Here is a 144,179-nt window from a genome sequence, read left to right on the forward strand (position 1 = left end):
CACCTGGAGGGCTGTGGAAACACAGATCACCGGCAGGTCGTTTGGCTTCTGATTCCCTAGGTCCTGGGGGGGGGGGGGGTAATTTGCATTTTTAACAAGTTCCCAAATCCTGCTGCTGCTACTGGTGCAGTCTTGTTCAGTGTTAAAATGTCAAGGATGCCTTCGGTTACTGGCCTAAAGGCTTCTTAACAAAAGATCTCAACTTCTATGGCTCCATGAAGATGTACATTTTATTGCTTTTTCTAACCTGCTCCCCACCTCATGTGGGAAGAATGAGGTAAGAGGACCAGGCCTGAAAGCAAGCATCGTGATGAGATGCGGTGCAAGAGGCACGCAGGTGGCTGTGCTTGAGGCTGAACTATTATCACAGAGGAACAGGGGATGCATTGGCCGCCGGGAGACTGTTTATACAAAGAAACGGCTTGGCCTGGAATGTGAAGGACCTGCCCGTATGTAAGAAAGCTGCTTTCAAACGGAATGGATAGTGCTAGTCTTTGAAGGTCTGGGCAGAATCCCAATTTTTCTGCCTTTCTTTCATATGCCACATGTTAATTTGTCTTCAAGATGCACTTTCTCTGAAAAGCAGATGGCCAGAAGTGTGAAATTTTGGTGGTATTAAGTGCTATCATTTTTGTCATCACCAATGTTTTCAGTAAAACCAGAGACTTCATTGATTAAATAACTCACTGAGCAAGGCTGTGCTTTTGAACTTTGAAACTAATGAGAAGAGAAGGAATGTGCTACAACCACTTTTTTTTTATTGTGGTAAGAAAAAAACCCCACATAGCATGAAATTTACCGTCTTAATCATTTTTGAGTGTATGATTCAGTAATGTTAAGTATATTCACATTGTTGTGCAACAGATCTCTAGAACTTTTTCATCCTGTAAACCTGAAATTCTAACAGCTTAAACACTAATTCCACACACCCTTCCCTCTAGCCCTAATTCCAACCCCCCTTCCCTTTAGCCCTTCGGGGCTGCCTTTTTTCTGCTTTCTATTTCTATGTTTTGACTATTTCAGATACTTCATGTGAGTGAAATCCCACACTATTTGTCCTTGTGTGCCTGGATATTTTCATTTAGCGTAATGTCCTTGAGGTTCATCCATGTTGTAGCATGTGACAAAATTTCTCTTTTGTGAGGCTGCGTAGTATTCCATTGTACGTATAAACCACATATTCTTTATCTACTCACTCGATGATTGATGGGTTGCTTGCTTCTGCCTCTTGGCTAATGTGAATAATGCTGCAATGAGCATGGCTATGCAAATGCCTCTTAAGGCTCTGCTCTTGAATTCTTTTGCAAATGTACCTAAAAGTAGGATTGGCTGAATCACAGGTTCATTCTATTTTTAATGTTTTGAGGACCCTCCATACTGTTTTCCATAATGGCTGCACCATTTTGCATTCCCACTAACAATGCACAAGGATTCTGATTTCCCCACATCCCCATCAACACTTTTTTATTGCCACTAACTTTTGGGGTTTTTTGCTTATTTTATAGTAGCCACGCTAATGGGTCTGCTTTGATAACGCTTGTGGATTTGGCTTGCATTCCTCAAATGGTAAGTGATCCCGAGCATCTTTTCATCTGCCCGTTGGCCATTTGTATATTATCTTTGGAGAAATGTTTATTCAAATGCTTTTCCATTTTTAAATTCAGTCACAGCCATGTGCCACATAACAACATTTTGCTAAACAACGGACTATATACTAGCGTGGTCCCATAAGATTATAATGGAGCTGAGCAATTTCTATCGCCTAGGGACAGCGCAGCCATCGTAATGTCTAGTGCAACACATTACTGTTCTGTGCCTGTTTGGGTCTGTGGATAGTAATGCCATCGGTTAGCAATGCCTAGAGGCAACTCACCTGGGCCCTCAGCCGCCTCCCCTTTCTAAATCGGTGTGATGACTGGACCGACCCTTGTGTTTCTTCTTATTTATGATTTCAAGACTCCCTTCAGCAATAACCATTAGGAAACTTTGAAGGAAAAAAAGAGTTTATTACTTACAAGCCCTGGATTATATGATGCATGCCAGGGGCCACACAGTGAGTTTGAGGGCAGTGTAGGGGGGTAGAGAAGGGGTTGTGTTTTTATTGGGGTTGAGCATGGGACCTCTGGTTTCTTTACTGGTGGATTTAAAACATAAGAGAGAGAATTCAAAGCGTGGAAAGAGAAAAAAACAAGTGGCCCAAATGTTCAGTGATTAAAATCAAGATCTCTAAAACAAAGAAGCCTCCGTGGGGGTGTTAGCATAGGTAGATAGCTAGCTATTAATAAAGGAAGGGAGTAAATGGAATTAGACATTAATCCTAATAAATCAGGGAGCTGAATTGGACATTGGGCCTGATTTACTAGGAAGCTATAGCATTCACAGACTCCCCAGGTAACTGCTGCGTTCTCCACTGAAGGGATTTAATTAACCCTGAGCAATTCCCTAGGGAGCGGGAAGAATCTCCCCAGGGGACAACCTGCCAGATAGTGGGGATTATCAGGGGTGGGAATAAAATAGTTGGGGGAAATTTCTTTGCTAGATGCATGCACAGTAGAAACTAGATGACGAAGCAGAACTTTGAGGCATACACAGTAGAAGCCAAAATGACCACATAAAGCTGTGGAGTCTAGCCTGGAAGAGACTAGGGGAAAGTCTAGGGGAAAAGACCAGATTGGATAGGGTAGGATCCTGCACAAGCCAGGGAAGGATTAGGAAAGAGATTGGTTAGTTTGAAAGAAAGCCTGCTCTCGCCCAAGCTGGAGGTAATATAATTAAAGCTTAACAAAGGCCCCTCTTGGTGGCCCGTGTTCGGCTGTTTGTTGGGACTCATTGTCTCTCTGTAGCAGCTGCACAGCTCTGAGCACGCTCCAAGCCTGCCAGCGAGGGCGCAGGAGCGACGGGCCTCAGCGTGGGCCTGGGTGTGGCAGTGCAGTCAGGAGCAGAGGCTGTGCCCGGCTGCTGGAGCCCGGGGCGAAGGCATGGCGGCTCTGGGTTCTCACCCTCCTGGTGGCCGCTTAATGCGCACCAGGCCCAGGACTCGCTCCATAGCGAGATGGATCTGAGCTCTTGATTTTTTGTGTGTTTTATTTTTTTAGAATAAGTTCCTCACTTATAAAATGGGGATATTGAAGTAACGTATGTAGCATATATTAGGCAATCTATGAATCTATGTGGGTTCATCTCTGTGGCAGATTTTAAAAAATGGTCAGAAATTATTTCCTGCCCTGGGTCCGTAGTAACTTTGAACTTCTTCCGATCAAGTTTTTCTCCGGCCCTTTTGTTTGAACTCATCCTGTGACTTGCAACTGACCAGTGGGACATTTGCAAGTGTTATACAAGCAGAAACAGGAAAAAATACTTGTGCTTTGGGACCCACTATCTTAATATTCTTGTAACATGTCTTCCACGTGAATAAGCCCAAGCTAGCCTGGTAGGGAATGAGAGCTGATGTGGAGAGAGGCCCCAGGCACACCAGCGAAACTTGGTCCAGACCAGAAAGGTTGCCCAGCTTCGATCAGCACAAATTACCAATTGGCAGAATTGTGTGATTAATAAATGGTTGTTGTTTAAAGACACTAAATTTTAGCATGGCTTGGTAATTCAGCAAGAGCTACCTTACATAATGTCCAACCAGGAAGGTGTCCTGAGAACAAACTTTGGGGCAATTATAACTTTTTAAAATAAAGATGACATATAATCGTCTTCTAAAGAGACATCAAATGGGATCTATTAGTCTCCATTTCACTCACCTGATTAATAACCTAGGTAACCAACCATGCTGGCCGCCAAACCTAGATCTTCCTCAAAAAATGTTTACACTTGAGACTTATGGAGAAAATTGATTCATAGTCTGATTTAACTTTTATGCGATGCCAGGGGGTCTCTTTTGAATTCCATTTTATATGCTAAATTAAACAATCTGGAACATTTTATTACACTTATTTGGTTTTTATTTCTTATTTTTCATTCGTGCAAGCTCCTGACAGCCCACATCAAACAGAAACTTAAAGGCCCAACACGTGGTTACCCAAATGTAGATGCTGACCTGGTCTTGGTTTGTCCACACTCCATTCATGAGCATGTACCTCATCACTCATTCATTCATTCATTTCCTCCGCAAAATATTTGTCACTTTCTTTTTAAACAAAGACATCCTGTGCTAGGTGCTAAGAATACAAAAATGAGTGAGCATAGCCTTTGCTTTCAAGGGGCTCTAATACAAATAGGGACACTTCAACAGTTAAGTGCTACAGTAGAGATGTGAAAAGGTATGGTTTCAAAAACATAATGAGAATGCATTTTGACCCACTTCATCTTAAATTTCTGAAATAATAATTTCAGAATTCTGGAATTGTGCAGGTTCTGCTTACTGACCCCTAAGACACAAAGAGGAACTGGATGTGTAAGTGGAAAACAGCAAACTGATTTCCAAAAGGCATGACTCCCTCATTCAACCCAAATTTCTGGGGGTTTCTGCCTTTAAACCAGCTTGGACTGCGACATGTCAGTTCTTTTATACTGTGTCGTAAGCCACAAGGATTCCAAAGAAGACAAACGACATAAAACATGAGGGATGTGGAAGCCTGGACCCTCAAATTCTTCTATAGTTTCTCAGGCAGCTTCTCTTTCAGTACCTGACCTGCTTTGTTTCAGATCCACCCCCTTTTGTGCCTCTCTGTTTGAATTTTATATCCCAGTCCTTGACTCTTACCTTTAATACTGGCTAAAACACCCCTAATGTTTTATTTCTGGTAATTAACTCTAGAATCACAATTCCAACTGTGCCTTAGTGCCAGTCCCAGGCCTGGGGATACTGCTGGTCAAGCTCCCCCGGCCCCCTCTCCTGTGGGAAGGGGGGGAGACGCTTCCTTGTGGTAGTGGCACCACCTTCTCTGTCTAATCAGCCTCTAGACAAATTACCATGTGCACCTTTCCTTATTACACCTTCGGCCTTATTACACCTTTCCTGTCCGTGTCTCCCTACATGGACAGGTTCTCATTCCTATTGCTCCTGTCCAGTGTCGTCATGCTTGTTCGCTCCCTACTTCTCACACAACCATTCTTCCAAATAACGTGCCCAGTGTTCCAGACATCGCCAGCCTCCTTTCCCAGTTTTTTTGTTTTTCAAATATATCTTTATGGACTTCAGGGAGAGGAAAGGAGAGGGAGAGAGAGAGAGAAACATCAATGATGAGAGAGGCATTGATTGGATGCAGCCCACAACCCAGGCATGTGCCCCGACCGGGAATCGAACCCCGATCGCCTGGATCCTAGGTCAACGCTCAACCGCTGAGCCACGCCCGGCCGGGCTCCCTGTTCTTGATCCCCATGTAAGTGAACGCCTCCTCCCTCCAGGATTCAATACCTGCCGAGGAAGGCTGACTGATCCCTAAGTATAAGAGAATAACTCTCGAGCACATTTGATACAAGTTTTAGGATTCCAAAAACTCTGGGGGAAGAAGTTAAGGGTGGCTGGAATTCCCAAAGAGCAGGAGCAAGCTAATCTGTTTACCTGCAAGTCGGCATCATTTGAGAAAAACGGGTTTCAGTAATCAATGAGCAAAACCCGGATACTCAGAAAAGATTCGAGGGCAAGTGAGAAAATTTAAAGTACCCCCTTCATCTTTTTTTTCCCCAGCAACGAACACAGTACCTGACACTGGGAACTAAATAAGTATTTGTTCACTGACTGATTAGAGTGACTCCTCTCAGAGGCCAAAAGATATAGGACCAAAGCTTTGAGGGCAAAAGAACTGGCTGTAGCTGAGGGAAAACATGTCACATAAACTCGACAAAGCCTAAGGAGTGAGATAAGAATGAAGAGGTTCCTTCAGTGGGTTCCCAAGAAAGCCTCATACGGTGTTTCCTTAGAAGTACCTCAGTTATTGTTAAAATTTATTTCGTTTAGGCCAAAAAAATCCATATACCCCTTACTTTCATCTTTCCCTTCACTATTACTCAAGCTGAAGTCTTCTTGTGGCACTACTACAAGGGAACGCCAGAGGGCATGCCACTTTAACTGTTTGGAATCCCTCTCAAATCCAAGCTCCGATTTTACCAAATCCCAATGGCCTGGATGAAATCATCTAAGAACTATTGCACAGAATAAAATTAAAAGCAACATACCTTGCAGAGAAATTGCTGTGTAATTTATCCTTCAAGATGAATATTTTATTTTGCACAGAATTTGTGCAGGCTGCATATATACTGAGGATTATTCCAAGTCTAAACGGGGGCCCAGTACAAATCATAAGATCCTGAGGGTCTTTAAAGCTCTAGAAAACTGCACTTTGCTTTGTAATGTGGCAACTTTCCTGCTGGGAACAGGCTTCTTTTCTGCAACTATCTACTAGAGAAGTGTGATATTGTTACAAAGATCTAGGAGGAGCAATAGTTTTGGGAAAAAGAATTACAGGAAACACGGACATTGCGATAGAAAATCGAGTATACATTTACATGTATGTGTGTGCATGTATATGTATATATGCATATGTGTGTGCATGTGTAGATTTGTACAAATTATGTGTTCTGCAAACAAGGATGACCATTCTCTCAAACATTAAACTTACAGATATGTTATCATCATTCTCTGACTACTGATTTAGAGCAGTTTCACTGGGAAGTGGGGATAAGAGCTTTGGTGACTAAAAGCTTAGCTCCCCTTAGCTGTGCCTGTGGGGTGTGTCACATATGGGGTGTGGGTCACCGGCTGTCCTAAAATGATGTTTCAAGCCAGCTCCCATCCAGTGGCCACCTCAGCTCTCCCTCCAGCTACACTTGGCCCTATCATTCTTACTCTAGCACACCTGGTTTAATTATGCTTCACATTAATAAAACTTTGTCTAAAAGTACCAGAAATTAAGCATTAAAAGCTATAATGCTTAGTTAAAGTCTAATTTTCTCCTGATATCTTAACCTCCTCACAGAAAGGTATGGCCTTGATATCCTTAAACCTCTATGAAAGAGAAGCTAAGACATTTCCTTTTTTCCCACACCCTGAAATTTTATTTTCTGTGAAGCTACATTTAATATTCAGAAACTATTCTGTGATTTTTCATAGGATGGCAGTTAGAGGATCTGCAAAATGCAATTGACTTAAAACATACAAGCAGTGGAGGGATTTTAATCTATAAAATAAAGTCCTCTCAAACCCTCCAAATTTTAAGTACCTTTAAAAACATTTTAAAATTAAGAAAATAATTTATTGAATTCAAATAGTCAGTGCTTACTGGTTACTCTTAATATTAGCAAAATTATAGGAGGTTCAGCTAAATAAAATCTATAACAATCTGGGACTTGAGAAGAGTATATTCATTATTTCTATAGATGCCAAGGAACAAATATCCTACCTGCAGAGTCAATTAATTAATCAAAATTGCTGCTTCAAAAATTAACTATTTGGAGTGTCTTGGTAGAGCTCACATTTTAATGTATCGGAAGATTGGAGATTTGATACCTACCTAATCTCGACTCTAGAGACTAATGCTCCCTTATCCAATTTCCCTGAACGTCCATTTCCAAACCTGAACCAACAATTAGAAAAAGAACAAATATAATTAAATAAAAATATAAAATAGATTCAACTTTATCACCAAAGAGATGCTCTTTACAATGTATTATATATGAAAAATAAAAATAATGTGTTTTTAAATCAATGAAATATCCAGTTTTAATGAGGAAGGGATGAAACTGGTATATTCACACACTGCTAGTTTTAATATATATTCATTCCAGCAGTTATTTCGAAAAGCGATTTTAAAGTACAATTTGAAAGGCAAAATTCTATTCATTCAGAGGGTCAGTAAGTCCTCCCTGAGTGCTCCCGTGCACCGAGGTACCGGTGGCTGGAATTACATGACTGGCCTGAAGCAACACAGTGGCCCTGTCCTCAGTGGCTTGTGCTCTGGCATTATTTTAAATGGAAAGGAAACAGCACATTCCCTGATATTCTCTGAATATAATCTATATGCCCAACAATTGGAAAGCCAACAATTAAATTTTAGCTTATTAGTATCCTGTAAGACCATATAACCACTAAAAAGAGAATTATGAATATAGCAATTAGACAAGTGCCTCTGACATAGTATCTGCTGAATGAAAAGATGGGACTTGATAGCATGCCATGCTTATGAAACCAAGTATGTGTGGATAAAGTCTGGCAGGGACACAGAATCTAAGAAGTAGATGAATTCAGTGTTTCCATTGTGTCCCCATTTTTGGCGTCACAGTGGTTTTATGTAATAATCTGAAAGTATTAATGACAGAAAAATAACACTTTCCATAAATGACAGCACAGGACTTGCCGTGCTTCTCTCACAGGATTCTTCTAAAAACTTCTGAAATGAGGTTTCATGAGAATTCTGTACATATCTTTAAAAATTGAATTTTGATTACTTTTTGGAAATAATTTTATCTATGAAATCATTTTTTGCTACTCATGTTCATCTAAGCATACATTGTATCTCATATTTTTTCTATTATACCTCTAATTAATAATAATATTAATATCCTGGGGTCAAATGAGTGTGAAAATGCCAAGCTAATAGATATAAAAGTACTTAAAAACCTGTAAAATGCCTTGTAAGTGTAAGATTTTATTACTATAATGAATGGTCTCTTGAATCATCGCTTTCTGTTGTTTATACTAAGAGGATTGGTTTAGTAAGATTTTTCACTTGAAAAGATCTTTCTTCTGCTCCTCTTTTTGAGTAAGAAAAATCGACTTCCCCCAAGGAGTGTGAAGACACAGTTGGTTTTTTGTGTGTAAAAGAGATTTGGGGATGGCGGATAAAGCAAGCCCTCGGGTGGCGAGGACTGTAAGCGTGGGAAGTGTGTGCAGGGTGGCCCGCAGGGTCCCACGGTGTGCGTCCCCTGAGCCTAGACACGCAGGAGGGGCCGTTTGGATGCGATTCCCCTGCGAAGAAAGCAGCTCTGAAATGAGAAAGGAGAAGCGTGCAAGGGGCAGGCAAAGCAGACCTGGGCAGTGCGTCTTCAGCGTTTGAGAAAGGGAGATGGGAACAGTAGTCTCAGGGACTTCTTTTTCCTACGAGAACAGCAAGGACAAATTCAGGCTGCAAATTACTCAGAAAGTGGGGAGCTGTGGTTCTGTCCCCCTGGGCAGGGGGCTCGGGGACAGGACCCCCAGGGAGAGGGGAGCAGGCTGAGCCGCAGCTGGGAGGGCAAAGGGAGAGCTGGGCCCGCGCCAGGCTATCTGGCTCCCCCTTTCCAATCACAGTTTCATGTCTTGTCCGTCGCTGGTCAGGACAGATGACCCACCACATAATGTTGATGAGAAGTAGGCAGCTTGGCCTTCATGCGAATTGTAAGTGAACACTTTGTAAGTTTCCAAGATGTGTGGTGTTTAGTTTTTTGTATTCTTTTATCCTGTTATGGACACTGCCTTCCACTCCTTTGCTAAGAGTTTTGAAGATGAAGATTGGATTATGTCAAGAGTTTTCCCACCTCTGCTATAATTGTATAATATTTGTCTTTTTAGCCTATTAATATGTAAGTTGTTTTCCTTTTCCCGTGAAATATATTGTATTTCAGACATACAAGTATAAAAAAAGGTGAAGCCACCATTTGGCATAAGAATAAAAACTTAGATATATCTTTATTGATTTTGGAGAGAGGAAGAGAGAGGGGGAGAAAAAATAAATACATAAACAAAAATGTAGCATTAAAATCAAGCAGAAATATATTTTTACTTGATCAAATTTTCTTGTTTCTCAAAGATAATTGTTACCCTCATTTGAGCTTTATCATTTCCAACCATTTCTTTACACTTTAATTAGAATGTATTGCACCTCTCTCTCACTCCCTAAGCAATGTTATAATATTTTTTTTGCATGTTTTTATGCTTTCTAGTGTCATGCTGTATGGATTCCTCTGCAACTTACTAGTTTCTCTCAACATTATATTTGTAAAGTTTATTTAGTCACTCATTCATTCATTTCTTTTCATTGCTATATAGTAAGCCATTACATGGATCTATTATTACAATTTTTATTCATTCCTATGTTGTTCAACATTAAGGTGTTTCCTGTGTTCTTTTAGCATAAACATTGCTGTTTTGAATAATTCTGTATATTTTCTTTAGATATATGACTCAGTTTCTCTAGGTATATAGTGCACATAGAATTTCGGAGTCCTAAGGTGTATGTATTTTATCAAATCTCTCCGAAGTTGTTTTAACAAATCATACTGCAATGGAAGCGTATAGTCTTAATGTTGTTTTTCATATTCCATGAGAATAAGTAAGCTAACCAAAGAGGTTCAGGTTGTAATAAAGAACAAAAGGCATTTAATTGAGCAAAAGGATTGCAATCCAGTAGACACAGATTCAAGTGGCAACTCAAGAGGGGAGAGAACAAATAAAAGCAGGGTTTATAAAGGCAAACCCAGAAAATGCAATTCTTTCATACAAGTGAAAGACTGATGGCTATGTTTACAGGGCTGGGTTAGTGCCAAGTATGCAAATGAGGGAGTTGAAAACTACAGGGAAGGAGTAGAGCCCATATTTGTCCACGTAACAGTTGTTCCAGGATGTTAATGGCTCAGCCAGGAGCTGAGTTTAGCAGCAGGTTAGCAACATAACAGCAGCTCTGAGAACTGAGGCACAGGATGTGCACAGGCCCCACTTTCTTAGTAACTTCCTGACTCTCTTTCAAGTAACTCTTTTAGCAATGCTTATGCCACTTTATTTTCTCCATTGTCAAATATCCAAGTGTCCCCACCCAACCCGATGACTATGCAATTGCGTATCTTTTTTATTTTCCTCTACAGATCTCAGCTTTCCAGCAAATGTATTTTCATTTGTTTATTGGTCATATAACAAACCCTCTTCTTTTAATTTGCCTGTTCATGATTATGTTCATTTGTCTATCAATTGTCCTTTATTGGTTGATGTTTAAGAGTTATATATGTGTTCTGTATATTAATCCTTGTTATATATATGCATTAAAAACCTTCCATGTATTTTTTTAAAGTTTCAGTGTTTTCTTTTTAAATTAGACCTTAAATAAACCTTCAATTTTGTGTTTGTAAATGTGTGTGTGTGAGAGAGAGATCCAGTTTTAATATTTTTCCTTCTGCAACAATTATGTCAGCACCATTTCCTGAATCGTTATTATTTTCCTGTTCATCTACAAACCTTTCCACAAAGAAAACTACAATCAGGTGGCTGTTTTGGTTAGTTCTATGAAACATTCGAGGGGTAATACCAATAAAGCTACACAAATTTTTTTCAGAAGATAGAGTAGGTAGAAACCCTTTCTAACTCTAGCTTTTGGTGTCAGCATACTTCTGGTATCAAAACCCAACAAAAACATTGTAAGAAACAAAGTATTAGCAAATTGAATCCAGTAATATCTGAAAGCAATACATAAGGACCAAGTGGAGTTTATCCTAGGAATTATAATGTCCTTCTCAGAAGTTAAACACAGACACCTCTGTGGTTGAAGCCTGATTCTGTGTGTGCTTCCAGGGAGGTTAGGAAACTAGGACTGAAGATCTACTAGATCAGAATTTGCATCCAGATGTCTTTGACTGAAGTACGGATGGGGGGAAGCTAGCTAGAGTCCTTTTAAGGGAAGCCAAATACTCTTAGCTGTGAAAAAAAAGATCAGTTTTTGGAGTCATTTACCCTCATTTTTGAGAGTGCTAAAATGAAGTTTTCAAATATATGTTTTGAATGTTGCCAACTTTTACTCTTCCTAGATATAGGTTAGTCTAGTTCATTATTTATAGCAACAGTGACCACTCCATTTATCAACTTGTTTCTGGTTCCTTCCAATGGTGATTTCTCCCATTACCTTGACCTGTGCTCCACTTTCCCAGGGGCTGAAGCCAACTGCTAGATGCAATGCTACAAATAGCAGGGAAGCAGAGCCTTTTACAAGAATTGCTAAGGCTTTATTGTTGCAATTCCAGCTTCCCTGCCTCTGCTATTTCACCCTATAATTCAGATGTATCTGGGGGAGTTGGTGGTCTAAGGAATGAAGAAACTTTATGAGAAAGAACTAATTTTAAGGAAAGAAGAAAGAGTTGAGTAGGACAGTGGAGGCTGGAGTATTTTTCATATTAGTCCCTAAGGTGGTCCTTATTTCTATCTAGTTTCCATGATCTAGTACCAGAATTTTAAAAATTACAAAGAAATCTAATTCCATTTTATTCAAATTAGAACATCTATGAGACAGGGAGATTCCCCAGCAGCTCTGTTTTGTAGTCTCGGCAGTGGAAGTCTAGCGAAGGCAGGGCCTGTTGGAGCCTGGTGAAGTACAGATGAACATACCTGGGCATGGATCCTGATCAACCAGTACCTAGGGGCAGAGGAAGAGAAGGCATCAGATTGCCCCTTGGGTGGCAGCCATCACTCAGCAGCCAGCTTGTAGAACTGGAGAATGGCAGGGAAATATGGTAATGGAGAAGCACCAGCAAGAGACAAGCATGAGCCTCCTTCTAGGGAGGCCCAGGCTATTCCAGAGCAATTTCAAATGGGCCAGAGCTCCTGGAACTTTCTTGTTGGAGAGAATTGAGGAGGGTGGAGGATCTTTTTAAAAAACACATCTGAATCTAAGGTTCATGAGTCAGTGAACAGAGGTTCCATTTGTATTCCCAATAAGTGTCTTGCTCATGATGGAGCAAGACATTAGCTATTTATTGATAATTATATATTTTTCTGCTCTGCAAACTAGGGGTGTAGATTGTAATTCTGGCATTGGGAAGAAACTACAAGGATGTGTTATAAACCACAGAGCCTCTGGTCTGGGAAAGAAATGAGCAACAGGACTAGAGTGGCTATTTGGAAACAAATTTTTTCAGCTAAGCATCAGCTCGGTCAACGCCAAATGGACTGCTGTTCTGGTTATCATGGATAGGACTATGGGCTGAATTCCAGCATGAAAGAAATGAGGTTGTTTAAAACAAAATAAAACAAAACAAAAAAAAAAACATGAAAAACTAAACAACTCAGTAGCTAAAACAAAAGTAAAATATGCTGTTTTTGCTACACAAGAGGTCTTGCCGAGAATTTTTGTTTTGTTTGTTCCTATTTACATAATAGACATTGATATTTATTTTGAATGGTATGGTTAACATGATGAGTGTTCATTTAGCCGTCAATTTGTGTGGTTAAATACAAGATGTCTCAATAAAATTCAAATGCCTGGATTAGCATTTTCCATAGACAGTTACATTTTTAATTGTGAGACATTGGAGTTTTATAAAACCCAAAACTGTAAGCTTTCTTACGGGTAGACGAATCCAATTGCATAGTGGATATTCTGGATATCTGACAGGCGATTTTTTTTCTCTCTTTGAAATTTCCAAAAATTCCTTAATCAATGGGTGTGAATTCCACGTACTTGCCTATAAGACTTTCTCAATAGTGGGGTTAAGTCTTCAGAACACAAAATGCCAAAACAAAGGCTGCAGGATAAGCATGCCAAAAATCAAATGGAAAAATAGAGATAAGAAAAATATTAAAAATTGCATTTTAAAAGCAAAAAAAAAATGATTGTACTTAATTGGAATGGTATAACTTTCAGGTCATTATCTTTTCCCCGAACTAGTGCAATAGTCTTTTTTTACAGTTCTCTGTTTCCAGCTTTCACTCACTCCAATCTCTCATACACTCTACCCACCAATTATCTTTCTGAAGTTCAACTCTAACTGTGTCATTCCTCAGCTCATAAACCTTCAATGACTCCTCATTATCTGAACAATGAAGTCCAAACTTGAGCAGGGCATTCAGTCTTCCAACTAGCTTTCCAATTCTGTCTTCCAATTTATGGTTCTTATAGTTCAATTCCCTTTAGAGTCCGATCGACTGGAACCACTCTTGTTTTACATGCACACCCTGGATAACCCTATCTCTAATTATTTGGTTCCCTTGTTTCCAACACTGGCAGTTTTTGTATATTTAATTTACAAACCTAGTTCACATGGGGTTTTATGCAGGAATAGTCCCACACCTGTATGGACTGGATTGTGTCCCATCAAAATTGATATTTGAAGCCTTAACCCGTAATGTGAATATATTTGGAAACAGGGCCCTTAGGGAGATAATGAAGGTTGAACGGAGTCATAAAGGTTGGAACATAATCCTATAGGACTGCTGGCCTTATAAGAAGGAGACGAAGAGACACCAGAGATCTCTCTCCCTCACACACACAGAGGAAAGGCCAGGGCAGGACACAGCAAGAAGACAACCCTCCACTAAGCAGGAAGAGCTGTGACCAGAAAACCGCTCTCACAGCACCTTGATCTTGGACTTCTACCCTCCAGATCTGTGAGAAAGTAAATTTATGTTGTTTAAGCCACCAGTCTGTGCTATTTTGTTATGGCAGCTCCAGCTGGCTAATTTACCACCTCCTCAGCAAACCCTCTCTGGTCATCACCATTTCCCTTCCTCTCTTCTCATGGCATTTAAAAAATATATATGTTTTTATTGATATTTTAGAGACAGAGGAAGGGAGAGGGTGAGAGAGAGAGAAACATCCTACTGGGGATTAAGACCACAACCAGGGTGTATGTCTTGACAGGGAATTGAACCAGCGACCTCTTGGTCATAGACTATGCTCAACCAACTGAGCCACACCGGCTAGGCCATGGCATTTTATTTGTATCTATATAATATTATTGATCACTTCCTAGCACTAATTATAGTAATTAAATGTGTTAATTAATATTAAGCCTGGCCTGAATGAGACAGAGTTCAGTCACTCTCTAATGTAAAAGCAATGTGAAGCATGCTGCTTAGGTCTGGTTTGTAGACGCCTTGCTCATAAGGACTTAGTCTATGTTTTGATTTGTCCAGTCTGACATTTCCATCCTGAGGGTCACCTGATCGTTCAAGAGAGCTGCTAAAGCTCAAACCGTATGTGTTCCAGGAAACAGGTCGGAGGAAGGAAGAAGGAAGGCAAAGGGCCCACCTCTCAAATCGGTCAGCTCTCCTTAGAAGGCCTTCCCAGACATCGCCAACAGCACTCTGCTTACATCTCGTTAACCAAGATCTAAAAATTATATGCAACACCTAACTGCAAGGGGTGTGTAGCCATTTAGCTGAACACTAGAAGAAAGAGATACTGATGCTAAATAGCAGTCTCTGCCATCTCTAAGTTTATTTTATCACTGCTAGAAGACTCTAAGTTCCTTAAGAGCATGCTAATTATACCTGTGCACTTGGAACATTTGACAGCACTAAGATTTTCATATATAGGACATTCCAAAATATTCGTTGAATGGATGAACTAATTGATATTAATTCACTTGAACTGTGCATGAAGGCCATGTAGGTAGAGCTTAACCTTTTCCTGCTGCCTACTGAGGCTTATGGAGCATCCTAAGTGTTCTGCATAGTAACACTGTCATTATGCATGTTGTAGTTTATGCTGAATTTTCTCAAGATCGAGGTTTTCACTCACTTCTTACAAGGGTCAGATAGTATATTTGTCTAAACTTCTCCACAGACAGCAAATTTTTGGCATGAGAGCACTTCCATTTTTTCTTACCTCCCTAAAGATTATAAGAGCAAAATGTTTCTTTTTAAACAAAGGAAATAATTTTCATACAGTTCCAGGGAGGGAAATGTGTCTCCGTACCTTCTAAATTTTTAGGACTTTAGTACCATCGGACAATCAGCCTCTATCTTTTCCTATGGATGGTGGTAAAATGGAGTGTATAAAATGCTACATTATTTTTTTGTTTTATTTAAAAAAAAACTACCCTCTTTTGGGATGATCCCAAGTGCAAAGTACTTACACTGTTCCTTAAATGTTCTTCCTCTTTTTTTTTTTTTGGCTTTTCTTCACCCTACTCCTTCCTACTGTAAAACAGCATTAAAAATCACAAAGGACGTGAAAGATGCATGAGATTGGCATAGGCGATGGCGTAGAGATACGGGAGGGGTAAATTCCCACTCTCCCAATTCCTGCTTCTATGTCCTGACTGGTGGAAGCACAAGGGGCGTCCAACAGAGGCGAGCTCAGAAATGGAATTAGGGGGCCAAGGCTTCTTCCTTGGCACCAGTTTCACGGCTGGACTCAACCAAGGGAAGCCTGACTCAATTGCTATTCCAATGGGCAAACGCTAGGCTTCCTTCAGGGTCTTCAAACCCACAGCTCTGCTCGCCAGGGCCCAAGTTTCCATTGAACGTTTCTCTACTAAAAGGCATTCCTCCAACGGAGCACCATCTCTGGCCTCCCGCCACTGTGCTATTCCCCTGTGAGCACAATTAGCACAGCGATATCCATACCTAGCAAGGGGGCTTGGCCAGGTCTATAAAAGCACCTACAGAAATAGAGGCATCTCGGTTTGTTTATCCTAACTCTTCCTTTCTCCAACGTATCCCGTCCGATCTACGGTAAATAGCAGATGTTGTTAATAACAGGGTGAGAGCCACTGATCTGCCCATTTTCCCAGGAGTGCAGCTGAAGGATATTCTGTGAGTGTGGTAACAAGTGACAAATTGTTCACGTGTATTTTCATGAAATGTTTTGACTGCTGAAGTTGTTCTATAGCAGTTCATTAAAAGACCCATAAAATATGTAAGTTTACATTCTATAAAAAGATCATCAGGAATTTCTTGGCTGATAGTATTCCTTCTATTGAGCATCTGTTTTCTATTTTCCAAAGGACTGTGGCAGTGGTTGTCCAACTGTATATTAAAAATAGTTGATTTAAGCTGGATGAAAATGTTGTAATTTCTTATTAAAGATTAGTAACCACCAATGAAGCTTGCTTAGAAGGCAACCAGCGATGTGTATGTAACACATCTGGTTTCAAAATATTAAAATATGATAAACACTCGCCGATCCAATCCATCTGTTCTCTCCATCTGCATAATTGTCGTATTTTTAAAACTAGGACATGCACCGAGTTTGACATCACACAAAGCTGAAAAATTTTGCTCCTTGATTTCTAGGCAGTAATGAATGATTGAGGTCAATTTTAGAGGAATGTCATGTTTATTATTGCATATGTAGGCATTCTGGAAAACTGGTTAAAACTCAATTCCAATATATGTAGACTGTCTTTGGAAGTTGTGAATGACATCAACTGCATAGAATGTTAAAAATCACAAGTTAATTTTTTGATTAAAGAGTGTCAAGAACTCAATAAAGACTATCTAATTTAATACTATTACCGGTAGCTAGCACTTACTGAATACTTAATTTGTGCCAGGCATTATGGTAAGCACTTCACAGGAATTTTTTCTTATAGTTATCATCGTAACCCTTACTAATCCCATTTTAGAAAAGAAAACTGAGGCTCAGACAGTTGGGAGTTTAGCCAAGGCCACACAGCTAGTGCGTAGTGAGACCATGATTCATTTTCGGGCAACAAGACTTCAGTGCCCATTCTCTTGCACCTTCTATGATAAGGCACATGAAATATCTTTTTAAATAATATCAGTCTTCTTAGCCTTAATAGTTCTTTCCTAAAAGCTATATCTCTCAAATGTTAAGAACTCCTTCCCCAACCAGCACCTCATCCTTAAATTCATTAAATGATAACATAGATAATGATGATAATAATTAACACCTGTGAGTGTTACTGTGTCTCAGGTATGGTTCTAAGCTCCTTACAAATTAACTCACTAATCCTCATAACTCTGCAAGATAGGTAAGGTTACAACTCTCACTTTTCAAGTCAGGAAAACAAGACATAAAGGGTTAAATAACTTGCCCAGGTCAAACAACTAAAAAATAAAGGTCCCAAAATTTGAACCTGGGAATTCCTGCTCTAAGCCTATACTGTATTTATGTACTGTGCTAGGCACGTGCTAGGTGCCATGCTCAGCGGTGCACAACATGAACCTTATCTCAACAAGCTTCCTCCGTGTCGTAGCATGTATGTATCAGAACTTTAGTGGTTTTTGTGACTGAATAATACGCCATTGTATCAATATACCACATTTGGTTTATCCATTTATCATCTTTCAATAAGCACTTGGGTTGTGTTTTCACCCCTAGGCTGTTGGGACTAATGCTGCTGTGAACATTGGTGTGGGAGGATCTGCTTGGATCCTGTTTTCAGTTATTTGGGGTGTATACCCAGGAGTAGAAGTGCTACGTCATAGAGTTAAAATGGCAAATTTTTATGTTTATATGTTTTTGGGTTTTTTAATTTTTATTTATTTATTTTTTAAATATATCTTTATTGATTTCAGAGAAAGGAAAGGAGAGGGAGAGAGATAGAAACATCAATGATGAGAGAGTCATTGATTGGCTGCAGCCTGCAACCCGGGCATGTGCCCTGACCGGGAATCGAACCCCGATTGCCTGGATCCTAGGTTGACACTCAACCACTGAGCCATGCCCGGCCAGGCAATGTTTACATGTATTTTTAACACAAGAAAATAATAGGAAAAAAACACACTGGGGACTCATTTTAATATAACAGAAATTTGGGCTAGTTGTTAAAGCAATATGATATGTGCTCCTTTGGTAGCATGTCCAAAGGGCTGTATGAGCGAGAGCATGCCCAACACTGCCTCTTTGGGGTGTAGGACTTCAGGGAAGACTTCAATAATAACACTTGGAAACATTCTTACAGGGTGAGGAAATATTCGCAGGTAGAGTGGGGGTGAAGCGGATCAAGAGGGAGGAGAAGGCATTTCCAGCAGAGGACTTCTTTTGAACAAAGGCTCAAAAATGTGCCGGGCCCAACCGTCATGGTTAATTTCATGTGTCAGTTTGAATGGGCCACCGAGTGCCCAAATATTTGGTCAAACATTATTCTAGGTGTGTCTGTGAGTGTTCAGATAAGGTTAGCATTTGAATCTGTACTCTGAGTAGGGCAGCTTCCTTTCCCCAAAGGGGTGGGCGTCATGAGTCAGTTGAAGGCCTGGATAGAGCAAAAGGACTGATCTTCCTGCAAGTGCAAGGAAACTCCTGCCTGACTGATGAGCTGGAACATCAGTGTTTTCCTACCTTTAGACTCAAACTGAAGCGACTGGGTCTTCCTGGGTCTCCAGTTTAACTGGAACTTAAACCTTTGGCTCTCCTAGGTCTCCAGGGTGCTGACCACAGATCTTGGGACTTCTCAGCCTCTATAACCCGGTCAGCCAATTCCTTATACTAAATCTCTTTTTGTATAAATATACATCTTATTGCTTTTGTTTTTGTGAAGAACGCTGACTAATACAGCAACATTTTGTAGTTTGGTGTGGCTGTGTCTGCAGGTGGGAAGGCTCTTGCATAGTTTCTAGATTAAGAAACTACACTCCCTTTTGACTCTCTTCTTTACCTATTATCTGTTTCCACAATCTGTTTACTCTTTTTCAAAATGATGTCTTAGCTGTCGAGTCCTTAATGTGACCCTCAAAGCCCTTTGGCATTTGACTCCATTCTAGCTTTCACCTCCCCCTTCATGCTTGTGCATAATTTGTGCTTCAGCCATGCTTGGCTATTACTGGAATGTCCCGTCAATTCACTTCCCTGACTCTATATTATAATTTGTTCATGCTTCATTCTCTGCAGGGATGTCCTTTCCCCATCTCTGAGTGATTATATCAGACGCATGCTTAAAGGTTTATGAAATAATGCAAGGTCATAGGGTAGAAAATTCTATCTGCTTTGTTTGTTTGCTCACTGCTGTATCCCCAATGTCTAGGATAGTGACTAGAATGGGAGAGAGAGAAAGAGAAGAGGAGAGGGGAGGGGAAGGGAGGGGAGGGGAGGGGAGGGGAGGGGAGGGGAGGGGAGGGGAGGGGAGGGGAGGGGAGGGGAGGGGAGGGGAGGAGAGGAGAGGAGAGGGGAGGGGAGGAGAGGAGAGGAGAGGAGAGGAGAGGAGAGGAGAGGAGAGGAGAGGAGAGGAGAGGAGAGGAGAGGAGAGGAGAGGAGAGGAGAGGAGAGGAGAGGAGAGGAGAGGAGAGGTATTATCTGACAGAATTCAGGACCTTAGCTGAGTTGTCAGAATGTTCAGTTCCACCCCCTACCCTTCCTGGTCTGGTCACATGAGCTCAAATGTATTCACATTTAGGTCACTTGCAACTGAAAAATGCTGTGGCCAATCTGCTATCTATAGAGGTTTAGTCATTAAAAATGTTGAAAGATATCTCTTGCAAAAACATTGGTCCCAAGGATGAGGGTCTCACATTCTCTACTGCCTCATGCTCTTCCCATCATTTAAGATAAGTAAACACTAAAATTCTTCTGTAATCACAGGACCACTTTGAGCCATGGAGGATATCTTATTTCTGAATAACTAAAAAGTAAAAAGAATATTCACGAAAAGCCGAAAGAAACACCTTGTAGTTAATTTATGAACCAACTATTCTTAAGATGGTTAACTACTCAACTACTCTTTCCATTTGAAATGAAGGCACTGCCTTGGCTCTTTTGTGTCTAAAATAATATATCTCATTATTAGTTTAATACTAATAACATGTTCACCAGTAGTTTAAAACAGGTCTCATTTTTTCACTGCTTATTAATTTATTATATTTGATTCCTCTGTACTATTAAGAAAAAATAATAGTCTTATTGCTTAGGACTTCTGTGATTATTTGTTTTCCTTTATAGAGTGTACTGAAAAAGTTTTCACATATTTTACATGTTCTAAGTGTCAAACATCCTTATTTAGTAAAGGACGCTCTTAGGTCTTCCAAGAGAACAGAAGCAGAGAGTAAGTCACCCCTAGACCTTGACCGAGCTGAGGGCTTGGACACAGGCAGCCTGCTGCTCAGCTCTTCCTTCCCTAGTTTTTACTCCCTTCGGCACTGTTGCCTCCCTCCTTCTAAAGACACTTTCACGGAAACACACAGGGCTTCCCAAAGCGGGTTTCAAAGCATTTCTCCTCAGCTAGGTGAATGAAGCAACCAACTGTCCTTAACGAGCCTAGGAATGGAGGTGACCTTGTGCTTTCTTTGGAGAGGTAGATTGGAGGGTTTCTGATACAGTGTTAATAGGTCGCTAGGAGAGTCCTTCCTGCTTTCATGGCTCCACAGCTGTTAGGATTAGAGGGATTTTTCAGGATAATACTTTCAAATTTTCCTCAACCAAAGAAAATATAGACATGATCTTTGGTGTTTAATAAACCAATGCATAAATTTCTTTCAATGTGATGTGATTTTTGCAGTGAAAAGGGAGTAATAAAATGATGATATGTAAGATTTTAATATTCCAGAATTCAGGGTTCAGTATTTACTGGTCTCTTTAGGAGTTCACAGTTTTTCTTCCATTCACCTTTTTTATTTTTTAATGGAAAAGGAATTCTTTCAGGTATTGATTAACAAGTTTGGTTATTAAAATATTTTATTTTCCAAAACTCCAATAAGGTTTTGCTGTGATAAAAGTAGATGAAAAATATCAGGAAGCTCATTTTTATTATTTATATGTCACTATATTCTCTTCATTCTCCCAGAGATAAACCTACCATGAAGAGTAGTATCTGAAATAGTTTTCAGTCTTTTGATATCAAAGGTCAGTCCAGCCATACTTTTGTTTATGGCACAGTGACATATCAAGAAGTAGACAAGTCAAGCCAGGAAATGCCACTTTTTTCAAATAGTAGTTTGATAGCAGGAAATTTTAAGGCTTTTTTTTTTTTTTTTTTAAATATATCTTTATGGATTTCAGAAAGAGGAAGGGACAGGGAGAGAGAAAGTTGAGACATCAATGATGAGAATCACTGATTGGCTGCCTCCTGCACACCCCTTACTGGGGATTGAGCCCGCAACTTGGGCATGTGCCCTGACTGGGAATCGAACCCCAATCTCCTGGATCCTGGGTCGATGCTCAACTGCTGAGCCATGCCCAGCCAGGCAAGGCTTCTTGATAGAGAAAAACACATTGTAGATTCCCATCCTATGTTTGCTTATGGGGTATTTTTCAAAAACTTCTCTATAATTACTTGTTCTGGTATTGGATCTTAGAGCCAGTGGAAATACAAATACCTTAGAATAATTGTTAAGAATATTCATTTTTCCCAAGCTCAGAGAGAAATAACAACTTTGTTGTTACCATTCCCTTCCTGTTACTGTTCTTATTATAAAATTGTGCAGAGAAAATTGTCTTAGTTCTAGCAGAAACAGAAATATGGCAGATCAGCAATTTCATGAAGGAAAGGACAGGATCTCCTCATTTATAGTGTACTAGATGTTTAATTAATAATTGTTGGAGGAAACATTTAGTGAATGGATGAATAAACAATTGAATCATAGATATACCGTAAAAACACAAACTGCCAAGAGTGTCATTTAGAAAATCTTATTACTTAGAGCAATACAGGTACCTCTTCTTCCCTCAAAATATAGGGTTTCCTGAATGTGATGCTGGACCTACAGTTAGAATCAACTGAGATGGGATGCAACATACCAAATGTGATTTTAGATATTCTTTACATAAATATGATACAATATAAATGGATGGCCATTTGTTTGTGTTGTTTGAATGTTCTCCCTAATGGAACCAGAAAGTACCTGATAACTCAGCATTTTCGGCCTACGAGACTATAGATTCTAAGTAGAAGAGCTGAACAACTATCTTTACTTAAATTGGGAGAAAAGAAACCCCATGGAAAAATACAAATGTAATCACTACAGAGCTATTCACTGATGTTTTAGCTACAGATTTTAAAAAAGAAGAAGAAGGAACAAAAATACTACAAGAGAAATGCTGAGGTTAGATCCAGGATAAAATGAATCATGTTTTAATGACTAAACAGTATCTTCGGATTATGGAAACACAAATGCATTTATGTCAAGATATGTGGACTCGGGTCAACTACACTGGATGATCAGTGTCTTGACAGGCCGCTTTTCTTACAAACCAACTTTGGTTTCCCTTTTACAACAAGTGTTATTCTTGCAAAATGATCTTTGAAAGGTAGCATTTTCCCTGTCTTTATAACCTCACATTAAGAAAACACCCATATTTCTACTTTAATTGTCACAGAGGAAGGCTGACTTCCCAACTTTACAGAGAACAAAGTTATAGCTTTCTGAACACATGGGTAGTAGTTTGAACTTGACCTAACAAAGTCAAGCTTACAAGTTGCCTAACTTCCAGAGACAGGATGCAGAAACAAACAAAAAATAGAAATGCTATTTTTCTTTCCGTAACTTTGGAGATGGCATATATTTTTTAAACGTAATCTCTGAAAGGTGAATCAAAGATGGTCATAAGGGCCAATCTCTACTACCGCTTTCTTATTTTCTATCCATTACACAAGAGTTAAACAAAATGTTTGAATGGAACATTTAATAACAAAAGACATTTATGATGTTTACTTAATGTTTTGGACCATTAAGCATCAATGACATGAGTTATCGTATGTAATATCTGGCCAAAAATCTTTTGACCAGGCTGCGTTTTACTACTCTTGGAGCTGCCAGCATCCCAATTTGAAAAAAAAATCTGTGGTCAAATCTTAGTTTTCTCAGAGGACTTTGGATTTGAAAATATCGCCTGTTGCCAGAAAGTACCTTTTGAAGTTTACATTAAGATGGATATTTATTTATTTTTTCCCTATAACAATGACAGTGGTTGAGATAAACTGTTTAATTCTAAATAGAAAACACATCTGCTGTGTCTGCATTGTTTGTGGTTGCTGGAGGGGTGACAATTTAAACCAAGTAGCACACATGACATTTTAAGTGAGATGTTGTGTGAGGGCTCCCAGCTGCTGACGTTGTCCTCTCCTGCTCAGCTGGGGCCAATGGGGCCTCCAGAGCCAAGGCCCCCATTAGCGAGCCCAGTGCAGATGGACATCCAGGGATGTCTTCTGCTTTCCTTCCTTCTCTAAAAGTGGGAGAGTGGCAAAGAAGGGCTAAAAAGTGAGCATTTTCCCTAGTGCACTCTCCTGATGATTTATAAAAAGAAATTTAGCATATTTTTCAAACATATTCTCAACCCCAAATCACATTGGCTTTTGTTTGGATTGAACAGAAAACCTAATTTAGAGAGTGGATATCCCTGTAATATCAATTTCTTCTATGTAATATCAATTTCTTCTACATTTTGTGTGTTTCATAAAAGTTTCAAAAAATGTTTCATATGGTCTTTTATATTCCTTGTTATATACATGCTTACCATATTTTGCATTTTTGTTGCCATTTTGAATGAGATCTTGCCCATCACTCTGTATCATAGCTTTCTGTTGTTTGTAATGCTCTTTACTTTAGTATTATAATCAGTACCCTTACTGATTTTTTGAATTGTTTCTAATAGGTTGTCAGTTTATGTTCTATTATTTTTTGTAGTTTCTGATAATGTTGCTTTCTCTGTTTTAATTATTATACTTCTTATTTAGTTCTCTTATTTAAGTGGATTATCTGACACTTCCAAAACAATATGAAATGATGGCAATAATAGGCATCTGTATCTTTTTCTTGATTTAGCAGAGATTTTTCACCATTAAGCCTCATGCTAGTTTAGTCATTTATTTATCATTTTATTTATGTCTCCTATTCAATCTATAAAAATATATTAAAATGTATCTATTAAAAAATGAAGATTTTTAAAAATCTAATCACAATAATACTAATCTTTTAGTATAAAATAATTCCTTAACATTATTAACTATCCAATAAGTAATCAGATTCCAATTGTCTTATAAATGTCATAAAGAATTTTTAAAATCAGTATCCAAAAAGGTACATACATTGCAGTTAGTAGTTCTCCCTTTTCATTTCCTCAGCTTTATTTATTTATTTTCCTATTTTTTCCAATTTTTTTATTACAAAAATTAGATTATTTATCCTATAGAATTTCTGATAGCCTGAATTTTGCTGATCGCATCTCCATGGTATCATTTAACGTGTTCCCCTGTCATCCGTGGTTCCGTATGTTGGTTTTGGTTTTAGAGTCTTGATGAGATTAAGAATTATTTTATTTTATTTTATTATTTTATTTTATTTTATTATTTTATTTTATTTTATTTTGGGCAAGCCTGCCTTCTAGCTTGTGGTATGTTCTTCAGGATGCACACAATATCTGGTTGTATTTCTCTTCTGTGGCTTAGTAGCTGATAATGATCAGTGCCTATAACCATTAGCTTACTAGTAATAGTAGAATAGTGATTTTTAAATTTTGTCATTACTGCTTTATTTAATAGCTGCGGTTTTTCTATAAGAATATATCTTTTTAAATTACAAGGTCAGTTAGGGGCTTTGCCTCAAGACAACTACCTGGTATGCAGCAGAAGTGAATTATGTATATTTCCCATTTCATCACAGAGAATATTAAAAAGATGTACATTCTAGGGGTGAGATATAATAAAATTAAACATTGTGCTGTTTTAGCAAAAAGATTGTTAAGTAAAATTAGCATTTAAGTGAAGTGTGCTTAATGTTTTTTTAAAAAAAGACAATGACTAATAATATTGTTTGTACCACTGACTGGATTTCTTCTAAGGCTTCACAGTTTTGCCCACCTTTGCTTTCGCAACATCAGTGCCATTATCAACAGGGTGAAAAAGTTAAATAATATCTCAGTATTATTATTATAATCGTCTCGACCTTGTGGACCTCCTGAAATGTCCTGGAACTCCCAGGGCCACACTTGAAAACCACTGCACTAGGCCAGGTGTTCCTCCTACCGGGAACAACCTCTTCCACCCCCACCCCCATTCCATGTCCACCAGCTGAGCCAGAACTCAGCTGAAAAGTGAGCTCCTCAGAGCAACCTCCCTTCCCCACCCAATGTAAAGCTATCCCATCACATCACATCATTCTGTTTTAATTCTCTGCGGAGTGCTTACCACTATCTCATGATTTCCTTCAGTATTTTCTGTGGTTTACTTTCTCTCCCCTCTCACTAAGGCATAAATTATTTAAGAAATGGGCTTTTTCTTACTTGTTCATATTTTAAGCACATAATAGGTATTTTTAAACATTTAATGAGTGAGTGAATAAAAGCATTTGTATTTACCTATAAAATTTCTATTCCTCTTTTTTTTTTTTAAATTTATCAGCGTGACATTGGTTAATGAAATTATATAGATTTCAAGTGTACAATTCTATGATGCAACAACTGTATGTTGCATTGTACACCCACCACCCAAAGTCAAATCTTCTGTCACCATTTATTTGACTCCCTTTACCCTTTACTACCGTCCACCCCCCTTCCCTCTGGTAACCACCGTTCTGCTGTCTGTGTCTGCGAGTTTTTGTTTGAGTGTTTTTCTTGTCTGTTAATTTGCTACATTCAGTTTTATATCCCACATATGAGGGAAGTCATATGGTTCTAGACGATACCAAAAGTGGGGGTCACTTATGGGGAATGAAACCAGGGAGGAAGGAGGAGACTTGGAATAGCTGGAGAGTAGGTTTTATGTTCAAAGGATGCTTTCACTGTTAAACTGTGGTTATCATTTGGCCAATCATCTCTTCTTCTCCTCCCAGATTTCCTTGGCTTTTACATCTCATGTTCTATCTAATCATATTTAACATACTGTATTATTTACGCCTTTCCTATGCTAGTGTTGACGTAGTCACATGTCCCTGAAAACCAGAATGGCAGTAGGCAGTCCCATCTGTCGTTTTCTGCTCCTCTCTGAACATCTTTCTTGTACTCTGGTGTGTAGAAGGCGATTGCTCAGTAACCCTCAGTTTCAAAACCCTCATTTTATTCGTATCCCAGGTAAAAGCAATCATCGCCGAATTGCAATCCCCAGTTCTCTGGAAAGTCAGATTGCAAAGACTCCCTGACCCACGTTGTGAAGCACATATGTATCTATGTCTAATTTACTGTAAGCCTAAGAACAGGAGCTAACCCAAAACGTGGTTGGTTGTCGGGAGGCCACCCCATGGCTGCAGAGAGGCTTTCTCAGAAAAAGGGATCAACATGAACAAAAATAATGTTAAGAAACTGCAAAAGAAAAAATATGAGCGACCAATAAATAGTTGGTGAAAAAAATCCATGTTACTTAGCTAAGAAGGAAATGGAAATTAAAACAAAAGTGTTTGGAATATTGATGATACCTACAGGTTATAAAAGTATTAGAGAAATGGGCAGTTTTATGGCTGTAGGAAACAAAATTTGTATAAGATTCCTAGAAAGCCGTTGGGTAATATGCATTAATACCTTTAAAATGACAGTCCTAGAAATTTATCTTAAATCATTTACTGAATATGAACTTGACAATTTAGTTACAACATGGCTAAAAGTAAGAAATTAGGGTGAAGTGTCCAGCAATAGAGGGACTGATTAAATAATAACTATGGTGCATTCACCAAAGAATACTTCAGCAGCAATTTAAAACAAGGCTGTTTTATTTAAAATAGGCAAAGCTGTTCACAATAAATTAAATTAAAAATTAAAAGCCTGGCCGGGCATGGCTCAGCTGTCGAGTGTTGACCTAGGATCCAGGCGATCGGGGTTTGATTCCCAGTCAGGGCACATGCCCGGGTTGTGGGCTAGGAAGCCTATCAATGACTCTCTCATCATTGATGTTTCTATCTCTCTCTCTCCCTCTCCTTTCCTCTCCCTGAAATCAATATATATATATTTAAAATTAAAAAACAGGTCACAAAAATCATGTCTAGTTTTATCACAGATGTGTGTATTTGTGCATGTGTGTGTGTGTGTACACGGGCATGTATCAGAAAGGTTATTGCCTAAACCACAGCTGAGTCTGTTTATGGGAGATGGTATTACAGATACTTTAATTTTTGTCTTTTTGCCTTGATACATACAATGAATACATAATGAATGCATACTAGCCTTTAGAATTTTGTCATGTAAGAAATTCATAAAATAAGCTACCTTATGCTTTGGCTTACATTACAGATATTGATACTGTCTATGAAAGAGGCTACCTTGTTCAGTTCCTCCTTTTTATGTTGAAATCACAAAACATCCCTATTTGTGTTACTGCAGATATTGGTCAGGTTATTAGTCAACATTTATTATGTGAGAACTGTATCCTTGACTCTAAACAAAACATAGATACAGAGGGAGCTGAAATTAAATGAGAAGCCTTAGGAGCCGCAGTACTGATGGCCCTTTGGCAGAAGCTCTCTAATGGGCTGGGATCAGTGGCATATTTACTGCATGGACTCCTGACAAATGGATTGGACAACCCCAAGAGACCTCGTAGGCCTCTGTTGGCAGGCAGGAGCAAGGAGAGAAGAGTAGGTGGTGAGGGAATTTAAGGCCACAGCCTGCGTTCCCGTAAGGAAACTGGAATCCGGGTCATATGCAAGGTGGCAGCTGGTGTGAGCTGCTAGAACGATGACTCTTTTCTCTATCACGACAGCATTTTCCATTTTAGTCTGTACATTCACGAATGCTAGAAAGTACCTTGGAAATAATAAGAAAAAGGCTCTTGGTATCAGTGAGTGTTTTGTGTTGTCTAACAGTGAAATCCCCTCTTGCCTTGAGGGTCTACTCTAGTTAGAGATTTCTTCTCCCAGGAAATGATAGAAAGTGCAGCGACTAGAGAAGAAAGCAAGAAATGGAGACTGAAGGGTATTCAAACTCTCCTCCCCATACAGGTAATAACAAATATGTCATTTTCTCTCATTTCCTGGTTGGACTTAGCTACCTTCTTAGTCTCTCTTCCAGGTTCTCTTTGCTCTCTAAACACCAAAAAAAAAAACCCCAAAAAACAAAACAAAACAAAAACCTGTGACTATAAATCAGCAGTTGACAAAGTGCTGTCCCTGGTCTGGAGCATCAGCGTCACCTGGAAACTTATTAGAAATGAAGATTCTCAGGCCCAACCCCAGCCATACTAAGTTAGGATTCTGGGAGTGCAGTCCAGCAATCTGTGTTCTGGCAAGTGCTCCAAGTAATTCTGATACATGCTCAAGTTTAAGAACTGCTGGTCTGGATGGTGCAACTTTCAAAGGTCTCTGGATAAAAGAGGAAAAAAAAGTCAATTATGCATAAAGGTACCATGCACCACCAAATATGTACTTAGTTTTTTATTTTTTTGAGGAGTATTTTATTCCTGAGCTTGACATGTTTTCAATTAATGAGTATCATATTTAATAAAACCAAATTAAGGTATATGTGTATGTGTGTATATGTGTGTGTGTATATATATATATATATATATATATACACACACCATATAATTGAAGCTATTCAAAATTATATATATGCACATGGAATTTTAGCTTAAAGACTCCTTATAGTATTGTCATATATGTCTATTCTGATGTTCTTTTTTGTTAAGATGGGGGACATCACGTGGAGGAAGATCAGTGGGAAGACTTCCACTCTCCTAGAGTATATTTCACAACCTTTTCTTCCTTCTCAAACTTTCAGTACTCTCCTTCCCATTCTCATTTAGCTGATGAACTTTATTTTCCCAGGAAAAATTCACAGAAGCTGCTAGAGGGTGACAGGTAAACACCCATATGGTCAGACCAGCACATTTATCAGCAGCCTTGACCATCCTTCATTCTCTGCTTTCCCTTCCTGTGATGGATGAACTGGTGTCTGAATCTCACCCCTCTGACTCACACGAGTGTGCATTTTCTCCTGCATCATTAATTAACCACTTTCTGAATCACGAAGATCTCTGTTGAGATCACCAAAAGCAAAGCTGTGTCATTAGAGACCAAGGCCAAGATCATCCACACCCTCACAGTCCCAGTCACTATGTACAGATGCAAAAGTTGGACAGTGAATAAGGCTGATAGGAAAAAAAAAATGCTTCATTTGAAATATGAAATTGGAGGAGAGCTCTAAAGATACCATGGGCCGCCAGAAAGACAAACAAGTGGGTCCTAGAGCAAATTGAGCCTGAAACATCACTGGAGGCAAAAATGACAAAACGGGAGCTATCTTAACTCGGGAACATTGTGAGAAGACAGGATTCTTTGCAAAAGATAAAAATGTTGGAAAAAATAGAAAGCAGCAAGAAAAGAGTCAGGTCAAATCTGAGATGACATGACTCCATAAAAGATGCCATAGGCATGAGTCTACAGGAGCTGAGCAGGGCTGGCCGGGACAGGACACTGTGGACATCCCTCATTCACGGGGTTGCCAAGAGCAGGAGCCAACAGGACGCAGTGGCAGGTAACACACAGAATCGCTCCCATTTGCTCACAGACACGTTATACTCGCGTGGCAGAGAGTAGGCTCTCAAAGAATGTTTCTGAAACCGTGAAGTAGACATAGTTTTAAAAAAAGCCTGAATATTGCTGGCTCTGAAAGCGAGCCTGTGTTTGACGCACTAGAGAAATGAAATGCAAAGTTTGGCACCGAGGGGGGAGGAACCTTACGAACAAGGAGGGTGAGGAGAGGCAGCGTGAGGCAGCGAATGGAGCCAAGAGTGACAGTGCTGCCACTTGCAAGGCCCCTAGCGCACAGTCAGGACGTAGGATCCCTGTGCCCTTTCCGCAGCGATCAGCAGGACAGTCTTTGGCAAGGGAGCCACGCTCTCCCTGGCTCTGTTTTCTCATCAGCAAGATCAGATTTAAATGATCATTAGGACACTGAATAGTCTGATTATAAAAATATTGTACCTAACTTTTTTGTGTATCGGATAATTAGTCAAACTCTGTTTTCATCTTTGTTTTCCATTACAGTTGTCCCCTCCTCACCACCTCTTGTCACCCTCTCTCCCGCCCCATCTTTTACAAATGTTCCTTTACTGTCCATGGCACCGAGATTACCGTGGGCACCAGACTCCCAGTCGTCGAGTCGTTTTAAAACCTTTTATTCTCTTTGGCCAGCATCCTCAGTCCATGCGTGCAGGCGGTAATTCTGCCTGTAACACCTCTCTCTGCTTGCCATGACCTGACGCTCCTCACCAGCGCCTGGGTTTCTGTGGTTTATCCCCTTGGACCCATCTCCAACCTCCTTCCTTGAATTCATCCAGATGTAACAGGGGTGGTCCTCTCAGAGGAAGAGTTTTCACTACCTCAGTCCTTGCTTAATCACGCAGGTAGTTTCCAGTCTTTTCAGCCTAATTAACGGCTGGCTCCTCCCTTTCACGCTAATCTCTTGGCTCAGCATCCCTCATTCCATCTTCTCTCCAATGGCTTTGGTCTCACCAGCTGCCATCTCCAACAAGATTTCCTTGCTCTTGCCTCTCTGCCTTTGTGCATACTATTTCTCACCTCCTTTAATTAAAAAAAAAAAAAAAAATCCTTTAGACAGCCGTGGATTGTATTCACTTACCTCTGACCATGGATGACCAGAACATCTGATCTATAGGGTTATTCTTCTATGCCATGTTCTCATGGAGATGGCTTCATCTTTGGCCTTTCATTATTGAAACATTTATCTTTTAGGCTGTTAGGCAGAAGGGGCTCTACTCTCTTTTTCCTTTTGAGTCTTCCCCTAGCTATTGATAATCATGTCCTGCACACATCATGAGAGCTCAATGGATATCATTGATTTACTGAAATCCCACGTACCCTTTCCAGGTTATTAGAGACCCATAGCCAGTACCTTCTTCCTAATCCAAGAACTATAAAGCAGTGCCAGTCTCAGCCATGCCTACCTAGCATAGAGTTTGGCTCCTCAGCAGGATATTCTTCTACAGACTTGGCACTGCTTTGTTTAGGTTACTTTACCTCTCTGCACCTTATTTCATCATCGCTTAGATGCAAATGATTATGATAATGTATCTACCGTATAGGATTGTTGTTTTGAGAATAAAATGTAGATGCAGGTATAAATTACATGCCACCAATAAAAATAAATTTCCTTTCCTGTCCCCATTTCTAGACTATTCAGAATCCTACAAGGACTGGCCAGGGTCAGGACAGAAAACAAAGCTAAGAAATGCAGTGGCAATATCGAGATTTCAATAGTATCGAGATTTGGTCTCACCGGCTGCTAGATATAAGAGGTGCAGACACGAGGTTTATGTATATTTGAAAGTTCAAACAAAAATAGGAAAGCACTCGGGACTTGGAGAAGACAGAATCTCAGCGCAGACTTACCCAGGAAATACCAGCTCATTTGCACAGGAACTCATCCTCAACTTTAAAATCTTGGGAGCAGCTGTGCATTTCTCTTTGTTTCCAAAACTCAGTCCAACTCCCTCTTGAACCACTGTGCAGTTTGGCAGTTGGCGGCACATTCTGCTCTGAGCCTTTGTGAAGAGAGAACCTGCCTGTGGAGGCGGCAGGCCCCTCCCGCCCCCGGGCTAGGGCTGAAAATGCTCACGGGGACATCACCAACCACTTGCCCCCTCTCATTCATCAGCTTTCCCTTTTTGGCATCCTCCTGACTCTCCAAGAGACTCTTCATCTCTAATTGTCTCATTGGAGATGGAAGCAATTTTGCGGAACTGTCTTTTTTCTTTCTATTTCTGTTTCTATACACTTAATTAAAAATGCAGTGTTTTCGGGTCTGTATTTAAACTCATCTGTGCTCCTCCGTATTTTAGAAAGTGAAAGGAGTGTTTTCACTTCAGAAGTAAAGTCTGAGAAATGGCTATTTTTTAAAAATGGGAATGTTCAGGGAAAACACCTTCCCCCCCCACCAGATTTTATGCCAGAATCCTTTTTGTTCTTAATAATTTCTCCACTGGTCACGGGAGGAAGAAAAACCATTCAGGCTGCTCCTATGTGATTGTTATGGATGTTCTTACTCTGTTATAAACACAATAATGGAACAAGACAATGATTGGCTTCTAGTATCTTGAACCAGGGGACTAAGAAAGGTTTGATTTTTAAGAGTTAATTTGCAAAACAGTGTAATAATCAAAGGCTTCTTCCAAAAGATCGTAATGAAAATGAAATCATCCACTGGAAAATGTCGTGTTTGCCCACTTGGAAATTGACCCTCTCAAAATTTTTCATTGGAACTCAGCCCATATAGGGTAAAATTAAAGCTCCTTACCTGTCATTTTAAAAAAACCACCTTCATGCAATAGAGTTAGTTTCCCTCTCAAAGCTCATTATAGCAGACAAAAATGTTAGCTAATCTAATACTATTCATTCCCAATTGCTCTTTCCCTTAGTGCTTTGTGGATAACCTAGGAAGCTAACCTGTCCCTTTCCCAACCTCCCTTTGGGTTGCCGTGTGTCACAGGCTGCCATGTGACACACTGCTTGCCAAAGAAAGAGTTGCTGGCACGGCTAGTGCAGGAACTTCTGAAAAAGCTTTAGTTTTTCTTAGGAAACTGGAACATACACACTAGTGTCTTCTACTTCCCCTATTCCTTAATTTTCCAGCCCTTAACAATGACAAGATTCCTAGAGCTACGGCAGCCATCCTGTGGCCATGAGGAAAGGACATTAGAATTGCAGAGATACTGGTCCTGACATACTAAAACAAAATTTCTAGACTTACTGGAGAAAAAGGGAACCCCTGTTTAATTAATTTGGGTTCTCACTTACTTTTGCAGAATGGTAACCTGACATGCTCGTCTTCTACCATTCTCCTTCCCACAAAAATGTGTGTTCCAACAATGCTAAAGTGCTTATATTTTGCGAAACATGCTATGGTTTTTCACGGCCTTTATGCATTTTGTATATCCTGTGCTGCTCCATCTCCTCCACTATTTCCTTCACCCCTAGCTGTATCGATAACCCAGCTCCCATAACACCTCTCCCAGGAAGTCTTCCTGGAGACATTTCAACCCAAAAGCAATCTCTCCCCCTCCTCTGAGCTTTCTCTTTATTTTGGAGATATTTTCATTGTTGAACTTCTCACGTAATCTTGTCGTTTGTTTATTTATATGCCTGGTATCCTAAATAGACATGAAATTAAGTGTTGTGGAATTACATACAATGCGTTACCTATAGACAGTGTTGGAGAATAGAGAGATGAGGCTTCCAGTCCAATAACAGAGACAGCCAGGCTTATAAATGACTAACCAGACACTAAGACACAAAAAAGCAAAGGCTATCATAAAGCTAAAATGAACATTACATGAATTCAGTAAAAAAGAAAAATTCATTCCAGCTGGTGGCAGGTCCTGCTTCTTTAGAATCTATTGAAGAGGGAGAAGGGGAGAAATGAAGAAAATCGCAGGTAACCGGAGCGCGATGCCCGGCCTGGTGGGGGAAGCCCAAGGCAGACCAGCCGCTCTAGAGAAGCAGGCCCCCCTAATTTGTAAAATGAGGGCATAGTACGAACGGACGACCAACGGCTCCCCCACTTTTATTCTTTCGTAAATCTAATGTTCTTTCCTTAATTCAGGCAATTAATAGGATCAAATGGGCACTAAAATCAGAGTAATGCTCCTTTAATCTTCCTTCTTTGTTTGCCATAGTAAACTAAAGAAAAGAAAAGAAAAGAAAAGAAAAGAAAAGAAAAGAAAAGAAAAGAAAAGAAAAGAAAAGAAAAGAAGAAATAAAGAGAGAAAGTAAGCAGTTTCTTAAAAGTCACTAGTAAGAATGAAGGAGAAAAATAAATAAATAAAAGAGTTTAAAAAGAAAATGGAGAGGGAGAGAGAGAGCAAGAGAGCAAGGCCACCTCTGAGCCAAGTCTCCGCAGAGGCCCCATATTCCACTCCTGTGACCCCCTCACAGCCACTCGGGGAACCCACAGAAACATGATCACCTGCGAACCCTCGGGGGCTGCTGGAGTTCAAGCCTGCTTCCATCCCCACCAGATGCTGTGGCTAGAGTGTGATAATGGTGCGGCGTAAACACGCTGTGATGGGGGGGGGGGGGGCATTTGAGAACTTCACATTAAAGCTTCCACATTCTTTACTTTCTTTCCAAACCAATCTTTTCCCAGTTAACTGTGGTCAAAACTAAGTTCTACTATCCCACTGAGGGAAGCCAGGGTTTTAACTGAGACTCCCATGAGCCTCTTCATCAGCATCTGTTTCGAAAGTTCTGCTTCTTTCAGATAAACTCCTCTGGAGAAGCTTCTAGAGTTAGTTTCTAGGGGTGTGTTACATAGATACCACTTGGTCAGAGCATCATTTACATCCTAATGAGCCCCCTGATATTCTGTTGCTAGGGACACATCTTGTTCAGAAATACTTGTGTCGATCGCTTGTAACTAACTCGGAAATACAATGCTCCTTATAGACTAAACCTTTTGCAAGAGAGATGAAAGGATGCCACCCTGTTTTCCTCCTCAGCTCCGACATAGAAGCTCTTTCCCTGCCTGGGAATAATGACCTGTTCCCTCTAATCTATCTGGGCAACACCTTTATGCTTTACGTCCCAGTTCAAGGAAGCTCTCCACAGTGAAATCTTTATCTCTATTCTCCCTCCGGAGTTTATCATTCTCTTACTCAATAACTGTACTTTGCCCAAGCCTCAATTATTTTTTAAATTTATCTTTATTGTTGAAAGTATTACAAATGTCCCCCTTTTCCCCTAATGATCCCCTCCACCCTGTACCCTTCCCCCAGGCCTTCCCCCCACTATTGTCCGTGTCCATAGGTTATGCATATGTGCATATAAATTCTTTGATTAATCTCTCCCCACCCACTCCCCACCCCCACCTACCCACTGAGATTCCTCAGTCTGTTCCATGCTTCTATGTCTCTGAATCTATTTTATTCATCAGTTTATTTTGTTCATTAGATTCCACATAAGAATAAGATCATGTGACACTTGTCTTTCTCTGACTGGCTTATTTTGTTTAGCATAATACTCTCCAGCTCCCACCATGTGCCCTGACTGGGAATGGAACCACAGTCTCCTGGATCATAGGTTGATGCTCAACCTCTGAGCCATGCCAGCTGGGCTACCCTATGTCTTTTGATTGGAACATTTAAGTCATTTATATTTAAGGTTATTATTGATAGGTACTTATCTATTGCCATTTTATTTCTTTATGCCTATGTTTCTCATTCTCTATTTCAACTTCTTATTACAGCAATCCTTTTAACTCTTCTTGCAATGCTGGTTTGGTGGTGATAAACTCCTTTACCCTTTTTTTGTCTGGAAAGCTCTTTATTTCACCATCTATTTTGACTGATAGTCTTGCTGGATAGAGTAGTCTTGGTTTCAGATCCTTGTTTTGCATTACCTTGAATACTTGATGCCATTCCTTTCTGGCCTGTAGAGTTTCTGATGAGAAGTCATCTGACAGCCTTATGGGGGCTCCTTTGTAGGTAAAAGATTACTTTTCTCTTGCTGCCTTTAAGATTCTCTCTTTGTCTTGAATTTTTAGCATTTTAATTATGATGTGTCTGGGCATGGGCCTCTTTGGGTTCTTCTTGCTTGGGACTCTCTGTGCCTCCTTAACTTGTGTGCCTTCCTTGACTAGGTTAGGGAAGTTTTCTGCCATTATTTCTTCAAACAGGTTCTCTAACCCTTGCTTACTTTCTAAGGAGATTGTCACGTTTCATGTTGTTCCACAGCTCCCTTAAACTGTCCTCCTGTTTTTTAATTGTTTTTTCTTTTTGGGTCTCTGATTGAGTGATTTTTTTCTAACCTGTCTTCTGATTCACTGATCTGATCCTCAGCTTCCCCTATCTGCTATTCATTCCTTCTAATGTTTTTTGTTTTTATTTCTACTATGTCATTCTTAATTTCCTTCCTAGTTTCTATTTCTTTTCTCATGCTGTTGAGCATCTTTATGATTAGTATTCTGAACTCTATATCTGATAGATTGCTTATCTCCATTTCATTTAGCTCTTCCTCTGGAGAATTCTTTTGTTCTTTCATTTGGGGCTTGTTTTTTGTCTCCCCACTTTGGCTGCCCGTTTGGATTTGTTTCTATATATTAGGTAAATCTGCTAGGACTCCCAGTCTTTTGGATGGTCTCTGGTGCAGGCCAAAGTTTGTGACTGGCCTTGAGTACCTTGTATGTAGTTTTCCACACTCCAAGCTTCTGGTTCCCTCTGCTGGGTCTGGGTGTGTTTGAACAGGACCAAGATGTGCACCAAGGTCTGTTTTTCCAAACCTGGATCCAGAAGCAAATTAGGGAAAGACTCAAAGCACTCGGAGGTTGTTATTCAGTCTCTTAATGAGCCTCAGGCTGTAGAAAGTCCACAGGGTGTGGCAGCTGATTGGTATCAGTCTCTTAATGTGCCTCAGGCTGTAGAAACTCCTCAGGGTGAGGTGGGAGGTTTTCCAGTGAAGTGAGGCAATTGCTTGCCCCTCAGGCTAAAGCTGCTTGGAAGGTAAATGTCTGCCTAAGAAAGCTGTCCTCAGCACTGGGGTCCAGATGGGTGCCCTCTGAGCCCTATCTCCAGAGCCACAACCCTGGATTCTCCTCACACAGCTCCAGTCCACTCTGCCCTCCCTCCGCTGGAGCCCAAGGTGAGTGGTTGTACAGGAAACTTAGTGCGTTGGCTCATTAGGAGGGGGCCTGCATTTCAGCCACCTCTCCCTGGCAGACAGAAACCTGGCTGCTTTTCACAGCCAGATGTTATGTGGGCACCTTTCTCAGTTCTGATGCTCTGGGCTGGGGTTTAGGCCCCAGAGTCCTCAGTGGGAACCCCCACAGCTGAGATCTCCCTGTGGACCTTCCGCTGCTGCCTGTGGGGGCCCAGCCGGCCCTCTTGCGCCTCTACATTTCCTACCAGTCACTATGCGCTCTGCCCTTTTCCTCCTTGGTCATGAAGGTGCTCCCCAGCTCGTCTTCAGTTGCAGTTGATTATTCAGGATGGTTTTTCTGTATTTTAGTTGTAATTCCAGTTTGGTCCTGGGAGAGTGTCAGTGTAGTTTCCACTCAATCTGCTGCCATATTCCTCTTAGGCCTCAATTTTTTTAAATTTATCTTTATTGTGGAAAGTATTAAAGATGTCCCCCCTTTCCCCCATTTACACAGACAAACCTCAATTTTAACACTGATCAAACTCTACTATGTTTATTTATTTGTATATCTATCTTTTCTACAATTGGGTAAGCTCCTTGATGCCAGGGTCTATGTCAGATTGATTTTTGAAGTTTCAGTGTTTGAAAAAGTATCTTGCACAAAAACTTGTTTAATGAAATGACATTCATTAACACATTACCATTCTTCCAAGAAAAAAAGTGAGAGAAATACCACTTACTTAAAGATTCCAGATTTCATGGATTTGATTATTTGATGTATAGAAAGTTAAGAATAAAAGACCAAAGGATAATTTATAAAAATAATATACCAAAAATCATTTTGGAGAGGTAATGAATTGTAATAGAAGTTTAGATCACCTATTAACAGCTCAGGTAGTCACAAATGGGCCCATAGTGTTGAAGTGTATATTGTAGAAATTAAACTGTCCTCTCATCTTTTATGATTTTCCTTTTCTTTGCATTAGGCAGGATTTGTATTTGAAACTTAGACATTATCTTCATTAGAACAGTCTTAAATACCACCCACAAATTGTTTAGGCAGCATATCAAGAGAGTGAACCCTTTTGCATGAAAAACATCAAAACACAGAACAAATACCTCATAAAATTTCTATAGAACATAACTGTGCAACTGTCATGAGTTTTTTTAAGTTAGATATTATTACTTGTTAAAATTATTGTTATTGAAATAGTCCCAAAAGATTGCAGTATGATTAGGAACAAAAGAACTAACATTTTAGCAAATATATTGGCTGCTTATGGAATGAACTGCTGCTACTCCGCAGCCAACTTTTTGTTGTAAACCATGGTATGCAATAAAATACAAGCTCCCCAAAAATGGACAGAGGCCTTTACTATCTTTTTGGATTAAAATTATAGCATTTTTCAAATGATTTTTGGTATGTGTGCTACTTTATCTTCATTATGAAGAAAGAAAATTTGGATATGGGCTTTGGAGAAAATTATGGCTTCATCAGGACACAAATAAATTACATATGGCTCATTAAAAACTGTCAGTTCAATTCAGATAACATTTATTTATTATTAGTTGTTTTAAAGGTTTATAGATATTTTCCAGATTATTTCATTGCACTTTACTTACCCTCCTTTAAAATTCTTTTTCTATGGTCAACTGTCTAGTTTAATTTTTCTTTCCATTACTTTCCTACCGAAAGTTAAATAAAAATATGCTCTAATTTGCCTTTTGCCTTCTAGATTATTATCACATGCTGGGCAATATTATTCTCAGAATTGCCAATGGGCTCTATGCCACTGACTTGCATGTACTGTGTTGATATACGAATGTTGAGAAAAATAAATTTACTTTATCAAGATGCTTTTATTACGTGACACTGTGTCCACTGCCAAAGCAAATCAAACAAGGGACAAACAAGACACTGTGCCATCCAACTATTCTAATAGATTCAAAAACTTCTTAAAGTTTTTATACACTAAGACCAGTACTTTTGCGCTTATCACACAATTTATCTATAGAGATAAGTTTATCAAATGTATGAATTTTCCTAGTTGTGTCAATAGTTTACAGAGATATAAAAACATTTATTGGTCAAAAGCTGTTAAAAGTAATGTGTATTTCCCAATTTAACAGCAGGGTGTAAGGAAAGAAACCCAGGATTTACAAATAGGCAGATGTTAATTCAGACACTGGATCTGCAGTTTACCAGCTATGTAAGTCACAGTTTCCTCATCTACTACATGGAGGCAATAATAAATATCTTGGAAGATTGTTGCAAAGATTAAGTTAGGTAATAGGTTAATGAAAAATTGAGAGCCTGTAGTAGTTCAATATATTGTTAGGACTAATAGGAATGACAAAAGGAGCATGGGAATGGTTATTACACAGATAATTATGAATTGATTTTTATGTTTCATCCAGAATTTTACTGCTTTCAGTCTAATATGCTTTTCACATTGATCTAATTCAGTAGCAGAAATGCTGCTGCTGCTGTGCTGGGAGATGGTGTACCGTGAGGATAATGTGAGGAGATGATACTGTGGTGTGAACACTTGTTTGTTTTGGTGATGGTTCCGTGGGATTAGAGTGCAGTTTGGTGATGGTTTGGTGTGATGATAACGTGATGTGATAATGGAGTTACACATGTCAGGAAGTGTTGATGACACAGAGATGAGAGTGTAGTGCTGTTTCTCTGGTTGAACCCTAACTGAAACAAATTTTGTTGTGCAGAGTGATTTTAGAGGACCGGGACCTTAATAATGAGCTTTCTGAATTGGTTGTGGGTTTTCTGGAATTGGTTCTCTAATGTGATTAGATTTAAAGGCACTAATGAGTCTATTTCCAATGGTAAAGAGGGCACTGGAAGCCCATGACACTGTGTGGCAATTGAGATGCACAAAACATTGCCATTTGATGCTCCTAGTAAAAAACCTATAGAGGATAAGGTTCTGGGTGACCATGTATTTGATATCTTAGAACTTTCTAGACAAACTAAGGAGTTTAAAAGAGGGGGAACAAAAGGATGAAGTTGGGGGTTTAATTCCCAGCTCTAGCTCTGTGTATCTTACCTGAAAGCCTTTACATCTGCCCTGAAATCACCCCTTATCTCTGAAAACCAAACCCAGAGTGCCATCTTGTGAGTGACTGAATTACAACACAAATTGAATTCCCAAGTTTTTAGAATGTCTTCAGGTGTCTTTCAGGATGTTAAAGTGTCAGTATTGATTGGAAAGAAATGGGACCCTGTAAATTAGAATAAAGTCATTGGGTAGATCTCAATGTAGCTGGGGACATTGAACCCCAAATTCTGCCAGTACTTCTTTATCAATAGAAACAGCCCTTCTACACCTGACTAAAGAAGTCAGCCCCGATTTACCTGAAGAGTCTGTGATGCCTCTCTGAGGTAGTTGCCTTGAAAGACATTGCTGATTCTCATGACCACATCCCCTGTCCCTCCTTGCTTCTACACTTATAACCAACTTCAAGTTTCATCAGGCTTGACAAGTGAGGTACAAATTGTGACACATGAATGGGTATGCTATACTCCAAAAGAACTGCATGAGTTTTTCAGTTTATACAAACAGAAATCCAGGGAATATATGTGGGAATGGATCTTAGGGTACAAGATAATAGTGGAGGGAACATAGAATTGGACCAGGCCAAGTTTATTGTCATGGGTCCACTAAGCAGAGATCCTGGATTTATCAGTTTTCATGAGAAATACATCTGACACAAATTCAAGGGTCTTCTACCTTAGTGAGATGTCTAGGGCATCAGTGTGTGGGATAGGTTGAGATATCCCTTCTAAAATAAGTTGAATCTCTGTCCCTCCTACAACCAAAAAAGAGGCACAGCACTGAGTGGTCTTCTTTCATTTTAGAGGCAACATATCCTTCATGTGGGTGTGCTACTCTGGCCCATTTACTGAGTGACTCAAAAACTATAGTTTTGAGCAGAGCCCAGAAAAAGATAATTTCACGATGAGTTTAGATTGCCATGCAAGCTGCCCTGCCTCTTGAGCCACATGACCCAGCACTTCCAATGGGGCTTAAAGTGACAGTGGCAGAGAGAGAGACTTTTTGGAGAGATAGCATATATCATACATTAGGATTTTGGAGCAAAGCCCTTACCATTCTCTACAAATAACTACCCTCTTTTAGCTTGCTGCTGCACCTTAGCAAAGACTCAACACTTTACTGTAAGTCACCTGAGCTGCCCAACATGACATGAGTGATGTTGTCTGACCCACCCATCCACAAAAGTTGGACACACACTGAAATACCCTATCATCTAATGGGAGTGACATACACATGACTGGAGGCACAGGTAATTTACCTGAAGTGCCCCCAGTGTCCATGGCTCCTGTTGCTGCTACATTACCTTTCCTCCATGCACAAACCCATTCCTCATGGAAGTTCCCTATGACCATTTGATGTGGAATAGAAATAGACAAGAAAATAATCTTATTTTTCAATTTTTTCTTCTTTTCTGATTTTAGTTAGGGATGAAGAGCTTAATCTTGGGGAGAATGTGGCTGTGGAGGACAAGCATGCATTTCAGGTTTAGAATTATGTTAAGTTCCTCACATGCTCTCATCTGTAAGTTATTCTTTGTTCCCACCAATTGCCATCAAAAAGTAGTCTTGCAAATGGTTTTAAGGTGTCCCTAGGCCAATAGTAGCTAAACTAAAATATCTAAATTTATAACCACAATTCATTTTTTCCTTTAAGTATTTTTTATCCTAGTCTTTACCTTTTTTACTTTCTCATGCCCATTCCCAAGGCTGATACTCACAAGTATCTTCCTCTAGAAAACAGCCAGGCAATTCTATCTTATCCAAAACATTGCTCATATTCATGAAGTCATTTGTTCACTTATTCATTCATCCCTCAAACAGATACCAAGTACATACTGTGTACAAAGGATTTTACTACATTATTTGGTATGTCAGGGCCTCATAATGACCAAATCTAATTCATAGCTTGTGGCAAAAATCAATAAAAACAGAAAAAATAAAAGTCTTTGCCCAGATTTACCTAATGAAGTGTTTACATGCAGATAAGCCTTTGATATTGCATCTCTTCTAAATTCAGGTTAGAAGGCTAAGCAGATTTTCAAGCTACCTTAGGATTTCTCCCAACAGTAAACACACACACACGCACACACACACACGATCCCCACACTCTTAACTCACTTTTTTCTTAGAAATTCATATGACTGCAAGTGAACTCGGACACACGCGGACAGATCACTTTGAGCGCCTGCAGTACGATGCTGGCCACCAGCAGTGAATCATTTGTATAAGAGCCAGCGTTGTGGCCTTCCCATCATCCTTTCCAAAATATCAGAAGGAGGGGTAGCAGTCAAACATCCAGAGAAGGCTAACTGCTACCAAAAGTCATATGATATCAAAATCGAGTCCTGAACCCTCTCTTCTCTGGAAGGAAAGACTAGCTCAGAGCAAGGCTCTGAAAAGGGTCCCTCTGTTGATGATCTTGACCATGAAGAAGCTACCCTAAAGCCCGCAATAATGCAGTGCTCAGAATCATGACACAAATGCTGTCCTGGAAATGCTCTCTCCATCCCCCCCACACACTCCGGATGGGGTTCTGGAGGTCATTAATTCTGCATTCCATGCTATAGAGGGCTGTGTTGCTGCCAAATTCCAGAGCATGACCACTGCCACAACACAAATGTTTACGCCATCTCAAAATGTCACATCAACATGACCTTAGAGAGGAGGTATTTGTTTGTGTGACTCCTCAGAGCAGGGCCTTCTTTGTGGCTAGGACATTATGAGATTTTAGTAAATATGAAACTAATAGAAGAGGAAAGGAGAAAATTGGATCCCAAACAAACAAAAAGAATAAAAAAGAAAAGCAAAGAAAGGAAGAAAGAAACAAAGAAAGAGAGAGAAGGAAAAGATGACAAATAATCAGACCAACACCCGTTATGTTCTTAATGTGTGTTAAGCAATAGTCTAGATTCTAGATGCTTGCAAATTAACTCATTTAGTCTTCGTACTATTCTGCAAGTAGCTACTATTATTATCACCTTCATTTTTAGATCAGGAATCTGAACACAGAAAAGTGAAGTCGCTTGCCCAGTTAGGAAAATCTCTTAGTGGGATTTGAACTCAGACAGTTCAGAACCTGCAGTTTCTAACGCCGCACTCTGCCACCTCTCCAGGAAAACCAATAATGACAAAATGCAGTAGCAAAGGGTAAAGAATTAGAAGAATTCATTCAATAAACATTTTATCCTATAAATATTTACCGAGCTAGAAAGACAATGTTTATTGAGCTGTTGAAGAAGACATAGCTCCTCTTTTCAAAGAACTCACAATTTGCTGAGGGAAAAGAGAGAGAGAAAATGAACGAATGCAACAGAGTATAAGAACTATAGGAGGATTTATGCTGTGCACAGCCTTAGGTGGATGGACACACAAGAAGGGAACTATATCTCTGCCTGGGGAGGAGGAGACAGTGTTGGTAGCACAGCCTGCACTGGTTATTGCGTATGTTAAAATATCTCAAAGCCCCATGTTTAGAACAAATGTGAATTTTGTAACCTACTCTGAAATATGTTAATTTTAATATACCTCAATTTTTTTTAACCTTCAAATAAATTAATCTTCAAGAAGATGCATCGTGCTCCTCCTGAGCTTCCTGTCTGTAAATTTTTGCTGTGGGTAACTAAAAAAATCATTGAACTATTTTATGCAAGATTATTGCATTGTCAGATTTCTGTTTTAGAAAAATAACCTGGCAATGATGTATTGTACGGTTTAGGAAACCAAGACTAGGAACAGGAAGAGCACTTGGAAAGCTGTTGAAATAATCCAGATAAGAAATGATGCATTCCTCAGTGCTACCAGTATGAGTAGAAAGAAAGGTACACAGTCAAGAATTACTAAGGGAATCAGAATTTTAATGAATTATGCTGTGAGGAATGAGTGAGACAGAGTTAATGTAGCTATCAGGATTCTGGATTAAAAGCCGTTTCCTAAAATGGTAAATAAGAGACAGAGAGTCAGGACCTCAGGATTAGAAGAAATGGTGAGTTCTGTTCTAGACACTGAATGTGAGATTCCTGTGTGAATCTCACATGTGCAGGGGACATAAATGACCAAGATGCATTTAGACACACACACACACACACACACACACACACACAGAGGAATGACCAGTCTTTATGACCAGTTAAAGTGGTGCGAGTGAAAGTCACCCAGACACAATGCCCTACAGTTTATAAAGTAGTTGGAGCAGTGGTCGGGAAGTGATAAATGAAACCACTAGCGAGCGAGTCTGATGAATCAGTCCCGTGTACGGTGCTGAGGGGACAGAAGGTTAGAGACTGACCCTGCTGAGGTGTGTCAGGGAAAGAACGCCACCGAGACACAGTGCTGGCGCCAGAGCCTAGTTCACAGCGTCACGTTAGAGTGGGAAGCGCAGCGCAGTCCATGCCCACTCTGGTCTCCCCTTGCCTAACGCCCCCCATCTGCACCTGCTGGAACAAGCGAAGATGCCCTGTACAGCCCTTGGGCGGTCAGTGGGGGAGAACTAGGGAACGTGAAGACATCCTCGGGGGCGCTGAGCCCTGAGCTGATGCTACTCTGCATCTTCAGTTTGGTCCCACCGAGCGGTGGCAGCTGGGAAGCAGCCGGGAGGGTCCCTCTGCTCCTGGAGCCCCCATGCGTGCTGCCTGGACAGCAGGTCGGGGACACTTCCCAATCCAAAAGTTGGAAAGGGAAGCCTTGAAGATACAGTTTGGATGTAATATAGTTTCATTGCTAGGACATTTTTGTAGCTTCTAGGGGCAACAAGACACAATACATAAAATTAGACATTCCCTGTCATTGTATTTATATAGACTTTCCCAAGTTCTTCCCAAGTCCTCCGGGGGGGGGGGGGGGGGGAAGGTGGTCAGAAGCGGTCCCTGCCTTCTCCTCGCCTTCCATCCCTCGGCTGTGCATGTCGGAGCTACATTTTTGCAGCCCGGAGGGACCAGTGTTTGTGCAAAGATGAGGGAATATGGAGACCTGCACCTTAGGAGGAGATGTAAATGGTGGGCTCCTGGAGTTCTCCTTTTCACTTTCTTTAAAATGATTACATTTCCACTTTGGATTGTATTGGTTGGTGGAGCTTTTAAAATAACTAGATCTAAAATGAAATAAAATTTTAAAAATGAAATACCAGTAAATTATTCTTATAGGTAGAGAAAAGTTATATATATGTATATATATAAAATCCTAAATTATCTCAGTCACACCTGACCTGGCAGCCCAGAATAAATTTATCATGCTGTCCATTTTTAATTTTTTTAAAAGAAATCTTTAAAAAATTTTCTACATTGAATGTATCTTTCTTTTGTAATCATAAAAAACAATAGAATTTGTTTAAAATCCAAGAATACTGTATTTCCCACCAAACTCTTCTTTCTGTGTTTCATTACCAAATCTCTATTATCTATAATGGATGTCAGAGCTGGAATCACATGATCTTAGCAAACATGTCTCCTGAATGGCTCAAATCAGATCTGCTCTGTACGGTCACCTGTGAGGTCTCTGTGACGCCAATTTCCATAGTCTTAATCTTGGAACTTCTACAGGGCCAAGATTTATGTGGCCATAAGTGAAACAGTTCTTCTGGAATGACTAAGATCTAAAAGTTTAGAAATCCTCAGGCTTTTCTCTAAACAAAGATGTGGGAAACTATTAATGTTTATATTGAAGATTCCCGAGGGGTGGTTTTCTTTCTTTCTTTCTTTCCTTTCTTTTTTTTTTGCCGTTGTAGAATATGAATGGTTATGTCCTCTGCGATCCCTATGCAGTGGCCTCTAGGCAGGGCGCCCCTAGCTTTAGATGTGGGCGTGGAGAGGGTGGAGAGGTAGCTTGCCTACTTTAGACATGAAAGGAAGCAAATGTTCTCTCTCTCTCTCTCTCTCTCTCTCTCACACACACACACACTCACACACACTCACTCACATATGTCCTCTCGACCCTGGTTATAAACTAGCAGTTGTGAAGAACCAGAAGGAAGAAGAAAGTAAGTTTCTCTTTTATCCAGGCCAACTTATTCATTAGGCGTGATGAGGACAATGCCCACAGCCCACAATACTTTTAGGGAAGTACGAAATGTTTTAGTTTCTGTAAAAATTAGAAGAAAAAAAATGAAGTTTTAAATTGTTTTTTGTGTGGAAGGAGCCCAGAAAGGCAGAGGGGCAGGGCTCTTGGAAGCCATCATGTGGCCCTCGTACCTGTGCTCCATTCAGTTGGCTGCAGAGACACTTTTGAAGACAGTATCTCAGCTAAGACAGCTTCAGAAGCAGCATGCTAACAGACCCAGGATCTTGGGTTTTGTGTCTAAATAATTCAGTCAACTTTCTTCAAGGAAAAAATATTCTATAGCATCCAAGCCATCTTCCAAATGCATTACTTGGCCCCAAAGTCAGAATGGACATGGAAAAAGTGGTTCAGTGCAAACTCACTGTCACTACTGGGGAAAATGACTAGGGATTCCATGTAGTTCTACAAATTAACTTACAGGAGCATTTACTATGTAAACAAACAACATGAATCTCTGTGGTTTGGGAAAAAAAGACCATTTACTGGCTCATAATTCTGTGGGTCAGGAGTTTGGACAGGACCCCTGCAGGGCAGGTCTTCTGCTGGCATCCCCTGGGCTCACTGCAGTTAGTTGGCACCTTGGCTGGGGCAGCGGGCTTCACTCACAGCTGGCAATTCTCAGGCTGCTGGTTGGGGCACTTGGGCTGTCTGCTGGCTAGACTAGGCTTCCATGGTGGAAGCAAACTCTGCTTCTGTCCCATTTACCAAGCCCATTGGCCAAAGCCAGTCACATGTGCAAGAACCGATTCAAGGGATGGAAAAATAGACTTTACTTCTTGATGGCCATAGCTGCAAAGCCCCTTTGCAAGGGGCACGCACATGGAATGGGAAAAGTCTGCGGCCTTCTTTTGCCGTCTACCCACCTCTTCCTTCAAAATCCTCATATTAGCACTTCCACCATTTCAACTCCTTTTGAACTTTTATGTTCAGATGATTGGTTTTAGAGAGAACGCTAAAGCTTAGCTTGGTTTCTGGAAGGGGCAAATGGAGATGGTGCAGCCAGTTCTGACGCGGAGTGAAAGTGCCTTCTAAAAGCCAATATCACTTTAATGGGATGTTTTATAATGAAATCAAGCCAATCATACTGTAATGTCATACTAGCTGCTAACAGTTGACATTTTATTTTTCCTATTCACATTTCTGACTGCAGTCAGATGATGTTTTTCTTTCAGTTTTGGAGTTACTGATAAAAATGTAAAGTGATTATGCCTGTTTCTTTTCAAGTTGAATGCATACACTTTTTTCAACTGAGCTCCTTGTTTTCCATTTAATCTTTTCCACTTTCGTAATATTAATGACTTATTACCTCAAGTTATTTTCTTAAATTTTCAATCTATGGAATTCATATTCTAAATGAAGTCCTTCCTATTTCAAACCCTTAAAAGACAAAGTTTCCACCTTCATATTGTCAACTTGTATCTTACCAAACACATCTGCTTGTTTTATATTTAAATAATATGTACCCTTAGGACATCGCCAAGTATTCAATTGCCACCTAGAAGAAGGCCTGGGGCTTTGATGTCACCTAGGGTATGAGTTTATTAATAGTAAATTAAACAGAGGTTATATACCAAATGTTAAAGTAATGTCAAAACACAACTAAGTTAAAAGGTATTTTATCAGGAAAGCATCGTGGCTTCCCACTGGTATTTACATTTTAACACACTAGAAAGTCATTGTCTATATAGTTTGGGTGGAATGTATGTGAAATGAATAATGTCTGTACTACTCTAGAGTAAGTACAGATATTTATATTAATTTTCAGACTCTTCCTTGGGTTTTGTGAAGCATTTCAGTTAAAGGAAAGAAAGGTAGTCTCTTACCATTCTCTTTCATTCAACCCTATCTAAGACAAAAACCCTATCTTTGGTTAGAATTTGTAAGTTTGGGAAGTCAATGACATTTCTGGATTGATTAGGTTTTATGAATTTAATTTTATTCACATTTTTTTTGTCATCAGATAAAATAATGGCAAAAGACATGGAATAATATGTGTTTATGTAGATTGCAAATATAACATAATCCACAAAACATAATTAATATAAATCTTATATTAAGACCAAATATGCTCATATACATTTAAACACAAAATTTAAAAAAAAAAATCCCTCTGTGTGTGTGTATGTGTGTGCACGTATGCACTTTTAATCACAAGAACCACAGGGAATCCAAGGAATTTTTCACTCCAGGTTGAAGGTAGAGCATGCCTATTTTTCTTCTCTTTTTTTGTTTTTTTTGTTAATCTCCCAAGGATATTTTTTCCCCCACTGATTTTTAGAGACAGTGGAAAGGAGGGCAGGAGAGAGAGAGAGAGAGAGAGAGAGAGAGAGAGACATCAATGTGAGAGAGAGACATCGATTGGTTGCCTCCTGCATATGCCCTGACTGGGGCCAGGATCCAAACTGCAGCCCAGGTAGTGCCCTTGTCAGGGAACCCATGATCCTTTGGCGGACACTGTAACCGCTGAACAACACCAGCCAGGGTGAGAAAGCCTACTTTTCATTAGATTTCATTGACTGCACAAAAGGTCGTCAACAACATGGAGAAGGTACTCAACAAATATTTGTGGAACAAATTCATGTATTAATAAATGTTTTGGAAAACAAATAGCTAAAGCTTAAATCTTCATTGTCTAACTTGTTCTGTTCTAAAAGCCTTTCCTTCAACATGGACCTTCAGCTTGCTGAAGAGTTTTCTTTAAAACAGCTCAAGATTTACTGGCAGTGAGCTACGTCTAGTGGTTCTCGTCTGGCCCTACCTTTAGCACTCCAGTTCTACTCCCCAGTATATAAATAACTCAGGGAAGGGAAATGTTTAGACAAAATAAATGGTTTGGAAATACTAGCTGCACGTGTGCTTACCCTGAGAGTGCACTAATGAAATTAACTTACACTGTGGTGTGCCTTCGGAGCCTCCAGTTTATGAGCATCTCCTGAAGGCCAGTTGGATGAGAGTACGTGTGATTCAGGAAAAGCTTTTCTTAGCAAGCAGCACACTTGAAAAGAAAACAGAATTCTGTGGATGGCATTTATTTTTTATATACATACAGTTTGGTCATCTATGTACTGAAAATACTAACTATATACAAATTTACCTTATCTGAGTTGATTTCTTTCACACACCTCTAAGACAGTAATAAACAGTAATACTTTCCTCAGTCTACTTTTATGTAGGTATGTTTTTATATGTATATTACTCAAAGTCAACAAAAAATTAAAGTAATTGTAGAATGTGCAAGCTAATAAAGAACTTTGAACCCTTAGAAATAGTTGGTGAAATATTATTTTATATGAGAGGAACACCATATCATCATCACACGAGTGGGAGTTATGCTTCAACATTTTTGCTTTAGTGAATTTTAAGTAGATGTTTTCATAGATCCATTAAACGTTGAAACTGAACAATTCCATTAGGGTTATTATTTGCATGCAAGTTTTCACAGAATTGACTGTATTTGTCATATTGTTTTGTGTTCTGTAATAATAGTCTTTATCAGAAGTTCTCCTTTAGTGTAAAAGTATAATTTCCTTTTTATTTATTTTCCCTTTAATCACATTTTTATTTCTTGAAATGTAATCTCCAGAGGAGAGATTTAGCAGACTACTATATATTCAGGTAGAAAATAAAATCATTTCATTGTCTGTGACAAAGAGAACTAACTATGTAGAAATATGGAGAGACAATGACCAGGATCCCAAACTCTACATAGGAATGATGTATGGGCTTGAGAAAAACTAAAAATCAAGAGGGTAGAGATTTTGCAGGCACTGATTTAGGTCCCTGAAATGACCCTAGTTTTATATTGTTACCCATAGTTTTGTTTTTCCTTTAATCTTCTTTGAGGAATTGACTAAAATAGACATATATAACTGAATGTTTGCTTATTTCTTAATTCATTTGCTGTATGATTAATCATCACATTTAAATATGCTATTGTGATGATGAAAAGAGACATTTTTTCAGCAGAAAAAATAAAATGAATTTCGTGTTTTGCTTGTCCAATTTGAGTCATGTTTAAAAATTTTTTTTTCAGTTCATTAGAACTTCAAATTCTAGTCCAAGTGATAATAAACTATTTTGATAGCATGTATCTTTTCGTTTAATAAATATTTTTATTCCAGGAAAAAAAATCAATCTAGATTCTTTTTTTTTCTTCTATCCATAAAAGATTTGGGCTTGTCCAAAAATAAATGTGAGTCCCAAGGGAAAGAAGTGAAATCATCCTCAGCCATATCAGAAATTTGGAAATTTGGGAAGACACTTTCCCCTTAATATGTAGCTCCCAAAATGTGGACGTGACACCAACGATAACTGATGCCATTGATGGGGTGTTTACTGTGTATGTGCAGGTTGCACTTGATAAATAGCATCTCTTATCTTCACAGTAGCTGCGTTTTACACACGATGAAGTGAAAGCTCAGTGACTAGTGTTAAATCACCTTGTTTCTGAGATATGCAACCCAAGAACTATTGAAGGTATTCCTACAGTTTTCATACCCTCAAAGACCATCACTGCACCCACCACGCACCTTCTCTGCAGTTAATCACAATATTCTACCAGTGCCCTGGACAGGAAAGCAGTGCGATGGGCACTGAAAAATGCGTGTCCTAGACCTACTTCGCCACCAGTTAGCTATGTGAACCGGGATGACTAACTTCTCTCAGCTTTGGTTTTCTTCTCACAAAACATCAGGGTTGGAAAAGAATGGTAATGGTTAATTCCAACTCTAAAAGTTTTCTTATAGGCTTAAATACTTTTTTGGACAGAGATATTTTTGTGTGTAGGCAGAAATAGAGCTCTTACTGTCACTATTGAGGGAGCTTTAGCTTTAAAAAGGCCAAGTCTGTGCTGAGTGGCAACTGTGCTTCGACCCTTTGCAGTAAGGAATTCACTTTAGCAGCTCTCTGTCCTTTGCTTCCTCTTTCTCCTTAAGTACTACATCCATCAACCATGGGAGAGTATATGATTATCAATGTCCCTATTTAATATTAAGGGAGAAAATCAGGTGTCCCAGAGCACTGATCTATGGGGGCAAAGAGAAGTTATGTTCATTTAAATGGTTTACCTTTTAAGAAAAATTATTTAAGAAGCTATCGAGCCAATATTAACTTAATGTGAATAATTTCTTTTCTTTCTTATGCTTTCTATTATTATAAGAACTAAAAAATAAAATGAAAGTTGTTTTAGCCCATGGGTTATTCCCCTTTGTTTCTTAGTTTGTGCTCCTTGTAAGTATGTCATCTTCCCAGAGTCCAATTGATAAAGCCTTAAAAGATTTTCAAAGGTCTGTCTCTACAGGATATTGACTCAGTGTCTAGCTAACTGAAACAAAAGCAAAATGGGAATTATTGCATTATCCCCCACTCAGAAATATTCCCCTGGCCCTAAGTTTGGAGCCCTTGACTTTAGCGTTTTTTGGTCTGGGCAGGAGGGGCTATTTATTAGGAGTCATACAAAATAAACATGAAACGTTTGCCATAAAATATGACAACCACTTTAAATAATGTTGACTTAATTAAACTTTAAACTTTATTTATATATTTTATGGCTTTAGTGTGAGCTCTTCTCGGATGTTTACTTCAGTGGAAAATCCATCATGTGAGGACCTTGAAAGGGATTAATCCCCCTACCCCTGGCACAGAACTCAGTTCCAACAATTCAGATCTAAATATTTAGTGACGGATGATACATGTTTATGGAACAGAGGGCAGCGTGACATTTAAATGTGAACTGCGGTTTCCATCCTGAGCATATGGTTGAAGAGACACGAGAAGCTAAAGTTATGCCAACTGACGGAAGTTGATAAGTTTTCTTATGCTTGTCTCCCCCCCCCCACTTTGCCTATTCCATCTGTTTCTAAAGTCTCTTTAACAAAACTATTCTTACAATCTACTTTCCAGAAAAGAGGTTCTGCTGACTCTCGTGCATTTGGTAGTGCATCCCATGGTTAAACTAATAGCCTTGCTGGGTGTCAGCCAAAGGTTACAGGCCTCTCAAAATATTCCTGGAAAAAAAAAGTTTATCACTAAACTGAAGTTTCTCATTAGTAACCCTGTGGTGTCTAATCTGTGAAATTACATGATTAACTCCTTTGCAGAATCGGCTTCGGTTGGGGTTTGCAATCCCACAGGAAGTTATTAAAAGTATCACCAAGATAATTCCCTGGCTTTGTACTTGGCCTCTGGGGTAAAGGAAATAGATCATTAGATGAGAACTTTATAATAAAGTCATAGATCACTCACAATTATTAAATGACTGTCAAGGAAGATTATTATTTCAAAAGTTGAGGACAATGTGATTTGAAAGCAAATAAAAACCATGAAAGAATTTCTTACTTCCTTTGTTTTGGAAAAGAAACGAAAACATGCTGTTTTCTCCCCCATGCTTTTTGAAGTTGATATTTTAATGTCTCTTTTCAAATACAGCTATCTTACCTTGTGCTTTTTGTCCCCAAAGTTGTTTAAATGTTCCTCGAATGAAAGAGACAATTAATGTTAAGTAAAGAATGCTAAAAAAAAAATGTCAAAGAAAATAGCATGGAGAAATGTCTCGTAAATATGTGTAAATAACATGAGAAGACTTTTCCTAGAGTGAAAGAGATGTGGCCATGTGCGTAGTCAGTAGCCCACCAGAGATTTGTAGAGGTTATTCTAGCCATTCATCCAATTCACACAACAATCACTAGCCTGGACCCTTTGCCTTTGGTAGGAGTATAATACAAAAATACCAGTCTTATAAGGAAAATGAGGAAAAGCAATGCCAGGTAGCTCTCATTACTAGTCCAGGCCCACTCTGCATCACAGCTGTTTTTGGTAACTCCAGTTGGATACTTGGCGTTTTAAGCTCTGCTCTGGGTTCTGAATCTTACTCTAGTCCAGACAGAAATATTTCATGTGTCCTCCTATTTTACTTTCCAAAATATTTACTGGAACATTTTTTATGTAAAAAGTCCTAAGCAACAAAGTGCATGGTTTCTTTTGAAACCAATCCCTGAGCAGTCTGGGTTTTATAATAAAAAGACCTGTTGGTTATTGAACCAAACCATCCAGAAGCCTGTGTTTAACTAACCACACCGCCGCTTGGCACTCACTGGGTAGTGATGCTTGAAGATGTCAAGTGGACTAGTAGAAAGTGCCCGTATCATGTGGAAATATTCTCATGCCCATAACGCATGTAATCCCAAACTTTTTATGAGTTTCCAAATGTCAATTCAATTAATAGAACAAAGCAGGACATTAGTAAAAGATTTTTTTTTTTTAATTTTTTTTTTTTCTGTTTAGGTCCTTTGTTTGCATTCGCTATGATTTGCTGATCCTAACCAGAAAAATACTAATTCCTGAAATTTCATTAAAAAGGGAAATGTGTAACAGTTGAAAAAGAAATCCAGGCTTTCTGCTCACATGTGGGTAGCAATTCCACTGAATAGTTACATAATAAACCTCAGAAATACAGAATAATATTTGAAAGCAAAAAATTACACCCTCCAATTTCAAGTTAATGGAAGCATAAAGTATAGTAAGGGGTCCAACCGATAAATACTGGAGATTGAGGTAGAGGAAATACTTGCATTGTAGATGCCCTAAGATGCTTTCATAGTTCTTTAGACAACAGCCTAGTCAGGACTCTAGTAGAGAGAGAGAGAGAGAGAGAGAGAGAGAGAGAGAGAGAGAGAGAGAGAGAGAGAGAGAGAGAGTGTGTGTGTGTGTGTGTGTGTGTGTGTGTGTGTGTGAAAGCACATCTCGTTGCCACTCCAACACCATTTAAAGGGAGCGATAAGAAATGTGGCTCTGGTGGCTCTTGTAATACTGAATCATTCTTGTCAGGAAGGCTGGCAAGCGTGGGCAGCCTTCTGCCCAGGACTGTCAACTGAACACTCAGAGAGCCAGCTCCGTGATTCAGAGGGAGCTTATGGGGTGTGATCTGAGGACTGCTGAAAGGGCACTTACCCAAAACATCTGCCTCAAGAGTAAGCCATAGTGTTAGGAATTCCCATGAAGCCATTCATCTCATTAATATCCAAAAATAAGAAAATACACATTTGTGTTCAGGGACAGGAAAAAGCTATAGTCATAGCCATCTATGAGTGCATTAGTACTAATTAATAGGTTACATTAATCACCCAATCCTGTATTTTATATAATATATTTTCTTCTTTTACTATATGCCAAGCACTGTGCTAAACTTTCCTACAGTAATGCATTTAATGCACAAACACCAAACGTGCCAATGAGATAAGCAACATCATCTACCCTATTTTACAGACAAGAAAACCGGAGCTCATACATGTGAAGTAATTTTCCCAGTGTCATAGAGCTAAGAGATGATCAAACCAAAATAAAAACCCAGATAGTGTTACCCCAGGTCTGGAACCACTGAGCATACTACCCCTGTGTGAGACCCAGGACGAAGCCCAGAACAGATGGGTGGGGGGGCCTAAGAACTGAGCAGGGGCCCATTAAGAAAATCTGTAGATGGAGAGCGGCCTGTGAAGAAGCAGATCTTGGGGAGATGCTAACAGCAGGCAAGATACAGGCTGCCGCTGGGTGCTGGAGGTCAGGCCGCAACAGAAAGGAGGCCTTTCAGCACTAAGGCTTGGGGAGGGAGCAAGCTAGTGGTAGACCATACCTCAAGACCTCTTAATATGTTTTTAAAGACATCTTGCTAAGTGTATTTTTCAAACCACACAAATTATCAGAATGTATTTATGACAAGAGCTGTGGTGCTTTTGGATCTGCCAGAAACATGCAAGTTTTTTGAATGGTCTAATCAGCCCCATGGAAGGGTAATTTTCTTGGGCTTTGAAGTTGACCTACCTAAGTCTGTATCCTATTCCCCCATTTCCTAGCTGGGTAAACAGACACGCTAACCAACCTCCACGGAGAGCCATTGTGAAATGGGACACGTGGGCTTTGGAGCTGTAGGCCGTATTTAAATTCTTTTCCCACCACACTTTAGCTATTTGTTCTTGGACAAGTTTGGACAAGTTTCTTAACTTTGCTGAGCTTGTGTCTTCATCTGTAAACATGTGTTTACAATTCTTTCCTCTTATAATATCTAATTCTTATGTATATGGTGAGAATTAAATGAGACAATGTTTGTAAAACACAGTACTAAGCACAAAGCACTTGATCAGTAAATATTAGTTTCTTTGTCTTCTCCTTTCTGATTTTCAGTTCCTTTACTTGCAATCTATGAACAATATAGTTTACCTTGGGGGGGTTTGTGTCATTTTATAATAGGTGTGAAGCCATAAAGAACCATGCACTCACATAGTGGGTGTTGGAGATAAATCAGCTGTGGGGCACCTAGTACTGAGCTTGAGTGCCCATAATTTCCCTGCTTACAGTCCAGAGTCAGGGCATAGCTCTTGGGCCCCATAGGGAAAGGGGAGCCTTGAGGAATAGAGGGGGTGGTACATATAGATACCAGGTGACTCATCTGTGAGGAGAAGGGAGCTGCAGAGACCATGTAGGACCTTGTAACGAAGGAAACCTCTAGTAAAGACTATTACGTCTAAAGTCACAGAGATGTCACCTCAACGGGCTGATCCATCCAGTATGAGGAAAATGAATGCCACTGGGAACTTCTTTGTAAACACACAAAACACAGTTCTAAGTACCACTGGTTTTAACTTCTGCCACTCACATGTTAAGAGTGCTAAAACTAGCCCCAGAAAATGCCCCCTCTAGTATGCCCAGGACAGCCACATTCTTCTCTGAGCAGAGATGTCCTGTGAAGGGACCAGAAGCCACTGCCACAAGCAAAGTTCAGGCTTCTGTCATGTCTGAACTCATAACTTCTGGCTGCTTCAATTTTTTTAAAAGTATGATCTAAGTAAATGATTCTTTAGCTTAAAATAAGTGAGGAAATACATGAAAACATTCATTATATAAGCTGTTATTAAAGAACAAATTCTTCTATTTCAGATTAAAACTTGGAAGCCTTTATTAAAAATATGAAGTAATCCCCATATGTATAAATTCCATTGCCTTTTACAATTATAATGATTAGGAAAACATACAATGATAACATTTCTCAGGACTTACTCTGAGCTACTCTTTTAAAAAATTAAGTATGAAGGAACATATCATCAGCTCATATCCCTGACACCTGCTCACATATGCACACAGACACACACCAGTTAAATCTGAATGTCAGAAAAATAACAAAACAAAGTTCGTATAAGTACGTCCTGTGAAATGTGCTCAATTGCATGGGATGTATTTATACTAAAAACAATTAATCTTTGTTTTCGGAAATTTAAATTTAGCTGGGTGGTCTGTAATTTATTTGATAAATCTGGCAATCCTAACACACCTAGACACACACACACACACACACACGATAAGTAAAAGAATCTTTTAACCCACTATGCCTTCTGCTAAAATAAAGTTGTGGAAAGCCACCCACCATGAAGTTCTAATTGAGTCTTTGGGTCCGGATGTTCTACAGCCCTCCATTGATAAAGTACAGCATAATCACAAACTCTCTCTGATAAAAATAACATGTGACTCCAAGCTAACTTTTAAAAAATTTTATTTTTCAATTACAGCTTACATTCAATATTACTTTGTATTGAATGTCCGGCATAGTAACTTGTGATTTTCTGCCTTCTGTTTCTTCTTACCCTCCCTGGCCTCGCCCATCTGCAGACTTGTCCTGAACACTCTCTTGTTCAGCTACACCCTGCTATGTACCTCTGCACTTATCAGCCCCTTGGATTCTCATTCTAATCACCCAGTATCCCCAAAGTGTTCCTCCCGCCCCCTCAGCCAAGGTCACTAATGACATTGACTTAAGCTTACCGCCAGCATTACTGCCTGAGACTATGCTCACCACTGTCTTCAGATTTCCACTTCCTCAGCAACTTGGGGCCCTTGTCAAAAAGATCCCAGAGACCCCTAGACTCTTCTACTAGGTGAGGTAACAGAAGGAAGACGACACCTGTGAACCAGAAAGTGGGCCCTCACCAAACACAAAACCTGCTGGCACCTTGATCTTGGACTTCCCAGTCTCCAGAACTGTGAGAAATAAATTCTTATTGTTTATAAACCACAGTTTATGGTATTTTGTTATAGCAGCAAGAAAAGGACTAAGACACTTGGGAAAATATATCTTATCTCTGAATAAAATATAACATTTAAAATGCAATTCTTCCCAAATTAATTTGTAAATTTGATGCAATTCTGGAAATTATTTACTGCATCTACAGTATGTTTTATTTTAGAATTGGATAAAATTAATTTAAAATTCTTATAAAAAGAAATCACTGAAAAAAGCCACAAATATTTTGAAAAGCAGGAAAAATGATAGGAAAACATACTTTATCATATATTAACATATTGTAATGCAAACACAATTCCAAACAACATATGTGTTTATTGATAGAATAAAACCGAATCCGGCCCTGTCCAGGGTAAGTATGTTAATCAGGGTCCCACCAAAAGAAAGCTGAGACAAGAACTTTGCTGTTGATAAGAACTCTTATGTGGGAGTTGGTCCCTGGAAGTGAAGGAGAGAAGATTAAGGCAGGAAAGGAGGAAAACCCACCTACAGCTACATCACAGAGGTTGTTGCTTTGGGCTAGGGGCTCGTTTTCTCTAGGACTGCCTGAGAGATGTGCAGAATGTCTCCTAGAATTGTTCCCCTGAAGGATGGGAAGAAGTTGGGGCATTTACCCACCAGTTTCTATCCCTCCTTGGTCGAGGATTGCCTTGGGGCATTAAATCTCCTCCACTTTGTGGGCTGCACTTGAGTACAGGAAGGCCATAAGCAGAGAACATGTGCCTGGAGGTAGGATGCTGTCAGCTGGAGTGAGCCTGAGGTCACCTGGAACTGCGCAGCTGCAGTTAAAATCAGAGGTCAGCCATGGGGGTGCTGATGTGGGAAACCAGGGTCCATGGTGTGCTGGGAAACATGAGCATCTCAGTTCAACTGGACCGAATGTTCAGCCTGAAGGAATCATGGGTAGGGTTTAGATGGTAGGCTTCTTTAGTGATAATGCTGTGTCTTCATTATCACCTGTTCTGGTATAGTTTGGTTCTATGCAATGAGTCTCACTGGGTCACATTAGCCAATAAAAATACAAGATACATACAATTGATATAATAAATATTCTTCCGACTCTCAAAGCTAATTTTGCAAGGCAATTTCAGTGTTCTTCGTTCGTTTGTTTGTTTTTAACTTGTTGATAGGAGAAATTTGGGATCAAATATCTTCTGCATTCATGAAAAATCATTGATGTTCAACATTGCATTCTTGACTTTCAGCTAAAACATAAGCATTCCTTAATCCTCTTAGTGCAAGTGAATCATTGTTACAGCCTCAGGTAATTATGTGACTAGTGAACCGCCTCTTTGTTCAGCAGCCAAATGCTTGTCCGATTAGAAAAATCTCAGAATGATTTAAATGCAACCCTAAGAAAGGAGAAAACCACTTCCCATGAGCTTCGCAAAGATCAGCAATAGCAACCTCTTTGAAGAAAAGATATATTTTAAGAAAATAAAGTTAGCTAAAGAAGTAAGGACTAGTGAACACCAGAAAATATTAGTGTATTAATACTCTCTAGAAAATAGTTATTCTTTTGGTGGTTCATATATTAATCATCATTTGCTTTATCTTTGATCATAACTGACTTTTCTACATTGATTCTATTTCCAGGCTCATCTGGTAATTTCTTCACCTGAAGTGTTCTGCTTATTTGTCTATATATATTTAAAACTCCCTTGGACTTTATTTCTTCACTAATTGCTGCTGATTAATATGAACATTTTTCTTTGCTGTCAGATTGATTTATATTAATCAGCTGTGCCAAATGCAGTCACTTTTACATGCATATGTTTCTATAATTATATATGTCTCATATGTTGCCATTCTAAGATAACCTCCTTTGATGACTGTGCTTCATGATTTCTGTTTGATATTCCACAAAATCAAATTTATGCCTCTGTTTAATGTTGGCCTTCTTTGTTTGCACTGTTTTAGATGCTATTTGACTTCTAATATAAGTTATCTTAAAACAAATATAACTAGAGTTTTATATTCTTTCTTTTAGCTTTAAGTAGTCACCCAATACTGTACTTTAATTTCATAAAAGTTTAAACTTGTTCATTGAAGGTTTGGAAGTGTTGGATTAATAATACAAGTAAAACTAGGCTGCTTCTCAAAGATTCAGGACTCTTTTTTTTTTTTTATAAATACATGACACATTAGATTAAAAATAAAATCTTTTCTCACAAAAGCTATCTAAAGTCGCCTAGAAAATAGAAATTACTCTAGAATATACTATGCTAGAGTAATAAGAGAACATTAGCATTAGTGGTAATTCATAAAACACAGAATCAAAGTTAACTTTCTAAAGGATAGTTGTGAAGTAGTAAAACAAACTAAAACTATCTTCTGACATAAAAAAACTACTATATCCCATGCATACCCCACAAATAGTTATTTTTCATGATAGGTACATGCTAACCAGAATGTTTTTCAGAATTTAAACCTCAGCAAGACGATATACTGTAATTTGATATAGAATCCATCAATGTGCCCAAGCAAATAATGTTTTCCTTAAACAAGGTGGGGCTGGAAACTAGGTCTCTCTTAGAGAGTCTTCAATGTGGTGGCTGTTGTGGTTTGCCAGCCAGACCCCCGTTAAGAGCAAAGGCACTCATTCTTCCAACTGCTGGACTGTTGATTGCTGACAGTTCGTACATGATTTCCTCTCTTGATATTGCCCTTTGTAGAGGGAAGTGGCCTTACCCAAGGTGACTCCTGTTCCCTGTGCACACAGTGCACATCCAACATGGTCAAGACAGGTATACAAAGGGTCAACCTCCTTCCCTCGACACAGGACAGTTCTGCTCCTACCTCTGCCCAGTGTTGCTGCCCTCAGCCCTCATAGGTGTTTCTCTCAAAGCACTCATCAATTAACTGCCCTCATGCAAATTTCTGCCTCAGACTCTGTTTCCCGGGGAAGCTAGAGACCACAAAAATTTCTTTAACATTATTTGGGTAATACTATTCAACATTGTAGTCTTTTTTGTGCTTCATACTAGAAAATAACATTTTGTTATAAGTTAGATACCAAATGTAGTCACAGAAAAAGGAAACAAAATTGAACCAGAGGAAAATTTAATTCACTAAACTCATAAGCCTTATTGGCACTGTTCATTTCGGTCATAAAGAGTAAAAATTAATCAACACAAGCATAATTAATTAACATAACATGTTAGACTGATTTTAAACATGTTAGACTAATATTTTTTGTCAGTAAAATTGAAATTATTTGGTTCATTTCATTCAAAACTTTAAAGCTATTTATATGCAGACATGTTAAAATATTTAGTCCAGAAGATTCATAGAGGTGAGAATTTAAAATGATATAATTATATCATTTCTTACAAAGAGCAGACTTGAATTTACCAGAGCAAACTCATTTGTTTTTTATATAATATTGTTATCTTGGTAAGTACTGACTGTAGTTTCTGGCTGTTGAAGTCTTTGATCAATTTAATGGTAATGCATTAACTTTGTCAGGAATACTATTTTCATGGAGAGTAACATTTACAGTAATGTTTTGTTTGTTTTTAGTATAACATGGCAACAGATGGGCACTAAATACTGTCTACTGAGCTCCTTCAGGTTTGGAAGGGTAAACATTACATTTCTGAAAATCAGTTGCAACTGGGAGCTGATTTTGCATCCTAGATGTGATTTAGTTTCTATCAACGAGAGGCACTCCCATGATATTTAGAAGGTGGAAGGGTGGATAGGCCATTTTCCTGCAGTCATGATGGCAACCAAATGCAAATGTCCAATTTCAACCCCTACTTCTGGTCCTCTAGCTTTTCCATTGATTTTTATAAATACTGAATTCCATGCTTTAAACCCCATGTCCTTGAACTGCCTGCATTGACTTCTTGCTCTTTTACTAAAACCTGACTGATACAACATTTTCCTACCTAAAAAAATTTGCCTGGTTTTATTTATGTTATGACTGTTTCTTTATGAATAAGTACATAAATAACAATTTACTCCCTTCTTTGTCTTGTAAAAAGGTATTTTCTCTATATCTAATCACTTTTGGGGGGAGATATCAATATTTTTTTCTGAAAAAGTCCTACTGAGGTGAGTGAGAATTATGGCTTCAGAATCAAGATTTTCTAAGCAAATGCAACCCAAACCAAAATGTCTAATCCTATAATCTGAGATAGGAGTCCTGTGATCCTACACCTGTGACTCTGCCCCCAGGGCTTCCATGTCCAGTGGAGGAGGCCATTATGGCTCAGATAGAAACTGACATGAACAGGTCCCAAATGAACCTTCCATACTGAAGTTTTTCCTCAGAAAATGTGGAGTTTCTCCAGGGCTCTGCAATGATAGGCAAGCCAAATGGGCTCTAGCCAACCTGGCCCCTTAATGGGCCGGGTGGAGGGAAGAAGGTTGCCAGATCACCAAATAGCTCTGCAATTTTGAGATGAAGAGCCCTTGTCTGGGGCTAGCAGTAATGTCTTTTCCTCTGTGTCCCATGCCTGACCCACTAGGCAGAGCATAGGATGGTTTCACAGACCTATGGCTTAGCAAACAGCTTATCAACTGTGAAATAACTGGTGTCTAACAAAAATGTGAAACTTGCAATAGTAATAATTAAATCAATGATGTTTTTGAAAGATTTATTTAAAATAAAATAAATTAGAGCAGATTCTCAATTGTCCTTATAACATTCACTTTCTCTAGGTGCATTTTCCTGAAGTTGAGTGAGAGAGAAAAACTAGCCTGTTTTATCGGTGACACAGCCCAGACTTAGGGAATATTATATACTGGATCCCAAATATGATGTGTATAACAGGGAAAATGGTTAAAATGGTTACTATAGAAAGATATTTGAGTCACAGGGCCTGAGTTTGAATCCCCTCGTCCTACTGTTTATAAGCTATGTGCTTTGGGGTATGTTACTTAAAATTTCTGAGTTCTGCTTTCACCATCTGTAACATAAAGAGAATGTTGAGATGGAATATAGTCTCCAAAAGGACAAGAATTATTTCTGATTTATTCTCAGCTGTATCCTCATAATCAAGCATTTAATCCAGCACATACTAGGTTCTTTATTAATAGCTATTAAGTATGAATGCATATATGCCTAACATGGTTCTCAATATTTATTGAGAATGAATGCATATCCACCTGGTACCTACCTAATATGGAACATAGAAAGCCTTTGACTGATAACTATTACTAATATAATATTAGAGGCCCCTAGCCTTGAGTCAGTCCTCCTTCCTTCCTTAATCCTGGATTATTCTTAAAGCCTGAATAGGTTCTGCTGAATCCTTACCACCCAATGATGCCATGATTGTCTCAGCCCCAGCCATCTCCATCCTAAGCTCGACCCACCTGGTATAAAATAATACTCTTAATACCAGCTCCTTCTCCCTGGTAATCTTAACCCTGTCTCTTCCTAGATTGGTGCCAATCTGACACAGCAAATGTCTTTGAGCTCAGACCATTCCCGGGAAATGGGGTGGTAAGGATATTCCCGGGTTGTGACTGACCTGCACAGAGCTTTGGGGCAGCACAGATGGTCGTAGCACAGGAGGGAGCGGCTCCCTTGACTCTATAAAGGCAAACGGCTGTGCGGTAGAGACTTCTGAGGCTGAGGCTCAACCGAAGAATCCAAGGCCTGGATGCCATTGCTCCAGCCTCCTTAGGTTAGTGCTAACTTTAGGCAGCAAAGGAGAGAAGCACATTGACCCTTGTTGCCAGGGGTTGTCTTTTAAGAATCCCATGGCAGGCTGCAGCCTCCAGGGCCCCTTCCCAGACAGGCATGAGGAATTAGGCTCACTCGGACATCCAGCAGCTACTGAAGGTGAAGCACACCTTGCCTGCTGGCTGTTCCTTTCTGAGCAGTGTGTTTGCCACAGTATGGAAACCACCAAGGTCAAGGTCCGTTCTAACTTGGCCAGACATGGTTCTGCATTTGTGATTTTCCTTGTCCCACTGCTGGCCACACCTTGTTCCAAATTGGATGTAACATTTTATGAGCCGTTTAGCCTATGGATAGAAAAGTGCTAATTGCTCAGATATCATTGTTTTTTCATGTGGACAGGAAAGTCCATGGTGAGAGCTCCATGTAAATGGTTGACTGTTACTAAAGAGCCTTGCCTCTCATTGTCACTAAGAGGCTGTTTTATATCCGCAGAGGTCAGCGGGAATGTGGCTGAACTCTCCTTCTGGAAATACTCCCATCTTTAAATCTTGCTGCTGCAGGTGGGTGTAATTCTGGAAATTTTATAACTGTTCTTTATCAGGAAGTCACAGAGTAAGAGCAGAGTTGGAAAGAAATGATGATACAATAAAGGAACTGCAAAAGAAGTTCTCTCCAACTTGTATTTCAAATGAACTTCCCCTGTCTTGTACTGTTTATTTTCTGTGATTAAAATAATAAAATGTAACATGGAATTGGAGCCACAGGATTCCAGAGAGTGGTTTTTTCCTAAACTCCTTGCAGAATTGATTGAATCAATTTAGAATCTTTTTGGTTTAAGTTTCCAAAGCTCTTTTGTAATCTTTCTCTTGTTTGCCTTGCTCTATTATTATTTCATATTGCACTTTAATTGTTAATAAAGTCCATTATTCATGACTTCATGTTTTATTTGGTAGAACACCAGACTCATAGATGATTAGTGATAGTTTATGGAGTAAACATTCTTAGTTCAGGGTTCTTATATTGTGTAAAACTGAGTATATACAACCAATGTCTTTGATATTCTCCCAGTGCAAATGGTGTGGTCATAACTGCCCTCTATCCAAAGGTGAGAAAACTAGCCAAAGACAATATAAGAAAATTGATGTTTCTCATTGATTGCTACTAGTTTTATAATCAAAATGAATTTTGCCAAGGCATTCTTGGAAGATTACAACAATTCTGCTAAATATACAAGTTTTTAAAAATACGTATATATACTGTTTTATTTTCGTAATATTTTTATTAGCAATCAAAATATGCCCAAAAAATTTAAAGAGAAAAATAGCAAAGACTATTATACCCTGTTTGACACCACCTACAAATAACTCTATTAACTATAATAATTCACTAAATTGTTACTTTACAAAAGAATTGTAGCTGATAAGGAGAGGGAGAGCAGGGCCACTAGCTCAGGAAAAAGCTAATTGTAGGCCATGTAAGTAAAAAGCATAAAGCAACTAGATTTTGTTTCATTGTGATTGAAGTTGTTTTGGAAAGGAGTAATATATGCCACCCATCTGCTCATAAGGAAGGCAATTCAAACATCTCATTCAATAAATAAAATAATAAAAACAAATTATAACTTCATGATATAGTTAAGAGAGTTAAAGAAGAGGGAGGAGAAATAGACATGCAAGGAGACCACACACAGTCACACAGAAAGAGAGAAAGAAAGAGGCCCCATGAAGAGACACAGAGCCATTAACACAGAAACAGAAGTTGGGCAGATTTTTACAGAAAAGTAACTTCATCTTGTAGTAGTCTTTGAATTGCTGGTCTTTGTAACCCATGAAGCTAGTGAAGCTTTCCACAGAAGGAGCAACCGGCCTTGTCACTTGGAGCTGCTTGACTGGGGGCTGAAATTTAGTTAAGAATTGGGATCTATCGCCAGACCTCCCACCTTCTAATTTTCTTGGCCAAATTAATAAAGTCTATCTATTTGTACCAAGTTGCATTAGAAGGAGCTAACTTATTCTCCCACTTCTAAAATACAAAACAAAGCTAAAGTTAACACTTTTATTTGATGCCCACCCCCAAATTCCAAAAACAAAATAAAAAACAATGCTATTTACTTTAAGAACGGGTGTGATGTTGTTTTTAAAGGAGCAAAAAGAAGAAGAGTGTTTACCAGTTGTACACATATCTTTTCTTAAAGAACCTCATTGACAATCTAAGCCCTGAGAATGATAACTCAGGCAGAAGAGATGAGCAGTAGAAGGCGAGCCAACAGCCGTAGCAACCCTGCACGACCTAGAAAGAGCAGCAGGACACCCAAAGGGACACTGGCTAGAACAGGCAAATGGGGCAGCAGTCAGTGTTCCCACCCCTGGGCTAGGCCTAACACTTTACAGCCTCATTGAGAAGATGTATTTTAAGATGAACCTGTACTAAGTTTATGCTAGTCAGAGATTTTTTTAGAGAGTTATTAAGGTATAGTTCACATACCTAAATTGCACATATTCAAAGTATAGAATTTGAACAATTGAGAGATAATGACCATATTCATCAGTATCACCAAGTTGATCTGTCATTGGAGACCTCTGAGTCCTTACGGTAGTTCTGGTACACCTGCACAGGGTGCGGGTCATCATGGCAGGCGGCAGGGGCCTGGGGATGGCCTAAGGGGTCTGTGGGGAGGTGCCAGACGGCTGGCCAGCGGGGATGGGGTTTGGCATGGGGGGAGAGCTAGGTACAGCAACTCTTGGCAAAGGACCTTTACCCTGTTGCACTGGAGTTTTAATTTGAATTTGCCTAATAATATTGAACATCTTTTCTTGTGCTTATTTGCCATTCATGGATCTTTTTAGGTGAAGCATCTGTTCAAAACTCTTGCCCCTTTAAAAAATGGGTTCTTTGTTTTATTATTATGAGAGTTCTTTGTATGTTCAGATGCTGGGCTTTTATCAGGTTTATACTTTTATCAAATTTTTCTTCCAGTCTTGGTTTGTCCTTTCATTTTTTTAACCATGTTTTTCAAAAAAACAGCAATTTTAAATGCTATGAAGTCCAATTTCTTAATTTGTTGCTTTATGGATTGTGCTTTTAGTATTATATCTAAGAAATCTTTGCCTAACCCAAGATCATGAAGGATTTCTCTCGTTTTCTTCTAGATGTTGCATAGTTTCAGGTTTTGCATTTAGGTTTATTACCTATTTCGAGTTAACATTTGCATAGAGTGTGGATCAAAGTTTTGCTTATTTATTCTTTATTTTGCATATGGTTATCCAATTGCCTAAGCACCTTTTGAAAAGACTACCCTTTTGCCATTAACTTTGCACCTTATTGAAAATAAGTTGTCCATTAAACGTAGAACATGTTCCACATTGTTCCATTTTTCTATTTTTCCATCTTGGTAGCAATATCACAGTGTCTTCATTTCTATAGCTTTATAATAAGCCTTAGAATTATATAGTTTTAGTTCTCTAACTTTACTTTTGTTTTCAAAGTTGTTTTAAATATTCTAGTAGACTCAGAGATTGTAAAACCTACAAAAGTTAAAACCTAACACAACCTCCCCCAAATTATAATGCTTACATCCTTAATAAAAAATCAAATTTAGAAAGAACTAGAAGCATACAAATTGATGTTAATGTCTTGCTACCCCATATCCAGAAGCTGTATCATTAGAAGAACCCTATCAAGGAGAACAGTCTTCAATCTGAAAGAACCAACTTAGATAAGAGGAAATGAAAGATTGCGATGAAAAATAAGAAAATAAGAGAACATTTTAATTTATTTAACTTTATTATTTTCCAAATCCAAAGATACTCTGTTCAGGAATAACTTAGAGATGTTATCCTTAAGGCTCTCTCCTTCACTCAGCACCACAAAAGCTCAGGCACTGAGCAAGATGACACAGGCTGAAAATACAATATATATGTATGTACATATATAATTTTTCCCTGTCACAAAAGGAAATTCCAAGAATGACAGTGGGAACTTATAAAGTGAGCAAGCTGTTTTTTGGTGGCCATTTTAATTTAAGTGACATGCTTACATAAATTAAGCATACATGGGAAGGGAACTGACTGTCTTGTAAAGAATTTCCTCACAAGTAAAGCTAGATAAATTTTAAGGTCATGAGCTTCCCAACACTGAGTTCAAAAATAGACTGGATGCCCTTCATCAGGAGTGTTGGGGAGTCAATTTCTACACTGGGTGACAGGAAAATGTGTCACGGACTTCAAAAGTGGAATCCAGCTCCAAACTGATGAGTTTTGGACCATTCATCATACGACATCAATCAAACTACTACAGTAAATGCGCAGTTTTCAAGCTGAATTCCACAGGGTCCTAGCATCCGAGTGTAAAACGAGATAGCACTGTTTTGGTCTCTGCCTCAGCTATGGCCCTAGGAGTGTAACCAAAGCCTGGCTGAATAAAATTTATTAGATTCCTACCAGTTCAGAAATTAACATCTTTCCTCCTCCGTTGTTCTACATTCTCACTTATATAAACACATACGGGGGTTTTGGTTATTTGAGCAGCATCTCACACTCAACTGGCCCATTCTTCTGTGGGAATCTTTCCTTTGCTCACGTGGATGGCCACATGAACCATTTCAGAATCCCGCAGGATGCAGCAATAAAAATTACTTTGGCCCACATGTTTGACGGTAGAGCTGATATCTACCCCAGATCAAATAGTTTTTACTCTATAAATAAAGGGTTTGACCTGTTCATTTTAGCCAGCTTGTCTAAACATAGAAGTTTAGCTGAGAAGTGATCCAGATTTCAAATACCCAGGCCTTACACATGTAACACACACACATGTTCACACACACATGCTGCCTCGTGTGCACACACACGCTGGCATTCTCCCCTCTTTGACCAGTTTCAGAGCATCTGCCCTACATCTCCAAAGGAGTCAGCCAGCAAATAACCCTAGGATTTTCTCCAGAGCACCTCTTGTCCAGTAAGCACTAGAAAAAAAAAATTGGGCAAATAGTAATCTTAAAGTGCATTGGCTCTTTAGTTTTCAGCCAGGAAAGCAACAAAGATGGGAAAGGGGGAGTACTGTGGTCTGTGATTATGGGGTGGCAGACTTCCAGAGACACCAAACCTGGACTTTGTTTTATCAGGATTCTTTCTAAGTTGCTATTAAGAAGTATTTTCAACAATCTCATTTTTATTAGCCGTTTGTGCCCATTATAATTTTCTAGTTGCTAGCTTGTTATGGATTTAATATAAATAAGGTTCTAAAAATGTCTCACATGAGGAGTTGCAGGGCTGGGTATGCTATTTAGACCATAAAAAAAGCCTATGGAAAGGACTTCCCTTGTAATGGGACTCTTTTATATTTAATAGAACTGTCATATAAACATATACTAGCATTTAAAATTCAGTTTCTGGGCTATAAAATAAACACCATTTCTACTATTGCTGTTGGCTTTCACATGCATAGAGCTTAGTTCATTAAATGCCCTTTTCTCCGTTTATGTGAATGTGTTTTTAACCACCAGAGCAGCACATAAAATGCATTATCCCTTGAAATGCAGCTGTTATCAAGGAAACAATAGTGAAAGTCAGACATACCAAATGTTTTATGTAGATTCAGGCAAATTATAGTTCATTTTAACACCTTGTACAGTGTCACAAACCTGGTAAACTTCTACTCAGTTATTACTGATGACTATGATAACAGCATTCATAAATTGAAATGTAAATGTGGACATAGATTACAGAAAAGATTATAGATTATTTAGATATTCATTCATAATTCAGTGTTCACCCGAAAGTTATGTAGTAGCGATACTACATTTATTTTACAAGTTAAAGTGGATTCACATGAAGTTGTTCTGCATTGCTAATCTTTATAAACTTCAGTAAAAATTCACTACAATGTGCCTCATTTTCCTCATCTGGAAAATGTTTATAATGGTAGTAACCTGACTCATAGTTTCTTATAAGTAAGTTAATATATATAAAGTTCTTAAAACATTACTAAGCACAAAATCAGTAATCAGTAAATGGTATCTTGTACTAGTAATATTATTTTTCAAAGGCTTTGATTTAAAATCACCAGAAGTGAATACTTTGTTACACATGTTGGAAATTTTTTGTGAGACACAATAGGACTCATGAGTGTAACTTTTGTGCCTGATAGAATGTGCTATGTTGTTTATTAATATATAGCTGCAATAAATCTAGATCAATAGATTTACAAACAAATATTTTCTTGTATTCAATTTTTATGAAAGTTGATAAATTGGGGGAGTGACCACTGTCATTAAAAAGTTATGGGAACAGACATAAATACCTAATACTAATACATAAAGCATACTAAAATTAATTTTAAAAAGAAAAGATGTTGGTAGAATCACCAAATGATTGAAAAATAACTGACATTCTGCTAAAACAGTGCTAAAACACTTGGCTATTCCTATGTAGCACAACACAAAAAAAGTAAATGCCTGGTAAATTAAAGACCTCAATATGAAAATTAAAACTGCAAAATTTTGGGAGAAAACCTGGGAGAATATCTTTGTAACATCAGATCCTGAAGAATTTATTAAAACAGACACAAAACCCACAAACTATAAAGAAAAAATGTTTTAAATGTATCTATTAAAATTTAAAATTTCTGTGTGCGAAAAGATAACATAAAAAAAATTAAGACAAGTCACAGACTAGAGGGAGATATTTGCAGACATATTAAAACCTCCTTTCCCCCAAATAGTATCTGGAATTCTTCATGTGTTATAAACCAAAAGACAATCCCACAAAAAGTGAGCAAAGAATTCACAGAGAAGAAAACACAATGGTCAGTAAATATATGAAAGTATCCTTAACCTCGGTACAATGAATGGCTCTACAAATTAAAATAGTCAAAGGGTGTGTGCATTTGGCTACAGCTGACTAAATTGCAAAAGACTGAATCATTTAATATAGAAAAAGAATCTGAAAAATTAAAAATCTGTTTTAAGACTTCAGAAAACAATCAAAATAGCTAGGGCTTGCGGAGCCAAGATTCCAAAGAAAAAGGAAGCCAGAGACATAACCTCAGCATTCACTATTGCCTAGCCTGTTGAAATACTTGCCAATCTGTAACTTGTAGCCAAGAGGCTAAAAGCCAAACAGAAACAGGTAACAAAGGAATTTGGATCTTCAAAGTTCCCAACAGTTGCAAGGGCCGGGGAAACAAAAACTAGAGGTCAGGCCTCATCATAGATGATCCTGATAAAATGCTCCAGACCTTTAGTTGAGAGCCCAGGAAATTTATATAGAAATAGACTACCTCTCGCTATTACAGAAAAATATCTGGATTTAGTTCAACCCATGGTAGATTAAGATGACCTATTTATATTCTAATTGTCTGTCTATCAGAAGAAAAAATTAGTCTTCTCTGTAGGAAATTAACATTATCATGAGCCTCAAATTAATTTTAAATTTTTTCATGTACAATGACTGACAACCATTAAAAATGACGAGTTGTACCAGAAACAAAATCAAATACTTAACATAAAAATAAAAATGGAAAAAATAGAAACACATCCAGAAGAGAGCCAAATATTAGAGTTATAAGACATGGATTTTAAAAGAATAGTGGTTAATATGTTCAAGAAAAATATATAAGATAGAGGCTTTTAGTGGAGAACTAGAATCAAGAGGAAAGAATCAAATAAAATTTCTAGTTTGGAAAAATATAATAATCACAATTAGGAACTTAGTGAATTGGTTTAACAGAAGACTAGACATTACTAAAGAGAGAATTAGAGAACTGAAAGAGAGGTTGGCAGAAAATAGCTTGAATGAAACACAGTAAGAAAAAAGGGGAAAGTATAGAATATATTATAAGAAACATATTGAACATAATGAAAAGATCTGGCATGCAAAAAGGTCTAATATGTGTAAAAAGAAAGAAGGTAGAAAGTGATACAGAAACAACATTTAGAGAAATATGACTAAGAATTTTTTATAAATTTGTAGTATACATCAAGCCACACACTCAAGCAGTTTTATGTACCACAAAAGAGATAAATACAAAATAAATTCACATAGATACACATCACAGTAAAACTATTAACATTAAGGATTCAGTAATACAGAAGCAGATACAGAAAAAATATCAATGCATCCAGAGAGAAAATATGTTACTTCAAAAAAGTATGAAAAAGGCTGATGACTAACTGCTCAACACAACCATTAGAAACCACAAGAAAATGACATGACATTTTTTTTAATACTGTAAGAAAATAACTGCCAATCTTGGGTTCTACATGTTGCAAAAATACCCATCTAAATTCATAATAAAATAAACATATTTTAAGATACATAAAAACTATGAGTTGGTCACCTGCACACACACTGTTTTAAAAAAATTAAATTCTTTAGCTAGAAAAAATGTTAGCCTGCATAAAAATTTAGGAAGGAATAAAGAACACCAAAAAAGATAAATGTCTGAATACATTTGAATGAAAGCCTAATATGTTGCCCAATACACTGTGTAGTTTAAAATATTTGAAGAAGTAAAGTACATAACAACAAATGACAGGAAAAGAGTATATATATTATTGGGAAGTGGTATAAATGATACCAGTGGTATAAATGATTTATATTAAAATGTAATAAAGATTTATGTTTTAATTTTTAGTGTAATCAATAAAAGAACAGTAAAATAATGAAGAACAAAGCAATAACAAATAAGTATAGAATAATAAAAACTACTTGATTAATCTAAAAGAAGGCAAGAAGGGACCAAAGAAAAAATAGAAAATAAGTAGTAAGATGATAGACTTAAACATAAGTATATTACCTACTTAATTAAATGTAAATAGCCTGAATATTGTGATTAAAAGACAATGTCTGTCAAACTGGGTGTTTTTTTTAAAGTCAGCCATTTATGACATACAAAGGATGCATCTTAAGTGTAAGGTAATGGAGAAAGAAAAAAATGGAGAAAGACACATGCAAATATTAACCAAAAAAGTTGATATAACTGTACTAATGTCAGAAAAAGAAGACTTTATTGCAAGAAAGCCTTAGAGATGTAAGAAATAAGCAGGACATTTCAAAATGATTAAAGTCTAATCTCTTAGGCATATATACCAATTCATAAAGCCTCAAAATATAAATCAATAATTGACAGAATCTTAAGAAGAAATTGACAAATCCACAATCACTGGGACATTATATTACAAAAATTGATATTTAGTCCTAGATACTCATTATTTTAATCTTTGGGTTTTCTGAATGTTTTAAAAAGTTATTAATGTTGTATAAATTTTCTTTTTAAGTGCAACGACCACATGGTGTAGATTTCTTGGAGAGTTTAGATATAAATTTTGGACTGCCTTTCACACAGAGAACTGATATAATCATTATTTTGATTTTTCATCTAGAAAATATAATCGGCCTATGTGTGCTGGGTTACTCAGTTGACTTAGGATTCAAAGTTCACTTTTAATACTCACACAATCATATATGAGAGGAGCCATTTTTCTTTTATATAAATTATGTAATTTTTCATGTTTCTCATTTTCTTCTACTTTCAAAATGTTTTTCTTTCATATAAAATGTTTCATTTTATTCTAGTTCATCTACTATTTTTAATTATCAGTTGCATCTCCAGGTGGAAATCCTGATTCACACTTCTGTGATGGAAAGAAAATAACAACAGACCTCATCGTATTAGGCTAGATTGAATTTTGAAGTGAAGAAATTCCTTGGAATGGAGTTAGTCTGCTAAATCTGAGGTCTTCCAGTCTTTTCCAGGTGGACCTGGGGTGGATGGAAAGGGAACCAGAGAAAACACCTTTACGATTTTGCTTTGAAGGGCTGGGCCACGTCTGGTGTAGAAAGATTATAGAGTCAAGTGGATTTTCTAATTATTCTTAAGGCACTATCTTTTTCTTAGACTAATTTAAATTAAACCCAGACACACTGCCTTATTTAAAACAAATTCTAGTAACAGTAAAGCAGAATTATTAATAGCTTCATTTTCCTCCTTATCAAATGCTGACATATTCAAGATAGATTTGGGAATTACTGGTACCTAAACACTCATCTCCTCTATCATTTAAAGTTGATGATTTCCTAAATTAATACTTAGACCCTTCTTTAATTAGATATACAGAAACAAAAGGAAAGTATAAAATTTTCTCTTATATTTGGACCAAAATTACTTTATTACTTAGTATAGTTAAAATCATCAAAGACAGTTTCCATGTTTTACCAATGGATTATCTGCAGTTTATAGGGATATTGTTCTACAGAGGAAAAACAAACTGAGGACTTTTATAAGAGGGCATTCTTGGTTCAGAGTGCATTATAAATGATGTGCTATCACTTTTAGAGCCAACAAAAAAAAAGAGAGACAAGGTTTTAATGTTAAAACACTAAAATTGATTTATTGCTATTATGCTTATCTAATACAGGAGAAACTGTTTTATAACGTTGATAAGGTGAGCATAGAATTTAGTTTGGCTACAGATACAGTTTTTTATGTAATTCAACTACAAAAACAATCTCTTGAGGGTTCTCTGAGGAGGGGACGGAGTTGACATGGGCCACTAGGAACTCACTGCATTCTCAGGAATCTGGGGGGAAATAATGAGCCCATCTCTGTCAGGCAGCTAAATTCCTCTAGCTTCATACCTTGGGATTTGCATAAAAAGTGAACTTTTACCTCAAACCTGTCAGAATGGCTATTATTAAAAAAACCACACAAATACAATAAATAACAAGTGTTGGTGAGAGTGTGAAGAAAACCGAACTCCTGTGTATTTCTGGTACGAATGTAAATTGGTGCAGCCACTATGGACAGCTGTATGGAGGTTTCTCAAAAAATGAAAAACAGAACTACTGCATGGTCCAGCAATTCCACTTTTGGGTATTTAGCCAAAGAAAATGAAAACGCTAACTCAAAAAGATAAATACACTCCGATATCATGGCAGCATTATTTCCAATAACCAAAGCACGCTGGTGTATGCAGAGCATCAGCCTGTGCGCCCGAAGCAGAAGCCACTGGAGCCACAGGAAGGCAGGAACAAAGTTTTCAATGGTAATTTTGACAGAGCCCTGGGGGCTGAGTGTGGACTAGCTTGAGACGGAGAAACTCCTGGGAGCCACAGTCTTATGAAGACCCCACAGTCTCATGGATCTGACCTTCAGAAATCCTACTACGTTCTCATGGTGAAGATGTGAGAAAGGCTCCCCCTCCCCCAGACTCTGGCAGGCAGAGAGAAAAATTGATCTCCTCCCCAAAACATATAACCTGAGTCTCATCATGACGCATACTTTGGCCCATCCTTATTCAGGGACATTCTACAAAATACCTGACCACTGTTCCTCAAAGCCAAAAAGAGGTCACCAAAAACAAGGAGAGAGCGAAACTGTCACAGCCAAGAGGAGCTTAAGGAGGCATGAAGACTCAATACAATATAGTATCCTGGAACAGGACGTTAGGTGTAAACTCAGGAAATCGGAATAATGTATGTACTCTAATAATAGTGTATGAAAATTGGTTCACTAATCATAAGAATGTATCATACACACTAACTGTAAATGTTCAATTACATACCAGTGTGAGATATAGGGAGAGCTAGGGGAAGGCTCATATATGAATACTTTGTACTGTCCAATTTTTCTGTAAATCTAGAACTATTCTAAATATAAAGTTTACTAAAAAATAAGTTAAGAACTAATACATAAAAACAGATTTTGGAATTTTAAAAGTCATCATTTTCCAACATGAATTAACTGAGCTAGGCATTTAGTGTCAATAATAGCCAATATCTCCTAAAAAGAGATAACCAGACATCATGTGCTTCCTGATAAAAAAAAATTCTGATTTGCAGGAAATGCAGAAGGCAGAGGAACATGTTAAACAGCACCAAAAGTGTGCAGTCAGTAAAATCCAGATGTTAGGAACCATAGGACAAATGACCCATCATATGGGTCACATATTCTATTTACCAGCCCTGTTTGTGAACAGACCTAGGTGCAGTTGGTCAGATGACTCCACAAAGGTCATCTAGACTTTCTTCCCCATCACCAAGAGTCAAGAAAAGGCTCACACACTGGAAGTAACCACCAGATTCTCCAGAAACCCCAATTCCTCTCTTAGTCTGTGCAGGGTGCTTTACCAAATACGTACTATAAACTTACGTATTAACAAGTATCCAGGCAGAGCCCAAACACCTAGTGTAAGTTTCCATTTCCTCTAATAAGGTGATTCATGACCACTTCTCCCCCCAAGGCCTTCTAGCCCCAGATTCAAGGACCAAAATGACCTACACCCTGCGACTAAGACCAGCCACCCCCAATCCCCCTCCTCCCAATCCCCTAATGCACATTCTCTGCCTTGAATTCACCCAGGAAATACTTTCATTGAACCCAGTATTCCTGTTTATATCAATCACCACAAAATGCCCTTGGGCTCCTAGTTAACCCCTTATCTCCTGCTTTTATTCCCCATAAGGCTCAGCACACCTCTATACTGTCCCCCTGTCCCACCCTCTCCAACCTTGCAAACCATGTCATTGTGCTTGTACCCTCTGAAATCCATGGTCCGTGTGCCAGATTGTATGCCCCACAGTGGCCATAACAACATCTCCCATCTCTACACTCCTGTGATCTTTGCTGGAATGCCACTACCCAAGACCACTCCATTTACAAAATGCTACCTGCAAGCCACTGTCCTGTTCCACCCTTCTTATCCCCTTATTCTGTTCTTTTAACCTAAAGCACTTATCACCTACCAGGATTTTACATAATTTACTCCTTTACTCTCCATATTGCTTATGGTCTGCCTCCTGGTGCCACGCTCTTCCCAACCCCAACAGAACATAAGTCCTAAGAGGATGGAGGCATTTGTTGGTTCTTTCAGGGCTATATCTCAAACACCTAGAGTGGCATCAGACACATTTTAGGTGCTCAGAATATATTAATTGAATAATGATCTCCAGAATTTGAATCAGGAGTTGATGTCTCAAAGCAGGGTCAAACAACTTTTCTTTCTGCTGGTGGTGGTCACCCTCAGTTTCCCAAGAGGTGACAGGCAGGGCAGCAGTAAGCCCGTGTGTCCACCACCCTGTGATTTGTGGTCACTGGTGATGTCACTACTCACCTCTGGACCACTGCTGTGGCTGGAGATTGGCTACGGTTTTGTTCAATCTTTTCCTTAGCACCTGCCTGTTTCTTGGAACTCATTCTGCAGGCATCTCAGATCTTGTTGGTGACACAAAATCTTTTTGAATAATTATTTGTCAAATAAGTCACAGAGACCTTGTTTCTTTGCTAAGAATAAAATACACTTAGAATTGGTCTTTTAAAAATCTATGAGAAACTTTCTGACATACCCTTATGTTAGAACACCATTGCTAAAACTAAATGAGAAAATATTACAAGAGGAGGTGGTCCACTTAACTAACTGTCAACATATACAGCTGAGATAACTCGCCCAGAAACTCAGAGCAGAAAAAGCCACAAAATGCCGAGACTAAAGTGTTCCTCATGTTTCATCCAACATAACATGGGCAGCCTGTTTCTTTACTTTTCTTGGTGGGACTAGCCAGAAAAACACAGCAGTGAAAAGACACCTCTTTTTAAAAGCCATCAGTTGGCCCACTGTAACACAGAAGGCCATCCCTGGGAGAGCCCCGGCGTGGATCCATATGGTTTGTGAGTCTGTTTCCCTGTGACGTTTTTATGAAGGTTATGTATATGTCCCATTCTTCTTCATTCTCCCGGTGCTAATTGCTGTCTATCGGACCTGGCTACTGTGTACAGAGCCCACATGCTTCCCCCCTGCCCAACACGGACCCGGCTGCGGTGTGCCACATGGCCCTGCTGTCCTCAGATAAGAGCCTGCTGCTGTCTGACCACAACAGCTGGAAATGTTCTGCCTTGAAGAGCTTATCTTGCTGAGACTTCAGCTGAGCTATGACACAGTCGACAAGCACACAAAATGAGTCAGTTCCCTGGAGGCAACTCATGGTGGCCTTGGATGTGGGCTTCATGTGTTGGAGTTGATAGTGAGTTTGACTTTGGACACTTTTCTTGAGGGAAGCATTGTGTTGAAGAAAGCAAGAGGTTCAAGAGTGACACAGCCACAATTTCTCTAACAATCAGAATTTCCCTGGGCCTCTTGGTTATTTATTTATATATTTGTCCCAGGTAGGGAAAGAAAGAGACGAAAGAAGTATCCCTTAAGTTCTTTCTTTCTCTTTTATCTCTTTGCATTTTAGGAAGCGCCTGAAATCCAAGAATTGCAACATTACCAATAAATGGCCTCTACTTGTGGGCTCTTTCTAGACCTACAACTCCACCTCCTCCACCTGCCCTAAGTTAACCAGTATCCAGAGTTTTATGTTTATCATTCCCTTGCTTTTTAAAATGGTTCTATCATATATATCTATATACTTAACCAACAGCATTTAGTTTCTGAGTTTTATAAAAATGATATCATACTACATACAGTTTTCTGGAACTTGACCTTTTTCATTTAACAATATATTTCTTTTTTTAACATTATATTTCTATATTTTTAACATCATATTTCTAAGGTTCGTCCATGTTGTTCTGCGGAGTAGAGACCACTGATTTTTCCGGCTGTATACCAGGTCTTTGTATGACTAGACCAGAGTGCCTGTATTTATGTTCCTGTTGACACTGGTTGTTTCTGGCTTTCTGGAAGTCTGCATGGAGCTGCTCTGAACGTCTTGCTGGGGCTTCTGTAGCCCCTTGCTGCACTGTCTCCCACAGCCACCTTAGAATGGGGTTCCTGCTTGTTTGCGCCAAACTGTTTTTCCAAAGCCATTGTTCCACTTCGCAGCACTCCGTGGGTTTCCTTTCACCCACACTCTCTCACTATTTGGTTTGTTAGATTTACCAGAAGACTTGTTTTGTGGGGGAGGAATTTTCTGCCGTTTGAGAGGATGAGCTAAGTAACGCCATTCGGGTTGAGACAGACGCTCCTAGCTACCAGGCTTGCACTTTTTAGTGCATCACCCCTGTGCCTTTTAATATGCTTCATTCATATTTGTCAGTTCAACCATTGTTTTGGAATGTGCTCAGCAGCACCCTTCAGAGAAGAAAGTACCAGTGACCTGGTCAAAGAGAACACAGGCCTACTTCTCTCATGTACCAAAATAGGGCTTCACATCTGTGGAAGACAGTTATTCTGGGGCTCCCTCACCTTTACAGTGGGGGTAGAAAAGACGTGAGGCAGGTAATGTCTGTCCTAGACGTCCCCCATGCCCATGCTCAGCTGCTGATGGTAGCCCTGTGCCCAGTGCGCCTCGGCCTGTTCCTGCCGTTTGAGGCACCCAGGCTTGCTTTTTGGCAGAAGGGAGTGGGTCTGTGTAGAAGGGGAGATTCAAGGATATAGGTAGGCTCTGACTCTCCCTTCTTAATTACATTTAAGTATGTGTGTAACCCTCAGAAACAAGGCATTGACCCACTAAAGCCCTGATCTACTCTCATTAATGAGAGAGGGCTAGCATTCCAGTCCAGGATACAAAGGAATATTTCACCAGGAATTTTACATGATGAGAATTTTAAGGTAGGTAGAAAGGAGGGTAAGGCAGAAGGCAATTAAAAAGATAATAACATGGCAGTTAGTTGACTTAAGTTTGAGGTTAAACCAAATTTCATTTTGAGAAAGTTTAAGTGGAGAATCAGGTTCGTTATCCATTTATATAAATTTTGTTTTCTTCCCAACAAACCTACAAATTCTACATTTACCCTCCTCCGAGATTTAGATTCTGTCTCTATAATAAACCTTGAAATTTTAAAATAAAGTCTGAACCTTTTCTTTTCCAATTTCAAACATTTCTATATTTGGAAAATCCACATTTAGGACTGTATTTCCTAGTGATCAAGCTGGATGTTTTCTGTTTCATAAACACTAATTTGAAGGTTGGTGAGTAATCTGCCTCCAAATTTTTTCTAAAGTCCTAGAGAATGCATGATGTATTCAGGGTCACGGTTTGCTCTTGGCATTCCTGAAAATACCTGTGCATGCTGATTTACGGCACGGTAGCTCTTCCCAAGCAGAGCAGACTTTGCTCGATTGGTGTGTACACTTGGATAAATATATGTTTTAATGAAAATCTTTTTCTATTGAAAAAGTGGTGTAGGAAAAAAATAATGGAGTTTACTAGCTGACAAAGATTCTGAATTGTAAAAATGCAATACTTTGGCCAAAATATACTTCCTCTCTTGTTCTGTGTCATACAAGTATGTATGTGTGTAATAAATAAGCTATTTGCCGTGGCTTTTTGTTCCCTGGAAATTGACTTTTTAATTCACTAGACATTTTCCAAATTAGTCAAAGAAAATTGGAAGATAAATTTATAACTAGTTTCTGGGGACTAAATATGAGGCTACTTGGACGTAACTCTAGTGAAGTAATGGTGGTGCAACATAGAAATGAAATCAGGACAGTCTAACTAGCTAATAAGGATGAATCATAGAATAATATGATCTTGGGTTTGAAGGGATTTTAAAGGTCATCTAGTATAGCAACATGACTTCAACGAAAAAGGGTTTTGGCTTGGCAACATCAAACCAAACTGCGTAGTTTGTTTTTCAAAACCAATCCAAATTATCCTGGCAAAATCATAGTTACTTTGCACATTTATTCTAACCTCAAACTTGTATCATTAGAGGTTTTCAACATGTAATCTATGGATAAGCCACAAGGGGCGCCCAAGGGCCCTGGGAAATGGAATGCAAAATTGTGTGGGACTGTGCACATTTAGGCTTTATTCTAATACCGTAAGCATTGATCAATATAACCCAAATTATAAAAAGCTCTTTGGGATTTTAAATAATTAAAAACAAATATTTTAAAGGAGTCTGAGACCAATGAGTTTGAGAACCTTTTCCTTATACATTATCGCTATCTTTCATTTCTTTCTCAAAATAAGTACAGTACCTGGTATTTTTCCATTGGGCCTCTAAAATGCATTGTTATGATGCTCCCAAATTAGGCTGCCTGCTTGTGGCCCTCCCATTCCCACTGCCACAGAATAATCAGCCTGGAACTTTAGTTTTATCATAGAATCAGAAGTGACCCTTAAAGATAATTATTTTTACAGTTATGAACTTAGGTCCAGGAGGATAAGTGGTTTATCTCAGGTCACATAAGTGGAGTCAGTTACTTTTCATCTGAGGTCAGGGCCTCCAGAATTCAAAGTCCAAGCCATCCTGGCATTCACAACCGACCCAGTCACTGTTCTACTGTTCCTGAACCATAGGTCCCTGCTCTAGACAGCTCAATTCCTTTACTGTTCCCTGGGCCTACCAGACCCACATTAGCTCCAGGTTAAGACTCTAGTTAGATAGAGCTGGTCTTTGCTCTTGTTCTTTCCACAGCCCAAACTGGTTTTCTCCCTCTAAAATACCACTTAGTTTAGATTATGTATTAGAGAACATTTATAACTATGCCCTAAGTCATACATGTAATACATTATTGAACAACAACTTTCTTTTGTATATATCCATATTTCTAAATAATGTGCTTTAAGATGATGTTTTTTAATGGTTTAATATTGGAAATTATCTATTGACTACCTACAAAAGAAGATCAGGATTTAACTCTTTCATTTCACCACCTACCACACAGACATTTTCTTCCCCTCATTCTTCCAATACAGTGATTTCACAATATTTGGCTAAACCAACCTTTAGTATATTAGGTTGCACCATATAAAACTGATGCTATAACCGCTTTGTAACTTTTGGTTTATAATTTATTTTTAATTTACATAGAGTAAGTATATTTATGTGGGTTATTTCTGGACTGTTTATTCTGCTCCATTGAGTGGTGTCTATATCCTCCCATAAATACCACACTGCTTTGCTTACTGCTGCTAACATTAAATTTTAAAATTGGGAATTCTGAGTTATCTCATTTTTTTTCTTCTCCAAAATCATTTTAGGTATTCTAGTTGCTTTCCTTTTCCAATTTTAGAATCACAATAGGAGACTCTATTCTCAGTTCCTTTTATCTAGAGATGCATTTTCTGTTGGGGATTCACATACCTGCTGCCATTACCATATACTTCCACACCTGGGGCTGGCCTGGGGGCAGGACCAAAAGAGAAAAGAGGTAAAAATGGAGATTCTCTTAAGGCTCTCCAGCAGCCTGGACTAATGAACCAGTTCAGCTGGATAATTGATTTGATACAAATCTTTTTAGCAACTAGTCATAATGATAACTCTTTAAAATTTGACCAGTATGGCTGATTTAAATTACCACTAAAAAATAAAAATCTTACTTATGTTATTTGCATAATACAAATTATTATTATTCAATAAAATATGTTACTTATAATAATAATAATGTTATTTTTTAAAGTACAATAGCAAGAATTGTTTCTGGGGAACTGTGTAAAGGAGCACTACAGTTGCACTTTTCCATATTTAAACCACAGCAGTTTGGTCTTACCTTAAATGCAGCACTGAATAAGCTATCTCATATAATACAAAAGCTGTTTTCAAAAAGAATCTTGGGAGGAATAGCTAAATGCATTAACTTAAATCTGGTTTCATCATTTATCCCCTCCCCCCAAATTTCTTTGCATTGAAAACTAAAATGAATACATCAATTTCTTCTGCTTCTAATGTACACGAGACATTTTTTTCTTTGATTCTTGTTAGCCTGAAGAAGCAACATTAAATTCTTTTTTGCTAATTACAGCTTTGGATGACCATTTATCAGGTCTATATTAGAGGACAGTGTGGTTTTCAGAAATTCCATTTGCTATATGCTGCCTGTGATCTTTGCACAGAACTTCCATTTGTCATGGGATTAAGCTCTCTGCTGTGTTTAGTTTTTAGGTCTTGAGAACAAGTCAATCCATATTAAGACACCTAATGATATAATTTATGCAGTGCAAGAGACTTGACTGCCCTCTATCAACCTCTCTGTAGACAAGTCCTTTGATTATAGTAATGGGTAACAATATAAAAAAAAAAAGGATCTCTTGGCAAATCTCAAAGTTTCATTAAAAACATAACTCTATAACTTAGACTCAAAGACATTTGGCACAATGTCAGAATCTCCTGGAATATTCATTTACCCAACATTAGCTCAAAATAACCAATGTCCCAATGTGTCTATTGATTTGTTTTGAAATCTGTTCAAAATGGAAAAGATAAAGACGAAAAACACTAAGTCCCAAGAAATTAGAAAAATCTCACATCATGTATGACCAAGAATTCATCCAACATCTTCCAAAAGAAAATTCTCCCTAGGTATAAGGGAAAGATGATTTATAAAGTCACAAATTGTCTCCTGCATCCTATTTAGGAATATGAATGTAAAATAAATAAAAATTGATCAGGAAATCACCGAGCATTATTTTACTGTCAAAACTGTAGTTAGTTTGAATAAGTAGTCACTAATTTTAAAACTGAGATCTTATTTTATCTTATTAAGACTTATCTTGCTGCTTTAGAAACGGAACTTAACACTTCATCAATCATTTTGTTTGTGAGAGTCCCCAAAGTGTTCCAATCCTTAGTCAATTGTATCAACTACTCATTTTGATTTTAATTTTATATTATTTTGCCTCAATTTATAAAAAATATCTTTAAGCTATCATTAATTTCTCAAGTGATTGCAGTTAGTATCTGAAGTTATTGATTTCAAGTAACCTTCTATCTTTCCATAAAGTAAGAACCAATGATCTATGAAAAGACATTAGGTACTCTGAAGTTTACATTACTTTACAAATATTTCATACCTCCAAATACTTATTTTGGGGCTTAATTCCTAGTGACCTAAAGACATTGTCTATCCTTTGAAGAATTATAAGCCTTACCAAAATTTGTGTGATTTTTGGCTACTGGAATTTTACCAAAGTTCATCATAAATGAAGCCTAGCCTACCCATCATAAAAGCATGTCTGAAGCTTGGATACTGGTAGAATTAGTTAAGTTGGGAGTTATAGTGACTTAATGATGTACATGAAAAGCCTTGGAACACCATAAAAGATGAGCTAACAAATTATCCATGATACTGTGCACCTCTCAAGTGGGTATTAAATAAATGGTTATTTACAAAGTGACTAATAGGTTATCTGAAGGCAAACTTTATAAACATATAATCTTAGTGGATTTGCCTTATAAAGTCAATTAATAGTAAATTAAAATGGTTATCACTCTTCTAGCCTGCGACCAGTCTCTGGCAGTGAAGAAAGAAAGTTGTGATCACAATTGCCCTGAGGTCTGACCTCCCTGGCTTGAAAGGGTATGAATAGATTGATGCCTCTAGCATTAGTTTTTTCAAACATTTTTTACAATGACCCACAAAATAGACATTTTGAATTACAGTCCAACACACACACACACATACACACACACACACACAAAAGAAAATAATTCCTACCATTACCACATGTCACATACAGATATTTTCTCTATTCTTCTATCCTATTCTATTACATTTAAAAAATGCTGTGCTCATATCACCATGTTTATTTTATGACACCTAATAGACCACAGGCTACAGTTTGGAAGGTACTGTCTTAGATCATATCTAATATCCATTGACATAGCCAAGAGTTTATCAAAGAAAAATGGAGCAACTTAGAGAATGATATTCCAGAGCACTAGCAATAGAGACTTCACACATTTGCTCAGAACCAGAGATGACAATGGGCTTAACTAGTGATAATCTTCTTAGATCCTAAAGATTTAATGAGTGTTTTTAAATTTAACCCTGGCAGGGGCATATTTGCTAAGAGTTATCTTTGGCTCTTGCCTGTCCTTTGTATCCCACATGCAATATTTCACCAGCTTCTCTGAAATGTCTCTTGGACTTTTTCTTTCCTTTCTATTCCCATTGCTATCACTCTAGTCCAGGATCTCCTACCCAGATCATTGCGTTATTCACCCTCTGTGGCTGGTGTAAGGTTTATCATTGCAAAGTGTTGTTCAATTATATCATTCACCCTGATTAGAACCCCGTGATGATGCTGTATTTCAACATGTGAGGAGAGCAAAGGGAACCCAGATTTGTAGAACACTTACTATGCAGCAGAAATTGGGCTGTAGTGTTTTTCTTCCATTTATCAGTTCCCCTAATTCTCAAAACTAGCCTATGAGAGAAAGAGTTATTAACTTCTCAGAAGAGACAGTAAGAATTACAACTTACTACAGAAAGCAATCACATAGTTCATGTGTATTAAATTCCTATTGCTGCTGTAACAAATTGCCACTAACTTAGATAATAAATGCCACAAATCAAAATATAAATACAAATTTATCATCTGACAGTTCTGGAGGTCAGCATTCTCACAGGACCAACATTAAGGTGTCGACAGGCCTTCATTCCTTGAGGAGGCTGTAGGGGAGAATCAGTCCCTTGCCTTTTCTGTCTCCTAGAGGCTGCCTGTTTCTCTACTCATGGGCCTCTTTCATCTCTAAAAGCCAACAAATGCATCCCTCCAGCCTCCGCTTCGGTAGTCTGAGCTCCCTCTTTGAGCGTCCTGCCTTCTCTTTTCCTTTATAAGGATCCTTGTGATTATATTAGGTCTACCAGAATAATCCAGGATAATCTCCCCATCTCAAAATCCTTAACTTAATCACATCTACAAAGGACCTTCTGCCAAATAAGGTAACATTTACAGGTCCCAGGGATTAGGACTATTTGGGTCATTTATTCAGCCTACTACAAGTAGCATAAACATTTTTTTTTTAAAGCACACATGGAACATTCATCTCGATAGAGCACATTCGGGCCCATAAAACTAGTTTCAATAAATTTAAAAGAATTGAGATTATACAAAATATCTGAGATTATACAAATTGTACAAGGGAATTAAACTAAAAATCAATGAGAAAAATCCTGTGAGAAATCTCTAAACAATACAAACTTATAGAATGCTAAATCATCCAGAGATTAAAAAAAAAAAAAATCACAGGGTACATTAGAAATTATATTTAACTGAATGAAGATAAAAATGCAACATACCAAAAATAATGGGATAATAGTTAAAGTGGTGCTTTGAGTAAAAACACAAATTACCAATATAAGGAATGAAAGAAAGACATTAATTTTTACCCTAAAGATATTAAAACAATAATAAGGTACTTTTACAAGCAAATTTATGACCATAAATTATCCAACTTAGATATAAAATGAACAAATTATTTGAAAGATACAAATTATCTAATTATTTCTCTACTATTAAATAAATTGATTTCATAATTAAATAACTTCCTGCAAAAAAATGCTGAACACAAATGGCTTCACTCACTAATTTTTTCAAATACTTAAGAAAGCAATAATAAAGAAGAGCATGCTTCCAAACTCATTTTATGAGGCCATTAATACTCTGATATCAAAACCAGACAAATACATTAAAATTAAAATAAAACTATAAGCCTGTATGTTTCATGAACTTAGACACAAAATATGAAAAAACTGAATCCAATAATACTTTAAAAGGATAATAGATAATAGGTTGACCAAATGGGTCAACCTAGTGGTATGCTCATACAAGCCACAAAATCTTATTTTTTAATTTTGAGAGAAAATTGTTAAACACACCATTATTAAAAATTAAGTTATATAAGCATAAAATTAAGTTAGTTATATTATTTAAAAGGTAATAGCTACACAAAACTAATTAATTCCTAATGTTTTTACTATTATGTATGTTTTTCAAATTATGTATGTATATTGTATCTCTAGGATGAAAGTATTATATAATGGCTTGATACTGTGCATTTCTTCCCAATTTTATGTTCAGTAATGTTATGTTAGTAGCTTAAAATTTGCCATGGGTGGGAATATTTACACTTTAAAATCAGCAAATCAGGGCTAGATTCAGTGTTTTATTGTTTGTGTAGACTTAGAAAAGTGAGGGACAAATATTAATTATGCAGGTGAAACTTAATAGTGTGTCTTGTCTGTAGCTGCTACATTGTGAAAAACAAAAAAGAATTTGAGAAACTATTTTAATATTTATAAACTATTACCTGATTTAGCAAAGAAGTCATTTACTTCATTGATAAATAAGTAAAATACTGACTTGTTTTCTCTCTTTCACTTCTCTCTTACTCATTTTGAACAAAAATATCAACCAGATCCATATCAAAACTATATTCATAATATGAGCAACTTCTTTGCTGTGTAATCAAGCACTTTTTTTAAAGTAAAATGTATTATCTATGTACATATATATCAAATTTTTTGCAGAGCAAGTTAAATATTTACTAGGAATGCAAAAAGGTTTAACATTCTAAAAATTATGCAATGTAGTTCATTATATTAACAGAATAAAAAAAATTATATGATCATCTCAATAAATGCAGAAAAAATAGACAAAATTCAACATCACTTTTTAAAAAAACCTTTCATAAAACCAGAAATAAAAGAGAAATTTTTGACTTCATAAAAAGCATCTATGAAAATCCCACAACTAACTTCATATGAAATAGTGAATACTTTTCCACTAAGATAAGAAACAAGGTAAAGGTGCTCTCACTCCTACCACTTCTGTCAACACTGTAATGAAGGTTCTCACTATTGCAATAAGAAAAAAGCAGTAAAGGGCATACAGATTGGAAAAGAAGAAGTGGGACTTTCTTATTTAACAGGTGACATACCATATACATAGAAAGTCTTAAGAAATCCATTTAAAAGGCTATAAGAATTAATGCGTAAATTAATCAAGATCACAGAATACAGTCAATTGCATTTCATATGGTAAGGACCAATGGGAAAATGAGTAAAAGCTTTCCATTTAAAATCCCACCTAAAAACATGAAATACTTAGCAATAAATTTAACAAAATATGTATAAGCCTGTACAATTAAAACTTAAAAATTGCAGAGAGAAATTAAATGTAACTTTACTAAATGGAAACATATACCATTTGCATGTGCTGGACTATACAAAACTTTTAAGAAATCAGTTCTCAAACTAATGTGTATATTAACATAATCCCAATTAAAATTTCCTCAGTTATGTTGGTAGCAATAAAAAAGCTGATTCTAAAGGTTATATGAAAAGTAATTTATCTAGAATAGCCAAAACAATTTTTTAAAGAAGAAAGAAGTTCAAGAATGTAAACTATGTGATTTTTTAGACTTAGTATGAAGTTTTAGTAATCAATAGAGTCTGGCAGTGACATAAGGACATTTAAATATAGATATATAAGTTAATGGAACAGAATAAAGTCCAGAATAGAATATATACATATATACATACACACACACACATACATATACACACAAATATACATATCCATATATATATAATGTTTTCAACAAAGAATCTGAGACATTTTGATGTGAACAAAAAAATGTCTTTCTAATAAATGGTGTTGGAGCACCTGGATAGTCATAAGAGGAAAAAAATAAACCTATATTCTTACCTAATGTCATACAAAAAAATTAACTCTAAGTGAATCATAGACCTATATGTTAAAATAAAAACTGCAAAACCTCTAGAAAAATAACCGTGGAAAATCTTTATGACATTGGGGTAGGGAAAGATTCTTTAGATAGAATACACAAATCATGAACCCAAAGAAAATATTAATGAATTGGATGTATATAAAAATTTAAAATGTTTGCTCTTTGAAAGACACTTTTAAGAAAATTAAATACAAGCCACATGATGTGGGAAAAAATATTTTCAATATACATGTCATTCAAATTCAGTTGCTAGATTTAACAAATAAAAATAAAATACACCTACTTAAATGACTTTATTTTTTTTTTAAGAGAATTTTCTAAGAGGTTTTTCTTTTTAAATATATCTTTATTGATTTCAGAGAGAGGAAGGGAAAGGGAGAGAGAGAGAGAAACATCAATGATGAGAGAATCATCGGTCAGATGTGAGGGAAAATGGGTTGTGTAATTGAAGGGTTGGGAAATTGGCTTTCTTTTTTAAATAAAAAAAATAGATGGATTTTAATTTTACCCCATATTGCAAAGATGAATTCAAGATAGATTAAATACCTAGCTGTAAAAGATGAATCTATGAAGCTTTAAAAATGGGTATATTTGGAATCTTGGTATGTAGAAGTAAGACCCCAAAAACATAGAGTCTAAGTTGAAAGAAAAGGCATTTATCAAATTCATTGTATTTAAGTTTTTAAATTCAACATAACACATGGTGCTGTAAAAAATTTTAACATATAAATGACAGATGAGTAGAAAATAGTTGCAAAAATATAAAACTGAAAAGGGATTATTATATAGGTTATACAAGAAACTCTGACAAAAGAAAAGAAAAAAGCAAGAAATGCAAAAGAAAAATAAACAAATGATATAAATAGACAATTCACAGAAAGCAAAACATTAACATTCAACATATAGAGATTCTTAGCCTCACCAGATATCAGAGAAAAGTAAATTAAAATAATAATGAGATGCTACTTTACCCCAATAGCTTATAAAATGTATCAACTAGTAAACAAGAAACTTCATGAACTGCTTGCTGGTGAGACCCTACCTGAAAACAATTTCCGTTGATTTCACGGCCCAATAATTCCACTCTGGGGTGTACGCCTATAAGAATTGAACACAAGTATCCACCAGGTGTTGTTCAGGGGCATCCTAAGTGTTCATAACTAAGAAAATTGGAAGTAAATATGGAAGATGCATACATACTGTGTGATTTATACGGCATTTAGAAACATTACTAAATGTTTTTGTCCATATAAGGGTAGATCTTAAACAACAGTGTGTTGAAATTATTATGAAAAAAGTTCTATAACACAGTGCCATTATCAAATAAAATTCGTACATACAAAAACAATATGTATTTTATATCCAAAGATATTTTTTATACACAAAATGCTGGTCTGTGGAAAAAAAGAAAAATAAAACAACAGAAACCCACAGGATGAGAGTCCTCCATGAACTGAGAAATACGTTTAATGCAATTGTATACTCCCTGAGAACCAAAAGAAAACAAATTAAGTGTTCCTAATGAATGTACTTTTGCTGTTTTCCAAGGATACAAAGATGAATGGGCAAAGGTGGTTCTGCTAAGTTGGAGTGGATTTAAGAAGCTGAGGAGTCTCCCTCATGGTAAAGGAATTCAAGGAATGTGTGAAAACACTATTTCCTACTACTTAAAGATGCACACAATTATTTTGGTGCTGAGACAGACCATGCAACTCTAACACACCCATGTATCCATACCAGGCTATGACAAAGGAGAAACATGTAGAATAAAGACCATAATCCCTGTGTGTGGTGAAAACGGCCACCAGGCTCCCCGCAGAGAAATGTTCAGCATTGTAAAATGACATATAATCAGAGCAACACAGTTTGCAGCTCTAGCTATATATGGAAAAATAACTTGTTTGCCCTGAGCGGCCAACAGCTTGTCCAAGGAGTTCACAATGTGTCTGAGCCTACTTGAGAACCACCCCATGGTAGGTGTAGCTAAATAATTTATGTAACTTTCTGTGTGAACAAGTTTATTAAAATGAGTGTGCTCTGCAGAGTGAAGATAAACAGGTATGACTTTGTGACTTTTTTTGTATGTATAACAAGATGACTCTGAGTGAGCCTCAACTCCAAGAGTTTTTGAATCTTTGAAGAGTAGAGACTCTTCAAAAGGAACTAGGCTGAAGTTTGAGCAGCTTCATCTTGGCTGAAAGTTGATAAACCAGTGTAATGTTCAAGCTCAAATACTCCAGACTTAGGGAGGCCTTGAATGTGAAAGAGTGACTGCTCTTTCCAAGGGGTGATGAGATTCCCCGCAAGGGAAAGGAAATTCTTGTTTACATCACCCTAAGAATGGGTCAGTGTAGGAGTATGAGATAAGTATGTAGCAGGTGGATCTTAGTTTAAAGTGAGAATAAAACTCTTCTCTGGGCCCCAGTGTCATTTGGCCTAGGCTCAGAGTTATGGTGATACCCAGTGGTGACGCTGCTGTGAAGACAGATGGAAAGTCAGTTTGGTCAAGGACTCTAGAACAAAGGTCAAAAATTTTTTTCTGCACAAAGCTAAAAATTAAATATTTTAAGTTTTGATGGCAATATGGTCTCTATTGTAACTAATCAACTTTGCCATTGTAGTTCAAAAGAAGTTATAGACAATATGTAAACAAATGGGCAAGGCTATGTTGTAATAAAACTCTATTTACAAAAGCAAACTGCCAGCCAGATTTGACCCACAGGTGATATTTAGTCAATCCTTGCCCTAGAGCAAGTCTGGAACTTTGAAACAGTGTAAATTATTTTCAGTTTTAATTTCCTTCCACTATCATTAACTTTTGGTAAAGTATCACTAGAAGTCATAGCATCAGCTTACTTGCACTGTGTAAGTACAAGTATTTCATTTAGTGTGACTCTGCGGGGCTGGGGAGGGGGGGAAGAAAGATGTTTCTCCACTGTATTCTGAATCACCCTCTGTACTCTCTGATAATTGAATCATGGTTCTCCTGTGTGAAGTGTGTCATTTTTTTCCCTGGATAGTTCTAGGTTTTCTACTCATCTTTAGTTTCAAGCAGAATATTAGTTTCTAATAGTCTAACAATAGTGCTTTGAAACATTGCAGACCTGTAGCAGTTAATATTTACCTGGCTTATAAACTAAAATTCACATCTCTCTATTCTTGTTGGAAAGGTTTTTATCACAAAAATATTAGAATTAGAATCACTCTTTGACTCACAGTCTCCAAATATTGACATGTTCTATTAAGGAGGATGGTTTTTGATGTGCCAAAACTAATGAAATACATGAAGATGTCATAAAAAGTATGAGAGGAAATAAGTGCCACCTTCAGATGTGCAGATGTAGCATCCCTTGTCATTAAAACATTGTAAAAATGTGGAAGTATAAAACGCATAATATTTTAGACATGTCTAGTATAAAGTATAAACACTGAGGCAGAGTGGTCTGAGTATAAAGACCTCAGCTAAGATTTCCTTGAACTTATTACCTTACAAATCTAAACACGAGTCTAGGACCCTCACACAGGCTGAGGCAGTTTATTATTATAAAGTGGCACGAAGATGTAATAAATAGTCAGGGCAAGTGGCTAAAACCTCTACTAACCTCACAAATTTATTTATTTTTTAAATTCTCAGCCTCCTGGCATAGTAGTCAAATTGTAATTCTGAATTATAAAATTACTACTAAATAGTGATATATGGAACCTTTCATTTTTATGAAAGCGCTTTGGAAAGTGGGGAGGTAGGTGAAACTCTTCTGGAAACAATGTATGAGAAGTGGAAATCCCCACTCCATCGTCTCCTCTTTCACAAATAAGTTGAGAAAAGAATAAGTTGAGAGTAAATACACGACAAAGTGGCGGAGAAAGATAGAGTCTCAAAGAGGCTCGGGTAATCCACCCGGATTTGAAAGTATTAAGAGAATTAGATTTCCATCCCTTAGCAAACAAATATATGTTCTGGCCTACCTGAGATCTGCAGCCTCTCACATGTTTTGACTCTTGCAAGTTATTAATTTTTGTCTGTATTAATCTTTATTAGTCACACGAGCCTAAGCCCACGAAATAAAACTGAACACCTCTCCATATCTAAAGACATATATTTCATTCATAGAATCTTTGAATTATTTTTGTTACAGGAAACTATGTTCCTTCTAGGGTCAAACTATGTAGGGGTTTTCTTACAGCTTTTTTTTTTTTTTTTTTGCTACTATTTTATTTCTCTCAAGAAATCAGAAAAATTCAGCTTCGTTGTGGTTACCTGGTCGACTCTGTTTGGCATCCATAGGATCTGACGACAAGCCCTCTACTGCATGTTCAGATGGACAACACTTAGCAAGGCTGTGAATGACCCGAATGCATATCAACGCTGGTTAGCCAAGATCTTTAATTCATTAGATGATTAAATGACAAGGATGTTGACTGTAATGAGAACAGAATTCCTGTTTGTGAATAAATAGCGCTTGTTTCTACCGATTTTTGTATTTCCAGGTTTTCCAGCCCTCGTTCCTGCACAAGCAAATGCGTGGGGACCAGTAGGGCACGTCAGTGTCTGTTCCCTTTCACACGATGTGTTAGGCCCTGCACCGTCGAGGTCCCCGCTCTCCTGCTTCTCAGTTGCGTCAGTTGCTTTTCACTCCCTTGGAGTTTACCATAGCTTTTAAATTATTTTGCAAATGTCATTAGTTTGATTGAACTGTGCTTTCTCCTGGATGTACTTCTCCGTGGCTTCATGTGTCCTCCTCACTCACCACCTCGCTTCCCTGCTAACTGCGTCACTGTGTCACAAATCCCCAAAAGTGGGTGCCCCCTGCAGCTGGCTGCCCTGATTTTTTGGGCACCATATCGCTACTGGTCCCCCCTTTGCCTCCCTGTCCAGCTCGCTTTCTTTTCTTTCTGTTCCTCACGAAGATGGGCTGGTTCTCCCTTTCCAAGGAAATTGGCATTCTTCTGTTTCACTGTGACTGGGCTAAAACTATTCTGGAATTTTTTGTTGTTATAACCATGTGTCGATATTTATGCCTCTGCCCAGATGTCACTGAGCAGCTAAATTCTGCTTGGTCAACATAAAACCCTACTGCAGATAGTTCTACCTTGGATAAAAATGGTTTCCGTGAAGATTAATAATTATTCCATTTTTAGTGAGAGTATTCATCAATTTAATGTTAAAAATAACTAATTTATTTATGAGACTATTCTTAAGGGGAAGATATTTTCTGGCCCCTAAACATGCAGTCTATAGCACTTCTATTAGAGTATTTTGTCTGAATAGGTATGTCATGACTTAATCAATAGATAATAAACTGTTTAGGTGTTGTGTGTTAGGTATTATGAAATACCTAAGTGAAAGAAGAAGGGAGAATGCAAAGAAATGAAAGCAGTGTCTCTGACACTCTCCCCCTAGTATTTGCAAAACTACTGAGGTTTTCCATCCTCATTAATAAGTCTGATTAACTTATATTCTTGCTCTGCAAGAAAATAAAGTATTAATTTTTGTCTTCTCAAAAGGACTCTATTCTGGAGGCACTGGAAATGCAGTTTAAGGGCATCTATCAACCTTTCTAAAATAAATTTTTAAAAATCTGATATTGCATGCTTTTAGGTTGGGGCCCCCTGACTCCCTTGCTTGAATGTCACTATTCAGGTTGTTCCTGAAATCGTTCTTGACCGATGCTTCTTAAGGAGTTGAAGGTGTGTGAGCATGAGCAGGTGTGAGGGTGGATGTGCACACTGGCTTCATGTCTACAGCGGTACTCGGCGCTTTGCATGTGGGACCCGATTCCCGTGCTCAGCTTGATGAGTAGGCGAGCTTAGTCAAGTATGCCTGTTACAATCAAAACAGCAGGAACAACAAACTGACTCTGTAATACATCAAAAGTCAAAACAAAATGAGAATTTTGTGCTATAATTATGGGGGGAAGTGCCAATCTCTTATTTCTTATTTCAATACAGCAGTCCCCCCTTATCCATGATTGAAGACCCCCAGTGGATGCCTAAAACTATGGATAGTACTGAATCTTATACACACACACACACACACACACACACGTTTTATTTTCCTATACATACATACCTATGATAAAGTTTAATTCATAGATTAGGCGATTTAGCAACCTCAGCATAAACTTTCCTTCTTTCCTTAAGTCGAACACCTCCACTTTCTCAAGGAAAGGACGTGCTCTATGGCTTCTCTTCGGCATGTCCAAATTCCAGCATCCCTACTCTTGCACTTTGGAGCCGTTGTTACGTACAATGAGGGTTACTTCGACACGAGCACTGCAGTGCTGTGACAGTCAATCTGAAAAGCAGACGGTTGAGTGACTAACGGACAGGAAGTGTCCACAGTGTGGATACACTGGACAAAGATAATTCATGTCCCGGGCACAACCAGGTGGGCAGGTGAGAGATTTCATCTGCTGCTAAAAATGGCACACAATTTAAAACTTATAAACTGTTTATTTCTGCAATTTTCCATTTAATATTTTCAGACCACATTTGACCTAGGTAGTAAACCAGAGATAATGGGAGAGACTACTGTGCTCAAAGCAGGCCCCACATACAGACAGAAAGCCACACGGTCAGGTTCAGGAGCACTGGGAAAGCCCCTTTCCTTAACATGTCCCGGACTGCACTCTCCCTAATATCTGAACATCAACATTTTTCGGTCAACCGTTCTCATGGGCTAGTAGCATCCTCCACGTCACTTTTTCCATTCTTTTCCTTTATGATAAAAAGAAGCCAAGGGTTCCTGCAAAAATCCTGGAGGTGAGAAGAAGACAGGTGAAGAAATATAACTCTAACCTCGGTGTTGTAAGAACTGAATTTTACCTCCATAGGAATATTTGGACTGGTTCCTGCCACCAAACTCTTGGGTAATTCCGAAAAATCTTTGCCCAGTTTACATGGTACTTAGGATGAGACACAGCCATGCACAATTTATATGAAATAAACCTACAGGAGAATTTTCTTGCATAATTATCCAATCCACTTCTAAATATATTATTTAAACAAATTCTACTCATATTGTTCCCAAATCAATGAGTACAGACAAAGTACTTAAGGGAATTTAATCACCTTACAAGTCTTTTCTAACACACTTATTATTAAGACATTTGGGACAGTAAATGCAAAGAAATCAGGCCTCGCTCTCTCCGGGTCATCTGAGGCTGGGAGAGGCTGAGAGCGGAAAGGCTGCCTAGGGCTTGGCGAAGGCCAGTGGCTTTGGTGGGGGGCTGGAGCGTGGGAGGAATAAGAACAAGTGCTGTTTTTCTTAAAAAACCCAGCCCAGTGAGCTATGGCTTTGGATATAGAGGTCGTCTGAGTAAGAGTCACTCTTGGAGGAGAGAATAAAAACCACTCCTCACACTGTAGTAATGGCAAGGAAAAGGACTCTCCCAAGAGAGTTTATTACTTGTCCATTAGAAGGCTTAGCATCAAATCCCACACTGGGGAGATCTAAACAAGGGCCATCCGATAGCCGGGTCCCCTGCAGCAGTTATTAATGTGGCAGAGGCAGTCTACTTACCACCCAAGCTGCTCCTGCACTGACTGCAGCGTAGCATGCAAAGAGCCAAGGGAGAGGGAAGGGGAGACAAGTAATGTGATCTATTATTTTGCAATTAACTCGAGACTAGCCCCTGTCCACTGTCAACACTCACACCACACACACACACACACACACACACACACACACACTCGGCTGAATGTCCAGATTCCCTAGATTACTTCTCTGCCTCTCACACTCAGGGAGGCTAAGCCAGCCTCACTGTCTCCTACATAAAAACTTGGCTCCCAAGACCCTGGTGACCAGGGCACCAGGTTCTTCACCCACCTGGGAGGAAGTTAGCTTGAGATTTCATTTATGTTCCTGGGGATGTAAAGGACAGCAATTACCCATATTTCTTTTCCATCACTGTTTCATAATGCCTGTTTCATGACATGAGTTTCACCATGCAAATTAAATGCAAATGATTAGAAAATCCAAATTTTCCTCACAACATATTTGTCTTCAATTACAATGACTAATTGGTCCAGCCTCCTAGAAAAATACTGGTTGCCATCAATTATATAATTTTACCAGAAAAGCAGGCAAAATGCTTACTAGTTTTTCCATGCTAGCTAACTAAGTAAAAATTCATTGCTAAAAACTTAAACAGATTAGCATTGTTTGTATATGAAAATAAAAACATTTGCAAATATTATAAAATGAAATACAAGGTATTATTGTCCAGCTTTATCTGTTTAAAATCAACTACAAAATCCAAATGTAAGCAGAGTTTTTAAAAAGAAAAGAAAATTTTAGGGAAATATTTGCTATAATGTATAATGGTAGACAAATGGTTAATCTGTTTAATATATAAAGAAGCTTTTCAAATCAATAGAAATGAGATAACACCTGATATTTAAAATGTACAAAGAATAATAACTGTTAACTTACAAAAGAAGGAAAAAAAAGAAATAACATGCCTAAACATATTTATAAATGTAAAATCCCATTGGAAATTAAATAAATGCAAAATGGTATTCCCCAACCTGTTGGCAAAGGTATAAAAATAAGTATATACCCTAATTTGAAGAGGATATTAGGAAATCAATACTTCAATGTAGTCATATATATTGACCTAGATTATTAAAATTTTATTAATTTATCCATAGAAAAATAACACATCACAGTATGACTACCACAGTATGCCCAGGACAAAAGAGGCACCTAATATTTTTGAAGGGATGTGCAAATATACTTTTGTTACAAGGATGTTTATAATAGCATAAAATGGAAACAACTGAAATGTCCCAAAATGAAGCATTAATTAAATAAACTTTGCTATCTCCACACAATAAAATACTGTGTGGCCACTGAAAATTTTTGATTAAAAATGTGGAACTCTATATAGTATATATAAAAAAAAAAGTAAACAATTTAAAAACAGTTTTATCATGTGGTCTCATTTGGGTAAAAAATGTCACATATCTAGATGTATATATACACATACATAGATAAAATGTCATGGAAAGACATATACTAAATTATTAGTAGAATTACTGTTCTTTTCATTATAAAGAATATGTATTATTAGTATAAGAAGCAATAAAAGTTATTTTTAAGTATGTTAAAAATCTTGAATACACAATAAAAGTTTATTTTCATCTTTCTCTTCCCCTGAAATATTTGTATTCTTATTGAGTGTGTTGAGCATACGATAATGAAGAGATATATTTAGTTGGAAGGTTGGAGGAACCCTTCCTGGAAAAGGTGACATTTGAGATATCTGAAAGGATACGTAGAATTTTGAGTGGAAGAGTTGGGCAGGCAAGAAGTGCCAGAGGGAAAGCAGGGAAAGAGAGCAGCTCAGTTTGAGGAAAGCAGATGTAGACTTGTGTGTTAGACATGAAGCTGAAAGGTAGGTTGGAATAAAAAGTGATACATAGCCCTCTCTAGCCTAATGAGAAGTCTGGATGTATCAATAAGGATACTTTGCTCACTTGGAGCAAGGCCTGGGAAATCTGTCTTTAACCTTCAGTTATGGGTCATGTGCCTGGAGCACTATAAAGGACTCAGCCTGGTACAGTCATTCCCATGCATTAAATAATCATAGAGATAGACCCAGGTGACTTGTTTATGAATACAAAAGTGTTGTCACTAAGCCTTCTCAATATGTTTTCTGCCCACAGAAATCTGTTTGTTTGTTTTTTTTAATTGATTTTCAGAGAGGGAGGAAAGGAGAGAAAGAGAAACATTGATGTGAGAGAGAAACATTGATAGGTTGCCTCCCATATGTGCCCCGATCAGGGATGGAATCCGCAACCTAGTTATGTGCCCTGACCCGAATCAACCCTGCAACCTTTTTGGTGTATTGGATGATGCTCCAACCAACTGAACCACTCACCACCCACAAAAGTCATTTTGTGGAGGTCAAAAGAGTATGGTCAAAGGAGTATGAAGTACCAAATTCCTTTGCTCTGGCTAACATTATTGATAAATAAGTGAGAATTGACACTTTTCTTTTTCCAGCCCACATAATATTCTTGTAAGATACTTTTCTCTGGAATTCATACATGTCACTCTTGAAAGTAAGTCCAGGCCTTGAGGTAGATCATGCAGCTCCAGATCTGGGGATTCATCTCCACTGATCTCTCTCTATATGTGCTCTCTTCAGAACCCACCCACCTCATTCTATGAATCTTTGTCTAAATATACATGGGGTCTGCCTATATTAATTAAATGACCAGTTGTTTCAGGTCAAAAGGGATTCATGTTGCTTTTTTAAAGAAATACACAGTGTCTGCCCATTTTCATGGAGTCAATTGATTTGATCAATTGTTCAACAAGTGTGTGTCTGCCTCTGAAAAGGATTCTTAGTCGTTCATCAAGAGAAACCACCATGTGCTTCCCCCTTCACAAGCAGCTCTGTGCGAGAACACAAGCACGGCGGTTTATTACTTCACACAACTGCCATTGGATGCTAAGTGTTATCACTTCAGCTAACAGACACTTAAGAGTGGGAATGAGCCTGCCCCAAAGTACTTACTGTATGTCCACTGGTAAAACAGAAAACAACATCACTAACAATTATGTTTCACCTTTGTCTTCTAATTAAGAACAATACAAAACAATATTTTTAAATTATGTAGAGATCACCCTCCATTTTATTGAAATAATGTTTCCTCTTCCCACCCTCTCCAATCTAAGTGTATCCATCCTCTGTATCATTTTCTCTAGTGTTTTAGATGACTGGTCAGTTAATGCAAAACTCTACTAAAGCTATGCAATAGACAAATCTAATTATTTTAAATATATCTCTTCTACATTAAACGTATCTCTTCCAAATAGAATTTGCTATTTAACCAAACCACACAAAGCAGTAACAATGAAAGCGTTACGACCACTTGCTAGTCCAGAGAGGGTCACTTCTGCCAGGTCAGTCATTGTCCATGCTGCTGACAGATGATCTCGCTCTCCTTTATGTATATTGAGGCAAATTCTAGGAAGAGTAAGAAAATATGTCAAAAATTAAACTATTTGGAAATTTAGTATCGTGAGTTATGAACCAGAAACCCAACAACCCAGAAGTATGATAAATAGTGTCTTTAACATTTAAGAAAGGACTGACTTTAAATCGCCTTTCTCCAGGTATACAGCTAATTGTCAAAATTCTTATCGAAATTCTGTACAAGTGTGAAAAATGCAGTTCAGATGTATAAGTCCATAAAGGTGTTAGAGCGCAAGAAATTATGAAAATTATGTGAAATTGGTTTGCTGAGGTTGTGAATCAATTTCCTTAGTGTTTTTGCTTTGCTATCCTACTGCTTGCCAAAGTTTGATGTTTCTCATTTGCAAAAAAATGGGATATATTTCATTTACAAAAAAAAAGAAGTTGGATTTAACTATAATTTGTAAATATTTATGCATATTTCCAAAGAATACATGGGCTTAACTACATTTTCCCCTGATTACTTATATGCCTAATACATCATGTGAGATCCCACATTTTGCACTTTCACAATAAAACATTCAGATGAGAAGGGGATAACCCAAACAACCTGACAACAAATCAGCAGACACTTGGAAAAAATAAAACCTGAAATTAGATATGATACAAAATTGGTGCCGATTTCATTTGAGGGCTATTTTCTACTTAAACTTTAAAAAATAATTTTTTTTTTTTGCCCAAGGATGAAACCTCTGTTCAGATTTTGCAGAGGGTTAATAAACAGCGTAACAAATGGCCATCTGGTGTCAGTGACCCTACCCCATTTCTCTTCCACCTTCACTCACATGGCGAGTGGGGTATGAATGCGTTGTCCTGCATTGTATTCAAAGATGACACCACTGACAGTGATTGCTCCATTCCCCCTGTGTGACTGAGAAGCCCAATATGGTACCCAGACTCCTTCCTGCAGTTTGCACGTAGGAAGCTTGTTGGGAGATTTGTGACTGCAGCTGCTTTTAACAGAGCCTGCCATTGTTTATATCTCGGCCTCCAAAATACAAAATGGGCCGTTGCTAGGAATGAGCCACTTCATTTCCTGACCGCTGCAAGCCAGACTGATGTCTCTGTTGTTTCTTCCCAGATGTTCCCCGGCACAGCCATGTTGCCTAAAGCTGTGCTTCACCTCCTCCGGGGAGGGACGAGCCGGGTTCATCTGAATGACAAGCATTCCTCTGGTTGAGGGCCCTGGACGCTGCAGGGATTGTGCAGGAAAAACTGAGGACTGAACCCAAGTCCCCACTCTGGGTTGGCCGCTGTGATGAGTGGGGGGCAGAACAGGAGGCCTGAGGCCTGGCTCTGCGTCAGCGTTTACCAGGCAATCACACTCCCTGAAACAGTGCAAGTCAACAAGGGACAAGACAAGGGACTCCTATAATAGTTAGCCATCTCGGGTTGGGTGTGGGGGAATTCTCCATGGAATAGGACACATTTGATAAAACGTGACCAGCGAAGACACTTGGATCATGGGAAATGTGAAAAACGATATCAAAGTGGCAAACTGACAATATGTTTGGGGGATGGTGAGGATTCAGGTTGGGCCCAAGGGAAAGACTACGGGAGATAAGAAAACAAAGTAGGATGGAGTGTGGGTGTAAGGGTTCAAGCCATTGTACAGATTTTACAGAGACTTTGAAATCAATTCGATTAAGGAGCAATCAATCCCTGAGCGTAATAGATTCCGGCACAAACTGGTTGTGTGACATTGAACCAAGAATTTAACGTCTCAGGCACCTCAATTTTTATATCTGTGGGTTAGGAAGACTAAAATAGAAAAGGAACTCCCAACACCTAGGTACAGAAATATTCGGAAAATTATAAAGGAACAACTAGGGGTTCCCACAAAGATTTGCAATGAGAGTGATGCTGGCATCTAATAGACCTGGCCTGGCGTGCCTGATGTTCTGTTACACATGGGACAGTCCCACCTGGGAATGTCCCCATGTGTAGGGGAAAACCTGTATATTATTAGCTGAGTCTAGAAGCCAGTTCTGTTTTGTGTGAAATATAAAGCATATTAATCAAATTTTAATATATTTGAGCACTGCCGGGTGAGATGACCTCGAAGGCCCTTCCAGACCAAACCTACTGTTACCCTGCTGATGTCAGAGAGTCTGGGGCTCAGAAGTGTCCAGTGAACTCTCAGAAGACTAGTGTACTATTTTTTAACAAATATAGCCAGACGTTAATAAATTATTCCTTAGTGAACTGAAAAAACAATGTCAAAACAAATCCATCTTTCACTAACAGAATTATATTCAACTTTAGGATGATGTTTACCCTTGAGGTAAATATAAGCATGAAATCCTTAGGCTCTTTCAGTAAAGTTTACACTAAAAGCAAAGGGCTTTTCCCTTTACTGTCCTGAAGCATGCCTCTGGTACCCTATGCCTGCTAAGCAGTCACTTATTCATCTAATCAATTTTATACGACATCTGAAATGTCGCGATACACATTTTCTTCCCCCTTCCCATTCTCGCTCTGGCTCTTGTGTGAAAGCAGTCAGGGCAATGATGTTTTCACCATGTGTTCAGTTCAGCAACTGTTGGTGTAAAGTGTTTGCACTTTCAGCATATCCTGTTCTCTCTCCAACACACCTTGGGCAGCACCCTGGCTGCCAGTGGGCGCGGGCAGGATGCAAGCCTCCAGTGTCGAGACCTCCGCTGTCTTTGCTGCTGTAAGATGTTTGCAGGGCCCCCGGGAGATGCTCTGCTAATGAATTACAGGCTGCCTCATCTATCCAGCACTCTGACTATCTGCCTAATCTTTCTAAGTTCCTAACCTCATGTTTCCTCTTTCCTCCTAGTAGATGTCCTTCTGGGAGACATTGGATATGGGGATGAAACATTCTAATCCCAGGGTCTGCAATCTTGTCAGTGTGGACAATCCAGGGGTCTGTTGCTTTGTTTGTCTTTCCTACTTGTCGAGTGGGAGGTTTGGCGAAATGGGAAGGATTCAGATTGCTAGCCTTGGAAAAATATCTGAGTGGTTTGTTGTTGTTTTTTAAAGTCCGGTCATTCATAATGGAGAGCTCAAACTGTCTTAATTGAAGATGAAATTCTGTGCTTTGTTATAGGGATCTTTCCACTCTGCCAAAAAGGAAGATCTTTCGCATTCTGATATGTTATTTTAAAACTTACAGCAGGGGTCAATTAGTGACTACTTCATGCAAATTGAGGGTAACAGCCAACAATGTAAGCTATCCTTCTGTTAAAGAAGCCAGGATGTATTTCTAAAGCAGAATCCTATTGACCCTGGGTTAAGCCATGCTCTGTTTTTGACAGACCAAATTGAAGAAAAGGAATATGGGATAGAAATTTTATGGATGCTTTCTGTTTTTCTAATAATAGAAATTTAATTTCACATAATCTATGATACACAGAACCCTAAGTCAGATGATATTCTCGTGTGGATACAAAACGAAGAAAGAGATTCCCCTTAATTGAGAACGAATGTTATGAAAACTGATCATTGTGCCCCGATGGGCTTAGGAGGACATGCACGTCCAGTTCCCAGTCAGGAATAATGTTGACAATCAGACGGATTCCTGACCCTTGGTGTGGCCACATCTCTTCCTGAACACAGAGGCTTTCAAAGTGGCATGTTCGTGGAGGAGGCTTTTGGTGAGGGGGTGGCTGGGACACTGGTTGAATAATTTCAGTCTCAGTGGAGCTTTTCATCACAGCTCTGCTTTGTGAGTGTTGGAATGATGTGTGTGTTATTTGTGGGGAGGGTCTGAGCTTCAAAGACTGTAAAACACTGTATGTGGTATCTTACATCACTTCTCAAATCTGTGCAAATTCCGATTTCTCTCTGACAAGGCCTTCCCGTTAGAATGGGAAGTTCAAAAGTACAGTGCGGTTTAGATTGACTGTACAACAATAAACATCCCTGTGAATAAAAAAGTCAAAAGCAATTAATAAATATGCTAGTCCTAAGGATGGGATAGAAACCTCTGTCATTTATAAGATATCGTTATTCCACCAACTAGAACGTACTCACTTCCTCTTATCCTGCATGAGAGCTGATATTATCATTCTATCTTTGTTAGCCTGAACTCCAGGATCTGCAGTAAAGGTCTTGTGAACTGAAATAGCACCATTTGTCATGCACTGGAATTTTCCTGCCTCACAAAGTTTTGAATTAAACACATAATTGCAGAGCTCCTTTATCTAAACTTTATCCCCAGCCATAAAGTAGGGGACAGAAAGGGCTAGAATGATGGTGTTTCAATCGAAACGAAAACACGGAAAGTATTCTGCAGTTCAAAAGACTTCTTGAGTAGATAGCCTATCACATTTACACTAAGCCTCAGCTACAGTTAGATAACTAGTTCTCACTGCTGATCTGTAACGTGGTTTATTAATCACAGAAAGTGTAATCAGTTAACCTAACCAAGAAGTTGGTGTTGGATATTATTCTTCTGCTGTATTTTAATCATTCAGTATTTTCAACAGCTCTACAGACACTCAGTTCACGATAGGGTCTTTTCTCATAAGATAAGAGTTCTTGAAACAGGAGATTGAGAGAAAATAAAAAGCATTTAGAAAAATGTTTCTGCCAACATGACTTTCCATTAAGATAAAGAGTTTTTCCTTTAAAAATTAAAAGCAAAGAAAAAGAATAGAAACAGAAACAATAACAAAGATCAACCATGGTTGCGGGTTTCTAAAAGTAAAAGAAAAAATGTAAGCTGTTGACTCAGGAGACCCGGGTTGGTGGACCAGGCAAGTCATTGAACCACTCACTCATTGGTGGGATGAGAGGAGTAGGAAAGTGTCTAGATTGTTAAGGCCACTGAAAACTGGAAAATTCTATGACTTAAACATCTTAGATTAACTTGAGCCCCTTCATTTGGGGCCAGGTCCGCACTGGTGCTTGCAGCTCAACCTGGTTGAGGAAGGGCCATGTTTTCTTGAGAGCAGTTGTTTTAGTGAACTGAGCCAGAGCCGTGCATGTTATAATTCAAACTGCTGCATTCTAGCCTTATCTTTAGAAGTAACAAATACAATGAATCCTGGTGCTTCAATGTCTCCACTAACAAACCTGGATCGTGAGTACTTTATTTTGTAGACTTAACACCAGGTCTTATATTTTGATATGGAAACAATAAAAAAGACAGTGACGTTGAGAGTCCTTGAAGATCTAAAATATGGCACTAGTGACAAGTTTGGTGATTCCATTTGGTGATGATCTTTGATATGCTACCACTTTAATTACTCACACCTTTAAAGGAGTTACTTTTTGAAAGAACAAACTTTAGAATATTAATAACTAGAAAATAGAAGTCTCTTCAGGTTTATTGTGTCTATTGACTCTTTAGGACATGAGGATTGATTTCTGCCCATCTTCTAGTCTTAACATTGTCTAATTTTAGTAGATTTTACCAAAAGCAGGATCAGCCAAGCACATTTGTGATTAGTACTACTGGACAAATAACTGTAAAACAAGGCTTTATGCCAACAGGTTGTCAAATTGCTAGTTTTCAGTGGGGTGCTATAGCTACTGGCTTCTTTAACTCAATTAAGGAAAATTATGTTCTGTAGGGTAAAATACTTTGAAACCAGAATGCAATAAGAAGGAAAAGAGCCAGCAGTCCTTTCATCCCACAACATTGTTGGTGGCCAAATGCTGAGTGGAAAATAGTTAAAAGCCAAGTCTTCATGGCTATGAGAGGTGATTCAGGTGCTCGACATAGTATGAAAGTCCAGAGAGGCCAAAGACTCAAGTTCTGAAAGGTCTTGCCACATGAGAAAACTTGGACCAGAAAATACTACTTGACTTTGAGCTACATTCAAAGGGATATTTTTCAAATTATTGGGATGAGATCTGACCGAGAATGACAATTTTTATTGTTTAAGAACACAAGTCTTAACCTCTTTGATGGTTTCTTTACTCTTTTATTCCATCTGCATCACCCCAGCACCTCTTCTCTCCAAAAAATGCAGTAGCCCAGCCGGGCATGGCTCAGCGGTTCACCATCGACCTAGGATCCAGGAGATCGGGGTTAGATTCCCAGTCAGAGCACATGCCCGGGTTGCGGGCTCGATCAATGACTCTCTCATCATTGATGTTTCTATCTCTCTCTCTCCCTCAATAAAGATATATTTTTAAAAAAATGCAGTAAAGGCAGGAAAAGATTTTTAAAAACCAAACCCAAATCGACCAATTCCATATTTTTTTATGTTGAAATGCTTTGAAACTACATTTTTGTTTTGGTCTCAAAATGTTTTCAAGGTCAAGGCATCAAAGGACCCTGAGTGAGCTCACGATTTAGACAGTCCAACTAATTAAACTCCTTCTTAGCCTGTCTATTACAGTCTTTGAGTTTTTAATATAACTTAAAACAATTGTCCCCACAGGGAGGTCTAACATTTTGCACGGTTTCATTGAAACAGTTGACCTGGCTGAGAAAACGAAAAGAATTTCAGGGGTACATTTCAGGACCTTGTTTCTGTTGATAATGGTGTTCCAGAATATGTATTTATTAATATTGCTTTATTTTGCTCAGACTCCCACAGGAAATCCTGAGGAGTGTGTGTTTCTGGCATATTTTATCTTAGCTAGTCCCATCCCTTTGGTCTTGCATCCTGATTGCTAGACTGAAGAGTACCTTTGAAAGTCTCTGCTCTTTCAAAGAGCTGAGGATGACAGCAAACAGGAACTTCAACACTCTAGGAAGACAATCTATCTACTCTCCCTAGTTATCATTAAAATGTCTTTTAGACGTAGGTCATAACTGGAAACCTATAAATGATGTCTGTGTAGTAAGCACTTCCCACAGAGCTGGAGTCCCAAGTGATTAAAATTTATCACATTGTTCTTATGGTTACAAATACTGCTGATATGTGTCATTACTTAGAAAGTACTATTCATAACATTTTGATTTTAGTCCAAATAGTTTTCTTTCTGAATTTCCCATAAAATGCTCTTGAACTTTTTTTTTTTAATGTTCTAATCCGCTTCTCCTTTGAAAGAACAAAGAAAAGGGGTTGATTGTTTTCTAGTTTAAATTTTGTTTGGTTTGATATATTTATTGCCTGGTGGGGTGCATCTAATTTTCCACTGGCTTTTCTGAGAAAGTAATTAGGATGGAACTCTTCAACGTGCAGGCTCTAAGCTCTTTGTCATGAATAAAAAGTTATGGTGTTTAGTGGCAGTGGCTCTATTAAACCGATATGTAACCGTGAGCCTTCATATTTAGCAGTGCTTGTTTGCAAAACTGCACGCTCCAAATGTACAAATGTGTTCTTTGATTAGACAACACAGAACGCACTGAAATGCTTTCAAGTGAGCCCTTAATGTGGTAGGAGTTTGTCAGAACACAGGGAAACAGGCAGCCTCTCTTTTCATCTCCTGGACAACTAAAGATCTGAAGTTCCTCTCAGCATGATTTTTCGACCCTCATGAATCCAAGTCCCTGAGTTCACACCTCAAGGCACAGGGTCATCGCAGCGTATCCTCATGCATCCAGCTCCTGCGTGGTGCTTTACCTGGAGAGCAGTGGACTGAACCAGCCTGTATTTACGGAGAACAAGCCAGGGAAGACAGTATGCCACCTGCTTTTCTGCCCAAAAGTGCCTGGCCGGACAAATCTAGTTTGAGTTTGTGTAATTGATTTCTAAATTCTGGAACTAAGTGTACCTTGTAATAATTTTAAGATATCCAGAAAGGAACGAAAGCAGAATGTTAATGGAACTAAATGCCAAGAGATTTTAACTAGGGAATATCAAAACTCTTGTCATGATTCGGACTCCTAGTTATGAAAAGTTCAACACCACCTGCCCTGACCGGGTTGGCTCAGTGGTTAGAGCATCCGCCTGCAGACCAAAGGGTCGTAGATTCGATTCCTGGTCAAGGGCAGGTACACCAGTTGCAGGTTCGGTCCCCAGCCCCAGTCCCAGCTGGTGCAGGAGGCAACCAATCGACCTGAGATCTCACATTGATGTTTCTCTCTCTCTCTCTCTCTTCTACTCTCTCTAAAAAACAATGGAAAAAATGTCCTCAGGTAAGGATTAAAAAAAAAAATTAAAACAAGAAAAGTTCAATACCACTTAACCATCTAATATAGGTGACTAAATATATACACTGTTGTACTATAATTTAGCATTCTACACTTTACATTTTCATGCACTTTATCAATACAAGGGATATTTTTTAAAGTTGTCCAAAATTTTTACCTCCTAGTTTTAGAAATAAATGAAAAGAGAAAAGGTAAGCTTCTTCGCTTGAAATTCTGGCATTGAGAGTATTTGGGAGTTAAGTAGGCCAATTGCCGGATCTAGGATTTTTTTTATTTTCAAAACAAAATGTACTAGTTCTTTCCATTGCTGACATAGTTGGCTCCATGTAACTTTTGGAGAGAATCTCTTTTTGTAGAATTATCTTGCAGTTTAAAGCCATTTGTGGTGGGGAAAAAAAGCCAGCTGGTGGCTAACAAATATAAACTGGAGGGTTTGTTGATAGGAAGAGGGGGAAAAGATCATAGAATTGATTTTATGAATCTTACTAAAACAAACTCTAAGGGACCGAGTTATTTTGTCATATGGGTATTTTATAATATCAAATATTCTTGGAAGCAAGTGAACCATTGGCTGGGACAACACAAACATTTGTCATCTAGAGATTTTTCACTGAATGTTAAAAGACTGGAAAGAAACAATGGTACATAAACGCAACTAACACAAAATTTCTAATGGTAATGGAATTTTACAGCTAATGTACTTTACTAACTGTTTTGATCAGGGTTTTATGTATATTTGTAGTGATTCATTTTGCCTGTTTATATTGAGAATTATGTTGAAAGTCATGTATGAAGGCAAAAATGACCCAATAACCAGAAAAACAAGTCGTATCTCCTATATACCTGAACATCAAAATTAAATTTTCTGGTCAATCAACCAGTTGCTTTGTATACATAATAACTAAGTCTATCCCTGGCCAGATAGCTCAGTTGGTTAGAGCATTATCCCAATACACCAGGTTGTGGGTTGGATCCTTGGTAAGGGCACATACAAGAATCAACCAGTGAAAGCATTAATAACTGGAACAACAAATTTGATGTCTCTATCTCTCCCTCTCAAAAAAAAAACAATGAAAGTAATTTCTAAAAAATAACAAAGCCTAGTTTGGTGTTTTTGTTTTATATTTGGGAATGTCACTATATTTCCTAAAATAACTGATTGTTGTGGAAGGCAAATATACCCAGAAAAACATATGTAAATATTCTAAACATCCTTAGAATTATAGAAAACCAGATTAAGAAGGGACTAACTACAAAGGTCTAGATCTAAATCCAATGTGTAAATCATCTCTCTCCAACCTCTCCGACAGGTAAGAGATGCTGGATCCCTAAGACAGCCTACTCTAGCTACACAAGATTGACTATAAGTAATTCATCTTTATATGGAAACTTCTAATTATCGGTCCTCCTATACATTTGATAGCAGAGAGAATAAACTTTTTCTTCTTTAACAATAAAGCTCTTTTTTCTCTAGATAAAACATCTTTGTGTTCCTGTAGCTTTTTTTTTTTTTTTTGGTGACATGGTTTTACATCTATCCCCTCACCAAGTACATCTTTTTAAAAGCATGCTCTCTCTCTCTCTCTCTCTTTCTGGAGGGTAGGAGGTGGGGCTTTGGGACACAGTGAAAGAGGTGAGGGAACTAAGAAGTACAAATTGGTAGAACAAAATAGTTACGGGAATGTAAAACACAGCATAGGAAATATAGTCAATAATATGTGATAACTATGTACGGTGCCAGTTGGGGTACTGGAAATATGGAAGGGAACACAAAGGACATGATTGTCTAAGCTCTAAACTGCACGTCCTAAACCAATACATAATAAAAATTTTAAAATAAATAAATAAAAGCATGTTCTCTTAAAGTGTGGCGCCTACATAAACTTGGGATTTAAAAAAATGTTTTGACAACTGTGGAACAGGGTTAACACATCCTCCTTAGTCTAGAAAGTTTTCTTCAAAACTGACCTAAATCCTATCAGGCTTATGGCAGCCCCACCACTCAGTTGACTGATACTGAACTTACTATTACTTAAAAGCCCTAGGCCATTGTTTCCCAGAATTTTTAATATGAACCATCTTTCCAGTTGGTTTTTTGAACCCAGGTACAGAACTATGTATTTATTGCTTATTCCTATTAAACTTTATTCTGTGAGATTCAGCCATTTGTCCAGCTGGTCAAGCTCATTTGAAGCTCGGTGTCACCACCAGATTCAGTAAAACCCCAGCTCTCTTGACGAGATGCCTACCAAACTATTGAAAACAACATCAGGAAGGCAACCCATTCCAGTACAGTAAACTCTGGCCCCTAAACCATTCTTGCAGAAGTTTAAATCCCTTCCCAGGTAAGGTAAGATGTCAAATAGACCAAGATTTAAAAAGGGACTAACTTTGTATCAACTCCCATCCATGATTACTAATAGCATTTTATTTAAAAGCAAGAATATCACCCCTAAGAAAGTAAAAATAATCCAGGAAACACAGTGAATTAAAGTCACTCATTATGACCAACATCTACTTCTGGTTATTTATCTGGTCTTTACATGAACGTGTTGATGATGAAACTCAGATTGTGTTTACCACAGTTAGGTTTTTGTCTTTCCTTAACCTCACGTAAAGTGAAGACGGGCTTAAGCAAGGGCAGGGAAATCCCTATTAAGTAAAAGTGAAACCAACACAAATTCTCCAAATCAAATAGAATTTTTATATTGAACAGTTTTCAAAACATGCTTGCTTAACTATGGTTCTCATGGGATTTATGCCATTGTTCAATAGACACTATGAAATAATAAAAATAAAATAATATTGTTGGTAAAATGTAATGATTAGCATAACTTCCCCCAGAGGCACACACACACTAATCATAGAGAAAGAAGCCTTCGCATTTAACTTTGAAATGTACAATCACCGAAATGCTTGAGCAGCCACATGTGGAGGAGTGATAGGTCTCGCACATATTTATGAGCTGCCTTAAATCCTTCCTGGAGCAAGGAGAAATGTAAATAAAAGACACAGTCACATATTTAATGAGGAGGGAGAGAAAAGTTTAAATTGGTATGCAGTCACTGCTCTCACCAACCATTTTATTTTCTAAATGTTATTTTGAAATGTTTAGATGCCTTTCAGTGAATGCAATGAATGTAGAAGACATGGTAGATTATCCAATGTCAAAGATACACTGGACACTGTTAAACAGAAGTACAGTATCAGACTGGCTTTTAAATGATCTATTACCATTAAAAATTTAAATAAATATAAAATGCAACCTGCCTTCCACAGGGTAATTTCCAACTGTCCTCAGGGGATACGCCTTCTTGTGTGACTCTGGGAAGAATTCCAGGCTACTGAATCAAAGAATATCTTTGGTTTAGCTTAGATAGGATTTGCATGGGGATAATACAATTCCTCCCATCTTTTTCCCCCACTTAAAAATTAAACAGAAAACACATATGTACCATATGTGATATAAATGTTCCCTGCTGGTTTTATTTCATTCCCTCCTCTCTAACCCAAACATTTCCTCATTTTTTCTTTTCATTTTTTGCAGAAAAGAATAATCAGGTACTGGTAGTTTATTTGAAAGTTTGTTGGAAGTCATTTTACTATATGACTCTTTGAACAGAAAAGTTCTCTTATTAGAGACAATGCTTTGTTCAGATGTTTGTTGTTTTTAACTAAGTGGCATAAATCACCCCAGTCATAGGATAAACAGATATTCATTAGTAGGGGAATCTTGGTTTTAACTGAGTTTATCCCAGGGATGGCAAAGTCCAGATTCTCTGCCTTTAAGCCTCAACTTAACTCTCTCAGCACCCCTCCGGTGCTCCCAGCCTTCCACACTATACTCCAGCAATGTCCAAGAGCATAGCATGGCCAAATTTAGCAAACAAACTTACAGAATGCCCAGTCAAATTGGAATTTCAGATAAATAACAAAGAATGTGTTAATATAAATATGTTCCAAAGATTGCATAGGCTATACTTATACTAACACATTTTTTTGTTGTTTACCTGAAGTTCTAATTTAATTGGGTGTTCTGCATTTCATCTGGCAATACTAAAAACACATCTTCTATGCCATTGTTTCAGGACATTTTCTGTAGATTTCCCCTCCATCTCAGAAGGCCTCCTGTGCCTTGTCAACATGGAAGACCCAGCTCAATGGGCTTTTTTTCCTCCATAAAATCTTGGCTGACCTGCTCCAGCTCAACCCCCAGTAGAGCTGACCATTTTCTCCTTTGTGCTGAGTCTGTCCTTGTACATACTCGATATAACTGATCCACAAGCTGTATCTTACTATCTGTGTGTGCCTGGGTGTGAGGTTTCTGGGACCCAGGGCGCTTTACTCATCTGTGTCCCCAATGCTTGAAGATAGCAGACATCACAGGAGAACTTTCATCAGGTAGGGGTAAGACTGGAGGGGTGGAGCCAGAGAAAACTTGATTTGAATCCTGGCCTCTACTACTCTGTAACTGAGTTTGTGGACTATTAGGGCCTAAAGATTCTCATCTACTTTTTTTTTTTTTTTAAATGCAGAAGTGGCCTTTATTGCTGGGGGTGGAGGGTGACCAGCATAGAGACCACTGTCTCAACTGTGAAGGCAAGGGGTAGCTGAGAGGAGTCCTCCTGGCTGGGCTCGGGCTTTCACTCCAATTGGATGATGGCAGCGTCTTCCCAGAGGGAGATACTACAACTGGGACTTAATCAGCTGAGGGCATCACAGCAGTCCTCCTCATCTGCCCTCTGCAGGAATCCAAGGGTGGGCAACTGGCCAAACGAAAGGTCCAGGAAGCTGAACGATGCCCTTTCTAATATCCTTCCACTTAAGGACAAGGCTTTGAGGTTGAAATCAGTAATTTCCACATCCTGGATGACAAAGCTGAACTGACTCCTGATGGCAAAGGCCTGATCCCACCTCTCGTTGGCAAAGTGGTCAACCTGAAGGCTTCCTTCTGGAAGGCCCTCCTGACTGGTGGTAAAATTGAAACCAATGCCCAGTCTGGCATCCCCACCATGGTCCAGGGAGAATGCACCAGGGACCCAGCCAACATTTCCATCACCTTGATGGGCAGCCACAATGTACTGATCAACAACCTCATAGACACGGTGACCAGCTCCCTGAGCAAGACTGCGTCCTTCCTGGTGCAGAAGCAGATACACCCACTGATCCGAATCTTCATCTCTGCCCTGGGTGTGGATTTTATTCAGAATATCATCAGTAGACTTCAGCAAAGAATCATCCACATATTTTTTTAAATAAAACATTCCTGGACAAGTAATTGTTGAAAATTAAATGAAGTTGTTTATATATAAGAGACTTGTCACTAACAGTAGTCACCAAAATAGTTCTAATCACACTCTCCTTGTGGAACTAAGAAAGCCTTTCAGAGTTACAGTCTTCCCATTTCTTGACTATCTGGAGAGAACTTCAATTTTAATTTTCAAATAAAGTTTTAAATTTTGTCTAAGCATGCCCTAATATACTCAACTCTTAATAAGTTATTTTAGCTGTTTCCCCAAATTCTGACTTAATGCCTACTTCTACATGTTCTTTTTTTTACAATCAAATAGCACGTCCAATCAGACCATAAAGAAAGCAAAACCATGTTCCCAAAAGCTTGCAAAGAAAAAGAGTTTCTAAAAATGACTCTTGTCTCATCTGTCTGACTCACATTTATCTAAAAATAAAAGGGAAACTAGGAGAAAAAAATAAACGAACAGAGGATAGCGTGCAGCCTCATGTCTCTAAGTCAGATAACAAGATAATTTTTCTGCATGCTCTATATTTCACTTTACTTTCCAAAATGACCTTTCCACCCCCTGGCCCTATCACTAGAATATAAATCCATTAATGAGGAATCTTTTCTTCCCCTGTCCTTTTTCATATCAATCTCAGCAAGACCCCAGACTGTTCTTTGAGTTCATTCACTTTATAGCCATTAAAAAAGAAAATATAGTCTGCAGACGGCCTGTCTCCAATTGGCGAAGCACGGTGAAGAAATAAATTCCTGGGCCTCTAGCTTTCATCTACCACCGATTTTCTATGTGAAACCTAGGGAAGTTTCCAAACTTCTTTTTTTTAAATCTGTGAAGCTGGTGAATCATTTAAAAATTTTGCCATTTTTTAGAATAAAATTTAAAGCTCTTAAAATATTAGTGATTAAGGTTAATTATTTTCAAAATATGTTTGCTTGACTTTGGGTCTCATAGGATTTAATGCCATTGATCATTAGTTGCTGTAAAATAATAATAATAATAATAATAATAATAATAATAATAATGAAATGTAATGGTTATTATAACTTTCCCCAGAAGCACATACATTTTAATCTAACTTTCAAAGCTAAAGAAACTAAAGGAGTCACTGTGGAAAACATGTAGGAAATCTTGTAATAAGTTGACAGATATCTTAAGAGAGACATATAGGGTGGTGCCAATACATTCAGTCATTTATTTATCAATTCAGACAATGTTTAGTAAACATATACTATAAGCCAAATTCTGTGACAGACTTATTCTAAGTTGAATTTCCTCAATTTCCTAATGACAATGGGACTGTATCAGTAAAATGTGTCAGATGAATATCTGAGTTTAATTGCTTAATGTCCCTAAATTAATCTTCTAATAATTTTATTAATATTACATTCACTAAGCTTTGCAGCTTATAAAATAATATCTGCACCTTTAGGGCAGCATGGCCTTCTCCTGAGGACTCATCCTACACTGTACCTGCCCAATGGTACTTCTTTGCAATGTACAAGTTCCCTCTACTCTCCGAAAGTAGGGGTTCCTATGATACTTTTGGTAAACCTAAGTGGCAACATAATCCATACTAAGAAAAGATGAACGATACTTTGAGATCCAAATTCTAAGGGTCATGTGGGTATCTTGTTTAATTAAACTTAAGAGAGCTGTTTCTTTGAATCAGGGTATGTATGTATATTTTAAAAGTAAAGGAAAAACAGAATGTATGCAGGTACATAACTCTGTGCTTTCCTAGAAGTAGCTCTTTCAAGATGGCTTAAGAATCAGGGGACCACATCCACGCACGTAACCTGAAATGATGACTTCTGCTTTTCTAGGGATGTCTTCCTATATACAGCCTCAGGGACACACATGGGGCTGAGAGGGAGAAAGAATGAGACCAATGGATCAGTAAATGTCACAGCTCCGTCATCTCACATCTGGGTAAATTTCTTTCAATAAAGGGCAAGAGAGATCTTGAGATAACAAAATCTTACTGTGAAGATCTCTGCAGGGTACCTTGAAGATCCTGCACAGGTAACCCTGTGGCATGGAGAAGCCTCTGAAACCAGTCTGAACCACCATCTGGTAGAAATGCCATCACTGATTTTGCATGCAGGAACCATAAACATAAGGTATCACATTCTAGTTCTGAAAGGGTGATCCTAACGAAATTCAGGAAAACAACGCAAAAGAAATAAAATGTTCTTTCACTACACTGCTTAAAATTTTTGTAATAAGCATGAATCATTTTCTAAATATCAGTAAAAACATTCCTAAAGAGAAAAATGTATAGAAAAAAGAAGGAAAGAAGGAAGGAAGGAAGGAAGGAAGGAAGGAAGGAAGGAAGGAAGGAAGGAAGGAAGGAAGGAAGGAAGGAAGGAAGGAAAGCATTTTGTGATTTCTGAATCCACATGCTTGGTCTCTGAATCTACAGCCATACGGGTTAGTGTAGGAGCCTCAGATCAGCTTCCACTTCCCTTAGTTCCCCAAGAATCCACTTTCAGTGCTGCACAGAGAACACTGGAAAGGAAAAAGAACTCCCTTTGTCTTCAGAGAAACAACCAAGAGGATTCTTAAAGCTTTCTGCACTGATGGGAAATAATCATTCTTGACCTCTTTCTCTAGAGGCTTATGGCTCTTTGAACACAACTGAAGAAATTGAACCGTTTCTCCCATATTTCCAGGTCAAGGGAGCAAGGCTAGAATTGTTCTGATATTTACTGAAGGCCTAACAAGCAACAAAACATAGTACTTGGCACTTAAGAATCCAAAGAAATAGAAGATATGATTCCCCCTGGAACAAGAAGAAATATATGAAGCAAAAAACAAGTGACAAATTAGCTGCAAAACAAGAGATTTCACAAGATTATTGCTAAAGGGAAATGTACAGACCATGAGAGCTCTCTTGACAAATGTAATGTATTTAATATGCACTGCTTTTTAAAAAAATGGATTTAGCAGCATCTGTTAAATGGACACATGCACATCCACGTATGCACACACATACATATACACACACACAATCATCAGTCTGTTAGAAATTTTTTTTAAAAAATCGTAAGTTATAGAAATATACAAAGTTTAAATAATTATAGGGAGAGCAGAGATTAAGAATAGATGGCATTTACTGAGCATTTTTACTGCTCCAGGTACTACGCTAAGGGCTCTAAATGCATTTGCTCAATTAATTCTTGCAGCAAATTAAATGGGATAGGGATTATTACCATTTTTATCTGAAGAAACCAAGACTTAGAAAGGTTTAATTTGTCTAAGACATCATAACTAACCCCATGTTTCTAAAGCCTTTGGTGATAGATTAGAAAATTGCAGTCAATATTGTACATACATACGAGTCTGTTCTGAGGGAACTTAGTGTTTCAAACTTAAGAATGCCATAGAGTCAGCTTATCATATAAAAAGACAATTATTACCAGAAGGGCTCAACTATGTATTGGCAAATTGGCTAATGAGTAGGATTTGCTGAGAACATTTTTTTGAAGGAAATGGACCTTGGAAGCAATTTGTAAAGAAAAGCATATGGACATTTCGTTCATATTTCAACATTCAACTCTTATTGAACAGTAATATTGCAATTCCCTCTATTTGATGATAGTCATAGAAATATGAGTAAGAGATACAATTCATTGTCCTCTGGGAGCCGACAATAATCCTGTGTGAGGTGATGGGATGGTGGGAAGGGGAAGAGGGAGGGAACAGACAACGCACTGGGGAGCAAGTCCTGTTAGGGACACACGAACAGAGACGTGGAGGAACAGGGCGGATCCGCAGAGGCCACCTCCGGGAGCTCGGAATGGCTTCGCTGAGGTGGTCACAGCTGACGTGGGCTTACACAGATTGGCAAAGTTTGCCTGAGAAGTGAAGCATGGAAGACATTTCTGACAGAGAAGAGTGTAGGTTCAAATACATGAACTTTATGAGGCCAGGTTGTCCATATGAGAAAAATTAAGCGCCTCTAAAATGAAACAAAGCCAGGAGCTATGTAAGCTGAGGTTGACCACAGCCTACAGAAACATAGGGAAACGGAGGAAAGGTAAGACCAGTTAGGGTGAGAAGAATTGTTAAGAAATTACGACTGATCATAAGGAACTAGGAGAACCAAATGCTCCTCCTTTTCTTGCTCAGAAAAAGGTATCATAATTCATTCAGTTGTTCAATCCAGAAACCTCGGTATCCTGTATGCCTCCTTCCACTCCCTCACTCCCTATATCTCATCAGTCCTCAAGTCCTGAACCTCTCCCTTGTCTGCTCACTTCTCTACACCCTCCACACAACTAAATCAGGACAGGTCTCTGAGTCCTCTTGCCCGGGCTAATGCAGCAGCCTCCTGACTGTGCCCCATCGGTCCATTCCCCATCTTTTAGCCAGCATGATCCTTTTACAAACACAAATTCAACCATGACACTCTTCCAGGGCCTTCTCAACACCCTTCAGGTAAAGTCCATACTGATTCTTGTGCTGCCCAAAGCCCTCTCCAGCTGCAACTGCTCCCCACCCTGCCTCCCAAGTCCACTATCCCTTACAAAACAGATTCTATAATTCACTGATGTTGAATTACTTTTCTCTCCTGAGACACAGCATGCCCTCCCTTCTCCAGACTTTTATCCCTGTTGTTTTCTCTGCCTGAAGTACTTTCTCTGGGTTTTGCTTGGCTTAATCCAACTCATCCCATAGTTCTCTACTTACACGTCACGTTCTCTGGGGAGCCTTCCCTGATCGCCACAGCTGGATTGGGCATCGTCCCCTGGTGACTACCTAACCCATTGCTCTACCTCTTTCCCAGCACGTAGAGAGGTGAAGATGCCTGTTTGCTTGTCTGCATTCCCCAGCAGACCTTCAGCTCCAAAGAGCAGGAGAACACCCATCACATTCAATTTATATCCCTTAGTAGCTAGTGCAGAGTAGACCAGTAAGTTAATGTTTAAATGACTCTTACTGACTCTGGACCAATACCGAAGGGGGGCAAAAAGGCTAATACAAAGGGTGGATGAGTCCAGCGAGGTTTAGCTACCACCTCCACGAGGAACCACTAAAGTAGCTGGGGTTTGTCAGCACTGATCAATCCGATTCCAAGCAAACTCAGGCTGGGGCTGTCCAGGTGTTTCGTCTGCCTGAATATGGCAGAGTAGTTTAGTGGAAGCCAAGAACCTGAGTGTCCATTTAGAAGTGGGGAAGGTTCTCTTCATAGCTGGGTCCAGAATGTGAGAGTCCTACAAAGAAAAGCTTCAGTATGAGGGTTGGACTGAGTCAGAGATAAGAGTCAAGACAGCTACAAGAAAATGATCTCATTGAACAGATTAGACAATATAGGAATATAGTTTTCAGTTCTTTACCATAAGAAAATACTTATTATAATAGATAACACCTTATGATTTACTTAGTAACCTATACAGTACTATATGCTTCAAAGAAATGTAAGAACTTAACTTTTATCACCTCCTCAACTGAAAGAGCCTCTTTTGCCCTGTCCTCTACTTTGCACCTGAACTTCCCTTCTTTCACTCTGCTAATTTTTCCTGGTGTTTATCAGAGTGAGTGTCTTGTTTTGAAAAAAGTGGACAGTAAAACCAAATGTGCCTAAGGAAAGTATAAAACCCTAGGTTTGGTTTATTGAAAATTCAAATAAATATCTGGACCTTTGCAAAGGTCAGAGGAAAGGGCAGGAAATGACACTAAATAAAGGCGTGCAATATGCCTGGCGAGGGCATGGTGCTGCGGGCGGCACCCGTTTCAGATCCGCACCTCCTCCGCGCACTTGGCCATTGGTCTCTTTGTAGAGGCGTCCATCTAGAGGTGGGAAACGCTGGTCGTTCCCTGAGCTCTCAATTGTGTATAAAGCCTGATAACACTTTCTGTTTTTCAGGAATAATTTAAGCGTTTCAGAACTTTTTTGGGTAAAAGCACACTCAATCATCATGCAGCAAAGCTGGAAGCTGGCCAAATGCAGGACAATCAAAGGGCTTTCTCTCCGAAAGCCCTGGGCCGGATACCTCTGCTTTGGATAAGTACTAGTGGGAGAAAGGCAAGGACCCCGGTTCTGGAAATCTTCAAAAACCTTCTGAGTTAAAGCAGATCCTTCTCTCCTTTGGAGTAAAACTTAAAGCTGCAGCACAAAAAGGAGTGACTAGTCCATGAATAATAATTTTTATTTAAAAAATAGAAAATGGAGAACAGTTTACAATTACGAGTCATAAAGATAATTCTTAAGCAAGAATTTCTTCCTTAATTGACTTGTCTGAATGTTGGCCCTCCCTACCCCCCAAAATAAACCAAGCTATTACTGGCTTTGGCAGTTTTATACTAGAATGCAAGGTTATATATAATCTGGGAAAACCTAAGATAAGCACATCCTTCCTAATTGCCTCTAAGTTATGTTTCTTGTAATTCCTCATGTTAGAGGCCCAAACTATACTTTCAAGGTATTTATCACATTTTATGCCTCTAACTCTACAGTGTTAGACCTCAGGGGGCCCATTCTAGGGAAAGCGATAGAGACCCAATGTAAGTGAATCCCTCCTTCCTTAACAAAGCCCACTAGCTGCCAATACTCTGAGGTCATCAGCTAGGTGGTTTTGCTCCTTCATTGATAATTGAACACTCATTTTATTTTACGGACAATAGTGAAAATTAAAAGAAATCAAGGACTTGGAAATGTGTTGGGCCATGGTTACTGGCTCTGATTCTGCTTTGTCCCTGACTGTAGTTAAGCACCTTTCTTTGTCCCACTTGTTCACTTTACAACTAGGAGTTGGGCCTAGAATGTTCTCAAAACTCCTCTCTAAAATTCCAGAAGTTCTTGACCTATTTTGGAGGTATCCTATAAAAAACTATAGTCTGTCCGACATAACAAATATTACTGCTTTGCCTTCAAGTATCATCTTTACTTTGCATATCTTTTTTTAAAATTTTCACCAATGTTTTAATGCTTTCATAGTCTAATTTTTTTTAACGTTGACCCGCTTGGAACTTTGTAGATTTAATACAAAGCAATGTCACATAAATCTCAAATTTAGTTGAGTCAACATTAATACAAGTTACCCCAAAACGTTAAAGCTTTAAAAAGTTTTGAAACTTCTTTTAAGTTTTTAATTTCCAAAGCACACCAGAATAAATACAGGCTGCGGCAAAAGTAAGTTTACAGTTGTGAGTACGAGAAACAGTTTATTCTTGTATTATTAGTTATTAATTATTGTATTATTTTCCATATGAACAACTGTAAACCTACCTTTGCCCCACCCTGGCTTCCAAGGGTTTGACTGAGTTATGAATAATGCAGTAAAACACACTAAAGAGGTAAAAACAAATTCATAAGATTTTCTTTTTAACATATTGAGAAATAACATCAGCTTGAAAAAATATAAATTATTGAGTATCTTATTGTATTCATTTTTGTCTAGCTCTCATTGGGTACAATATGGGATGTCACATTCCACAAATTATTATATGTGGAGTGCAATTCTTTTCTAACCCTTATTGCGTATATGCCCATGGATATCAACATTAGAGTGTTCCTGCCTTGACCTCAATCCAAGTACTGCATTTTCTTTTTTTTTGGGGGGGGGGGAGTTCTTCTCTTCTCTGCCTCTATTTCTATTTCCTGTCCCATGTGGGTTCTAGAGTAGAAAAAGCTCAATGAAAAGGATAATGTTTGAACCATGTTTTAAAAAGGATTGATCCTCAGAGGAAGAAAGATGGGAAATATTCCAGATATGGTGAGTATATGCACACAGGCAGTGTGAAGGAGCATGCCGTGTTCTGTCTTAAAGTTGTGGAGAGCTGTCTCATTAAGCTGGGAAGAAAAAGCAGGGTATGAAACGGGAAAGCTAGACTTGTGTGATGGATTTAATCCTGCAGAAAGCAGAGAACTAACAGAGACTTTGAAAAGGAAAATCGCACAGTCCTCCCTATGTAGTAGAAAACTCACTCTGTCTTCAATATGGAGAGTGGGTTGGTGGTGCAAGAGCCTGAAGGGGGTGAAATCAAGAAGGAGACTCCTGAGATCAGATCAGAGAAGGCAGTGTCTTAACTACAACTGTGGCAGTCATTGGGTGATACAATTTGAATCATGAAATATTTAAAGGTAGCATCTACCATAAGTGGTCACTAACTAAACCTTGGGGTGAAGGTTGGCCCTGAAGTTTTCAGCCTGGTGAGCAAGTGGAATGCTATACCAGTAACTAAACTAAGGATAACAGAAAAATGTAAGTGGAGGGGGGGATGTAAGGGGTGAAGAGATGTAGGAAGTTGGAGATTGTGGACATTATTTTAGACAGGGAAAAATCCAGGAGTGTACCGAACACCCCCAGCAGGGCAGAACAAAGGCAAGGGACCCATAAAGTCTGTGAAGAAAAAGTGTATAATCAAAAAGAATAATGCATTGAGAGCCAAGAGAACAGAGTTTCAAGAAGGAGAAATTAAATATTTTTGTCAATGCCATAGAGAAATCAAGTAAGAGAGCTAGAAGAAATTTGGGTCAATCTTCTAACCCCAGGGTTGGGAAAGAGGGGGACATACAGTCTCCCCTCCTGATGGGTTTGAGGAAGGGAGAGTCAGCAGAGCAAATTAATGTTTCTGTTCAGTTGAGAAGGCAAAGGGAGCACACTATAGAAAGCTCAACAACGTGGGGAAGAATTAGGACATCCAGTATTTCAGTGAAGATAAATGGGAGCAGAGCCAGCAGGCAGAGGAGGGGTAAGTCACCAGACCACCAGGAAAGGACAAGCCTGACCTGGAGAGAGATAAGAGTATGGGAGGATTAATGAGGAGGGGACTCTGATTTCTTTTTATCTTTATCTTAAGTGAAATAATTTTCAGCACTTCAAATTCCTTTCTGATATTACATTAACTTAATAATTTAATACTCTGGATGTTCTGCAATTCTATCCTGTATGTGAAGGCACTATGCCAATCTAAGCAACAGTGGTGCCAACCACCCTAATGAGAAAGCACAGTAAAGTTGCTGCAAAAGTTGCAAAACCTTTTCCCACTCAGGTTGAAAACCACTATTTCCCATGTAAGCTTCTCAAGTGTCACCCCTGGATTTAGTGACAGTCTTGATATGTTACACAGATAGCTCTTTATGGTGGACTCCAGTCATTTTCCCAACAAGAAAAACTCGAATCCGTGTTTTTCTGATTTAGCTGCTTATCTTTGTAAAACACATATAGAACTGTTACCTCCTAGGCAAGCCAAGACGTTATCCTGCAGGAGCCGCCTGAAAGCCCATCATCACTGCCTGAGAAAAGCTGGCCGAGTCTAGGTGTAGCCCTTGCGGTTATTCAATAAACTAAGAAAAAAATATTGGGTAAACCACATGTCTATAAAGCTCTGAAAATTGTTTTTGTCACTAGATATGCCTTGCTGAGAGCCCTGCTTTCTTTTGCCAAAATGTTAAGTCTCATATTTTGCAGCCAGCTTTTTCAGCAGTCCCATGGTTAGAAGGAAAGATGGATGCTATACTGACCGCATTTGGAACAACTGCAGAAATAATTTAATTAAGCTGGCATGAAGGGCCTTGTTCAAGTGAGTGGTTTATTCTGCTGTCAAATTAGTAAATAAACAGGCTGCTGGGGTAATTTGTTGATACCTCAGTGTGCTCAGTGTGGTAGATTTAATATATAGTCCCCAAATTCCTTGACATTCCTTCTATCAAAAGGTGGGGTCTATGTCCCATTGCCCTGAAACCAGAAAGAATTATGGTTGTTCCAGTCAACAGAGTAAGATATAGTGATGTCACCTCCATAGCTAAGTCAGAAAAGGCCATATAGCTTCTGTATTGTCCTCTTGGGACACTCTGTGGAAGAAACCAGACACTACCAAATAAGTCTGACTGTCCTCCAGCCACCATGCGGGAAAGGCGTATGTAGGCACTCAGTCAAAAGCCCCAGGCGCCCACCCGGTGAACAGATACATTGGTTGCCAGCTATGTGAGTGGGGCATCTTGGACATGCAGCCAGGCTGAACTTTCACACAACTGTGTCCCCAGCAGACATTTCGCAGCAACTGCATGACAGGCCCCAAACAAGATTTACCCCTCCAAACCCTTTCAGAATTATTGGTCCACAGAAATTTAAAAGTTGTTTGCAGTGAAATTGCATTAATAAGATATTAACAGCTTTTACTGTTCAGGCAGTATTATTCAGTGATGTCTCCATTGCCACAACTTGATTTTTGATGCTGCAATAAGAGGCCTTGCTCTTAAGGCATACTGTTCATCAAAATGACAGCTCTTCATATGTCCATAAAAGGTGTTGAAATCACCTGTCACAGGTCTTTTTTCTTATTATTTAAGGATAATGTTATCTTTACTCTCTTAGAATGCATATTTGTTGAAAACTTTTAGGTCATTTTTTATTGAAATATTTTTTTAACATTTATTATGGGTTTTCTTTCTTTTGATTATAGACTTCATGAAAGAAAATAGAGACTATATATAGGAGTTTAATGTCAAAACTTGGGTATCCAAACTCAAAATTAAAAAAAAAAAAAAAGTCAAACCTCAAACTTTAAATTCCAGCTGCTTAAAAAAATTATTGAAGGTGAAAAATATTTATCTCTGTAGAGTTTATTTTTAAGCCTATTTTTCAGCTGCACCAAGTTGTATTCAAGCCAATTTGGACTAAACTAAAATCTGAAAAAGAGTGAGGGAAAATCAGTAATTCAAAGTCATTTCAGACTTGGACATGTGAACTAGCATGACTCAGATATGGCGAGAAAAACATCCAAATGTCTAAGACTTACAAAACTCAGAATTTTCAATCTTGGCAAATTTTAATGGTTTCTACTTGATTTAAAAATACAAGCATAGAAGCACATTGAAGATTTTTAGGCCTATAACTCATATACAGCTACTTTTTTAGCTATTAAATTACTTCATACACAGGTTTTATTTTTCACTCACTTATTTTTATTTATTTATTTTTATTGTTCAAAATATTACAGATGTCCTCTTTTTTCCCCATTGACCCCCTTCCATGCCACACCCACTCCCCAGGCCTTCACCACACTATTATCTGTGCCCTTGGGTTATGCATATATGCATATAAATTATTTAATATCTCCCCACCCACCCCCACCTTCCCTCTGAGATTTGTCAATCTGATCCCTGCTTCCATGTCACTGAATCTATTTTGTTCATCGGTTTATTAAGTTCTTTAGATCCCACATATAAGAGAGATCATGTGATGTTTGTCTTTCTCTAATAGATTTGTATATTCAACCCAGTTTCTTGGTAATTCACCTTCTACTAATATGGAGTGAAATGTAACAAGATAAAAAACATTATTCAAAAGAAGTGTCTAAAAATAGTATCTGTCTTAGCTCTGACCACATATTTATACAGTTAAGTATTTAAACAATAGCATTTAAACAGAGTAATAAAAAGCATTATTTAGATTTTTGACACTGCTTCTTCACCTCAAATGCAGGGCCAGAATATAATATAACATTTATTGTTATTGTAATTTTTACCTGCAGTATAGTGTCCTAAAGCCCACATCCAGGATAATGAAAGATTATCTTAGAAATAAAAATACAAATTTAAACCCTAGAAGAATAAAATATTAAAGTAATGCCTGATAGGAACATTTAAAAATAGATCACACATTTTTTATGAAGTATCATCTAGGGAAGTATTAATTTAAGACTCATATGTTTTATTACTAAAGCAATTAAATAGAATTTTTTGTGGTTGCTGAATGTCAGCATTTGTAACGTATCATTTGCAATGTATCACACTATGTGCACTGTGGGAAATTGTAAGACATCAAAGATACGATTCTTTCCTCCAAAAAATTCTACATCTGTTTGGAAAAGGAACACATATATTCATGATAAATTGAATTACTTAATTTGCTCATACTTTTTTTCACAGGGGATCTAAGACAGAGAAATTTAACTATTAATAAATACAAATTAAAATTGTATTTATATCTCCCAAAGGATTTGAGAAAGGGGAAGAAGGAAAACAAGAGGGAAGGAAGCAAAAAGGGAGAAGGGAGAAGGAAAGAGTGGGAGTAGCAGAGAAAAGCCAAAGAGAAGGGAAAGAAATAATGTTGAAGAATTATAGATAAAATTAAAGGTTCCTTTGACCGCAATCACCATCCCACCTCCCAATCTCCTCTGCCAGAAAGTGTCCAGGATCATGACTTTTACTGCATTCTAGAATTTCACGCTTGTGATTTATTTCATCAAACGGATAACATACCTACCATAATCTGACTAATTGCTTTGTTTGTTATTTAACATTTTGTTTTGAGTTCCAGTCACATTGATATGTATAGATCAATGTCATTTATTTTAATTGCTAAATGAATTGTCTGAATTCAACACATTTTAATTATTAACACCACTCTTTGATATTTTCTGTTTTCCCTATTACAACCAAGGCTGCAATGTGCATTTTTCTGCATATTCCGTTGCACACAGATATGTTTTTCTAGAAAATAAACTTCAAGTAAAATAGCTGGTTTGTATGGCATGAATATTTTCAATTCTACCATAAACTGCCAAATTGTTCTCCAAAGTGGCTTCATAAATGTATACCACAGCACATGGCAATACTGTTTTCTCTATATCTTCACCCACACTAAAACTATAAAAATTTAAAAATTTTTGTCAGTGTGATAACTGGAAAATGATAGTTCATTGTTTTTTTATTTCCATTTTCCTAAATACAAATGAGGTTGATTTTTTTTTACATATTAACCACTCACAAATGCTATTCTGTCATTTGTTGGTGCATATTAGTATTTACTGTTTTTCTATTTCAATATTTTTTCCTTTATCATTATAATTGTCTAGATAAATAATCCTTTGTCTACTCTATACAATATTTTCTCCTCTGTGACTCCCTATCTTTTAACATAAAGTGATTTTTAATTTTAATGTAATCAATTGATGGACGAGCAACTTATAGATTTGCTGCTATTAAGTTCTTGCATTCCAATGACAACTCCTACTTCATTATAATGTATTGTTTTAAGAACTTTCATGGACTTAGTTACCTAGTATTTTAATCAGCAGGTTTATATCTATGTTCATAAGTTTATAGGCCCATAATTTACCTTTTATTACACTATCCCCCTAATTCAATTTTTTTTTTGTATATTTTAAAAATGTATCTTTATTGTTGAAAGGATTACAGTTGTCCCATTTTTTCCCCCCAATTGACCCCCTCCACCTCACTCCCACCCCCTCCCCAGGCCTTTACCCCGTTATTGACTATATCCATGGGCTATGCATATATGCACATAACTTCTTTGGTTAATCTCTTCCCACCCTCCACCCCCCTTCCCTCTTTCCTCTGAAATATGATTGTCTGTTACATGTGTCAATGTCTCTGGATCTATTTAGTTAGCCAGATTCTTTTGTTCATTAGCTTCTTCTTAAAGAAGACCCTTCAACATTCCCTGTAGTGCTGGTTTGGTGGTGATGAACTCCTTTAGCTTTTTCTTATCTGTGAAGCTCTTTAGCTGACCTTCAATTCTAAATGATAGCTTTGCTGGGGTAGAGCAATCTTGGTTGTAGTTCCATGTTTTTCATCACTTTGAATATTTCTTGCCACTCCCTTCTGGCCTGCAGTTTCTGTTGAGAAATCAGCTGACAGTCATCTGGGTGCTCCCTTGTAGGTAACTAATTGCTTTTCTCTTGCTACTTTTAAGATTCTCTCTTTGTCTTTAACCTTTGGCATTTTATTTATGATGTGTCTTGCTGTGGGCCTCTTTGGGTTCCTCTTGTTTGGGATCCTCTGTGCTTCCTGGACTTGTAAGTCTATTTCTTTCCCCAGGTAGAGGATGTTTTCTGTCATTATTTTTCCAAATAGGTTTTCAATTTCTTGCTCTCTTTCTTCCCCTTCTGGCACCCCAATAATACGAATGGTGAGCCTCATGAAGTTGTCCCAGAGGCTCCTTATGCTATCTTCATATTTCTGGATTCTTTTTTCTTTTGGCTCTTCTGGTTGGGTGTTTTTTTGTTTCCTCATGTTCCAAATTGCTGATTTGATTCTCAGCAGCCTCTACTCTACTGTTGATTCCCTGTAAATTATTCTTCATTTTAGTTTGTGTAGCCTTCATTTCTGATTGGTACTTTATTATGTCATCGATTTTCTGAGTTGTTTTCATAAAACTCTTACTAATATGGTTCAGCATCCTTATAACCATAATTCTGAACTCTGTATCTGTTAGCTTGCTTGGATCTATTTCATTTAGTTCCTCCTCTAGAGATTTCTTCTGTTCTTTCCTTTGTGACATGTTTCTTTGCCTCCGCATTTTGGCTGCTTCCTGGTGTTTCTATGTATTAGGTAGAGCTGCTATGTGTCCTGGAATCTGTAGAGTGGCTTTGTATAGTAGGTGTCCTGTAGGGTCCAGTGGCTCAGCCTCCCCAGTCACCTGAGCTGGGCCTTCTAGGTGCTCCCCTGTGTGGGCTGTGCACTGTCCTGCTGTAGTTGAGCCTTGGTTGCTGTTGGTGTCACTGGGAGGAATTAACCCCCTTGCCAATCGGCTGTGAGGACCAGCTGCAACTACAGCCAAAGAGCTGCTGTGCTGGAGACGCCCCTGTGGAGCAGGATTTACTTTAGTGGAGCTTTGGTGTTCACCAAGTGCGCCCCTTGAGTGTGTCACTTGTGGATGTGGCAGGGTTGTAATCCAGTGTGGTCAAGTCTGACCACCAGGTGCACTTTCGCTGGGGCCTCCTGGGAGGTGCAAAGTCAGCCTGTGTCAGTGCCTTGCCCAGGGCCACCCAGCATGAGATACACAGCAAACCGTAGTTGGCTGCTACTTGTGCTGGGCTTGGAGGTGCCCAGGAGAGGCCAAGCTATGAGCCAGTGTAGGCTGCCGCTAGTGCCAGGCCTGGGGCCACTTATCAAGCCGTGTGGGGGCAGCTGCTGCTTGTTTGAGAGATTTTAGGAAAGCCCTAAGCATGAGGCTGGAGAGGCCACTTGCACAGAAAAGCCCCTGGCAATGGCCTGGATGAGCTGCAGGTGGGGGGGCGGGGCCTCCGGGAATCACGGGGCGGGGCCAAAGGTGAGAGTCAGGTGCTGGCAACTCAAATATGGTGCCTGCCTGCCGGCTGTGTGCGGGGAGGACTCGCCAAAGGAGCAGTGGCCTCCGCCAGCCCTTCTGCCTGGGAGGAAGCCGCCCTCCGCCTCTCGCCCGGATCTCAGGCAGGTTAGTTCCTCCCGAGTGTCCGGGGTCCTTTCCCGCTGCTGCCCGGCGCTGGGCTCAGAGGGAGCGTCCGAGTGAGTCCGCGCCGGGCCCTTTAGAGGAGCTGCTGGGGCTCCCGCAGCCTCCGACCCTCAGGGACAGTCCCCGCGGGTTTCACAGCCCGAGATTGTGGGGACGTCTCTTCCCGGCCTGGAGCCCTGGGCTGGGGCCTGCTGTGGGGCTGGGACCCCTCCCTCCTCCGGGAAACCCCCACCGCCAAGATTCCCTCCCGGGTTTAACCCGCGGCCCCGGGTGTGGGCCCGCGGCCGCGTCTCCGATTCAGCCCCGATCTGCCCGCGTCTCCGCCCCTCCTCCCGGTCTCGGTGCTGCTTCAGGTCCCTGGTTGTGGGGCTTCTGTTCAGCCAGGTCTCAGGAGGCCCTGAGTGCTGGTGGTTCTGTTTTAGTTGTGATTTTGATGCAGTTGCTGGAGGCGGCGGGTGCCGCTGTTACCTACGCGCCATCTTGTTTCCTCCCAATTTTGAAGTTAGTGTATATTAATCTCATTTCAAAAGGCAAAACAGCTATTTTTCTGCTTTCTGGAACAACTTGAGAAGTTTAGTAAATCTCACCTAGAAACTCTCTAGCCCTAGGGCTTAATATTTTTCCACTACTTTATCTCTTTAATGGCTATTAATGTAGTCAGGTTTTTAAAAATGCCCCCCAGTGTCAATTTTGACATTTTATATTTCTATAACTTTTCAAATATTTAAGTGTATAATCTTTATAAATTCTCAAATCTATTATCATGTTTATTTTATCTGTAGTTATTTGTTCTGTATTTAATAGCATATCCAAATCTTTTCCCCACTCTTTAGTATTCCTCACTATTTTAGTATTATTTTGGTTATATTTGGTATATTACTCTATTGTTTATTGATGCTTTTGTTCTCTATTTCATTGATATTGACATGCATTTTTATTGTATTTTTCTTATTTGCTTGTTTGAGCGTTATTTTGGAAAGCATAAGGAAAAATATGAACATACTCATATCACTACCCAGCTTAGGAAAGTGAACTTCACTAATAGAGTTCAGACCCTGGTTCCCTCCTCCTCAGGGATATCTCCCAGGCACCCAACCCAAAGCTAAATACTATTCTGAACTTCACGTGCATCATTCCCTTTCGTTGCTTTATACTGTTATTATATATGCAGGTATCCCTAAGCAATATATAGTGCTGTTTTACCTACTCGTAAAGTTTGTATAAATGGTTAACATATGCAATACCAGCAGATAGATAGATGATAGATGATAGAAGATAGATGATGGATGATGAAAGATAGATAGATGATAGATAGATGATACATAGATAGATAGATAGATAGATAGATAGATAGATAGATAGATAGATAGATAGATGATAGATAGATAGATATAGATAGATGATAGAAGATAGATGATTGAAGATGATAGATAGATGATAGATAGATAGATGATAGATAGATAGATGATAGATAGATAGATAGATAGATAGATAGATAGATAGATAGATAGATAGATAGATAGATAGATGATAGATAGATAGATGATAGATAGTTTTGCTAAACCTTTTGTCTATGGGCTTCATCCCTGTTTCCTGGGATCACCTCCCAAATACACTTCACTGGAATCTCTGCCTCAGTGTGTGCTGCCAGGAGGCCCAAACTAGGACACCTTCTATTACCAGTGTAGTCAAAAGGTTTTTGTTACATTTTTACCATTAATACTTTAATACTTTTGCTTCTTTGGAGAGGTGGTCTTCATTCATATCTTAATATGAGGAATTAAGAGATTCTTTGACCTTCAATAACCTTTAACTTAAACCCAGTTTCACCTTGATCTAATTATTTTAGTCTGTTTTATTTAGTAATTTACATCATAATCATAAGTAAAATTATCCCATGATTTTCATTTCTAATATTTTCCAAGCCTAATTTAGATAACAAGGTTAAACTAGTTTCATTTAAAAAAAAAAAAAAAAAATAGGTGGAGGGTGCTTTTATTTGTCCTCCAGAAAAATTGGGATAAAAATGAAATAAAGTTTCTTAACTCTGAATTAAATTACCTCTAAAACCATCTGGAACTGGATTTTTGTGAGTAAATTTCTAACCTTGATGAATTTATTTAGCGGATAGAGAAAATTCAGGCATTTTATTTTTTCTTAAATAAGTTAAGTTGGAGTTTTTCTAAGAATTTTCCATTTTATCTGTTTTTGTGTGTTTTAAAAATAGATATTTCATAGTTTTATTGTTTTAGTCTCAGCAGCATCTACAGTTGTCTTCTTTTCCATTTCTGATATTGTTTATTTGTACTGTTTCATCTTTTCTTAGAACCTAAAAAAATGTCTATTTTATTAGTTTTTTCAAAAAATGAACTTTTGCCTTAGTTGGTTCTCTCTACTGTATATTTGTTTTCCATTTGATTAATTTCCACTCTTATCTTTATAGTTTCCTTCCTTCGACTTTCTTTGTGTTTATTTTGTTGTTCTTCTAACTTCTAAAGTTGCTTAGCTCATTTATTTTCCACTTTCTTCTTTCCTAGCGTAAGCATGTAAAGCTATAAATTCTCCATAAAGTAAGTGTGCTTCAGTTCTATCTCACAATTTGGACATATAACATATTTGTTATTATTCATCTTTAGTTATTTAGAGAGCCTTTTAAAAATTAATTTTCAAAGGTATGGATTTTTCTACATATCCATTTGGTCCTAATTTCTAAGTCAATGGAAATGGTTTAAATTATAAACATTTTATGAAATCATGTCTAAGGATGGGGCCATTTTTGACAACTGTTCCTTGTGTGGTTGAGAGAAAGATGCTGTGTCTCGTTCGGAGTTAGTTATCTTTCATGTAAAGCTTGGTAATATGTTACACAAATTTTCCATGTACTTACCAAAAAACGCATTGCTTGAGTTACCAGTTACTGAGAGGAGTTTGCAAATCCTTATACTCTTGTGGTTGATTTTTCCATTATGGCCTTAGGCACTTTGAGGCTAAACTACAAAATGATTGTATCTGTTGAATTACATTTTTTAACCACCACATAGCAATCTCCTTTACTCTGATAACTTTTTTGCTTCAAAAACTGCTTGACTGGCAAGTAGACTATCTTTCTGTTATTATTTTGGTAGATGTTGGCTCAGTATACCTTTTCCTATTATTATTTGTTACTTTTGACCTTTTTGTGTACTCATATTTTAGGTGTATCTTTTCATTCCATTTGGCAATATATGACTTTTAACTGTCAAGTCTGTTGAATTTATAGTAATTAGTATTACTGACAAATCTGGGTGTATTTCTACCATTTCATTTTGTGCTACATCTGATTTTGCAGTAGTTCTTTCTTCTTCTTGCTTTCTTTTGCTCTGATTAAGTTTTGTCTCTTTTTATTTTAATTTTTTTTCAGTGCTCCAACACAATGTATCTAGATGTTGATTTTTTAATGTACCCAATTGGGGATGTCCTGATGATCCACCTCTTTCATTAATTTGGAAAGTCCTTAGCATGTTCTGCTTGAATACTGCCTTTCTGTCATTCATTCTATTTCCAGAACTCCAATGAGATGTCCGTTAGAACCTCTTCTTCTATACTCCAAGAATCTTAGCCAACCTTTATATTTCCGATGAGTATTTTTCTCCTGTTTGCATTCTGTGTGATTTCGTCAGATCCTTCTTCCATTTTACTAATTCTCTCTTCAGTATTCAAAAGAAGAAAAAGACTCAAAGCGTGGAGCCCAGCACTTAGGCATTCCTCTAAGACCATTGGGAAACTCTAAAGTGAGACCATCAGAAAAGTCTGAGAAGCTGAACAGCGGTCTTTACAAACTCAGAGACTGTGGGACAAAAATCGAAGCTCAAGGCTACCAGATAGGAAGAGCAATGATAAACCCTTGAGGCTTGGAATTGGAGCCATAAAGCTTCCACCTATGTCTTAGGAGGAAAGGTGAACTGCAAGTTGACTTGCTGTTACAGCTTAAAATGATCTAAATCCATAATCTTAAACTGAAGTATTTTTAGACTGTAGGTGCCTAGCCTAGCTAACCTGGAGAAACAAATGTAAATCTCTGAAGGAAACATTGTTCTACTCCTGAGATGTTCTACTTTCTTACTGTGGGAGGGCAAGTCCATCATCCCTACCTTTCATGAGTAAAAGCTTTGGGGCCTGATTACTCATGTTCTCACACAGTCATGGAGCTATAATGAGCAAAGTCATAAAACAGAAGGAGGGATCAATTGAGACATACGTTTAGGTTTTGTTAGGCATTTTGAAAAACAACACTGTCTCCCACAGCTTTTTTGTATTAAAAGAAAAAAAAACCCACTACTCTAAAGCTGACTGATTTGCACAGCCACCATTAATTATACTGTGACAGATTTAAGTGATTCTATGGAGGAAACAAGGATGCTTCTTGTTCCATATTAAGTGTTAGGGACATGTGATGACATCTGTGGTCTGTCACAGACTGGGATTTAAGGGATGTGGTTTTTTTAGGTCATGTTTCTGTCATACACTACAATCTTGCTTGGGCCCCTAATATACTTTCTTGGTGCCTGTGAAATGTGCCATCGCTGTATTTGGAAGATTAATAGGTCTGCAGATTCTTAACTAAGGGATGAGATGGAAAATCTCTAGAGGAAATTTATAATATGAAAAATATGTTTATTATTATTCATTATCAGTGTTCATCATTGTAGTAGTATTTCATATTGATGTCCTAATACAAACTATAGAAGGTGAATTTGCCAAGTTCCTCTAGCATGGCGAAGATAGGCAGCAGTTAGTTTTTAGTTAAATTCATACCTGATTATAAATCAGAATTACCTGGGGAGGTTCTTAGAAATAAATATTCTGGAATAAATCTAACTCCAGCCTTTAAATATCATCTGTCCACTCCAGGTTGGACCCTCCCCAGTGACTCTTTCACCTTAGTTTATTTCCTTCACCACCCTTTCTACCATCTACGGTTAGACTTTTGTTTATCTGTTCCTTTTATAAGTTCAGTCACCCCCCAGTGGGCTCTGAGGCCCATGAGGACAGAGATGTTGACTATTATCTTCTCCATCCTGTTTATAACACCTGCCCCAGGGTATAGGATCTAGCAGGTATTCAATAAATATGTGAAAGAATGAATAAATAAACCAGCAGAAGTCTCTATGAGGTGACTCAGGGATCTACTTGTAAAGAGCTCCAGAGATGGTTTTGATGATCAACTCACTGAAGTTGATCTACATAGACCTACATTGATTTATGACAAATTGATATTTAACTAAAGAGAACATATAAGAATTTTTGATGGTGTGAGAGGCAGGGCTAGCTTCATAAGAGTTTCACTAGTGCAGTTCCACAGGACCTGCTCAGAAGGCGCCCCTCCCTCCTCTCCTACACTTAGGACTCAAGGATCTGCAGTCACCATCTTAATTTTATCTTTGAATTTGTATTTTGAAGTCTAATGAGACAATGGAAGATGGGCCAGAGGATTGGAGTCTCTGCTTGTGGGTGATTCTGCATCCCCTGCCTCTGCTTCCCTAGCGGGGTGTCAGCTGCCTGTACCCCACTCTAGACCCCCACTTGTGGCCACCCTTTCTCCAGGAGAAGATGGGCAGGCAGGGTCTGCATTTGCCCACCAAGTATTCCTGGGCAGGGGAAGGTTTACACTAAGTAACAAAGAAAGGAAAACACCTTCCCCCTGCTCTTTGAACAAGGGGCCTGGCGCTTTCATTTTGCAGTTATATAGTAGTGCCCCTACCAGGGATCAAACCTGCAACCTAGGTATGTGCCCTGACTAGGAATCAAACCCACAACCTTTTGGCATGGCATGACGCTCCAACCAACTGAGCCACACGGACAGGGCCCTATTATTGGTTCTTTATTAGCAACAACTTCCCCGTCTCTTTCTTCCACCCCAATTCTATTATAGATTTTATGATCTTGTCCCTAAGTCTAGTCTCCAAGCCCCAGCTGAATCATCTGATCCAGCCTTCCATCTGCATATATACCTGTGTGTCCTTCACCAGCAGCACCCAGCAGCCAGTCATTGTCCAACGCAGGCTACTTGCCCAGCATTAGCATTACTGGATGGAGCAGTGCATGGCTACTCCCTGGGCCCCATATAAGGGCATGATTTCCCCCATCTAAAGAATCAGAGCTTAGAAGCACAGATTTTCAATTCTGGCTATTTTAAACTTTATGACTTTTCCATTAAGTTGCAATACTAGTGTTCCCCTTGGCTGAAAAAGCACAAAAAAGTGTTCAAAATCCCGAAATGAAAGGATTTGGCAATTTTCATGGGACCACAGCTCAGTCTTAAGGATGCCACCTCATTGCTTTGGGATAAAGCCTACCTGGTGAACCAACCAAGGACAGCCTTTGTGAACCAGGTGGGTAGGGCCATGTCCTTGCTGAACCACCCTTGTCTTTGGATCTAGCACAAGTTAAATTTCCAAACAGAATCCCAATTTCCTGCAGCCACCTCATTGTATACTTATTTTTCAAGTTCCTCTCAAAACAATTTTTAATAGCCTTTAGTGGCTGTAGATGGGGACGACTGCATGAAGAATATTCATCAGGACCTTCCCAATAAGCACTGGTCCTTTAAAAGAAGAGAAATTCTCAACATTGCTGTATGTAGAACTCTTGTGGTCCTGCCCAATACTCCTTGTCCCATCCACGCTAAGCTCCTTTTTTTTTTTTTTTTTTTTACCTGTGAGCTCCATCAGAGGCTTTAACATGGAGCTTGGGAAGTTTCATAAGTTTCTTAAGCTTATGTGTCAAATAATAGGTCTATGTGTACATGTGCATTATTTTAAAGGAATTTAAATAGATTTTATTAGATTTTTAAAGAGTATCCATGATCCAAAAAATGTTTTAAATCTAAATCTTGGTTGATTTGTGGCCAAGTAGCTTTATCCACCAAGATGTGAGACATGAGATTTCACACCAAAGTCATGCTTGCAATCTTAGAAGACTCTGGCCAAAGACTGCCAATTGAGCTTGGATCTTATAATTTATGAACCCCAGGACTATGAATTGTGATTTTAAAAAAACAACCATGAGGAGACAATCATCTGAGACAGTGGTTTTCAGAATGTGTGTCATGTTAGCTAGGATTCCATGGGATGCCCCAGGATTTTCTCTAGGGAGTGACCAAGAGGTGGGTCTCTAGTTGCAAGACCATTAATTCCTTTGCTACATGGTTTATATGTTGCAGTTATGATTCAATATCACTTTAAAGCTTTTACTGGAAAAATAAGTATGAGATTTTGTTTTGATGTTTGAAAGTTACCCTAAGATGTCACAGCTCCTTCTTTATCACTGATTCTCAGGACCTGGTGGTTGTGACAATATAACTTCACCAGAACATAATGCACCCAGACACTGAAATTATTAATAAATACTACTACCAGCATATACACACCTACACGAATGTTAGTACTATATTTGTCTCTCATGCAACTGCAGCCAATTGGAGGAAGATACCTAAGAAGCATTTTTGAGAACGATTCTGGACCAGGTTGGTTCAGCAGGAAATAAGAATAATAATTAATGGTCTATCATGGCTTCAGGAAAGTGCTGTGTATTTGAGACTCTTATTCCTGGGTCATCTGGAGGAAATAACTGGCCTGAGCCTGCACCACACAAAACATGACTTTCCCCATGGTGATTTTTGTCTTCATAGAAACCAACACCTAACCCCTTAACCATTTATATCAATTTAATAACCTACAAACAATAGAGACTTCACTCCTCTCAGCCCTTCCTCTGCTGCTTTGCCAGACTTGACCTTGGACTCAGTTGTCAACTCCATTGGTAAATTTTAAGAAATAATTTAAAGGGGAAATACCCTGAATTCTAGTTCTGCACAAACAAAGGCACTAACTTACAAATGGGGAACAGTGTGACCCAAGTTAACAAATTAGTTAACTCTTAATCTTCCAGGAGTAAGCTCTAGGGAAACACCCCTGACCTCTTAGGTTATTGGATGATATCACTGCATAGTCACCCTTTTTCCCCCATAACTCTATTTCAGTCTATAATTGTGTGTGTGTGTGTGTGTGTGTGTGTGTGTGTGTGTGTGTGTGTGTGTGTGTATGTGGGTGTATGTGGACCCATATGTGATTAAATTCTCACATTAGTCTGTGAGCCACAGAGAAGCCTATTTTTGCTCATTTTATTCTCAGGTTCTTGCATACAAAGCCTGTCACACTTTATTCTAGCCTGTGGTGCATTACTGCTACTACTTACTAAAATTAAACCTTACAAAGTGAAAGAACAGACAACAGAAGGAGAGAAGATGACAAAAGAGGTAGGTAAATAAAAGTAATGGGCTTTGTCTGAGAACACTGTCTCCCTTAAAGCACATTGCACTTAAGGTCAGGAAGGATTGCTTCAGAGCACAGCTGGAAAACTCTGACCCACTTAATTTTAAAATCAGTACTGAATGTCCAGTTTTGTTGTTTCACCTAACAGAGCTCTCAGTTGCAATTCTTACCTAAGGTTGGCCAGAGACTAGACGTCCCTAACTTGAGCTTTCCTCATATTCCCTCTGACTTCTCCTGGGCAGCCTAGCATCGACCTATTTTTTGGCCCAGTGCCATTCTCTTGGAGTTTTTAAGTGCAAAGTATGATGTTGGGGAAGATGTAAGAAATATACATATATATATACACACACATATATATACATATATATATATATATATATATATACACACACATATATATACATATATATATATAAAGTTTTGTTCCAGGTGCCAAAAGAATAATAGGTTTTAAGAAGGAGAGGTTTTTAAAAACATAACAATGAATAGACATTTTATTAAAAGAAACAAGAAGTAAACAACCAAAATTAAATAAATAACATAAAGGTCAAATGGTGATAAGGGTTATGAAGAATATAAAACTGGTATGGGGAAAGATAATGACAGAAGTATGGGGATATTTTTAATCAGGCAGCCAGCAAGCTCTCTTTGAAGGGGTGATATCTGAGCAGAGACCTGGATTATGTGAAGGAGTGAGAGACGAGCATTCCCCACGGAGGGATTAGCTGTGTAAAGGCTCAGATGGTTTGAAGAACATCAGGAAGGCAAGCATGGATCAAGTAAGAGTCAGGGACAAAGTCATAGGAGCATTTTACAAGGGCCAAATAATATAGAATAATGGATTTTATTCCAAATGGGAACTGATGGGAAATTGAATATAGGGATAGCACAGAAGAAGCAGGAAGCCCAGTTAAGAGGCTATTATGAGAGTCCAGACATGTCATGACAAAGGGCAGTGACAATGGTGAGAAGTGGTCAAGTTCAAGGTATATTAAGAAGGCAGACCCAACAAGTGTTCCAAGGAGAAAGCCATCAATAGTGCCAAATGCTGCTGAGAGCACCAGTAAGAGCTTAGGGGAAAAGCACAGAGAACTGACCATTGGCTGGCAAGTTGGAAACCAGTGGTTTGGTTCCAGGTGCCAAAGAATAATGTGTTTTAATTGATATGGGCAAGAGGTGGGTGTGGGGACAAGGGAAGGTTTGTTTTTATTTAAGACAGAGACTATTACACTTGAAGTCTGAAGAAATAATCTAGTTGAAAGAGATAAAATAATGATGCAGGAGAGAAGAGATGATAGTTGCTGGAGAAGGGATGGGACCAGAGGCCTTATAGAGGCACAGAGCTCATCTTGGTAGCAGGAGGGATGTTGACATACAAGCATATGTAAAGGTTGGTCAGTTTGGTTATGGGAAGATGAGGTCATTCTCTTCTGAATGCTTCTATTTTCTCAGTGAAATAATAAGTGAGGTCACCAGCTGATAAGGCAGAAGGGGAAGGTGGAGTTGAAATTTTGATGACAGAAGAGATGATATAAACTTGCTTTCTCAGAGATGAGGAGAGCAAATACACCAGGGAAATGCAGTAGACCTCTTTAAGATCACTTTTTCTACATCCGTCTATTGCTTGTGGCCAATCCTGGACACAGCCTGCCCACTTCCCCCAAAAACATGGTTCTTAAAGAAAATCTTTGACTGTTGTTCAAATCTGACATGTGCTTGTTGCAACCATAGAGCTCAATTCATTCACTTGTATCATGTGCACAGAAAATTACTTCTTCCTACCTTATGAAAAAGACTGGTAACATGAATAAGAGCTGGGAAATTCTTTCAGAGCAGAATTGTATTCTATATGTCCTAGTCTGAGATGAGACAAATCAAATACCTTATCTACAGGAGAAATGTCCTTTTCTTTCTGCATGGAATTGACTAGAGAGATAACAAGGATCAAAATGAAACGATCTCTTTGATATTAACGCCAGTGACAAATTTTCATTTCTCATATTTTTAATTTCTCACCCAGGTAGTTTCACTTATGAGGCATGCCACAACTCAGTTCACAGCTGTTGACATTTTATTAAAAAGAAGATGCACTTAAAACAATTTCAAGAACTCCAAAAAGCAGATTAAACCTCAATACAGTGTTTTATCAGACTTTAGAGGCTCCCAGAAGTTAGTAATGCAACAGTAACTACATCAAATTTAGTTAGAATCAAAATAAGTTTTTACACAGAGAACCATTCAGGCAAATGAGTCTAAGATAAGGGATAATGTTCTTAATATATTTTACATTCTTTTACTTGTGCTTAGCTTGGGCAGTTTTGAAATAAACCAGTATATCCATTATATCAATGAAGATATGTGAGAATGTCGTCTTTAGAGGAAAACTGCCTGGTTTAAATAATAAACAGGCATAATATTCTCCTGTTAGGAAATTAAAAAACAAATTGAGGTGAGGAACAATCATGAAGATGGTGGATAAAGCCAAAGGCCCATAAATGTGTCCCAAGTTATTTGTAAATGTTTTGTTTATTTGTCTGATCGCTCTGTAACTTAGCAGTGTTATATCAGGAAAAGAACAAAATTCCTAGAAGCTATTTTACACACTCACATAGCCTGAAGTCAGTAAACCCTACAGTCCCCTTGGCAAACTCCTCATGTTTTCCCTTTGGAAATATGATAAACTTGTTTATTCTATGTGTCAGTTTTCCATTTCTGAGTTTCTTCATGGAATTTGTTATCTTCTTTGTGTAGCCAAGCTGTCCCAAGCATTCTATGGTCACAGATACAAACAGAAAGTAAGGATATGAGTAGTAATAAAAGAGCAATAGTTCGTAGAGTGCGGGATTTTGTTCATTGTGAATTAAACGGGACAGTTATTTTCGTTTTAAAGCATACCGCATAATACTGAACATGTCTTCCAAGCTGCCTTTAATAAAGTGTCTTCTCCATCCCTGTGTGACAAGATGGAGTTTTTCCTCTGTACTGAATGTCACACATTCTGCTGCTGGCATGTGAAGGTTTGAAAAAGGGCTGACACAGCTTGTCACTGAGGCTACAAGCCTTCAGACCCAGTGTTCTTGGTCTTCTAGGTCTACCCAAGAGGCAATGACCATGTAAGCAGGCACTTAGGACAGGTAGGAGTGGCACAAAAGAGTCCAACTCCCTTGATTTTCCTACACCTGGAGACACCCTGAGTGGACTCGCTGTGGTAGTGGTGACTATTAGTCATTGAAGGGTTTTTCTTCAACAAGCAAGGAGGATACCACACTGGAAAGACCAAAGCATCTGTGTTCCAATGGAAGTCATAGGAATTGGACTCCTAAGCTCTCCTATTCTCTGACTGAGACAAGAGTAAATAGCACAAGCCCACCGGACTCTGTAAAACCCCCGGGAGGATCTCGGGTTTATCACTGGAAGAAGACTTTGGGAAAGACATAAGACGTTCTCTTATGCGTAGACTCGGTGTTCACGGTCATCTAATTTAAATGCTATATATTCCAAGGTGAGATAAGATATATTAGTTACATTTGTTACTCTAAATAAATTCTGCCTAAATTTTGTAACACATCAGGATGTGTCGTTCTGAATTGTGGTATTAAATCAATTTGCCTTTTCCTTTAAGGAAAAACACAATTCTTAGCCCATGATGACCACTCAAATTTTTGAATTGAATTTCAAAATTCTAAGATTTTACAGCAGTTGTTGAAATATGTTACGTTATCCCTAAATAACTATCTACTAGTATTAAAAACAATCTGTCATCTGGTTTAATGAGGACATTGTTGGACAAGTCTTATAGTTCCCTAAGAAACTCTTTTATTGATGTTAAAATTAATCTGTACACTTAGAACTGAATACAATTCTGAGTTCAAAATACTGAAGAGATTCATTAAATGAATACATTTTCTCAGTTATACAAATTTTAAAATTTTTGGATTATTCCCAAACGATAGTAATTAATGTGTGCTCAACATTTTAGAAAGTGTTTCACATACATGATCTCATTTGTTATTCATTATAACTTCATGAGTAGGGAATTTCCCTATTTGATAAATAAGTTAGCAAAAGCTCCAAGAAGATTATTAACTTCAACATCAGTAAGAAGCTAAGACATAGTTCCTCTGTATCCAAATGCCATGTCTTCCTCACTCTAATGCATAGCCTGACATAATATAATACTGCAAATGTGTCACTAAACAGAACATGAACAGCCTTTTTGAAATCCCAGGATTTATTCATTAGTCTTAACCACTAGCTTGCTTTTAAGTTTAGCATAAACCTTTTCTTTACATTCCATTTAATAAGTGATCTTCCCTTGCAGTCTATATGGATCTTCAGAGTCAACAGCTAGTAGGATATCTCCCCTGCTATACTTCTCTGGGCTCCTAGCCACATGTTTGCACCCTGTGGGCCTACTCCACGGGTTAGAGCTAGTTGGTCAGAATAAGTAGCTCCTCCAAGTTGAGCACTCAGATTCTTTCTGGCAGAAACTTGAAATCAGGACCAGGAAAGAAACAATCAGTTTCTGCTTTACTTGACTTAAATCATGTATATCCTGAACCACTGAGGAACCAATTTCCTCCTTCTGGGCTAGAGGAACAAAGAAGCACATACATAAAGAGGGGAAGAAAGGATAAATTCTTGACCTGGGATTTCATGAACTATCTATTATCCTCAAAATAAATCCCCTTTTTGAGCCAGAGCCAGTAGGATTTTATTATATACTAACATCCCAAATAATATATCTGATAATCTACTAAACTCATCTTAACCACTTTTCCCCCCACCTTTGAACAGAGGTTTAAAAACTCATTTAGAAAGATGGTTGGGATAAACAATAAAAATTAAAAGTTATTGTAAATTATAAGATTTTTTTCATTAAAAATGCTATAACTGGATTTATAATAAAGAATTTAACCTTGTCCAAAGAGAGATCTGGCCTTGGCCTTCGGCTGCTCAAAGGGAATCTCTAGGATTTGGAATGTCATCCCTGATATGAGTGTGTTTGTTTGTCTTGGGTCTTGAGTCACACTGAATAGTCTAATAATGTGACTTAGAGTGGGGGCTGGCCACACCACATAGTAATAATATATTTACAGTGGGGGCTTTGTGTCCTGTGCTATCTGTTGACCTTTGGAGAGGCTGGAGACTGAGATTAGCCATGCGGGCGATCAATCATGCTTACATGATGGACCCCACAATAACAAGTCTGGACAATAATATCAGGGGAGCTTGACTGTTTGGCAGTGCTCAAAGCTGACTGTAACATATCAATACTGGGGCCACAATTCTGTCCTGATTCTATGGAGAACAGACAACTGAAATCTCCATGCTTGTATACTCCTGGACTCTGCCCCATGTGTCTCTTTCTTTGACTGATTTTAATCTACATCTTTTCCCTGTAATAAACCATAACCATTACTTTAACAGTGTTTATTGAGTAGTTCTATGAGCTCTTTTAGTGAATTATCAAACCTGAGGGTAGTTTTGGAAACCCCCTAAACTTACAGTAGGTGTCAGAAATGAAGGTTGCCTTTCACCATTGACTTAGCTTTCATAATGGGTGGTCCTGTTTTGCATTTATATTATTAAAGAAAGAAAGCTCTCTTCTATCAGTTTTTTCAAGACTTTAAGTAGTACTCAATTCTATCAGAAGAATCAAGATCCAAGAAGAATTTGAATTTTATATATGCTTCTTTAATTGGCTTGATAACTGTGTTCATTTTATTTGTTACATCTCTCTCTGACTTCTTTGACTGTGGTGTTGTTGAGGTGAGGAACTATCTCTTTTTTTTTCTCATTATATCTCCAGTTCCTAGCATAACACAGATACACTGGTAGCACTTAAAAATGTTAAATGGTGGATATATAGATGGATGGATTAAAGAATGGAGAATTGGATATGTGGATGGATGAATAGATGGCTGATTTGATTAATATCACAATTTTTCAGAACTACAGCAAGATATGCAATAACCTAGTGAGATTCCTATGAGTGAGGATCAGAATGAGCACACCCGTCTTCTCCCCCAACTTTCCCTGTGTCTAGATAACCAGGTTTATACAAAAGTTTAATGGGGAGTACTAGGGAAAGCCTTCTCTATATCTCTAAGCTTTCCCAGGCTCAGAACCAACTTGAATAGCATGAGAAAAGGGAGAGTTCCAACCAAAACTATTTAATAAACACCAGCTCCAGGCATGGTCACAAATAGATAAAGCAATCCTGGACTTCCAGGGACATGTCCAGGTCAGCATTGAAAAATGCTTCTGTTGATTGTTTTAAAGGCCTAATGTATAATTCCTTTCATTATTACTTCTAGTAATAGCTTTCATTAATTGTCCTACAATGTGCTCAATATTTTATACATTCTTATTTAGTCCTTTCAACTCACTGGGTTCAATATTATTAGCACATTTTATACATTTTACAGATAAATAAACTGAAGCTCAGGAAGATATATTGCACGTGCAAAGCCAACAGCCACAAGTGACATAGCCTGGATGTAAAAATAACTCCAAACCTCATGTTATTTCCACTATGCCATATCATTGGACCTTTATTCTTCCTTTTCATGTATGTTTAGCACATTTAACCACATGCTAGGAACTGTGCTAGAAATTAGAAGCAACAATAAAGTCCTGTCCTTAGGGAGCATATGGTCCAACATGAGAGAGAAGGAGCATGCATGTAGGACAGCCCAAAGCAGACTGTGAGACACACTGACCAGCGGGAGAAAGCACCACAGGCATCCAGGAATGAACACTGGTTAGTGTGGTCAGAGAAGAGTTCCCAAAGGGAATAGTATCTCAACTCATGCTTAAAGGAAAGAATTGTATGAAAGAAATTTGGGGTATTCTAGGCAAAATACACAGCATGAAGAAAATCAGGATAGAGCAAAGCATATTAGGGAACACCAAGTAGCTCAGTTTGGATGAAGTATACAAGTGTACATTCTGAGCTAGTACTCTTTCACTCAATAGCTATATACTCTTGGTTACATCATTTCACTTCCCAGAGCCAAAGTTTTCTCACAAAACCAGAAAAATTACACCTACCTAAGAACGTTGTTGTTCAGGTTGGATAAGGGGGAAACAGAGTGGTGCAGACACTCAAATACATGATGTTTTTTATTGGTGGTGCAGACTTAGAAGTTATCAACCAGGGGCAGTCCCACCCACATCTCCAAAATTGACAGACATGTTTGTTGTCACAATGCCTGGAGGGTTCTCCTGGCATTTAGCAGATAGGCTCAGTGTAGATAAGTGGTCTGTAATTCTTGGGATATTATGGTACAACAAAGAATGTTCCTTCCCAATATTGTGTGCATTGAGAAACATGGGAAAGAATAATAGAAGAAAATGATGGAGAAGTGAGAAGGTTCTAGAGCACAGTTATCTTTGAATACAAGATGATAGAGTTCACTTTGACAAAGAGAAGCCACTAAACTTAAGCAGGAAGTAACAACATCAATGTTTTTGGAAGATTAATATAGCAGGGTCTCAGGATAGATTGGAACTGGAGGAGACTAGTGAGAATGTTATAAATTAGTAGACACTCACCATTGCCTCTGAGTGAACACTAGAGGCTCCATAAATGTGTCAGTCCCCAGGGCCTTCTCTAATCCTCAAAAAGATTGTGCAAGATTAGGGAAAAAGCACTACTTTGGCATCTTTATGCAAACTACATTAAAGCTCTCCTTTCTCCAGATGAACACAGCCCTCTGTCAGGACGCAGGACTTGAATTTTAGCCTCTTTACCTCTTGACAGAGACACCTTTTTTAGTGGTGTTGATGGTACATGAAAGAATGGAAAGGAAGGGTCAAATTCCAGAAGGATCACAAGGGAAGAGGTACAGAAATGGGTAATTGACTGAATCTGGGGAAAAGAAAGAGAGTCAGAGCTAACTCCTCTGTGTGAAGCCTGCATAGCTTATATAATGGTGATGCCATTATTAGAAAGAGGTAAGTCAAAATATGATTTTGGAGATTATAAATTCAGTTTTAGACATTTTGAGATTAAAATGCCTTCTGGACAACAATAAATAAATATCTTAAGACCATTGATACAATACAGCAAGAAGACTGGGTCTGAAGAGGAATGTTGCAGAGTAGTTTATTGCTGTAGCATATAAGCTCAAAAATTTTAATGACTTAAACACAATGGAAGGCATTTTTGCTATTGTTGCTCGTAAACAGTCCAAGTTCGATTTTCCTGGGAAGGAAAAGACTCTTCCACATGGTTCATCAGGGACCCTCCATCTTTCAGCCTTGCCATTCTCCTGTGATCCTTCATTATTATCTGTATCCATCCAGAAAAAAAGAGAGTAGACAAAGCACACCTACCTCTTAACAACCTTGGTGCAGAAGTGACACACAAATTGCTTTTGCTCACATTTCATTAATGAGTTATATAGACACATCTAACTGCAAGGGAGGCTGAGAAATGTAATCTACCGTGTGTCCAGAACAAAAGGATGTGGATTTTTGGTGGCTAGCCAGCCATCTCTGCCACAGGACAGACGAGCCTTTCTCTCTCCGAGTATAAGGCCTGAGAGGACAGAGATAATGTTGGTCTTCCCCAAGCATTTCCATATATTGTATGGTCTCTGACACTTATCAACTGTACAGTTTTTGTCAAATAAATGTATAGGTGAAGCAATGGTTGTGGGGAAAAAAAAATCTCAAAAAGAGAAACTGTATAAAAGGAGGAGGGAGAGAAAAGTATATTTAACAATAAAAAAATATTATTTTTTTGTTATTGTTGTTGCTACCATTTGTGGAGTACCTGCTACATACCTAACCCTCACAACCTTGCAAGGTTGTAGATTTTATTAACCACATTTAAATTATGAGGGAAACTGTACCTCTAAAATGCACACCACTAGAAAAGTTCAGAGCAAGCATTTAGCCCCAGGTCTTCTGACTTCTCGCTCCAAAATCTTTCTAGATCACCAACTTCTATTTAGTGGAGGAAAGATGAGGAACCTTAATTATTGTGTTGCAAAGGAGAGAAACGTTTTCAGAACACGTGGAGCTGCCGTAAAGGTAAGCCAGGTGACTTGGCACAGTTAAC

General features: G+C 38.4%; 1 protein-coding gene across 1 annotated transcript; it reads left to right on the forward strand.

The window, feature by feature from the left end:
• Window positions 1-310: 310 nt before the first annotated feature.
• BPIFA2 (BPI fold containing family A member 2) lies at window positions 311-111,603 on the forward strand. Its single transcript, XM_087817770.1, is given in 5 exon segments — window positions 311-453; window positions 1,506-1,566; window positions 111,097-111,140; window positions 111,142-111,179; window positions 111,182-111,603. Coding segments are annotated over 5 exon segments (708 nt in total).
• Window positions 111,604-144,179: the final 32,576 nt, after the last annotated feature.

The sequence above is a fragment of the Miniopterus natalensis genome, chromosome 5, assembly GCF_054644295.1.
Source record: "Miniopterus natalensis isolate mMinNat1 chromosome 5, mMinNat1.hap1, whole genome shotgun sequence".
NCBI classification, from domain to species: Eukaryota; Metazoa; Chordata; class Mammalia; order Chiroptera; family Miniopteridae; genus Miniopterus; species Miniopterus natalensis.